General features: G+C 39.2%; 7 protein-coding genes across 9 annotated transcripts; 5 read left to right on the forward strand and 2 right to left on the reverse strand.

Annotated features, from left to right (window-relative positions):
* Window positions 1–3131: 3131 nt before the first annotated feature.
* Window positions 3132–16110, forward strand: rab3aa (RAB3A, member RAS oncogene family, a). The gene is made up of 5 exons (XM_033981827.2): window positions 3132–3239; window positions 7340–7564; window positions 10284–10402; window positions 11307–11431; window positions 11730–16110. The coding sequence occupies exons 2-5, from the start codon at window positions 7340–7342 to the stop codon at window positions 11918–11920; spliced, it is 660 nt and encodes a 219-aa protein (XP_033837718.1). The 5' UTR covers window positions 3132–3239; the 3' UTR covers window positions 11921–16110.
* Window positions 16111–18049: 1939 nt separating this feature from the next.
* Window positions 18050–20039, reverse strand: LOC117384671 (transcription factor JunD-like). Of its 2 annotated transcripts, none has more exons than XM_033981825.1 (2): window positions 19904–20039; window positions 18050–19476 (listed from the first exon to the last, which is right to left on the reverse strand). In XM_033981825.1, exon 2 carries the CDS (start codon window positions 19414–19416, stop codon window positions 18676–18678), a length of 741 nt encoding a protein of 246 aa, XP_033837716.1. In that variant the 5' UTR covers window positions 19417–19476; window positions 19904–20039; the 3' UTR covers window positions 18050–18675. The 2 variants fall into 2 exon arrangements, with proteins under 2 accessions (XP_033837716.1, XP_055084346.1); XM_055228371.1 differs by having other exon boundaries at window positions 18050–19536.
* Window positions 20040–25642: 5603 nt separating this feature from the next.
* pgpep1 (pyroglutamyl-peptidase I) lies at window positions 25643–31849 on the forward strand. Its single transcript, XM_033981828.2, has 5 exons — window positions 25643–25799; window positions 26188–26240; window positions 27481–27597; window positions 28161–28393; window positions 29031–31849. The coding sequence occupies exons 1-5, from the start codon at window positions 25769–25771 to the stop codon at window positions 29227–29229; spliced, it is 633 nt and encodes a 210-aa protein (XP_033837719.1). The 5' UTR covers window positions 25643–25768; the 3' UTR covers window positions 29230–31849.
* Window positions 31850–34183: 2334 nt separating this feature from the next.
* upf1 (UPF1 RNA helicase and ATPase) lies at window positions 34184–59006 on the forward strand. The gene is made up of 24 exons (XM_033981818.2): window positions 34184–34490; window positions 36480–36616; window positions 37532–37621; window positions 39267–39434; window positions 40266–40446; window positions 42066–42227; window positions 43253–43337; window positions 43436–43534; window positions 44137–44245; window positions 46325–46484; window positions 47546–47664; window positions 48133–48297; window positions 48849–48963; window positions 49851–49994; window positions 50525–50738; window positions 51392–51509; window positions 51921–52077; window positions 52241–52383; window positions 52876–53050; window positions 53579–53660; window positions 54287–54445; window positions 55108–55340; window positions 55774–55893; window positions 56878–59006. Exons 1-23 carry the CDS (start codon window positions 34320–34322, stop codon window positions 55888–55890), a joined length of 3303 nt encoding a protein of 1100 aa, XP_033837709.1. The 5' UTR covers window positions 34184–34319; the 3' UTR covers window positions 55891–55893; window positions 56878–59006.
* Window positions 59007–63207: 4201 nt separating this feature from the next.
* LOC117384668 (homer protein homolog 3-like) lies at window positions 63208–94453 on the forward strand. Of its 2 annotated transcripts, none has more exons than XM_055228370.1 (10): window positions 63208–63465; window positions 63904–63943; window positions 69206–69362; window positions 74346–74477; window positions 76974–77078; window positions 81352–81464; window positions 85089–85245; window positions 89436–89543; window positions 90408–90488; window positions 91390–94453. In XM_055228370.1, the coding sequence occupies exons 2-10, from the start codon at window positions 63921–63923 to the stop codon at window positions 91573–91575; spliced, it is 1062 nt and encodes a 353-aa protein (XP_055084345.1). In that variant the 5' UTR covers window positions 63208–63465; window positions 63904–63920; the 3' UTR covers window positions 91576–94453. The 2 variants fall into 2 exon arrangements, with proteins under 2 accessions (XP_055084345.1, XP_055084344.1); XM_055228369.1 differs by having other exon boundaries at window positions 63244–63465; window positions 81331–81464; window positions 91390–91796.
* Window positions 94454–96394: 1941 nt separating this feature from the next.
* Window positions 96395–99529, forward strand: LOC117384667 (tripartite motif-containing protein 16-like protein). Its single transcript, XM_033981822.2, has 2 exons — window positions 96395–96486; window positions 97479–99529. Exons 1-2 carry the CDS (start codon window positions 96410–96412, stop codon window positions 98542–98544), a joined length of 1143 nt encoding a protein of 380 aa, XP_033837713.1. The 5' UTR covers window positions 96395–96409; the 3' UTR covers window positions 98545–99529.
* A 1420-nt stretch (window positions 99530–100949) lies between these two features.
* On the reverse strand, window positions 100950–108164 carry LOC129456998 (E3 ubiquitin/ISG15 ligase TRIM25-like). The gene is made up of 3 exons (XM_055228367.1): window positions 107770–108164; window positions 102464–103255; window positions 100950–101294 (listed from the first exon to the last, which is right to left on the reverse strand). The coding sequence occupies exons 1-3, from the start codon at window positions 108153–108155 to the stop codon at window positions 101024–101026; spliced, it is 1449 nt and encodes a 482-aa protein (XP_055084342.1). The 5' UTR covers window positions 108156–108164; the 3' UTR covers window positions 100950–101023.
* Between the last annotated feature and the right edge of the window lie 7271 nt (window positions 108165–115435).

Genomic DNA, 115435 nt, shown 5'->3' on the forward strand with positions numbered 1-115435 from the left:
GTAAGCTAGCATTTTCACTGTTGATATAGTATCTTAAAGAGGGGGTATTATGCAAAATTGATTTCTTGAGCTTTCTATCTTGTTATAATGTTGTTCCTTCATCAAAAACATGCCTGAAGAGGTTTTAAATGTTATCCATGCATGTTTAAGTGATCTAGCAATCTCTCCCAAGTTCAACAGTTGTGATTTTTTTTTCAAATATTACTTAAAGTGCATATGCCAGGTTTTAACATTTTTCTAATTATGACTGGGTTTGGTGGCATAGTACCTGTGGTAAATATTTATCATGGTTTCACATCAGTCAAGTGTGTGTGTGTGTGTGTGTGTGTGTGTGTGTGTGTGTGTGTGTGTGTGTGGAAAAAAAGAACAAAACACAGGAAGTAGAGCTGAGCTCTAAAACAGAATCCCTCTCCCTATGTCATCAACGGAAAACTCCATACAGAAATTCAGGGCCAATTTCCACACAAGGAAGGCATTTTTCTGACAGTTTAAACTTTCATTTAATTAAAGAAATGGTAATGTTAGCTAAATAAAGGTGTTGGCCCTTGTAAACATTATAGTGGCCTGGGTAACAGTTATGAAGTTACCTCTATGCATGTCATCTTTGCTGTCTGTGTCCAACCAGAAGTAAAATTATAAACTTTATCAACATTTTAAAACCAGCAAAAACTAGACATGATAATGTTTCAGCGAAAAGAGTAGTCTAACCTATCACATGCACTTTAACAAAATACCACATAACTGAATAAACAAAGGGTTGTCCATATATTTTACAATTACTTATTTTTGCTATCAACACTACAACAATATGGATATTAAGAAATTCATCTTCTGTCACTAAGTTTCCAAAAAGTCTCTTCCAATTCCAAGTAAATGTTTGTTCCGATAAGCTAGTATTTATGGCACTTCCCTTTCACATTCTTTTGTTATGGCTGATTGTTGCTCACTCAACATGCGGACGTGTTAAAGAAGACCTATTGTGCTTATGTCTGCTTTATATTTATAATTTATGACACCGAGGTGTTTTGAAAATTATCGATTAAAAATTATTCAAAAATGCACGAATCACTCCAAATACAACTTCAGGTGGGTGAATGAGAAGAGGAAACAACTATAACATGGTTAAAAGCTCTGAAAAGTTGATTTTGCAGAATAGGTCTGCTTTAATATTGGAGACAGTACATTGCATTTTATTGTGTGAAAAGACGTTACCGCCTTATTTTATTTATTTCACTTTTTCCGAGCTGGTTTAAGATGCTGAATTCCTCTGTAAACTCCGGGATGCCTTTGACATTAAAAAGGACTAACTACTACCATTACAAAGCACTGTCGACCGCTTTTATGTTCCATTATTTACTTCATGACGTTTGGTCTGTGAGGAAGCTGATTGTGGTTACCTCGCTGTTGTAAACTCATGGACTGCATCTCATTTCTCTTTCCTCGCTTCTCGTTGTTTCATTTGATTTATCTTTATTTATACAGGGAGAGCCCATTGAGAGAACCAGACTGTTTTTCATGAGTGCTCTGTTAAAATACAGAACAATACAAACAAAAACAAACAAAACAAATAACTGCATAGGTCCATTTAAAACATTAAAAACAGGAGAAGATGTGATTATAAAAGTTTATCACCAGATTATTAAAGTGCATTAGTGGCACCAATGTATCCAGTTTTGCATGTCCTTGAAATGTATTCCAATTTTGGGAAGTAAAATAACTGAAAGCATAGACAATCATGAGAGCTTGTATTAAAAGTTTCTGTATCAAAGTTCAACAAACAAGTGAGATATTCTGGCAGTCTATCAAGTAGCTGCTTATAAATACATTTTATACAGTATATTTATATCGTTCTTCCGTTTTTCAGCTCCTCTGCTCCCCTCCACTCCTTTCTCCTCAATGTGTCTCCTCTCTCCTCCTGCCTCTCTCCTCTCTCTTCTCTCCCCCCTCTCTCCTCTGCCGCTCACTGTGTTTCCTCTATGACTGCGTTTCCTCACCCATTTCCTGCAGAATCAAGGGGAGGAATCAAGGAGGAGGAAGCAAGGAAAGAGAAATGAGACAGGACTACAATGCCCAGGACTAGCCCGGAGTTGCCATGTTGGCTCTTTAGTCTCTGTTGGCTCTATTGTCTCCACATTGGCTCTATATTTGGTTTTCTCAGAGGTTTCTTAATGCAAGTTCTGCAGTCTGACTCTTGCACCATTGACAATCTCAAGTACAGCGTCTACCCTCTCTGACTGTATGCCTTTGCCAATAAAGGTGGAAACTCTTCACGCCTCAGTCACGTCTGCTTTTTATTTCTTATTTTCTTCTTATTTTATTTATTTGTAAAGGGTTGTCTCTTTACAAATTAATAAAATGTAAATGTGCATATTGATGAACATTTACATGTAACTAAGCAACACATTCACTATACACACAATACACTCACTGTTTGTTTAGTTTTACATTAAAATGTGTATTCATAAAAAGTAACCGAGTGGGAAGTAATAGTTTATTCATTAATATAAGAATTACTTAAGAGTTACCGTTTTGAAAATCCACTTTATTTTATTATTCTTGTTTACAGGAAATTGAAGTAAATTTAAGATGTAAAAAATATAGTAATAAGGGGCAATTTTTGTTAGGAACAACAATCCATTTTTGAACAAGAATAGGGTCCTTAGACATGATTTGTCTCCTATTTGTAACTCCATCCTCAGACAATAAAAACAACAGCAAAAGCCAGTATGCTAATAAGTGTGAGAGCATCCATTAGGGTCCTGAATGATTATATAAAGTATGACTCAGGCATAGTTCACACTTAGTGTAGTTCAATAGACCTGGTCAACAAACAGAAACTGTGAACAAACAGGTGTGTTAGTTTAGTTGTGGTTAACTCCTGCCTTCAGGGCTGTGTCCACCAGTAATCTGACCAGAGCTGAAGAAGACGCTTGGACGAGCAGCCACACGTCTTCACTGTAAACTTTTTTCTAGTTGACAGAGTTGAATTTTTCTTTGCTAACGATAAGATAAGATGAGAATCATAATAGTAGGTCCACGCCACAGACATTGATGGGGAAACATCAAGAGGAGGCGGGAGCTGTGTTCTGATTGGCCCGTTCTCTTGCCCGTCACCCTACCTGCGTCACTACGTCACTACCCTATGGTTTACGTCGCAGCTGTCAATCAAGACGCAGAGGAGCTACTGCAGGTGCAAAGCTCTGGGCTAGCGACGCGGAGGAGCAAACACTCATCTCACGGTAAGTACAGCCTTTATAGAGCCTCATCCCGGGGTGTGCGCGCAGTCCGACAGCGGGCGTGGAGTTTGTCTTCTTTAGATTTTTATTTAGAATAAACTTTGAGACGTAAATGAGGAAGAGTAACCTTCATTTGACATAGCCGGGATGCTTAGCTAGGAGCTCCTGATAACACTTTAATGCAGATATGCTGTGCTAGCGCTGATGAACAGATACAAACGTAATTCTGTCAGTTTTCAGCGAATTATTTTATAATATACGCATTGTTATGTTGGCATTTTACATTTTTTAATCGGTTTCTCGGTGGATTCAACGAATCCACCTAGAAACAGCTCGCGGAGCCTCTGTCCCTCACCTAACGGCTCCTGACACGTTACGGGCTGAGTTTAGCTTGTGTCCTGCAATAAGACTGTCCACTGATACTACAATAGAGGTTATGCTCAATCTGCTAAACACAGGGACTCAGAAACATGTTATTTAAGGAGAGAAAGGTTCAGTTCATCTGTGTCAATGATAAATGTGCGTGTGTCTGCAGTGTCCGTGTTGTTTAGGAAATGTCATTAATCACCATTGACACTATAATATTGCCGCTCTAAATATTATTGAATGTTGTGTTGTGATGTGATCTGCATAGCCTCTATATTAGCCCTGATTCCCCCGGGGCCTCCGTAGCAGGGCGGTCGGGGCAGCCATATGGTCAGCCGGCTGGTGCTTAAAGCGCCTAAGCCCCGCTACTTCCGTCCCCTCCTCCTGCCTCCTCCTGCCTCCTCCTGCCTCCTCCTGCCTCCTCCTGCCTCCTCCTGCCTCCTCCTGCCTCCTCCTGCCTCCTCCTGCCTCCTCCTGCCTCCTCCTGCCTCCTCCTGCCTCCTCCTGCCTCCTCCTGCCTCCTCCTGCCTCCTCCTGCCTCCTCCTGCCTCCTCCTGCCTCCTCCTGCCTCCTCCTGCGCTTATGGAGCTCGTCAGTGTCCGACATTTTTCCCATAGGCTTTTCGAAAAACTCAAATATTAAGCGTTTAAAGGCATCACGGAGGCTATCCAGCTACGTGCTATCTCATATCCTTAACGCAGCTCTGTTTAAACATGCTTTAATAACAGATTTTAACTGAAATCATAGGTCTTTCTTATGGTCGTTATTTACCACAGAGCTGATTAGCTCTGAGCCTTACATTTATTTATTTTGTTCTTTGTGTAAGTCTATGGGGAAAATGAATGAGGAATGTGCTCCTGGACCTGGGGGGTGGGCGGTCACAGGACACAAAACAGGCTGGTCATGTTGACACAAGCTCTGGGCCAAACAACAGCGTTGGAGACCTGAGATTATTCTCCTAATAAATTACAGTCTAATCATCTGATTTCGATGCTAAAGAATAGACTCAAAACTCAATACAGTTTTCCGATATCACAATGATAACAATAATGAAAAGAAAAACTAAAATAGGATGTGATTTTCAATATTAAATGGTAGTAGTTTCTTATATTCCCATGTGGCCTTATATCTGTGTAATCCAGGTAGGTTCCATAGTGGTCCATGTGTGTATACTAGTCCATGTGTCTTATACTTGTTCTGATCATTCTAAAGCTATCCAAAAAGGTTCATTTCTGTCCTCTGAATGTGACTTTTTTAGTAATACCTGCTTAAATGAGTATGTAATTTCAATACTAGTTTTGGTATCGATTAATGTCTGATTTTTGGTTCTTTCGACAACCTTAGACTGAAATAAATAACGCTGTTTCCATCCAGGCGCTGTGTGAGAGGAGTTTGTTTACCGTTGGGGTGGAAGGGGAGGGGTCTCCGTTGCCATGGCTACAACGCTTTAACCAGGCTCATTAATAACAATAAGGGGTCTCATTGATCCAAAATCAATGGTGGATAGATCCAGTGGTCAATGCACTGAGCACCTGTCCCTCTGTTTGTATAGTGACAGTCGTTTGTCATTAGCATCCAGTTTAATCAGGCTTTATGAACATGCAGTAAGCCTGTAGTGAATGAGCTTATTTTTAGCTGTTTCTAGAAGGCAGTGGTACAATGACAGCGTGTACAAATTCTCTCTTCCGTCAGAGTTATTTGCAAATGAAACATATTGCACATTGTTTATATTGTTGTGGGTGATTGAGCCTTGAAACTAGGCCTGCAAGATAATAGCAATCAAACTGAAATTGCAGTTTGAATAGACACAATTAGCAAATCACAAAGTTGCAGTTTTGCCTTGAGTAATCATAATAATCTGCAGTGAAGATGTGTACAAACGTGTTCTGAAATGTGATTCTTGAATTAGTTTGCCAGTTCATATTTCTGTGTTTTTATGAATTTTTCTGGACATGTTTAAAATGTAAACCTTTAACTGAATTATATGATCAAAACAGTAAATGCTTGTCAGAAAAATCATAATCTTATTCTTTCCCAAATCATTCAGCCCTATTTGGCACAATAAAATCCACTGTCTGCTTGACAATCCAGTTCAGTTTGTACTTTAAATCATGCAAAATACACTTTTCAGAGCTTTTAACTATTTTATAGTTGTTTCCCCTTCACATTTACTTTCTTGAAGTTGTATTTGGAGTCATTTGTGCATGTTTGAGCGATCTTTAATTGCTTATTTTCAAGACGTCATTTTGCCGATCAATCCCTATTTGCATTGTGACCGGCATATGCCCATTTCTCTGTACTTACTTCATTCTCCAATTTTATTTACTTGTGCAGCTATCCATCGAAGGGGCTGACAGCTACACGGCTCTTTGTTGTGATGTTGTTTACGGTGACATCAGCTCCCATTGGGTACCGTGGTTGTCTAATCCTGAAGTGCAAATTATAACATAATGATCCTGGTGTGTCATAGATTATAACTATATAGCAGACACAAGCGCTATAGGTCTGATTTAAAGTTTATTATCTGCTTGAAACATAAGGATTTGTCACGACACTAAAGTTTAGACTCCTAGTACTTTCTTTTATATTACCATGGCCTTATATTCGTGTAATCCCTCAGTCGTCCACGGAGGTTCCATAGTGGTCCGTGGGTGTATACTAGTTTGTTTCTTATACTTTTTCTGATACGGCTCAAGATCATTCTAAAGGTATTCAGGAAAGGTTCATTTCTGTCCTGTGAATACAAGTTTTGATATCAATTAGTATCTGATTTTCAATACTTTTTACAACCCTAACTTGGTGTAACCAAATAATTTGATTACATTGGAGAGTGTTGGCAGCACAGATGGGGCAATGCACTTTCACGCACACAGTTTCCTAGAGAGCCCTGTGAAGGCATCACACTGTAAGCAGATGAAACAGGATCACCATCACCCCGTTACCATGGTGATTGTATAAACGTGACAATAAATGTATTAGTTGTAAGGCTGTAGTTGTAGAAATTCTTGGTCAACTAAAGACATGTGCTGCCAAGCAATTAGTTGACTAAAAGGGGGCGTGACAAAAGCTCTCAAAACTATTACCAACTTCTATGTATCTGACTCAAACTGCGCTCTTTATGTAGAAAATGCAACTCTTTATGTAGAAAATGGTAATATACAAAGTTTTTATATAAAGACAGATCAAAATTGAATCATGATCTGCCTTTTTACATATAAATTCAAAGTGATTAGCCGACTAATGCAGATTTGAGTGCACTAAGACACCACCCATTAATCCATTAATCAACCAAAGACCTCCTACTCCATCCTTATTGATATTTTGCCGCTGACATCATCAACATTCCCTGGGTGGGGTTATGCTAACTATAGGCACTGCTTTGTCTGAGGCTTATTAGACATTAATCTGAGTTTTATTTTAACACAATTTGAACAGAAAGAACTGACTTAACTAGAAATAAAACAGGTGAGCTGATGTGTTAGTCACTCTTATATTTTTTTGTTAAAAGTAAAACGCCTAAACAGAACCATGAACGCTCGTATTGATCACAGGCTCCTGAAAATGTGTTGTTTAAATAAATTTTGTATTTTGTATTTTTTATTAACTTTTCAAACTTCCAACTTTTTTGACAGTGTTTGCTAATGTGTGCATCATATCACCATAGTGACTCCTAAACATTCTTCCACATTAATTGCAGTATCACTCTCTGATAACTGTATTCCTTTGGTGCTTCTCAGATGGCGTCAGCCAATGCCACATATGGACAGAAGGAGTCCTCAGATCAGAACTTCGACTATATGTTTAAGATCCTGATCATCGGGAACAGCAGCGTTGGGAAAACCTCCTTCCTGTTCCGGTACGCGGACGACTCGTTCACTCCAGCCTTCGTCTCCACTGTCGGCATTGACTTCAAGGTCAAAACCATCTACCGCAATGACAAGAGAATCAAGCTACAGATCTGGGTGAGTCGCACCAACACCGAGCATGTCATTTACAGGGGGTGCTGTTGGAAAATATGCAAAAGCACTTGATAGTTCTTGCCAGAGGTGGTAGAGTAGCCAAAAATTTTTCTCAAGTAAGAGTTGCATTACTTCAATATATTACTCTAGAAGTACAAAGTAGTGGGCCAAGAATTACTAATTACTAAATAACCAAAACCTTTACTTAAGTAAGAGTACTGTTACTTCATTAAAAATATTACTCGGTAGGAGTACAAGTATGCAGCTAAAAAAGTACTCTGAAAAGTACCATTTAATTGGTTAAACAGGTAAACATAACTGAGTCCTACCCCACTTGTGATTCTTGTACATGCTTAACATGATGTTTGGGGGACTGTTTCTGCCCATGTCCAACCAGGAAGTAAAACATTTTGCTGCCAATAGAACATTCAGATTGCACAAAATGTGACAACGGTACTCTCCAGGGGTGTAGCACAAAAGTGTGTATTGGTGGGCCCAAACTACATATTCTCTATGAAAAATGCACAGATTTTAAGGGTCTCTTCCTGATTTGGGCCCTGGTTAAATGAGTACCCTTCACTCATGTAGCACTGGTGCTTTAACTTTCACACGAACAACTGTGCAGATATTTTAGTTTATTTCAAAATGACTTTCCACTCCCTTGCTTTGAGATATGAACAGTAATTTATAACAACCAGACAAACACCCACTTTTGTTTTTCCCAAATAAGGAAACAATTATATGGTTGTTCAATGTCTTGTTCTGCCAACTGTATTGACTCAGTGCTTACTGTAACAGTGACACATTTCCACGACTTTACAAGAGTTTTCATTTTGCCTGCAAGTGCCCTCATCCTCCTTCACCTCCCCACCACCTCCTTGTCTTCTTTCTCCCCCTACTACTCTTCCTTCTCATTCTCCTCCTCCTCCTCCTCTCCCCCGGGGCAGTGTGTGTGGAGATGAGCTCATGAGGCTGTGTGATTGTCTCCAGCTGTGGCCTCTTGTGTTGGACTGACCCTGAGCTCTGCAGGAGTGTGACTAATAAGAGACTAGGCCTGTCACAATAATTCAACAAATGAGAGTCTTGTATTGTAAATGTTGCCAATACTTGCCTATTGAATAATGTCACATTTTATCCTTTTTTTGGTTTTAGGCTGACATTAACATCTATCACGAGACTACAGATGAAAAATGGCCTTCCTGGCTAATTCTATCGGGCTCAAGTTTTTATAATAGTGTTTTTTAAGTAATCATGCTTTGGGGTTGTTGCGTCAGTGGCATAAATATGTTTCAATATTATTGTTCATTTTCAATTTTATTTGTTCATTTCATATTTTATTCAGCAAAATATCTCACTTCAAAATGTGTGATCCGGACACACCTATTGATGGGGTGTTTTATATGCATCTGTATGGTAGAATGTTCACCAGTTACCATGGTGACATGGTAACTGCATATTTTCAGAAGCCTGTGATCAATACAATATATGTTAATGGTCTTGTTTAGGTGTTTGATTTTCAACAAAAAAAGTGAGAGTGACTATCTGAAAAACTGTTGGTTAATGCTAGTTAGCGCGGGTCATTTTATGCTTGAAAGACTTGTTTAACAGCACAAATCAGCTCAACGTTTGTAGTTCCAACTGAACTAAAACTAAACTTTCAATCGTGTGTGTTAAAATAAACATTTAGTTCAAAGCCTACTAGAGCCTCTGACAGAGCAGTGCCTACAGTTAGCATCACTGTGTTGATGACATCAGTTGCAAACTATCAATTACCATGTGGCCTCATATCTGTGTAATCCCTCAGTGGACCAGGTTGGTTCTATAGTGGTCCATGGACGTATACTACTGTAAATTTCAGAATTACTAAAATTACTAAATTTTAAAAGAAAATACATTTTGTACATATATAGGCTGCACCTGAATATAATTTGCAGTTTTTTATGTTGCATCATGAGATATTTACACAGAAAGACGGCACACAGTTTTGTTTTGTTTTTTTAAATGTAATTTAAGACATGCTTTTTTCAAACTGTGCCTGAAAATCAGCAGTACAGCACCAACACGCCATCAGCACGGGATGAACATACCTGCAGGTTTAGAAAATAAAACGGCACCAACACGGGCCCATCTGCTTTTATTTCCTCTGAAAGCTTTTGTCGTCTTTTTACATTGACTAAGTTCTTCCCACTGCTGCCTCCAATGTCGCACCACCAGTTCATTATTGCCAAGCTTACGTGTAGTTGCTCTGTTTCCTTCTTTGATGTCAGATCGATCAGCCTTTAACTTAAAAGCTGCATCATTTGCATTTCTTAGTGTGTTTTCCATGTTGAGGGTGTGTGCATGATGGGCAAAATGACAGTTCAAAATCATAACTTGTGTATTCTTCAGTGCATAATCTTTCCCCACGTCTGTCTCACTTTTGCGTTTACTGCTAGAGAGTACCCCGGGTAGCCGTTAGCCAATAGAAATCTATAAATTTACCGCACCACTGTATAGGTCGCAGGGTTCAAAGCGTGGGGAAAAAAGTAGCGTCCTATAGTCCGGAATTTACAGTAGTCTATGTGTCTTATACTTGTTCTGATGCAGCTCAAGATCATTCTAAAGCTATTCAGCAAAGGTTATGCCCTGTGAATGTGACTTTTTTTTGTATTGATACCTGCTCAAATGAGTATCTAGTTTCTGATTTTCTATACTTTAGATGTAACGTGTAGTGTGTTTGCAGGACACGGCGGGACAGGAGCGGTACAGGACTATCACCACAGCCTACTACAGAGGAGCTATGGGATTCATCCTCATGTACGACATCACCAATGAGGACTCCTTCAACGCTGTGCAGGACTGGTGAGAACACACTACACTTAACTTCAGTACTCCCATTGCAGACTGGTTAACTGCTCTGTATTGCTACAAGTGAAGTAATCGGCGAATGGAATTTAAAAATAGTGGCAAGGGGAAAATGTTAGGCTACATTTAGGGCGGCAACAAACAATTATTTTAATAAGTGACTAGTCAGCGATGAATTTTTATTGTACATTTAGATTTTTAAAACATATTTTTAACTAAATAATAATTGAAATATGGTGATGGAAAGCTTCTAAATTGAGAATATTTACAATTAGGTGGTTCAGAGCATTTTGAACTTTGGACATGTAGACAGACAATAAAACATATACATAATATCAGATATCAGTATCGGACTAGTGCATCCCTACTGGATTACCCAAAAAAATGCAAAAAAAAACCCTTTGCACACGATATAGGGTGAGCCCCAAAATATATTGTTCCATCTGCAATTCATTGAACGATATGTCAATACTGTTATTACTGTGACAGGCCTATGCAGAATGTAATGTGATTGTGTTTCTCCTCAATATTTTCAGAGCCCATCCCGATATCTAATATTTTGCTTGCTGCTGTGGCTGATAACCGATATTTGCGAATTGCGAATGCCAATATCTTGCTTTTCAAACCCTTAGCGAAGCCCACAAATGTATCTTCATTTAAAGTAACGATCACAAACAGACTTACGTAAAAATAATAGCAAAATGTATTGATCTGGGATGTTTGTGTCACATACAGCCATATAACTCAGTTCTATTTCCATTTTGACTTATCAGTCTGTTCAAAAAGGACGCACAGAGGACTTTGTATAAATATTGGTATTGAATATTGGTATCAAGAATCTGTACCAACATCAAACAATACTCACACTGGAACCAATATATCACCCATCTCTACTCCTCAGGTCGACTCAGATAAAGACATACTCGTGGGACAACGCACAGGTTTTGTTGGTGGGGAACAAATGTGACATGGAAGACGAGAGGGTGGTGGCAGCAGACAGGGGCCGGCAGCTGTCAGATCAGCTCGGTGAGTGAGCACACAACTGATACAAGACTGTCCTAAAACTATTTTTCAAAAGTAAAAACATCATAAGTTGTGTATGACACATTTTCCTTTTAAAATGCCTTGACAAGACTTGGGTTCTGTCATAATCAAAATAATTCCGATTTAAAAGTGCTTAATAACTGTTATATCTTCAGGTAGTCTATGTAGTTCCCTCTGGTTTTTAACTGTTGCTGTATCACACTATTTCAGTTATTGTTACAGCCTTAGACAATATGCTGTTTATTACGAGCACCATTCTTCATCTGCCTTTCCTGTGCAGGTTTTGAGTTCTTCGAGGCCAGCGCTAAGGACAACATCAACGTGAAGCAGACGTTTGAGCGTCTGGTGGATATCATCTGTGAGAGGATGTCCGAGAGCCTGGACAACAATGACCCGACAGTGACAGGGGCCAAACAGGGGCCCCAACTCAACGAGCAGCCGCAGAGATCCCATCAGGACTGTGCTTGTTAGGCCAAGTCCCACTCTCACTACACAACACATTCTATTGTACCGAGGTCTGCAGTGGACAAAGAAAATCTGCACTAAGTAACGGGGCTGTAGTCAAGTAAAGAAATTCTTGGTCGTCGAAGACTTGTCCTGCTGCTCAGTTGTTCAACTAAAAAGGGAACACTCCAAATTATTCCACATCTCTATGTATCTGACAGCCCTCACAAGACTACACCTGCACGGGAGTTCATGCAAAAACTACTATTCATGCAGAAAAAAGTACTAGGAATGTCAACTGTATTTATATGAAGACAGACTAAACTTGTAAATCATGAGTTTAATCTGTTTTACCAAATGTAGTACCAAATCTTCAGCTAACTCACTCACTTCTCCTTTTTGCTGTTTGTCTTATTCTTATAATGTAAATAAAATGATCAGTCGCTAGTAGGACAATATCGACTGATAAATCGACAAAACGACCAAAGGACTACTGCACTACTCGGTAACCACTTTTCTATCAATTGTTGACAGTGATTAAAAAGTAGGACCGTGGCCATAGCAATTAACAATTCAGAACTAAATACATTTATTGACGGATCAAAAGTCCTGAAAAAATAAAAAATAAAATCTCTATCCACTGCAGACCTCCTTGTCCCCTCGCACACAGAGACACATATTGAAACACTGCCATGACAAACACACAAGCTGCTACATCTCCTGTCCACTTTCCCCTGGTTTGACTGTGTCCAAGAAATCCGCCTGACTCAAACACTACGCTGTACTGTGCCGAGGGCCATGGGCACAACAAAACATGTCGGGGCACCCACCATTTTAAAGAGGCATTGCGTAACTTTTCTGGTAGAGGGTCAGCTGCCTGCTTGTCTCCATGAAGAATGTTGTGGATACTTTACAGCTAATGTCATCAACATTCCCTGGGGTTGTGATGCTAACTGTAGGCATTGCCTGTCTGAAGCTTTTTTACTCAAGTTAGACTTTAATCTGAGCTTCATTTTAACACAATCTGACCATAAAGAACTTAGTTCAAACTACCACAGGTAGCTAATTTGTGCTGTTAAACAAGTCCCTCTCAAATATCTTATAGTCACAAGCTAGCTAGCATTAGCCAACAGGTTTTCAGTTAGTCACTCTCACCTTTTTTGTTGAAAATCAGACACCTAAACAGGACCAGAAACACTCGTATTAATCACAGGCTCCTGAAAATGTGTCACTTAAAGCCCTTTTGTATGTTTTTTGACAGTGTTTGCTAATGTGTGAATTGTGTCACCATGGCAACTGCTGAAAATTCTGTGATAGACATGTCTTTGAATGTATTTTTAAGCAATGAAAAAACATGTAATTGAATCAATAATTGATGGCTAAGTTTATGCCGCAATGTGGAACATTCCTAGTAACCCTAACCCAGGCAGTAGTGTAACCTAAACCAGAAAAGTTGCGCAGTGCACTTTTAAGTGTTCATCGCTATGCTGTTTTTATCATTTTGTGGTTTTTGATCATGTGACCTGTCTTTCCTGGTGTTGTCGAAGTCTGGGTCAAAGTTAGATTTTGCTTTCAATGGCAAGAGTCGAGATAACGCAGGTAAAATTCTGCATATAAGAGTCTGTGAAGATGGACAGAGGTCCGGCCGATCATTGTAGAGTGAGGGCGACTTATGTGATGTAGTTTTCACTGAAACATCTGTTTAGATTCGTTGCTAACCTAGTACCTAGTGGGGTTATCAAAAGTATTGAAAGTTAGATACTAGATGCTCATTTGATCAGGTATCAATACTACAAATGTCACATTCACAGGACAGAAATGAATCTTTCCTGAGTATCTTTAGAATGATCTTGAGCTGTATCAGAACAAGTATAAGACACATAGATTAGTATACACACATGGACCACTGTGGAACTTACATGGACGATTGAGGGATCACACAGATATAATGCCACATGGGAATATGAAACAAAGTACTATTTAATGTTGAAAATCACATTCTATTGTCTAAAGAAAGCATTTTAAATTTAGTATCATGACAACACTAATCAAGGTGTGCTTGTCTAAATTGCTTTGTGTTGCTTAGATTTGGGCAGAGAGGAAAAAAGCAAAAAAACAAAAAGAAGGCAGGCAAGAAGACATTTGAGGATGGAGGAAAGGAAGGAGAGAAATGGCACATGTATGTATCAATTAAATTTATCAATTAAAACCATTGATAATCAGCATACATGTTATAAAGGGTTTTCATGTTAACAGGGAATTATCTCTTGACCATTTTAATGTTTATAGAAACTTACTTAGTGCGTACTGTACCTCTGTCCATCTCTAACTAGTCTAAATTAGTGGAATGGAACTCAACAGTCTTGCCCACCTCCAAATCTGTTCTGATTCCCAAATTAATTTTCCATTGATTTTTTTTTTTTTTTTTTTTTTCATATACAAAAAACTCGTATATTAAGAATTCAAAGGTATCATGAAGGCTAACCTGCTATGTGCTTACTAATGTCCATAACATAGTTGTTTTAAGTCCAAAAAGCACGTTTATAATGCAAGATTCTGCGAGATTTTACATAAGATTATAGGTTTTGTGGTCATTAGTTAATACATAGCTGATTCTGCCTGAGGTTTCAAACTTTACGTTTTTAAATCAAAGTCTATGGGACAAATGAATGGGAAATTCGCTTCTGGAACCAGGAGGTTGGTGGTCACTGCTCCATTCTCCTAGACAAAAACATTGAGAAAATCTGTTGAACTACTGCTTTAACATTCGGCATTCTTTTACGTTCCTTTTTTATAAGTCCAGATATAAAATTATGAGATTTAATGTAAACTTTTGAAAGCATATATAATAGAAATATATTTGGCGCGAGTGACTGTTTCTGTGTGGATAAGGCATGACAGTAGTCGGGTTTCCATGCGTGAAGTTATATTCGAGCATTATAAAGAACATATTTATTTAACAATGTATTTATAATAAACTGTAACTGTATGTGATCATTAGTGTGTAAATGTCATTGGATTCACCCCATGGAAACCCTTATGTTACGATTTTGATTGAACTTTTGCTTTTCAGTTCAAAATATGAACAGGGGAGGGATTTTGCTTCTCATGATTCACAGCTATTTATTTTGTACTATTTATTTAGCAGTATTCTTGCTCCATTGCACTGTACATTTCAGAGCTTTTTTTTTTTGAATGTGGCGTTCAGATTCAGTAGTATCAAGGCTTTAAAAGTATCGTGTTTACAGCGCTGTACATTCCAGTGTCTCGTATCGTATCACGAGCAGCGCGGAGGTTTTGTTTGTCTTTTGATATGAGCCACGTGACGTCATAAAGCAGAGCAGACTGTTCTTCTTCCAGAGCAATAGCCCAGGAGTCTGCAACCATTGTCTCAAGAGGAGCCACATGCGGCTCCTTAGAGTCTGTGGTGCCACTGGAATAAAAAGTCTACAGTGTTTGTAGCACCAGAGGGTATTTACTTTATTTAGAACAACAACAAAACTGTGTCTAAAGTCATAAAAAGTAACTCTGATTTTACTATAATGTTAATTTGGTGAGAATAAAGATTATGTTTAAGTTGCTGGGTTATAATTACACATTAAATGCACCAGAACGCAGGAAACTACATCATTTACTTTAAAGTTTCCTGGGTTCCCTGAAACTTGCAATAAATCCACATTTATAGATACAAAATGCTATATTTACTTGACAGCAAACACTTGACATACTTCTTTTACCTTAATTTTAATCAGTTTGTCTCGCCCCTTGCATTGAAATACTTGCAACTTTTTCTGACTTTTATGTGGTTTGAAATGGGCCAATGTGGCTCTTTTGCTGTTAATGGTTGCAGACGCCTGTCCCTCTCCACACCGAGTATCCATGGCACAGACTGTCACCGGAAGACCAAAGACGAGCAGAGCCCAGGTGTAGCAAAGGGGAAAGCGTTTGACCTACTCTGAACACTTTTGACCTCCTCTGAACACTTGATGCTTGATTTCTATGTTTTTGTTTTCGTTTGGTCGTTTTTATTATTTGGGTTTTTATTGCGTTTTTGCTACAGCTGTGAATTGTCCATCCCTTTCAGTGTAAATAGTAATTTCTGCCCCCTGCTGGGTGTTAGTTAAATTGTGTGAAATGTGCTGTAATTCTGAAATGCTGAATATTTGTTTAAAAAATAAGGATTATATCAAAGAATAAAACTAACAGCTGGAAACTGTTCTGATCCACTGTCATTCTTGTCACATCTAATACAGCATCAGTTTTTATTGTTTTAATATTATTATAACTTGCTGGTAATTTTTACAGCTTTGCATTATTAGACAATGGGGTATTCAGTGAAGCTACAGCAGTGCAACTTTAAAACCAAATGTGGTCTGTTTTTACCTTCATGGCTTGTGTTCACTTTCTAGAATTTGGTGAGGTCATAATTTCAGATGCAAAGCAGAGACTTGTAAAACAAATGTTCAACTTTATCTTTCTGCAGATTGGAAGAGGTGGGTAGAGTAGCCAAAAAATGTATTTAAGTAAGGGTAAGAGTAACGTTACTTCCAAATACTATTACTCAAGTAGAATTACTTGAAATTCAAGAAATTACTCAAGAGTAAAAAAGTATTTGGGAAAAGTACTACTCAACACCATAAGCCATCTGCGATCTGACAGTTAAACAGCAAAATTCCACCATCATTCTGACCTGTCTCCAGATCAGATTAAAGTGCATTTCACAGATTCATATATTTTTATAATTCTAATTTGGTTTGGTGGGATAGTACCTGTGGTCTGTATTTATAATAGCTTCACATCTGTTAAGTGGCAGTTTGTGGGGAAAAAAAAGTTGAAAAGAATAGTACGAAACTATAGGATGTAGTGGTGAATTCTGAAACAGAACTAACATCAACACTTAAAATAGGATCTGTTTCTAAAAAGTGCATGCTCTGAGCACAGCAGTACACTACTGTCTCAAAGCTAATCCTAACTTTTATTAAAAGCATGAAATATAAAATAAACATTTAAATTCAAAGTAATTAAAATAAAGACTATCTGATTGTTTTTAAATGTGGAATACTTTGTGGTATTGTTTTAATATTTATTGTGCCTCAAAATTAGCATTAGCATTGAAAACATCTCTCTTTCTTTTTTCTATTTTATTTGTGTAGTTTTTAACATGTTGCCAATGACTATCACCCACAGCTCCCCATCCAATGCCTCATCTTTAAATATATATTCATTTTATCATGACTCTGTAAAAACCTCATAGAGATACAATTGGACAGGAAGCAGTGACGCTAACAGTGAAGCTGCAAGGCGCTTTTCTGCCCAGAGCCTATTCTATCCAATATTTATGAGGAAAGAATACATTTTTCTGACACATTAAACATTGATTTAACAAAATAAACATGTTGTTATCCTTTTTTTTTTGTCTAATCTGAACTATTGTGTAATTTAGACACGTTTTGGCCCTTGTTAACATTATAGTTAACAAAGGCCAAAACTTATAGTTGCTAGGTAACGGAACTAGAATTACCTTTACATATGTCATATCTGTTGCCTGGGTCAACAGTGTCAACGAGTCAACACTGCACCGATTCTCTGGAGGATTTAAACATCTCTGTAGTCCACATAGAACTTACTTACTGTTAAAATTGCCAGCCCCATGCAAAATAATATAACCTGGATGACAATTGATATGGCAACTTCAGGACCTATTTCTGATCCACAGTGAAACAGGCTCAAGAGTAGAGATAGACCGATATATTGATTTGCAGATATATCAGGCCGATATTCGCCCTTTTTGTGTATTGGCTATCGGCCTGAAATCTCATCCCTGGGCCGATATTTTGTTTAAGCTCACCTACTACATAAAGCTTTATTTTAACACTTTAGTGCAACAATGACATTTACAAAGTGAAACTGAAGTTTTTGAGTGTATAATATCTATCCAGTAGAAAGTGACCTTTCACCTGAATACAGTAATAAACTACATCCAGCCTCTCCACATGATGGCGTTGTTACTCTTCCTGTGTTGTCCATCTGAACTGTTTGACCATCTATGGCTTGGTTGGCCCTGTTCGTCTATCTCCACTGATTAAATGTTTGGGGGAAAAAAGTGTAAAGACAGCCCCCTTTTCCAATTCAATATCTAAAAAAGTACAAGATGTGAACAGCTTTAGTGATAATTTAATAAACAATAACAAACATGTAGATAAGCAGAGTTATATACAAAAGATATGAAACATGCAAAAAGGGCAGGGTCAATAAAATATATCAAATAGAACATTGTAATATATACTTTTATATTAGTAAGTAAGTGCTTGTAAACAGTCGAGTCATACACTTGGCACAGTGGCTTTGGTTGCACTTTTGGTTTGAGTTTCCACAGCAGCCCTCTGTCTCTATGGAGACTCTTATGGCTTTAAAGTTCCACTGACGGCGTTTAGAGGACCGTGTGTCAGTGTTTCAGGTCCTGATCCAGGACTTTGGTGACGAGAAGCTTAGGCGATATTCCACAGTGATAAACTTTGGTTTGATGAGACAAAGGTCAAACACTATTTGTCCAAATGAGACACAGAGTCCATCACACGTCCCAGGACATTGGAGTCTTATTGTCCATGAGGAGGAGTCCTGTTCAACACTGATCTGAACATTCTGCTGCCCGCCCTAAAGACATGTGCTACAAGCAAGAATGTTTTCTCAGCCAAACAGGGCACATTCAGGGACTCAGCCCCTGCTCCACTCCATCAGTCCATCTGCCCTCACACTAGTGTCCTGGAGAAGAGGTAATGGCACTAATAAGCCTGCACCTGATTGGGCAGCAGTTGGCACCCACTGCTCACGTGACTCATGACCTTCTGTTTGAGCTGTGCCACCTGCTCGCGCAGGACGCTCGCGGTGGATGCCAGCTCAGTGTTTTGTGTCTTTAGTGTCTTTACTTTGTCCTCGAGCCGAGAGATACGCTCCAGTTTACGTTTGCGGCACTTGGAGGCGGCGATGCGGTTGCGCAGCTTCTTGCGCTCTGCCTTGATGCGCTCCTGGTTGTCCATGTCAATGGGCGACAACGGTGGACTGTCTCCAAAGCTCTGTGCGTCTGGCACTGTCTGCGGCTCGTCCTTTAGGCGCAGAGCAGGCTGCGGGTTTACAGAGGGCTGGGGGAACTGTGCGGTGTCCGTGGGATAGCTGAGCGCGTGCCCGTATCCATTGAGCGTAGTGTACACGGGCAGGTCCGCGTGCATCAGCTCCAGTCTGTCCGCGTGCACAGACTCGAGCTGGTTCTGTTTGTGGAGGTCCTCCAGAGCCTTTACAAAGCCCTCCGCGAACTCCTGCTCTGCCTCTGCGGGTTTGGGGCACAGGAAGGCCGCGTTGGACTGCAGCAGCAGCCGCTCAATGTCTGGAGTAGCCAACTTCATCAAGCCGAGCTCCGTGGAGTCAGAGCCGGGCTTGAGCTGTGTCTGTTCCTGCTCCAAAGCTCCGGGAATGTCCTTCTTTACCACCGAGAGCCGCTGAGACACACCCGGGAACAAGGGCTCCATGTCCGTGTCACATCCAGCACCAGGCGGGCATCTGAGCTGTGTGTGGAGCTGTGTGTGGAGCTGTGTGTGGAGATGTGTGTGGAGCTGTGTGTGGAGCTGTGTGCGGAGCTGTGTGTGGAGCTGTAGAAAACAAAGACAAGTCTTAACTTAGTAATATTAACATGGAGACAAAGTTCTGCGCGTAAACCGGACAAGCCGGAATCACAGATCTAACTCTGCGTCATAACTGACCCAGGGCACAAAAACAGACTGAACGAGGAGGAATAGGCCACTTTAACCCAACACACAGGCCTATTTAGCCTCCACTAAGCTACAATGTGCATTTAGCTTCCAAAATACGAATGGGCCAGTCGACAGCACTTAGATACACGTACAGACTCAAAGCGAAACCAAACAAGCAGCTATCTGACGAGCTGTCACGTCCCACGAGTCTAAACTCCAAGTCTGACCTATTTCTGTTTGTTTACACGATAGAACGGCCTGATACCTGCGCTGGTGTCCTGCTCTGGTCCTCCGGGCGCAGGTTCTCTCTCGGTCTCAGTCCGGGATAGATTCTGAGAGATTTGGGTCTAACATTTCCATTATGTCACCGCCGCGCGCACAGATTGGTCCACAATGACGCGCGTTTCCGGTTTCATTTGAATAAAGGGGCCGAGCCGCACCCGTGGCCATGGAGACGGGAAGGTAAACTCCAAACAGTGCAATGCATTGTGGTTTGATGTCATCTCGGGAGGAGAGGGAGTTTGGGCGGGGACCGAGCTAAAGGAGTGGGCCCAGAACCGGACTTTCTGTACTCTTAAACTAAAGTTATGTGTTGACAAAACCTGCACCTCTCATGTAGGCATAATATAAGGAGCTGGAGCATTATCAAAACTAGGGACAGTGAGATGAATGTAAGAAGTAAAGGTGAGGAAGGGGAAAACACTGAAGAGAAAAATGAGAAGTAAACAATCGGTGATAACAAACTAAAAGGTCAGTCCACTAAAGCTGTCAAAAGTATCAAAATGAACCTTTCCTGAATAACTTTAGAATGATCTTGAGCTGTATCTTTCACAAATATAAGACACATAGACTAGTATACACCCATGGACCACTATGGAACCTACGTGACAGAGGGATTACACAGATATAAGACCACACGGAAATATAAAAGAAAGTACTGTAATTTAATGTAGAAAATCACATTCTACTGTCTAAATAAAGAGTGTTTTTTATTATCATTGCAGTATCGGAATCAGTATCGAGTCTTTTCCTTAGTATCAAAATTGAGCTTGAAAGTTTAGTATCGTGGCGACACCATAGGCCACTGCTGGAGATGATGAGTGTGCTGTGTTCAGTGGAAGAATCTAGTAAGTTCAGAACATCCCATTACTAGAATAGACTATAGTGTCAAATCCTCCCCCATAGTCTAAAAAGAACATGGACTCGATGTTAGCAGGACAACATCTCACTTTGTTGCTCCTTGTACTGTTATTCACATAAAAAGTGTTCAAAAAGGCTTAAATATGAAATACATGATGTAGGGTGACAATATGCCCAAAAATAAATATCACAATTTCATTTTTATTATTACATAAAGACTCTATATTTGTGTTATGTATAAGAGGGATTTAAAGGCATCTGCTTCTTTTGAAAGTCCACACTGCTCTGTGTTAACTCCACCTGTCCCTCACTCCAGGCAGTGCAGAGGGTGACCAATAGGAACAGTGGGTGGGAAAAAGTGTATTTGTTTGCGCAGGTGTCTTTAATCACTTATTTTCAAGACACCATATTGCTGACTAACGCCCATTTTCACCACCACTGACATACTTGCTCCAATTTTATTTTCTTGATCGATGATACGTGCAGGATTCGGCTGCGAGCGGTGTTTTGTTGTGATGACGTTTGCGGTGATGTAAACTCCCATTGGGCAGAGCAGTTTTTTAAAGCAAACTTGTTTCTTTTATTAGGTCATTTTAAATGAATATTGCAATTTAAAATGTGCAAATTATAACATAATGATCCACAGGTGTCGTAGATTATAACTATATAGCAGACACAAGCTCAATATGTCTTCTATTTGATTATTGTCTATTGTTTTTCGATTTTTTTTTACCAAAATATCAGAGCGTCACAAGCATGACACCATGAACAGATTATTTTTTTCATGTAAGACAGACAAACATATTGACCGGTCATATACAGAGGTGACAAGACATAACGTGGTTTGTAAACATAACAGACAACATAGGTGCTATTCACAATTGTATGTGACAAGCTTAAGTATGTGGATGTATTTGTGTGTGTGTGTGTGTGTGTGTGTGTGTGTGTATGTGTGTGTATGCGTGTGTGTATGATATATGTGGATACTGTGTATGTAAATGGGGAGATAAACAAAGAGGGAGAGAAGAAAAAACAATCATACCCATACATGAATATATTGAAGTAATAATAATAATAATGATGATGATGATGATAATAAACTAAACTAAAATAATAATAAAATTCAATTCTGTCAACAGGACAAAAGTTTAGAGTATGAGAGAATGTTTGGCTGCTCATCCAAGCAGCTTCTTCATTTCTGGTCTGATTGATGGTGACAGTACATCCATCTGAAGGGAGGAACTAACTACACTGAAACCAACACACCTGTGCTTGAGTCATATTTTGCATAATCTTTCAGGCCCCTGATGGGTGCTCTCACACTTATTAGCATACTGGCTAGCCCTATAGTTTTCCATGTTTTGATTGAGCATTATATTTGAGAAACAGAGAATGTTCAACAACACTGTTGTGAGAGCTCCTCAGGACCCCAGTCTGCTGTACATCTCCATCTCAAAGCCACTAACCTCTCCTCTGAAGACAGTGAGGTACAGATCTTAGCCAAAGAAAAGAAATGGCAATCCATTTTTGAACAAGAATATGGGGCTTAGACGTCATTTATCTCCTATTTGGGACAAATATGACTCAGACACAGCTCTTTATTTCTTTCTTTCTTTCTTTCTTTATTTGTCAGGGACCATGTACAAATTAATTAATCTTACAAACAAAAAGATTATTTGTACCAGATTTAGCTACTGCTTCTTTCCATCTTCACTCCCTTAGTGTAGTTCAATAGACCTGGTCAACAAACAGAAACTGTGAACAAACAGGTGTGTTAGTTTAGTTGTGGTTAACTCCTGCCTTCAGGCAAAATAAGGTAGTATCCACCAGTAATCTGACCAGAAATGAAGAAGTCGTTTGGATGAGCTGTGAAAGGTCTTCACTCTACAGCTTTTGCCCAGTCGACAGAATAGAATTTTTCTTTTGTTAAAAATAAACCCTCAGACAATAACAAAAATACTTTTACTTTTCTGTCCAGTAAAAAGATGTAGTGGAGTAGAAAGTACAGATACCTGCTCTCAAATGTAGTGAAGTAAAAGTAAAAAGTATCCACTTTACATAATACACAATTTACTAAAGTAATGTACAGATATCTAAAACTTGTACTCAAGTACTTTACTACTTTTACCTTCCACCACGGGTTAAATTGAAGCAATGGGATTACTATAACATGAATGAAACTCCAGGTCAGTGCAGTGAGCTACAATTACAGGCTCACAAAGGCTTATACTGTATCTCCTCATCTCAGATAATCCACAGAGTGCAGACTGGTCTTACCTTTAAACAGACTGCTCTTAAACTCTGTAGTGCTGGTTGGGAGGTGTCTGGAGCCTGCCCCACCTACACCTGTTATGATAATTACAATATCAACGTATCGGTCAATATCTGAAAGCTGGAGCTATGTACTGTGCAGCTCAATATTTATTGTGTGCACAGTCCTGCTTTGTATTAGTGGTATAAAGTAGTTTCAATATTATCATTTATCACAATATTTATCTGTATATTGTGCTTCAAAATGTATTATTATGAGAGATCTAGCCTAGGACTATGTGACAGGCTGCCTGAATATCTCACTTGTTTGTTAAACTTTGATACGGGAAGTTTTAATGCAAGATCTCATGATTGTCTATGTCTAAAAAGTGACAGCACTAGAACTGAAATGGGGATTGGAATACATTTCAAGGACATATAAAACTGGACATACTGGTGCTGCTAATGTACTTTAATAATCTGGTGATAAACATTTATAATCACACCTGCACCAGTTCACAGCCGCACAGAGCCGCACGGAGCTCCGAAGCCAAACCATGAGTGAGGGCTGAGGGCTGGGCTCTGGACAAAGAAGCCATGCAGAAGGTTTTGTCCATGACGTTTCTCAAAGTGGACAAAGTCAGAGCAGCGAGCAGCGAGAGCGAGCTGCTCATGCGCGTGGAAGTGTCTTTGCATGAGCCTCTTAAGCGGGCTGAGGAGGAGAAGAAAACTGAGGAGAGGAAGAAAACTGTGGAGGGGAAGAAAACTGAGGAGGGGAAGACTGAAGAAAACCTCAATAGTAACTAAGGATGCACTGGTCCAGCTTTTGCAGTTCTGATGCCTTTTTCGATACTTTGGCTTTAAGTATCTGCTGATCCCAAATATCAATGATACCACTGCAGAGACTGAGAACAGCAATTATTTCCTTAAAACATAAATGAAATAAGACAGAACTGATCCAAATGTTTTATGCCGCTGTTATTTATCTCTCAAGTAACCACAGAGCAGGTTTGTATCAGTAAAAGTTCAAACATTATGAGACTTTCTGGAACAACTAAGACCACTCTTACTACATCAAGACCAAACAGGAAATCGACTGAACCAGTATTTTGAAGCTGATGTCCGATACAGCATTTTAATTTTTTTTTTTTGTACCAGTACCGATATTCGATACCAGTATATCCTTAAATGTAACCGCTGTGAAAGAGGACAAGAATTCAAAAAAGCCTCCACCCAAGAACAACTTCAACTCAAACCAACAACAGCCAGAGGAACGACAACAACAAGAGGAGGAAACATTAGACCTTTACTTCTGTGAGCTCCCAAATCATTTACCAACTGTGTGATTGGCTCAGATCTGCTCACAACATGACACTTTCTTACAAATAAAAAATGCAGCAAAAAACATTGAAACGTCTGTACCATGTATGTTTGTTGTGCCGTGTATGTGAGGACCTGTTTTAGGCTAAAGGCACAATTCACGTTTTTATCTCTGTAGTTTGGTCATTGCAACAGCAGCGAGAACCATAATGTAAAGTAGACAGAACTGATCCAAATGAACATGAACATAATAAACACAAACATGTATTTACTGAGATCTCAATCTTGTCTTGTCTTGTTCCCGTGCATAAGCAAGTCTTTGGGGTAAGTTCAAATAAAATATCTCCTCAACATTCCAACAGTGGCAGAAGTACAAACGGCACGACTGACAAAATGTGTTTCCTTGCATTTTATTGCCTTTTTATCTTAGTCTGTGGAGCTGCTCAGTTCACCACACAATAATTCATCTCCTACCACACAGACTCAGAAACCTGTTTGTTTTTTTTTAAGGAGAAAAGGTTCAGTTCATCTGTGTCTGATCCAAAGTCTGTATCAGTGATAAATGTGTGTGTGTCTGCAGTGTCCCTGAGGTTTCACTGTTCACTTGTTTTAGAGTCAGGTACAAACTAAATATATATCAGAATTGTAAACTTTTATCATTGTTATTAAACTGTAGCTGTTTGAGCTCAAAATGTCATTACTTATTATCAGTGTTGAGAAGTAACTAAATACATCTCTAATTAGACATAAATTAATGCATAACGAACAGTGCAACAAAAATAAAGATGTCTGGGGTTATATGTTCAGAATCAGAATCAGAATCAGAATCACTTTTATTGATCCCCGAAGGGAAATTCTCTTAGTTAACAAATGCCACAACCACAGGATAGAATTTAAGAATAAGAATAAAAAGTCATTTAAATAAGAATAAAATTGTGCAATAAGAATAAGTGTCATGCAATAAGAATAAAGTGTCAAGTGTTAAACAAAATAAATAAATAGATCATCACACAAAATCACACACTATTTACATCTATGTACAAAATGTTATGTCTTACACTATGATATAGTGTAAAGATATATCAGAAAACAACACAAAATGCATTTTGATTCGAGTATTCAGTATTCTGTAACTAAACACACTTTGAAAGTATTTTTCCCATCGCTGGTTGCCCTTGACACTCATATAACATTGGGAGTGTCGTGACGTCACAGCATGCCCTCTATTGTTGTTGTAGTTCTCCTCGTGTCCAGCAGGTGGCGGTGTCTCCCGTTTACGGCTTCAACGCTGTTTCTAACCGAGTCCGAGGAAAACAACAGCGGAAGAGCGATTTGACAATCTGAAGAATATTTTTTATTGTAGAGCCATTTACAGCACGTTTTCAAACTTATGACTGCGATCTGACAGTCCCTCGCGACCATGGCCAACAAGAAGAAAGTTATTGTCACGGGTAAGAGAAAAGATCCTGCGAAATCAGCGCACAGTCCTGTGGCCGTTACCTGCTCTGTTATTACTAATGAAGCGAATACACAGGACTACTGCTACATTTGGATTATTTATCATGAGAATACAAAGCGTAATACTCCTGTGTACCGCGGAGGTTATTGTGTAGTTGATCTTTTACAGTGTAATCCGTGGGCTCTGTACATTAATGTTTAACTGAGGCTACCTTTAGACTCGAGAACAATGTTATGTCCAGATATCTTTGTACTAGTTACAATGTCTTAGGGACACCTCGTTTGCATGATACAGATTACAGTAATACAAAATAAACTATGGGCATTGGATAAACTGAACAGACGAAACTGAGCCATGTGTTGTGTTTGTTTTTTGCACAGGGTTTGAGCCCTTTGGAGAACATGCGGTGAATGCCAGCTGGGTGGCGGTGCAGGTAATCCAGAGGTGACAGGGCAGCAACAGGTTCAAAGGCAATTTAAGTGACTGAGAAAATCACATACTGAAATATTCTCTCAACAATAAGAAAAACTATACATCACAATTTTCTTGCAGCCAGATCATGATTTGTATTTGATCACAGTTCTTGTACAAAGAGGTCAATAGAGTTTGCTTCTTTCACAGTGTTGGGGAAGTTACTTAAAGTTAGTTACTGTTACTTGTTAAAAATATTTTGGTCAATATTGGATGAAAGAATCAAATGATATGTTTTTTTTAACACCATTTAAACAGAGGTAAACAACAAATGAGTTGCTGAAATGAATGGCACCACAGCAACTACAGAAACGAGTCTTTACGACGCTGCTAAAGCTGCTTCTCTGCCTCTGAGGTGGTTCTCTGTCATGCCTACGAGTAACTAAGTGTTTTGTTAGTAATTGTAATTTAATAATAAGTAAAATTCAACACTATTCTTCTAAAAGTCCACACTTAACTGTGATTGGTCAAATCCAGCTGTCACTCATTCAGAGCCTTACAGAGACGAACCACTTGGGGAAGGGAGTGGTAAAATGTGCTGCATTAAATAGACAAATAGTGAATCCCAATATGATCAAAACAGCAGAATGTCTCAGGGATTTGATCAGATATCATTAGAAGCACATTTGTATTCAGAATATTCTGAATTGACTTTTATAGGGTTGCAAGTACCCATTATTAGGAGATCAATTAGTCTGCTGATAATGTTTTTGATTAACCAATTAGTCATTCACAAAAGACCCATCAATGTGACTTTTAAAATAAGATTTGAACTACATAAATGGAAAAGATGCATCTGAGGACTTCCTAAAGGAGGTTTTGGATGCATTTACAGGCAAGGAGCAAGGGTTGTCATCAAAAATCAGATACTAAAATTGGCATTGAAACTAGATACTCTTTTGAGAAGGTATCGATACTACAAAAAAGTCACAAAATCAATCTTTCCTGAGTATCTTTAGAATGATCTTGAGCTGTATCAGAACAAGTATAAGACACATAGACTAGTATACACCCATGGACTACTATGGAACCTACCTGGACGACTGAGAGATTACACAGATATAAGGCATGGGAATATAAAAGCAAGTACTAAGTAACGAGTCTATTCCTTAGTATTGAAGTAGTGAAAGAGTTTGAAATTTTAATATTCAGACTCTGAAACAATGCCTGGTCTTAAATTCAGTCTGTTTTTGTTGTCTTAGGAGCTGGATCGAATAGGTCTGGGCGAGGACATAGACCTCTTTGTGTGTGAAGTGCCAGTGGAATACCAGGCTGTCCAGACTCTACTGCCTTCAATGTGGGAACAGCACCAGCCACGGGTCAATAATACATATAATCTTACAGGCTTTATTATGAATCCTGACCAGAGGTGGTAGAGTAGCCAAAAATTGTACTCAAGTTAAAGTAACATTACTTCAAAATAATATTACTCAAGTAGAAGTATAAAGTAGTGGTTCAAGAAATTACTCGCATAAGAGTGAAAAAGTATACTTAAGAGTGACTTAAATAGTAACATCTGATTTATAATTTGAAGGACAAAATATTAAATAATGCACAGAATCTGGTATTTTGAAAGGATAGAAACAAAAATGACAATCCAAATCATATCTGAAGAAGCAGTGCAGGAAATACAAATGTTCAAATCATTTCATATTGTCAACATAAAGCTTTTGTCACAATCAGACTTACTCACAGTGGAAAGGGTAACCACAACTTTTGCTCAAGTAAGAGTACTGTTATTTCAATAAAAATATTATTATTAATTAGGAGTAAAAGTATGCTACTAGAAAAGTACAATTTCTTTAAGAGTTACTCAAGTAAATGTACTACTAACTACCCACCTCTGCTCATGACTAACTCGTTCCTGTGTTGTTGTGCACAGTTAGTGGTCCACGTGGGCGTCTCTGGTCTGGCCAAGGCTGTGACGCTGGAGCAGTGTGGGCACAATAAGGGCTACAGGCGGCTGGATAACTGCTGCTTCTCCCCGGAGTCTGAGTGTTGTATCGAGGACGGGCCTGAGTGCATCAGCTCCGTGTTGGACATGGAGGCCGTGTGCAAACGTGTCAGTGAGGCTGGAGGCGGGGCTAAAGTGACAGTGTCCAAGGACGCGGGCAGGTGAGAGACGCATAGTGATTTTTTTAATGTAAGTATTATTGTGGAACTAACTTCTTGGTACGATGTTTGCTGTATGAGTAATCTAAAGCCAACATAGAAGTACTATCATTCTGGACTGATGCTAGGGCAAACATTATTGTCATATATTCAAGTAAAACTAAACACCTGACACAGATTTGAATCTGATTGGTTAAAGCGTCACAACAGCGGAACAAGCCGAGAAACCAGTTGAGTTACATCCAGTTGAGAGAAAAGCACAAACTTCCTCTTCCCTGTCCACAAATACACAAATCACTTCCCTCTGCACATTGTCATAAACAAATATAGTATTTTTGCAAAAATAGTTTGAAGTACATCATTCGGCATCACCATGTTTGTTTCGGTTTGCTTGGATGCTTGGGCTGTTTTTTGATAACAAACATCTGGCAGTAAACAGGGCAGTCTTTTGTGATGTCACCAACTATTGGAATTTACAGAGGCCAGTGAAGGCAGCAGAAGCTTAGAAGTTTGTATAAAACATGTCAAAAATTGACTAGGAACAGTAGATAGCATTATTAAAACACCATGTACTCAGTTCAGTAGCAGAAAAAAGTAGATTTAGTGTTTAATTCCACTTTAATCTCATGTGGCCTGGCAGGTACCTCTGTGACTACACCTACTACACCTCTCTGTTTGTGGGGAACGGCCGTGCAGCCTTTATTCATGTACCGCCTCTGGGGAAACCCTACAGCAGTGAGGAGCTGGGCCACGCTCTGCGCACCATCATCATAGAGATGCTCCGACAACTGGAGGGGGACCACGCGCAGGCACACTGCAACCACAAGGGGCACCACTGAGGCCTCATGCTCCTGGGTTACAGAGCTCAACAGTCCCGCCCACTTTGAAGGCCGCTCAGGTTCCGTAAGTGAATTTTATGTTCATTTTTTCTCATAGACTTTTCCAAAAATTCAAATATTAAAAGTCAAAAGGCATTACGGAGGCTAACCAGCTATGTGGTAACTAATAACCATAAGGCGCAGTGGTGGAAGAAGTACTTCTGGTACTTAAGTAAGAGTACAGATACTGGAGCAAAAAAGACTATATAATACAATATAAGTAAAATCACATGAAAAATCTTCTTAAGTAAAAGTAGTAAAGCACCCGTTTAAAAATATTTAAACAGCAAAAAATATTTTGTGCAGATTTTGAGGTCTTTAAATGAAGTGATTTTGATACAGAATTGTACTGAGGTTTGAGAAACAACTGAATAGATATTTTTTTCTAACTGTTTTTATTTATTTTTGTTTGCTCAAAATATAAACGCGTTGAAAATACACCCCCAGACTTTTCAGCAGGTCTCAGACTACCATAAAAAATGCTTTTACTTTTCAGTTCAGTTAAAAAATGTAGTGGAGTAGAAAGTACAGATACCTGCTCTCAAATGCAGTCCAAGTATAAAGTGTAGTTATATACTATATAGTATAGTAAAATGTATACTTGAGTACAGTAATTGACTAGTTTTACTCCGTTATGTTCTGCCACTGATAATGTGGTTGTTTAAAGTCCAAAAAGCACATTTAAAATGCAACATTCAGCAAAACGTAATAACTTTGCACTGTATAAAGATAAAGAAACGGATTTTAAATAAAAGGTTAGGTCTTGTTGTCATTACTTACCACAGAGCTGATTAGCCCTGAGCTTTCAAACTTTTAATATTATTTTTTTTCCAGAAAGTCTATGGGAAAAATTACTTCTGGAACCAGGGTGTGGGCGCTCACTGTTGAGCTCCATTCAGTCCTTCACTAACATTATGGTATATAAGGTTTATGTTGAAGATTTAAGTTTGTGGCCACAGAAAACAACATAACATACAGATTTGTTTTATTTACCATGAAGATGCCAGTGTGAATGGGAGAAACTATATGTTGCTTTCAAGTGATGATGGGTTATTATTGCCTAGGATCCAGAATACACACTTCAATCTTCTACAAAGATCTGAGTCTGGAAATTCTGGAAAACCTGGAAAATAATTGGCAGATATGGAAAATGTAAAAAATAGAAAAAGGGCAAAATGTAGAGACCTTTTGAGCAGTTGGGTTTGAAAAAAATCAAACAAAAAATGATTTCAAGCAAAGTATGAAAACCCTGTGATGGGCGTGACTGACAGGTGACGGACAGGTGGATTAGCCAATTACTGACATGCACCGTTTGTTAATTAAATTAGGGCCTATGATAATTGGAAATTATTTTTTACAGATTCAACATTAAAGGGTCTGGAGACAATTGTATTTTTAAAGCAACTCTTAGGGTCAAAATGATACCACTATGTGCTTTCTGTATCTCATTATAAAGTGTTTTTGTCTTCCTCAAACCAGGAAGTAACACTGTTGTTGCGAGTAGTGTGGCGTGATGGAAGTTAGGAATAATTCTGGACCTTTGCAAACTGTAAAATTAGCTTTTTAGAATCACTTACAGCTCCTTTATTCAAAGCCAAATTATTAATGCACTGGAAAGCAGCATATATAAGAAAATCAAATAAATAATAATAATAATAATAATAATATGTTTTCAAATTGCAGACTAATAATATCCTATATGTTGTATTCCAGGTATGTCAAAAGTATTGAAAATCAGAAACTACTAGATACTCATTTGAACACGTAATATAAAAGAAAGTACTCCCATTTAATATTGAAAATCACATTTTTATTTTCATCATGGTTTCAGAACCACGGTATTAAGTATTTATTTATTACTTAATATCAAAATAGAAAATTTTAATATCGTGACAATAGTTAACACATAATAATAGCAACACATAGCTAGTTAGCCGAGATGTCTTTAAACTTTTAATATTTGAATTTTTGGAAAAGTCTATGGGAAAAATGAATGGAAAATTTACTTCCAGGACCAGAGTTGACTGTGGAGCTCTATACTGTATTGAGTTGAACATCTGTTAAATTGCACATAAAATAGTCTTTATCAGACCATAGTAAATTTAATTACCGGTATATTCACAGCTGCCACAGAAAATCGAATGACTCATGATTTACTCTGTAGCTTTTAACCATTTGAAAGTGTCATTTTTGTTTACATGTAATGATTCAATGTTTGAATTGATCTTTGTAGTTGACGTCGTTCTCTGGGGGTCTGATGCTAACTGTAGATTCAGACTAACTGTCTTAAAGTTTTTTTCTGTTTGCTAATGTGTGCATTGTGTCACCATGGTGCCACAACTGGTGAACATTGCACCTTAGAGATACATGTAGAACACCCCCAGCGTGATGTCACTGCAAAGTATCAATATTGTCCTTCCACTGTATTAACAGAACCTCTCAAAATAATTATATTTTTTGTATCTCAGGGAAATAAACATTGCCAAATGATCAGTGTTTGATTACTGCACTACTGTATTTATTCTGCCTTTTCAGGCATAGTTATCTTCAAGCTCAATCAATAAACTGTACTAGTACTGAACTGTGTCTGTTGTGCCTTTACTAAACCACATGTGATTTCATTCATAAACCCTGTACCTTTAACTCTGAATATGTGTGATCATTTCAAGACTTCTTGTACAGGTCTTTGTTTCTACATTCTCTGCTCAGTCATGTTTTATCCAGCATTTAAAGCTCAAATTATTATAAACTATATACATTATTTACAGGAACTCTATGTAAGAATTAGATATTAAATTTCATAAAAGTTTCATAAAAGCTACTAAGAAAAACTGTACTGTATATGCCGGTTTAGGGTCTGGCAACCCAGGTTCAGTCATAATTGTAATTACTTTTTTAAGCGATTAGAGTGCAGCCTACATACAGTTCCTTTAATGGTTTGTCAGTGAACAATATTAAGAACAACATTTTATGCTGAAAAGTTCAAGTGATTTTTAATATGGGGCCAATTTGTTGGAGAAAGAAAATGCTTTTGAATTCCCTTTACTGTTGTGTTGCAGTAAACAGGATTTCACCCTCTGATCTCTCTTGTCTCCTCGTGCATTCACTTGTATCCCCCAGTTCTCCCTCTCCTCCTCCTGTTGCCTTGTGCACTGACCCCCTCATAATCTTTTCTAGTTCTCTCCTTTCTTTCATATCTCACCCTTGTTCTGGCTCCTCATGGGGTCAGCTCTATGTTTCTATGTTTGTTGAGTTATATGGGTTATGATCAGAAATAACTGAATACATGTACCGAAAATACATCTGAATACTAATTTTGAGTACTTGTATTCTAGTTACAGTTACTCTTCAGCATACAGGTATTCAGAAAACTGTTACTTAAAAGGAATGCATGACTGTACTTCATAATGTAATTTTGGCTTTTAACTGCACAGTATTAGTGACAAAAGAGAAGACATAGCTCTTACAGTGTGTGGCTTTTTTCTCTTTAATTTGACGTAAACAAAACAAACAGTGTAACAAAAAATCAAGCAGTTTGTAATTATATGTTTTTTACCCTATAATTTAAATGGAACATGTTGTAAAAGTATTCAGAGTATTCCGAATACAGTATTCTGATTGGCCGATATAAGGGAATATGTTACAAATTACATTTTAATTTTGGTATTCAGTATTCTATAATTACCGGTAAATACATTTTCAAATTATTCTTCCCATGACTGGTTATGGTTGAGGTTAGGTCCAGGGTCAGGGAAGGGATTGTGGATTTACTTTCAAAAATATCTTTAAAATGTGAGGAAACAGGTCTATGTTGCAGGGTGACCAGCAAACATAGCCCTTCCATTAAGTGGCATTATTATATTTCCTATTTCATAATCCTAACTGTAGATATCCCACTTCCTAAACTTATGATAAATGGGTTCAACATCTCAGCTGTCAAACTTCCAAATTGTAAAATTAGACAATTCTTTAATAATGCTCTTTTCTCCTATATTTCAAATCCATCTTTTCATCTTAGGAAAAGAAGAAAATTCATACAATCTATTTGAAAATTCCCATTCCCCCTAAAGCTAAGGAAGTCCATTTTAAAAGTCTTTCAGACATATACCCATCTAAAGAACACTTATTTTTTGAATGTATGTTTTCTAAAGGTTTTTGGGACGTTACACGACTGGCTCTTCCCCAGGATTCCAAATTTAAAAGACTTTACCAGCAAGGACATAATTTTTGGTACTCCTACACATGACAAAAAATGTGAAACGATTTTAAATGTAATCTTTGTTATGGGTAAATTCTTTATCCACAAGTGCAGGTTGCTAAAAACCAAACCATCTGTCCTCACATTTCATAACGGACTTTGTCTTTTTTTTCCTCATCTGTAAGTTTTATGGAAAAGAAAGATGCTATAAAACTAAAAAATGTAATAGACGATTTTAAATCTTATGGACAACCCCTAGTATTGTTTTTGTTTTGTTTTTTCTGTATTCCTTCATAATAATCTGCCTGTTCTGACTTTTAATTGTGGAACTATTACATTATGACACAAATGTTGTATACCTTTATTATTATCAAAAAATTGCATTATTTTGATAAAAAAAAAAAAAAAAATGAAATGAAGATACACACATTTTTAACTTAGGTTGCAATGTACCATTTTGCCCCCTGTAGACCCGGGCCTGCCCTCATGTCCTTGTCCATTTGTCCTATCTCCTCGTTGCCTTGTATTTGCCCCCTCCTTTCTTTCACTGTCTCCTCGTGCCCTTGACCCGTCTCCTCGTGCGCAAGTGTGTTCGCTCGCGCTCCATCAATCAGGTGCAGGTTGCATGGCTGTGCCGTGACGTCAGAACGCAGAAGAAACGGCGGGGGCGGGGTCTGCTTTTTTCTCTTTTACGCATGCGCACTATTGCCTGTCAGTGTGTATCTTTCTGAACCGCTGTCATTTTTATCATCAACACTGCCTCCGTTATCGCTCCCGTCTCGTTCATCATCAGCACCGCGGAGAACGTCTCTTTCCCTGCCGGTCATTTTGGACGCCTTTACCCTGCAGAAGCATGAGCGTGGAGGCGTATGGGCCCAGCTCGCAGACGCTCACCTTCCTGGACACGGAGGAGACCGAGTTGCTGGGAGCGGACACGCAGGGATCCCAGTTCGACTTCACGGATTTCACGCTTCCGAGCCAGACCCAGACGCAAGGCCAGACGCAAAGCCAACTCGACTGTCAGGTATGTGTCGCCATTCGGGATAGCTGGATGTCAGATGCCTCCCCTGTCCGGAGCAGGCGTAAATCAACCTGAAATCAACACGCAGGCTACTGATGTGCCGTTCGTGAACGAGTCTTTTGAACGGTTCCTTAATGTGAATCGGATCTCATTGTAGTTTTTATACATTTTTACACCAATTAAGGCAGAGCCAGCACAAGAACCAGCACAGAAAAAGAGGAAGCAATAAGTTATTTTTAAATTATTGTTATTGTAGTGAAACGTTGTATTTAGATAATGTGTAATTTCAAATTTCAAACGGTTCAGACAGTTTGAACCATTTCTGAGACTTGGTCATTTCTTTCTGCGCTTAGTTTGTTAATAAAATTAGTTCTCACACTTTGATCATATAAATACTAAAAGAGCCAGTCTTTTGAACGGCTCTTTGTAACGAACGGACCCAAAAGATTCGGATCCCATAAAAGAGCCGAATGTCCCACCATTAACGCAAGTAGCTAACAGGCTATAGCCACCTCCGGGTTTAGCACTTTGACGCCTTCTATCTCTCGCTAATTGGCTAAACGGGGCGCTAGCTGTCAGTGCGCTAGTTGTCAACAGCGCTCTAGCTAGCAGCATCATTTGTTAGTTTTTTTTTTTTTTTTTGCAAAGTCAGCCACCGTAAAGTTATAAAACAAGGCACAGGCGCTGTCAGTGGATTTATTTGACCATTTAAGTCCATAGTTCGATGTTTAGCACCTGTTACTCATGATATAAACCCTTGTTCTCATTTCGTGCACCTGTTTATGCTGTGAACCGTTACGTTAACAGCCGGTCCCTCCCCCTTCCGTTGACTTCTATGGGAACTCATTTGTTGCCATAGAAACGGACAGAGACATTTAAATAACCCATCATTTGGAGTTATTTTTTTCTATGTTGGTCAAGTTATATCAACTACATTGAAGGGATACTTGTAAATCTTTAGGTTTTGTCTCTGGTGGCTATTCACTTATCTCTCACTAGTTCTAAATCTGAACAAAATATGCAACTATAATGGCCCCAGATAAATTATAATAAGATAAGAGAGTACGTTTATTGGTCCCTAATGGAGAAATTGTAGTGTTGCAATGTAGAGTTCAAAAACAATATCCATCCATTCATTTTCTTCCGCTTATCAGGGGGTTGTGGAGGCAGCAGTCTAAGGAAGGACTCCCACACTTCCCAGAACAGAGGAGAATATAAATATACAGTCAGAAATTAAGATAAATTAGAAAATAAACAAAAACACACTATTTTAGAAAAAGGAGTAATAACTATGGGTACCTTCTACACTACAGCATATGGGCAGGAATAAATAGCAGGTAGAGTGACTTCAGTGTATTGTAGTAATAATGTACACCATTGTGTTATTGCACATGAACACTACAGGTGGATGACACTTGTACAGACACATGTAATATTTATATTAGGGCTTCATGATTTTGGGAAAAAATATCGAATTGCGATTTTTCAGACATTTTTTGTGATTGTGATTCCATTTGCGATATATGTTTAAAAAGTAGGATTCTGTTCAGAGTGCACATTGTAAACAACTCCCATGAATTTCCGAACAGGCTTGTAGAGGTCTAAACTACAGACACAACAGGATTTTTCAGTAAAATATTTTGTTCTGTGTAAAGGACATTCTGTTGATACTTTGCAGTGACATCACGCTGGGGTGTTCTGCATGTATGTCTATGGTGGAATGTTTAGGAGTTCCCATGGTGACACAATGCACACATTACCAAATACAGCCAAATAAGTCTGAAAACTCAAGGAAAAAATTGATCCGTTGCTACAAAATTCCATATACCTTCCTTCATATATTTTATGCCTTCAGTATGCATCTAACATGTAGAAAATAGTAAATGAAAAAAACATTGAATGAGTGGGTGTGTCCAGACTTTCAGCTGGTAGTGTATATTCTGGTAATAATTGTGAAATATGGCCTATTAATTGAATCCGTTGTCCACACAGGTGAATGTTCCGGATGGAGTGCTAGTGAATGGAGATGACCCTGTGCTAAAGGCCACTCAGCTGCTGGCAGAGCTCAACTTTGAGGAAGACGAAGAGGATGCATTTTACAGCAAAGACCTGCCTGTGCACGCATGCAGGTAATGACAGGGCACTTTTCATACATCAGTGCTCCTCCCCATAGACCTCGGGTTCTAAAGTTTACAAGCGACTGTTATTTTTCTAACCACAGTGCAAAATGTTCGTTGTTAAGAGGAGGTATTACGCAAAATTGACTATTTGGAACTTTCTACCATATTATAACTTTGTTCCCTCATGAAAAAAACATGCCTGAAGAGGTTTTAGATGTCATTCAGGCATGTTTGAGTAATCTAGTGATCTTTCCCAGGCTCTATCCGAACTATCCTATCCGATGACATATTTTGACCTCCAGAACTGTTTATACAATATATCTGGAGTAGAGAAAAAAATTGGGTTTAAGTCCTTTTAATTAGAGATTGACCGATATGATTTTTTTTCTTTTTTCTTTTCATGGCCTATGCCGATTGTTTAGAATCCAGAGTAACTTGATGGCCAATAAGGTTTGCTTATTGTTTTGGGCCGATATTTGGAGCCAGTTTTGATCATTTACCCGAAATGATTCATTAAAATTTACTAGATACTCATCCTCAGCCTTTTTTAACCACAAGAGAGCCATTTAGTCACATTTTGAGCAATTACCTCATCCCATCCCAAGTATTCAAATAAAGCTTTGTGTGTAATCTTTATGGAGCTGGCCGGCCAAAACAAAATATCGGCCTTTGCTGGAGATTTAAGGTCAGCAGCTGATACTCTAAAGTGCAAATATCAACCCACCGATGTATAAGTCTATCTACATTTAATCCTGACTGAGAGCGTGTCTTTACCACAATCTAGAAACTAAAAGTGACAAATTCTTGTTTTTCAAAATAACTCATGACTCATATGTTAGTAAAAGGCTCTTTCTGGTGAATAGATTAGATATTATTGTCACTTGTTTCCATTATGTAATTACTTTTGTCTCCTTGTTTATCTAGTTACTGTGGGATCCATGATCCAGCCTGTGTGGTTTACTGTAACACCAGCAAGAAGTGGTTTTGTAATGGCCGAGGGAACACATCTGGAAGGTAAATATCTGTCATTTTGGCTTTATATTGGATCAATTGTAATCAGTATTTTAGTCAAGCCAGATTAGACTTTGCATGTGAATCAGATGATTTCACAAAGCATTTCAGGGTTTCACAAACTTCCACACAAACCTGGTGGATGTAATTTCAGAGATGAAGCGTATCTGATTTGGACCAGTCGTGTGGCAATAATGATGATGAAGCTAAATACTGTTACTAATAGAAGCATCATGGCTCTGACTGTGTAAAGGCACAGCTGAAAAGACATTACAGCATATTATATAGCAATCATTTGTTTAACACTTGGCAAAACAGTTTTTCAAAGCACTATAACCAGGGATGCACCGATCCAGCTTTTTATGTTCCCATATCAATGTCGATACTTTGGCTTTAAATATCTGTTGACCACTGAAATCAACTTATGTTAGGGCAGAGACTGAAAATATTTATTTCCTTTTAACACAAACAGCATTTGGGAAACAATTATCCAAATGTTATTTATCACATAAAGTAACTACACAACAGCTTTGAAAAAATGCAAGTTAAATATCACAAAATGTTTTGGGCCAATATTGGTAATTATTACGCCAATTTATATATCAAAATGGGATATCAACTGGACTGATATCTTGGGACCAATATCCGATCCATGAAAATGTTTTATATGTGCGCTGATATCTGATACCAGTATCACATCAGTGTATCCCTAAACATAACCTGTAACATTTTATTGATGCATGGTTTAGTCAGTCGGAGTAACAATCATTGGAAAGTGCCGTCACCAGCTCATAATCATAGTCCCATTTAATTCAGTCTTAAATCAGACAATAAAGGGTAAAAACTTCCGTCCTAACTTAGGAGGATCTATCCACCGCTGTTACTTTGTATTACTTCAATTATCATATCATTCAGAACAAAATATGTAACTTCTTTTACCTGAGATGTCCGCACTGTGACCATATTTGTATTGGTGAAGAAAACATAGATGATAAAAAATAATATTTTATGCCATTATGCCACTGACACGATCACCCTAAAGCAGGATTTTGCCCCAAAAAATATTCTACATGTACAGTATTAATGAATAAGAGCTGCAATAAATAAAGGAAATACTTAATGCGTTATAGAACTCTCTACAGCTCAAAGCTTCAGAAAAGTACAACAAATTACAAAATTTCCCTACTAGTAGAAAGAAAAGATACCCACGATAAATATTAGTCTAAAATATAATATCGTGTTTCGAATGATTAACCGATATGGTATTTATTGCAACATGCCTATGTGTCTCTTTGATTGGTTAATCCGCCTGTCAGTCACGCTCTCTGGAATCAGGGCTACGCTTCCAGACCTTTTGTCTTTGTAAAGTTTTGTCAAAGTTTGTGGTTCTGGCTGGTGCTTGTTAATCCAAATGTTTATGTTTGTACTGTTAAATGAGCACAGATTGCAGTTGTGTGGCTTTAGGCCATAACACACATCTGGGAATGGATTCAACCTTGCCACAACACATTAATGACTTAAACTGAACTGCCCAAACATTGTTACAAGCGTTTCTGAAATACCTTTGCGGTGAGAATGAGCTCATTTTAAGCTTGTTAATCTAAGTTTGTCAGCTTGATCCGTGTGATTTTTCCTGTTTTTATCAAAGCCACATTGTGAATCATCTGGTGAGGGCAAAGTCCAAGGAGGTGACCCTTCACAAAGACGGCCCCCTCGGAGAGACGGTCCTGGAATGCTACAACTGCGGGTGTCGGAATGTTTTCCTCCTCGGCTTCATCCCAGCCAAAGCGGATTCTGTCGTGGTGTTACTCTGCAGGTACATTCGTAGTTAAAAGTCCGAAATTATGCAAAATTGACTCTTGTGAGCCTGTTTAAGCCATGTTATGCTGTTACCTCATGAAAAACAGACCTGGAGCTGTTGTTTTGTTTCATTCACACATGTTTGAATAATCCTGCATTATTTAGCTTTCCCCATCTGCAAAGTTCAAAATGCTCTGTTCCACCTTATGATGTCAAGTAGTGGTTGTTTTAAAATTAACAGCTACATTTTACCTTTAGTTCAGTAGAGATTGGAAATTCCAGGACTGAAATCAACCAAATGTTTCCAGTGAAGGTGTATGGAGTTTAAAAACACAGTGGAGCACTTCCTGTATTATCTCATGACATCTCCAGGTAGAACAAAGTTTTTTTCTGTTTGAGAGAAGAAGGATAGATATGCTGGCTTTGTGCATTAAACATGTGTGAATGAAACAAAACACAACTCCAGGTATGTTTGTGATGAAGGAACAACATTATAGCATAGATCATAAAATAACATAATATGAGCCTTTTAAATATAAATGCATACACTACCACTCAAAAGTTTGGAGACAGCCTCTTATTCAGTTTTTTTTCTTTACTTTTACTACTTTCTACATTTTATATACATACGGAAGACATCAAATATATGAAGTGAGATGTATGGAGTTATGTAGCTAAGAAAAACATCTTGCTTCATATATTTGATGTCGTCTGTATGTATATAAAATGTAGAAACTGAATGAAAGGGTGTATCTAGAATTTTGACTGGTAGTGTAAATACATTCTTGTTAACCTTTGTCTTTTTGTGTGGCCTCTTCATTACCCTCTGTGTGTGTGTGATGTTCAGGCAGCCGTGTGCAAGCCAGAGCAGCCTGAAGGACATAAAGTGGGACAGCTCTCAGTGGCAGCCGCTGATCCAGGACCGCTGCTTCCTGTCGTGGCTCGTAAAGATCCCGTCTGAGCACGAGCAGCTAAGGGCCAGGCAGATCACAGCACAGCAGATCAACAAACTGGAGGAGCTCTGGAAGGTCTCAATGAAATATTTGACACTAGAGATAGACTTTTTTTTTTTTTTTTTTTTAGATGTATTGGTTGGTCAATATATCAGGCCAATATTTGCATTTTTACTGTGTACATAAAGCTTCATATGAACAGTTTAGTGTGAAGAGGATACTGCACACAAGGTGACTACACTGCTCTCTTATCTAATTTGTAGTAAAACACGTTGGAAGATGAGTTTGTAATCAAATAAAATGTATATTTGAGGAAAAATACATATTGGTCTAAAAATATCCACAGAACTTATCGGCCATCGGTTTCTTTGGATTCTAAAAAAATGGTATCAGCATAAGCCATGAAAAAACCCATATTGGTCGATCTCTACTCCATTCTAGGGCTGTCAAAAGTATCTAAAATCAGATCCTACTCGATACTAAAACCAGTATCGAAACTAGATATTCATTTGCGTCTCGATACTCGACCTGTCATGATAAATTTTGCACGATATATTGCCACAGAATAGACAGAATGTACTGCATCATTAAAAGGCATGAGCTGCAACAAATCTATGGCAGAATGAATTAAAAGTTAGCCATAGAAGTTATTTATTCTACATACCACAGCTCAAATCTTATCTTATTGCATACATGGAATAATCTCCCCACTATTGCAAAGAAAAAGTACACACGATAAATACTGAACCTCAAAATATATTGTTCCAGCTTTCATATATAGAACAGTACTAAAAAGTCACATTCACAGGACAGAAATGAACTTTTCCTGAATAGCTTTACAATGATCTTGACCTGTATCAGAACAAGTATAAGACACATAGGCAATATACGCCCATGGACCACTATGGAACCTACCTGGACGACTGAGTTATTACATATAAGGCCACCTGCTATAATGTAAATACTTGTAACAAGCATTGAAAAGCATTTTAATTTCCAACCGCATGTTTAAACAGTTTTTCAAATGCCCTACAGGTGGTATCGGTTACATTTCACAAATCACATTCAGAAACTTGGCCCTTGAAATGCTCCCAACACCTCGTATAAACAAATGCAAGCTGGTACGCTGCATCAGATTTGAAAAACACAACTACCACATGTATGAAAGCATAAACAGGTGGCAATCTCTAGGGCTATAATCTGTTATTTGTGTAGTCGATTAATCGGTCAATGGTGTATTAGTCATCCAAAATTTATATTAATGGACTGATCTCTTTATTTAGTTTTATGTGTAAGGCAGGTTAATTTTATGAATCATGAGTTCTCTTGTGTGTGTAAAAAAAAAAAATATATATATATATCTATCTATCTGTCTATATATATATATACATTTCGGAGAGTGTCAGAGTCGAGGAGATTTCATCATGAAGATCATCGAGGGAAGGTCAAGGGTTTGCAGCTCTGTAGACAAAGCAAAAGGTGGCCCCTTCGTGGATTTCAAAAAAAAAAAAAAAGAAAAAAAAGTTGTTGTTTTTTTTGTTTGTTTTTTTTTAGAGCAGTTTGGGTTAGAGACATAGAGATGCGTAATAGTTTTAACAGAGGGTTTGTCACTCCCTCTTTTAGTCAGACTAATTGGCAGCACATGTCTTTAGTCCACTTCAGCCCTAGTAATCCCTTTATGTTTGTTGTTGTAGGAAAATCCCAGTGCGACTCTGGAGGACTTGGAGAAGCCCGGAGTGGATGAGGAGCCCCAACATGTGCTGCTGCGGTATGAGGATGCGTACCAGTACCAGAACGTCTTTGGGCCACTGGTCAAACTAGAGGCGGACTACGATAAGAAGCTTAAGGAGTCCCAGGTGAGGAACAGAAGCAGAAGTGATGGTGCATGGGTTGTGTTCATCTGTGTTTTGAACAGGGATGGCATCGGAAGATATCGATACAGATTCTTCAATATCTGTATTGTCCGATTCAATTTATTTTTGTAAAGCCCAAACACAACAGCAGTTGCCTTTTAGGGCTTGATCGGATCATTGATTTAACCAACAGAATGTCAGAACATCTAACAGTGAAACAGACACTGGTCAATAACAGGCAGGCAGACTGGCCAACATAGAAAACAAGCAAATTGGTGACTGTCCCAGAACATCCCCTGTCGTTAGACAAGCAACAAGATCATGGAGAAGGGTCCCCGTGCTATGGTGCTCACTGGTCCTGATGAGGTGCCCCAGCAGCACTGAAAGCTGGGTCAACCACAGAGGACAAATTTCCCTATGTAGACAATAAAGGGTATCTTAACCTGGAATTTGCAGTTCCACTGTCAGTTTGCAGAGTTGTTGACCTGATTAATATCTCTGTAATCGCTGGGCCTATCCATATGAAACAAAAACGGCACAAAGTTCAACATTTTCTCTGTCAGCATAAATAAAAAGTCAAATTATTTTTTCCCAGAAAGGATTCAGAAAGTGGTGCCACTATCCAACCCCAAAGACATGATTGTTCAAAGGATTTGGGGATATTGTTTTGATTAATATTATTATTATTATTTGTAGAACCAATCCTAACAAATAATAAGGACCATCTGAAATGATGACATCATCAAACTTTATAACATGAACATGACCGATTCTGTTGATTCTTTGCAGAATGAAATCAAACACCTAAACAGGACCAAAAAAAAAGTGCAGTATAAATCCATTTTGTATTTTTTCTTGAATTTTCAGTCAATCTTAAAACATTTTTACTGTCTTTGCTAATGTGTGTACTGTGTCACCATAGTAACTGTTGAATATACATGCAGGACCCCCCCCCCCATCAAGATGTCACTGCAAAGTATCAATATGTTTTGTTTTTTGTTTTTTAACTGAATTTTTCAAATTGACAGACTCAAGACAACATTACAGTCAGATGGGACTTGGGACTGAATAAAAAGAGGATTGCTTATTTTACGCTCCCAAAAACGGATTCAGGTGTGTTTGCTTTGTATTGTTTAAATTAAACTGAGATTTTTCTTGTAATAAATATGTAAATTGTATTGTACATTTTCTTTGTCTCTTCACCTCTGCAGACATGCGATTGATGCAGGGAGATGAGATTTGTCTGAGATACAAAGGAGACTTGGCTCCACCGTGGAAGGGCATCGGGCACGTCATCAAAGTGCCTGACAGTATCCTTTTGTAGTTCATATTAGTGTTGTCACGATACTTAAACTTCAAACTTGATTTAGATACTCAATAATGATTCCGATGCCACAATTATAATTAAAAACATGTTTTCTTCAGTAATAAAGATTTTATATTACCATGTGGCCTTATAGTGGTCCATGGGTGTATACTAATCTATGTGTTTTATACTTGTTCTGGTACAGCTTAAGATCATTCTAAAGCTATTCAGGAAACGTTCATTTCTGTCCTGTGAATGTGACTTTTTTTTAGTATTTATAAATGCATATCTAGTTCGATAATAGTTTTACTATAGATTTAGTATCTGACTTTTCAATACTTTCAGCATCCCTAATTCAACCAAACTGAAAGAAATCTTGAGTTTACGCCTCAAGTTTTTATTCTAAAAGTGCAGGGCAACACTGCCTCCACGTGGTTGTGTTTAGGAACTACAATAACAATGTTTTTTTCCCCCCTCAGTCTACTGTGGCTGCCTATATTTAGACACCACCACATTACATAACAAACAGTGTTCTGCTCTGGGTCCTTTGCCCAACCGTGAATGAAATAACCGGTGTTTGAGATGCTCCCTGACTGTGTGAATCAGACTATGGAGATGAGATTGCCATTGAACTCAGAAGCAGTGCAGGGGCTCCAGTTGAAATTCCACACAACTTCCAAGTGGACTTTGTATGGAAGTCTACATCCTTCGACAGGTACAGACTAGACATATATGTAATTGGGATCTATGATATCGGAGGATTCTTTCAGATATCAGCATCAATCCAACATTGAAAATTTTGTCGATATTTGATACTGATACATTTTTTCTGCACTGCCCCAGTCTGTGTGTCCATGTGTCACTCTCAGTTTGTCATCAGTGCATCAGAGTTGTCTCTTTGAGCAGCCTTAAGACTGAAAATATGAATTTATATCCCATTTACAAAAATAAGAAGTTAATTTGTAAACTTCATTATAACTTAACATACATTTGGTCTGTACTATAGATTTATAAAACTTAATATTAGTTTCAGTAAAGATCAGTTATGGGCTATAATAGCAAAACAAAGAACAGATGTCGGTATTGGCTCAAAAAATCCGTATTGGACCATCCCTATAATGTAGCAGTAACGTATTATGTATTTAAAATAAGTGAGTAAAGATTTATTTTACATAGCTGAGTTGTACTTCAAAATGGATTTATTGTAAACAAAACAAATCAAAGTTTATGATCATATTCACACTCCTACTGTTATCATACTATTCAGAAGACAAACAAAAACAGATGTTCATTAACAACTTGACTTAAACTAAACACTTAAAGGAGCGTCATATAACTTTTCTGGTGGAGGGACTGCCACTTGCTTGTCTCCATGGAGATGTTATTGTTTTGTCAGGGTTTTCCTCAGTATGGCTTCTCAACCATCTTACCAATGCCCATTCACATCTGATCTCAGTAGCTAAGCAGGGTTGGGCCTGGCTAGTGGAAAACCCCTCTAGTGCAAACTGTTGTTCTGTCCATAGGCAAGACACTTAACCTCAGCCTAGTGTGAGTGGTGTATGAGTGAGTAATTGTTGGTGGTTGGTGGCTGCAATAGTTGCTTACCACCACCAGGAATAGAGTAAATGAATAATGCAATCCAGCTGGGTGTCTTGAAAGGCTCTGCTGTATGTAAATCAAATGTATTGTCTGTCTCCAGGGTCACATCTCAGATTTTTTCACTGTACTTTTTTTTTTAGCATTGAAAATACTTGTTAATAAAGAAATCAAAAAATCAAAGCCATAATGTGGAACATCTCAGACAAAGCAATCACCTCTCCATGGAGACGAGCAGGAGGATGAGCACTGATACCTATACTGGTACTGAATAACTGCATCAATAATGAAAAATTAATATTGATATCATTTAAGCTGATATCCTGGTTGGGCTTTAATAATAAAATACAACTTTTTAAATAAAATAAAACTTTTTACAAGCTGATTTTGGCCTAGAACATCTCGTAATTTTTTAACTTTTATTCATACGGAGCTGTTCAGTAGAGATGAAAGTGCACAACATACTGTGGCCCATTCCTGCTCATCACCTTTAACAGCTGCTGCCCTTATGTAGAAAGTCCAGCTCCATACAGGGCAGAACAACCACACTGACCAACAACCTGTACCCTCAGTGCCCTCTCTGCCCCCCTCCCATGGGCAATAACCACACCTACTAATACAATAACTGGAACTGAACTGGACTTTTCATTGTTGCATAATGATATAAATACCCCACTGACTGTATGTCCCTGTGATGCCCTTTATGCTGCAGCTAAGCCTGTTACTGTTTATGACACATGTGCTGCACCGATGTCATTATTGTGCTGTTTACACTGAGGTTATTTATGGGGTTATGGAATGGGTTCTTGCGCCTTTTTTATTGCATTTTTCATCAAAATTGTGCTGTATGTGAATTTTGTCGTTTTCTATGACAATGACAATAAAATCTTGAATCCTGATGTGAAGGATAAATAACAGTTGTGTAACACAGTTGTATCTTTTATGTAATAAGTGAACAGTGTTTTAAGGAAATAAGTGACATTTTTCATCCCTACACTGGTGTCGATATCGGGTTGATAAAAGTATTGTCATTAGTATCTGAACTGAAAAACTGGATCGATCCATCCCTAAGGCAGAGCCCCCTCCTCCATATAAATAACACAGTACACTTTTAACATTGACCCCTTGTCTTTTTTCAAACACTTTATTCCAAAAGATTTTCTTTATATACTTTGCTGTTTTAATGTTTATGTTGCAGAATGCAGAGTGCCCTGAAGACGTTTGCTGTGGATGAGACGTCAGTCTCTGGGTACATTTATCACAAACTGTTGGGACACGAGGTGGAGGACGTGGTCATCAAGTGTCAGCTGCCCAAACGCTTCACTGCCCAGGGGCTGCCAGACCTCAACCACTCCCAGGTGACCCCAGGTTTAGATCAGTCACATCCAGTAATTAAAGTGCATATAATGGGTTTTCATGTTTTTTCTAGTTTTGTTTCATTTGTCCAGTGAGTGCACCACACTCTCTTTTTCATGAGCACCCTGTTAAAAGAACAATACAAACAAAACAAATAACTACATAGGTCCATTTAAAACATTAATAATCTGGTGATAAACATTAATAATCGCATCTGCACCTGTTTTTAAAGAGCATGAGTTTTGCATGTCCTTGAAATGTATTCCATTTCTGGGAAGCAGAGTTGGACAGAACCTTTATTAAGTTCCCATATCAAAGTTAAACAAACAAATGAGCAAAAAAAAAAAAAAAAGGCTTATTAAGTCTAAGTCTTATTAAGACTTATTTAAGTCTTATTAAGTCTTATTAGTCTAATTATAGTTAAATCTTAAAAAATAATTATGTTAACGTACCAAAACCTGTCAAATACACTTTAAAGAAGACATATTGTGCTTGAGCCTGCTATATAATTAGAATCCAAGACACTTGTGGATCATTATGTTATAATTATGTTGCATATTGTAAATAACAATATTCATCTAAAATTTAATAAAAGAAACAAGTCCACTGACTTCCACATTAGTAAACTGCGGTGCCCAATGGGAATAGACATTGTGTAAACGTCATCACAACAAAGTTGTGATGGCTGTGAAGTTGTCGGCTCCTCCTATAGAGAGCTGCAGATCACACTAGCAAGTAGCATATGTATGTGTGTGTATGTATGTATATATATATATAATTTTTTTTTTTTTTTTGTGCCAAAATGACTACGCAATGTTACCAAATCCTACGCATATCACATTGAAAACAAGCGGGTTGATCAGCAATATGGAATTTTGAAAAGAAGAGATGAAAGATTCCTCAAACATGCACGAATCATTCCAAAGACAACTTTGAGAGGGTAAATGAGAAGAAAACCACTTTAACTTGGTTAAAAGCTCTGAAAAGTCAATTTTGCAGAATAGGTCTGCTTTAAGTTTGAATGTCCTTCATCATGCTTACACAGTTGGTCTTCTTTTTGAAGGTTTATGCAGTAAAGACAGTGCTACAGCGCCCACTGAGTCTGATCCAAGGACCACCAGGCACAGGAAAAACGGTCACCTCTGCCACTATAGTGTACCACCTCGCTCGACAAGGCAACGGGTACGGACCCACAACATTATAGCTGGATTCATTGTACAACTCAAGATAATGTCAGAACAGGCATTGATACTAAAAAGTCATATTCACAGGACAGAAATGAACCTTTTCTGAATAGCCTTAGAATGATCTTGAGCTGTATCAGATCAAGTATAAGACACATAGACTGGTATACACCCATGGACCACTATGAACCTACCTGAGGGATCACACAGATATAAGACCACATGGGAATATAAAAGAATGCACTATTATTTAATGTTGAAAATCACATTATGATTTCTAAGGAAAAAGTGCTTTTATCATCATATCAGAATCTGAATTGCATATTATTCTGTAGTAATGAAATCGAGTTTGAAGTTTTAGTATCATGACAACACTAGTTACAATGGTGGCCATATAGTAAAATTCCCTGATTTGAGTTTTGGTGTAAGTGTGTACTTTTGTAATGTTTTTTTGTGTTTTCGTCAGACCAGTGTTGGTGTGTGCTCCCAGTAATATCGCAGTAGACCAACTAACCGAGAAGATCCATCAAACTGGACTCAAAGTGGTGCGACTGTGTGCGAAGAGCAGAGAGGCCATAGACTCCCCCGTGTCCTTCCTGGCTCTGCACAACCAGACCAGGAACATGGACAGGTCATTTCAATGTCTTTAGCTTCTACTCACCTCTGTCACTCTACAGTTCACACTACCAGTCAAAACCTTGGACACAATTTTCATTTTTATTTTGTCTTTCTTTTAATTACTATTTGCATTGTAGATTCCCATTGAAAGCATCAAAACTATGATTAGATGTTTAAAAATATCCACCCTTTGCTTTGCTCACTGGCTTACACTCTTGGCATTTCTTGACCCTGAGCCACAGCTGTGAAATGAAAACCATTTCAGGAGATTTCATCATGAAGCTCATTGAGAGAAGGTCAAGGGTTTGTAGAGCTGTAGACAATGCAAAGACTGGTTACTTTGAGGAATTAGAATATAAACAAATATTTAGTTGAGTTATTTAACTTTTTCTTCGCTACATAATTCCACATATCTAGCATCATATATTTGATGTCTTCCATATGTATTTAAAATGTACAAAGCCGTAAAAATAAAGAAAAAAAACATTGAATGAGAGGATGTGTCCAACCTTCTGACTGGTAGTGCCCTTCCTCAGCTCATGTCCACATTGTGTGTGTGTGTAGCATGCCTGAACTGCAGAAGCTGCAGCAGCTAAAGGATGAGACTGGGGAGCTGTCCTCCTCCGATGAGAAGCGCTACCGAGCTCTGAGGCGCACTGCTGAGAGGGAACTGCTCATGGTACATGCCAATCTCCACACAAATGGTTTTCATATTTCACTTTATTAGCTACACTACCAGCCAAAAGTTTGGACACACTCTCTCATTCAGTGTTTTTTTCATTATTTTTACTACTTTCTACAATTTAGGTACATATGGAAGACATCAAATGTATGAAGCAAGATATATGGAATTATGTAGCAAAGAAAAAAGTTAAATAACTCTTTAATAATAATATATAGCACCATTTGCATTGTCAAAAAAAAAAGTAATAGTTATTTAACATTTTTTTGCTTCATATATTCTTCCATATGTGTCAAAAATGTAGATAGTAGTAAAAACAGAAACAAAAAACATTGAATGAGATGGTGTGTCCAAACTTTTGACTGGTAGTGTATGTATAACTGCTTTCACAGAGAAATGAGATACAACACAAGTACAGTGCGAGTTTTGTAGTAACTTCTAGAGCTGCACAATATATCTCAAAAGTATCCATATTGTAAAATATGTCGCAACAACCGTTTATGTAAGTAAAATGGACAAAAGGGCAGATTGCATTCATTATTGTCTTATTAGATCTTACATTAGAGTTGGGTTGGGTAAACAAATGCCCAACTGCTCTGAGTAGAATTAATTTAAAACACTGAAATAACTCATAACAGTCAACAGTTTTTCAGATTCACAGATGAGACATTTCAAGTTGTAGGCGTGGTAAAAGCACATTAAACAACGAGGAACATCTACTCCACATTGGCTCCTCGTCGTTCAGTTCTTACATATTGTGCCAAAAGCAGGCTATATTAAAATACTGCAATAATATTGTTATGGCAATACTAAACATAGTCATCTGATATCACATGTTTTTCTCATATGGTGCTGCTCTAGTAATGTCTGTTTTGAATCTTCAGAATGCTGATGTGATCTGCTGCACGTGTGTTGGGGCTGGAGATCCTCGTTTGGCCAAAATGCAGTTCCGCTCCATTCTGATAGATGAGAGCACACAGGCCACTGAACCGGAGTGCATGGTCCCTGTGGTACTCGGCGCCAAGCAGGTTAACTGAGATTACTGTGATAATGAAGGATATTTTAATTGATACTTTGCAGCTGATGTGATCAACATTCTCTGGGGGTGCAATGCATACTAAAGGCACAGCTCTGTTAGTCAAGGTAGAGTTTAATCTGAGCTTTAATTTAACACAATCTGTCCATAAAGAACTGACTTGTGCTGTTAAACAAGTTCCTCTCACATGACATTACAGTTACAAACTAGCTAAGGTTTGTCACTCTCAACTTTTTGTTGAAAATCAAACTCCTAAACATGATCATGTACGCTCATATTCATGATAGGTTCCTGAAAATGTGCTGTTTAAATAAATGTTGTCTTTTTTTCCTTAAGTTTTTAGATTATTTTTAAACTTTTTGGCACCTATGTGTGTTTGCTAACATGTGCCTTGTGTCACGACTAACTGCTGAAGGTTCCACCCTAAACATACATAAAGAGCTTTACTCAGGGCAATGTCACTGCAAAGTATCAGTCAATTCATTGGTTCATGCTGTTCTAAAGTGTGTGTTGTGTGTGCAGTTGATCCTGGTGGGTGATCACTGTCAGCTGGGCCCTGTGGTGATGTGTAAGAAGGCAGCTAAAGCGGGCCTGTCCCAGTCTCTGTTTGAGCGTCTGGTCGTGTTGGGGATCAGACCCATCCGGCTCCAGGTGCAGTACAGGATGCACCCGGCTCTCAGCGCCTTCCCCTCCAACATCTTCTATGAGGGCTCTCTGCAGAATGGAGTCACTGCTGGTGCGTTCAATACTTGACTTTACTTTTGCTAATAATAAGTAATTGATAATAATACCAAAACCATGACTGCATTAAATATTTTGTGTTAAAGATGGAGTATGTAACTTTTTAGCCAAAAAAACTAAAATCAAAGCATGTTTTTTTTTTCTTTTGTTCTCTGAAAATCTTAGAAAAACATACAAGCTGAGTAAGGACGCATCTCCACAAACCTGACTCATGTGGCATCGATCAGGGCCTGCTCCTGCTTGTTTCCATGGAAATGTTCCTTTGGCTATAATCTTCCACAGTATGGCATACAATTAATTTAGCTTGATGGAAAATGTTCCAAAATATGGTTTTAATTTTCTATTTCCATGGAATCATGCAGGTGATGTGCCACCTGCAGAGAGTTACGTTACTGTACCTACAAAAATTAAATTAAAAACTAAAAAATTAAAAAAGACAAAGGGAAGTTAACAGAAGGGACAAATCTATGCTGCTTATCAAATATTTTTTATTTTTATGTCTATTTGTCTACTTCTCAGTTATACAATTATACATATTGAATACCTTCATTGGACTAAATGTGTTAATACAAATATATATTGCCTCAAATAAAACCAAAAAGAGTTAATCAAGAGTAATTTGGTGAATTTTTTTTTTTTTTTTTTTAGCTGACCGGATGAAAAAAGGCTTTGACTTCCAATGGCCACAGCCTGACAAGCCAATGTTCTTCTACGTCACTCAGGGGCAAGAAGAAATCGCCAGCTCAGGAACCTCCTATCTCAACAGGTTAAAGAAGACATATTGTGCTGTCAGCACCTCCCATGGATAGCTGCTGATCATCTAATGAGTAGCAGATTTTTTCATTAGTACCAAATGTCTACGTGACATGCTGAACCCTATCTGTATCACTGATTAAGAAAATACATTTGGAGAATTAAGTACGTACAGAGGAGTGGGTGTGCATCGGTGGATGTGAAAACAAGAGTTGATTGGAGCAATGGCATCTTGAGTACAGCAGTATAAAGACTAATCAAACGTTTACATATCACGCTAAATATGACTTTGAGAGGCTAAATGAGAAGGAGAACAACATGGTTAAAACCTCAGAAAAGTCTAATTTGCACACTAGGGGCAAATGAGACTTAGACATACAGCTCTTTGTTGTTGCTCATATTTTTCTGTTTTGTCTTTCAATAGAACTGAGGCAGCCAACGTAGAAAAGATAACCACTCGACTGCTGAAAGGAGGAGCCAAACCGGACCAGATTGGAGTCATCACGCCGTACGAGGGTCAGAGGTCATACCTGGTCCAGTACATGCAGTTTAGTGGATCACTGCACACCAAGCTCTACCAGGTTGGTGTGGGTCTAGTACAATGTCAATTATAACTTTTTTAATTAAAATTAACTTTAATTTAATTAGCTAAAGAAACTGCGGTACTGTTATTAGGGGGTACTCAAAGTAAGACAACGCGTGTGACATACTAAATGATCAGTATGTCATGTGTTGTTTGTGCAGGAGGTGGAGATTGCCAGTGTAGATGCGTTCCAAGGCAGAGAGAAGGATTTCATCATCCTGTCATGTGTCCGGGCCAATGAGCACCAAGGCATCGGCTTCCTGAATGACCCCAGACGCCTCAATGTGGCTCTCACCCGTGCACGGTAAATACTAGTGTTGTCACCATACTAAAAACAAACTCTATTTTGATACTAAGGAATAGACCAAATACTCAATACGGATTCAGATATCACAGTGATATCTTTCTTTAGACAATAGAATGGGATTTTCAGTATTAAATCATCGTACCTTCTTTTATATTGCCATGTGCTCTTATATCTGTGTAATCCCTATTCAGGAAAAGTTCATTTCTGTCCTGTGAATGTGACTTTAGAATCGACAACTGCTCAAATGAGTATTAGTTTTTGGTATCGATTAGTATCTGATTTTAGATACTTTTGACAACCCAAGTAAATACATAGATTTTTCTTGTTGAACCAGATCCAAAATGTATCACACTAAAAACAGTGTTTGTGTAATACCTCAGCCATCCAGTTGCGATCCACAGCAAAACATCTTCACTCTAAAACTTTTGTCCATTTGACACAAATGAATTTTTCTTTTTGTCTTTTGTCCTGAATTGTCCTCCCCATCAGATATGGTGTCATCATCGTGGGAAACCCCAAAGCCTTGTCCAAGCAGCCGCTGTGGAACCATCTGCTCAACTACTACAAGGAGCAGAAGGTGTTGGTGGAGGGACCCCTGAACAACCTCAGAGAGAGCCTCATGCAATTCAGCAAACCCCGCAAACTGGTCAACACCATCAACCCGGTGAGCCCCACATCTCCATCTCCACTAATAGGGTCGAGCTTTTTCAATTCTGCTACTACAGCTTTAAGTATCTGTTGATGCCCGATATCAACCGATACCAGTGCAGAGACTGAAAAAAAGCATTTATTTCCTTAAAACTAAAATAAAATACGCAACTGTGTTAAATGAAAATTCAAACATTCTGAGGGTTTCTGGGCTCACTATGACCAGTAAATAGTCTTATTACATGAATTTCCAACCACGACATCAGAAGTTGGAAGCCTATATCCGATCCAGTACATTTTTCAGTGTTAGTGTCTATATCCGATACCATTATTGGATCAATTATATGTAAACAGGCAGATTAAACTCATGATTTTCAAGTTTAATCTGCCTTTGAGGTTGAGTTGATACATAGAGATTCGTAATTGTTTTGAGAGCTTTTGCCACGCCCCGTTTTTAGTCGACTAATCGATCAGCAGCATATGTCTTTAGTGGACTACAGTCACCTGTTTAAACTATGTGGTGTGTGTGTCTTTGGGTTTGCAGGGGGGTCGCTTCATGAGCACTGCCATGTATGATGCCAGAGAGGCCCTCATCCCCGGATCTGCCTACGACCGTAGCAGCAATGGTAGGACAAAAAGTGAACAAAAGGCAGCATTTAGATGTGTAGTTTTCTGGTAACAAAAAAACACCTACATTTGCCTAGTTTACACTTAAGTTGCAAAAAATGACTAGGGCTAGACATGACTATTAAAACACCATGTACACAGTTTAGCAGTAAAAAAGTTGATTAGTGTTTATTTCCACTTTAACCCTTTAAGGACTGAGCACACTATGGGCCAGTATAGCTCACCTAGACGTTTATTCTTTTTTAGCCATAAAAATAATCTTAAACGAAATATCAGAATTTACTGCATTTTTTCACACAACAACTTCTATTTTACACATCCATCCGTATGTTTTCTTTTACGTATCGAATAAATGACTGGGAAAATCCCCGCAGCCCCCACGCTCTCATTCGTCACCTTCGAGGGACAACAGAGGCAGATTAACGTAATGATGGTAAAAATATTTAGCCTTTATTATGCCTCCGCTTTGAGACGCCGTTTGAATTTACATGAGAGCACGACTGGTTGCGGAGTTACGCTGCTGGAAAGTCCGCAACCGCGCTCTATCGGCGCCGATAGCTGTCGACGCTATAGGGTTAGTAAGATTCTTTTTAATGATGAGTCTAATCCTCCTGTCGTCCCTCAGGGCGCTCCAGCCTGTACTTTCAGACTCATGATCAGATCGGGATGATCGGCTCTGGAGCGAACCCTCTGGCCTCTCTGAACATCCCCATTCCCTTCAACCTGGTGATGCCCCCCCTTCCCCCACCGGGATACCTGGGCCAGGTGAACGGCCCCTCGGCAGGTCAGAGGCACATCTACACTGTACACACCTGTGTTAGAAACATCTGCCTTATATTTGACAACAAACCAGATTTTTGTTTCTTGTATTTCTGAAAGCCAAAAAATGTACTTGCTCCTAAATCAGCTATAATGTTCTGGATGACTGAGGAAACTTTATATATCTAAAACTTTGTTCTTTACTAAATCAGGTCAACTGGACAGAGTAGGCCAACCGAACACAGCCAAACCCCCCACAGGTCTTTCATCTTTGGAACTTTGGTGTCACATATAGGCGTCTCTAGTTTTCCTGAGTCGTCAGCACTTTATTATAAGTTGATATAATAGGGTTCACATGTGTTCTCAAATTAATTTGAGTTCCATCAGAAAATATTTTTGGATCAATTATATGACAAAATATAGTGTGTTTATGGTGCCTTGGTGTATAATTAATTTGCAATATTTTTGGACTTCGGGTCTAACCTTGGACTACATCTTTATTATAAAAATTATGCAAACAGGGAAATCAGTTCATAGACGCTGTAATTAACTAACAAAAAATGTCCTGGAAAAGTCCTGGAAAATGATCTCAAGCAAAGTCTGGGAACCCTGTCCTGCTTTTTGACTTAATTTAGTCTTAAACTCTGGATCCCACTTGGATTAAATGTTGTCTTTGCTTGTATGCAGGTCGCGGAGGCCTCAAGGGAAAGTCCGGGGGTGGAGGAGGTCGAGGGGGCAGGCACAGGGGCAGGAACATGGGTAGCAGTGGTGGAGGGGGGGGCCGCGGAGGGCACAGTCAGGACCTGGGCTCTCAGTGCTGCTCCCAAGGCCCTCTCACACAGACTCCTCTCACACAGAGCTACATGAGCCAACACTCCCACATGAGCCAGCCCGGACTGTCCCAGGCCGAGCTCTCACAGGTCAGTGTAGCCCTAAACTGCTGAGAAGGAATGAGACAAATCATCTCCCTGCAACTCTTTTCTCTCTGGTCTCTGGTCACAGTTAAGCAAAAATGTGAATCAAGTAAAGTGTGTTAGTTTAGCTAGAGAGTTTGTAAGCAACTTGGACCATCTTATTTGAAAAGACATGTACATGTTCACTTGTTCTTTTCCACATTTAAATGTTTGGTTTGACACAAATTTTGTTTTATTTTGCTGTTGATTTCAGAACAAATTTTTTCTTTCATTCTTTAGCCCCAAATGCAAATATTGAATTTTTACTTTCCCAAAAGGAGACCACTGTTGGTCAAAAGTGATGTCTACAATTGCATACTGCACATCATTTGAAAACTCACCTTCCTGCAAAGTCATTCATCTAATTAATTCAAACTAAAATGGTACATGTGCCTTCCAGGACAGTTACCTTGGAGACGAGTTCAAATCTCAGATGGATGTGGCTCTATCCCAAGACTCCACCTATCAGGGGGAGCGAGCCTACCAACATGGGGTGACTGGACTGTCCCAGTATTAGACTGTAAGTGAATACCCTCATTTCATCTGCATAGTCTGTATTTTAGATATCTTTGTATGCACTGTGAGTTCTTCAAATGTGATTTACTAATATAAGTGACAGAAAGACACAACATTTTTTATGATTAGATACAATTGTAAGATGCCTCTCTTACTGTGATTGACGAACAAGAATTGGAGCTGATACTTAGACAGCCTTTGGGTAATTTGATAAGTGCTTTCACAGCTCTTCTTTGCAGTTACAGGCTGCTTTGACAAAGTGGATGTGACATTGTTAAGCAAAGGTTCCCACTTCCCACTAAATAAGAAAAAATTAATTTAAGTACATCAAGAGTAAATCCAAAGCACTGTGCCCATGTCAATTGGTATGGTTGAGACCTGCTGAAAAAGCTGAGTGGTGTATTTTTAACACCTTCATCATTTGAGCAAACAAAACATATATCAACAAATAAACAAATAAAAATGGCCAGAAGAAAACTATCAATTCAGTTGTTTCTGTTCAACAAAATCAACACAAATCACAATCCCAACATCTGAATCACTACATCTGAAGCTTTAATAGATCTGAAAAACTGTGCGAAATATTTCTACTTTTTACTCTTGTAGTACTTTTTTTTAATAGGTACTAATATTTTTACACAAGTAGATTTTTTCATGTGATACATTTACTTTTAATTTGCCCTGGTATCTGTACTTTTACTTAAGTAACAAAATTAAGTATTTCTTCCACCACTGTATATCTGTGTAATCCCTCAGTTGTCCAAGTAAGTTCCATAGTGGTCCATAGTGTATACTAGTCTATGTGGCTTTATACTTGTTCTGATACAGCTCAAGATCAGTCTAAAGCTATTCAGGAGAGGTTCATTTCTGTCCCATGAATGTGACTTTTTTAGTACTGATACCTGTTCAAATGAGTATCTATTTTCGATTCTAGTTTTAGTGTCTGATTTTTGTTTGAGAACCCTAGTACTTTGTGTGTGTGTTGCAGGTTACTAGAAGGAGCTAGGCCTATGTTCTGCTTAGTTCGACGGTTTTAACGTGGGTGAAGGCAAAAAAGAACCAACATGGATACCCGTTTTTCCACTGCTACAACCGAAGCACCACTGTGTGAAAAAAGGAAAGAGCGCGAGAATCCGACCAATCACAAGCCAGGGGATCGTGAGCCGAGGTAGACAAGATGGCCGACCTGAGACGCGACGGGGAGAGCCAGGACCGCCCAGGCACAGCGGCGCACGGAGGGGATGCGCCACACCACACGCTCCCGCACCCGAGGATCTTACAGCAGGATAGTTGGGATTCTTGCCCCGAAAGCCGGAAAAAGAGGAGATATCTCACGCTATTGTCCTCCAAAGAGACTCTACAGGACGAATTCTGTGACTTGGAGAGAGGAGCGGACACAACTCTTGAAGCGTTTGAAAATACTAACTTTCCTTTCAAACTCAGAGCTTACATACGAAGCATTTTGGTCACAGTTGAGCAAAAATGTGTGTCCAAGAAATGGCTGCCTCTAAGTGAAGAGAGGTGAACGCAGCTTTTAAGTGTATTAATGTTGCTAGAGAGCATGCAAATAACTCAGACCAGCTTAGATTTGCACATTTGAAAAGAAATGTACATGTTCACTTGTTCTTTTATCCATTTACATTTTTGGTTTGACACAAATTTTCTTTTTAGTTTGTTGTTTATTCCAGAACAAGCTTTTTCTTTCTTGCTTTCTTTCTTTAGCCCCAAATACAAATATAGATTTTGAACTTGCCACTTGACCACACCACTGTAGGTCAGTGGTGAGGTCTATATTAAAAGTCACTTGTTTGTTGGGGGATTGTGTTAATACATTTGAATTTAATGCAAAACTTAATTATAAATCTGTTCATTCAGAAATACATAGTTGTAGTGTTTTAGACATTAGAACTTGACTTGTATTTTCAACTGGGCAATATGGTTACAGCAGATTGAATTGTGAGTCCAACCCTGTAGCGATCTGATTTGGAAAAATTGACACATTCTGAATAACTTCATGCTCAAACACAGAAACATTTCTCCATCACCTCTGCAATGCTTTGAATGATTGACAGCTGGACTTAACCAATCGCAGTGACACGTGAACGATAAGACGCAGGTGACTTTAATCGCTACAAAGCAATATAAAGATGCTAAGAAAGCATGAATCCTAATCAAATCGAAATCGTAATCTGGCTTCACAATGGATATTATTGTGATATTGATTTTTTGGCATATCACCCACCTCTATTCTCATCCCACTTTCTTGCATGAAAATACATGTCACCATATCCTCCTGAGTAACTTGGGCAGCGTACAGTGAGTATTGCAGTATAATATATCATTCTAAACCAGCTCTATTTTATTTCCCACAAAGGCAATGGTTAACAGAAATGTTGTTCAGATCTTTTCATTTTGTTGTTTTCAAATAGTAGTGTGTGTTTAAGAGACATTAATGAACCCTGGAATGGTGAGCATTGTTTTAGTTTCAGTCTTGTTCCCTGTCACTCTGTATGATTTCATATATACACCAGTCAAAAGTTTTGATACACTTTTTCATTTCACACTTGTTTATTTCCATGATTATTTCCATTGTAGATTCTCACTGAATGCATCAAAATTATGAGTGACACATATGGCATCTACTATAGTAAACAAAACAACAGTAACAACACAACCTGAACCTTGCTTTTGGCACTTGCCCTTTCTCGACCCTGACAAGGCACAACTGTTGAGTTTTCACTTTTTTCCTTTGCTCTATACATCTTGCACTGTATATATCTGTATGTATCTAAAATGTAGAAAGTAGTAAACGTAAAGAAAAAAAAAATACATTGAATGAGAGGGTGTGTCCAAACGTTTGACTGGTGGTGTATATGTTTCCATTGTTCTAGTGCATATTATTAACCTTCCTCACATGCTTTTGTCCTTTCTCTAATAGAAATCATGCCCCACCTTTATATGTTAAGTTATGCTTTTGGTTTTGCTTTGCTTTGTTTGCAGATTGATTGACATGAACTTTCTCATGTTGTTCACCCTCACATTTAATCATCATCGTCATTATTAGTGCTTGTGGTCATTAAACTTTGTGTCTTGAGAATTAAAACGTTCTTTCTTCTAGACGTTGTGTTTAGTTTTGGTTGTCTTTGTTTTTAGTAAAATCTTAAATACACTGGCCAAAAAAAAGGTCACTCTAATATTTCATTGTTCCGCCTTTAGCTTTGATTGACGCATTCACTGTGGCATTGTTTCGATTTCGCTTCTGCAATGTCACAAGATTTATTTCCATCCAGTGTTGCATTAGTTTTTCACCAAGATCTTGCATTGATGATGGTAGAGTCTGACTGCTGCACAAAGCCTTCTCCAGCACATCCCAAAGTTTCTCAATGGGGTTAAGGTCTGGACTCTGTGGTGGACAATCCATGTGTGAAAATGATGTCTCATGCTCCTGAACCACTCTTTCACAATCTGAGCCCGATGAATCCTGGCATTGTCACCTTGGAATATGCCCGTGCCATCAGGGAAGAAAAAATCCATTGATGGAATAACCCGGTCATTCAGTATATTCAGGTGTCAGCTGACCTCATTCTTTGAGCACAGACTGTTACTGAACCTAGAGGGGACTCGTACGTATTTGCTTAGTTAAATCCAGTTGGCGATTTTTTTAAATATTTTTTTTTTGGCCAGGCAGTGTATATTGTGTTAACTATGTTTTAGCATTTATTGTTCATATTATCCATACATTGAAAATAACTCATTTAACTAATTTAAAGTAACAGTATGTAACTTTTTAGCCAAAAAAATAGACTAAAGTAAAAGTTATAATAATCCACAGCATTGCATGAATAATCTCCATGGTGAATATTTTGCTTTGAACTTTATATTTCCATGGAATCATGCAGGTGATGTGCTGTGCCACCTCCAGAAAAGTTGCATTTTGCACCTATAATTAAAGTAGGCTGTATGCCAGAGGGCTGTAATTTATCTACCCCTGTTTTGCTTTAGTTTTGCACAATAATAAATAACCTTAGATGAGCTGTGAAAATGTGACTTGTGCTTATTTGCAATCAGAGGAGATGAGCCGTTACCGACACTGCCGAGTTTAGAGCCATAACCAATACAAACTCTGTATTTATCCAGCGGGATGATTTAACACATGACATGATTCCATCAAATAGGCCACATCGCGTACAGAGCCTTTGATTAAACCCGCCTGTTGCCAAGTCTGCTTATTTATAGCGACTTTAGGCGTCTCTTTTTGGCAGAGTAACTTACAAATTGGAAGATGTGATGTGAGACTGTTGGACATTATAACCTACAGTGTTGGAAAGTAGCTAAATATGCTTACTGAAAATATGTATTCTACAAATCAAAGGGATACATGACAGTACTTCATCATGTAATTTTGGCTTTAAACTGCACAGTATTAGTGAGAGAAAAAGAAAACAACTCTTGCAGTGCATGTGCTTGTGATTTTTTCCTTCTCTAATTGAACATAAATGAATACACTACAAACAGTGCAACAAAAATAAAGCTGTTTATAATTATATGTCATGTTTTTTACAGCATATTTAACATAAAATAGTATGATTAAATAAATAACAACTCTGTGTAAAAGTTTTCCAAGTATTCAGAATACAGTACTCTGATTGGGCCATGTACCAGAATATGTTATGAGATACATTTTAATCTCCCCCTTGAAGTGCCACCTTATCGTGGTGGGGGAGTTTGCGTATCCGAATGATCTTAGGAGCTACGCTGCCCAAGGCATTATGCCCCTGGTAAGGTCTCCCATAGCAAACAGGTCCTAGGCGACAGGTCAGACTAAGAGCACTTCACAACACCCTTATGAATAGTCATACAACAAGGGCCTGATCTGAACCTGGTTAGTGTTCTGTTAATGGACGTCTGTGCTAGTCACAGTTTGTCGACAACGACAAATGAACACCATGTTCGAGCACAAGGGTGTCCATCAGTGCATGTGGCACCAGGACACTCTAGGTCGGAGGTCAATTATCGACTTTGTCATCATGTCATCTAACCTTTGGCCGCGTGTCTTGGACACTCAGGTGAAGAGAGGGGCGGAGCTGTCAACTGATCACCACCTGGTGATGAGTTGGATCTGCTGGCGGAGAAGGAAGCCGAACAGACCTGGCAGACCCAAGTGTATCATAAGGGTCTGTTGGGAACATCTGGGGGAGCCCTCTGTCAGCAAGGCCTCACACCTCCGGGAGAGCTTCGCCCAGATGAAAGGGGAGGCTGGAGACACTAAGTCTGAGTTGACCATGTTCTCCAACTCCTTTGTGAATGCGGCTGCTCATAACTGTGGCTGCAAGGTCTCTGGTGCCTATTGCAGCGGCAATCCTCGAACACGGTAGTAGATGCTGGAGGTAAGCGTACTGCAGCCTGTGCAATTGCAGCGGTAAAAACTTGGGGCTGGGAGGAGTTCGCGGAGGCAATGGAGGAGGACTATCGGTCGGCCTCAAAGAAGTTCTGGCAAACCGTCCAACGCCTCAGGAGGGGAAGCAGTGCTTCACCAACACTGTTTACAGTGCAGGTGGAGAGCTGCTTACCTTGACTTGAGAATCTCCTCAATCCCACCGAGGAGTCCACTCCATCACCCTGGCTGAGGTCATGGAGGTGGCTGGCAAGCTCCTCAGTGGTAAGGCTCCGGAGGTGGATGAGATCTGTCCGGAGTATCTTAAATCTCTGGATGTTGTGTGGCTGTCTTGGCTGACATGCCTCTGCAACATCTTGTGGCAGGGGGGAACAGTACCGTTGGACTGGCAACCCAGGCTGGTGGTCCTTCTGTTTAAGAAGGGGGATTGAAGGGTGTGTTCCAACTGCAGGGGAATCGCACTTCTCAGCCTTCCTGGTAAGGTCTATTCCCGGTTACCGGAGAGGAAAATCTGACCGGTAGTTGAACCTCGAATTCAGGAGGAGCAGTGCGGTTTTCATCCTGGTCGCGGAACACTGGACCAGCTCTATACTCTCCATCGGGTGCTTGAGGGTTCATGGGAGTTTGCCCAACCAGTCCACATCTGCTTTGTGGATCTGGAGCAGGAATTTGACCATGTCCCTCATAGTGCCCTTTGGGAGGTGCTCTGGGAATATGGGGTCCGGGGCCCTTTGCTGGTAGTAAGTCAGACCTGTTCCATGTTGGACTCCGCAAGGGCTGCCCTTTGTCACCGATTCTGCTCATTGTTTTTATGGACAGAATTTCTAGGCACAGTCAGGGGCAGAGGGGATCCAGTCTGGGGACCACAGGATTTCATCTCTGGTGTTTGCAGAGATGAAATCCTGATGGATCTCAGGTGGCTTGCCCTCTCCGGGTGGGTGATGAGTCCTTACCTTAAGTGGAGGAGTTCAAGTATCTCGGGGTCTTGTTCACAAGTGAGGGAAAGATGGAGTGTGAGATTGACAGGTGCATCGGTGCAGCGTCCACAGTGATGTGGTCACTGTATCGGACTGTCAAGGTAAAGAAGGAACTGAGTGGAAAGGCAAAGCTCTCGATTTACCAGTCAATCTACGTTCCTATCCCCACCTATGGTCATGAGCTTTGGGTAATGACCGAAAGGACAAGATTGCAGATACAAGTGGTCGAAATGAGCTTCATCCGCAGGGTGGCTGGATGCTCCCTTCGAGATAGGGTGAGGAGTTCAGTCACATGGGAGGAGCTTAGATTAGAGCCGCCACTCCTCTACATTGAGAAGAGCCAGCTGAGGTGGCTCAGGCATCTTTTCCGGATGCCACCTCCCACCGGGAGGAGATCCTGGGGAAGCCCCAGGACATGATGGAGGTACTATGTCTCTCGGCTGGCCTGGGAACACCTCGGGATCCTCCCAGAAGAGCTGGAGGACGTGTGTGTGGAGAGGGAAGTCTGGACCTCCCTGCTCAGACTGCTGCCTCCCCACCCCAGATAAATCGAAAGAAAATGGATGGATGGATGCATTTTAATGCAGATATTCAGTATTCTGTAACTAAATAGGTCTACATTTTCAAAGTATTCTTCCCATCACTGCCTACGGTGACCACTTCGAATTGTAGAAAAAGAGGAACATGCTGAAATGTGGTGGTAATATTAAGCTCACAGATAACTGTCAATGGCATTTGATTTTTTACAGTACATTACAACGCTCTGAGCCGGCAAGTCAAAACACCACAGCACGGTTTAGTTTTGCTTAATTTGTCCTTTTTTGTGTCTCTTTTTTTTCATGCACTTGTTTGTTTCTATTTAATCTGGCAACCCTGAGTGAGCGCGAGATGAGCGGTAGCGCGAGGCCGACAGGGGGCGGTAGTGTGCACGAGGAGGAGCGCACGCGGGCACACATGAAAGAAGCCGACAGTGAGCTCAGTCAGGCAGCGCGTGGTCACTTTTTACGGAGCGGCATGGACCGACAGCCGGAGGAGCCGAGCGTGCACCGGGAGAAACAGCCGTGTCCCCCCGCAGAGGAGTGACGCCAGCCCCACGTGCTCCCGGACAAGCACTCGGACAAAGACTGGGGACAGAACCGCAAATTGAAGAACATTTTGGTTGTTTTAGAGCCTTTATAAATCTTGTTTTTTACGTCGCGATGGGGTAAGTTGTTAAGGCACAGATTATTAGACTGTTTTAGCCCCTTGTTTGTTATTTTGTTGTTTGCAGCCTAGTTATCTGACCTACTTTTGTCTGCAATATAACCAAAACTCTATAAATGTTCCTTTCTTTTTTCTCTGAAGTGACATTTTAAAGTTCCAAATCTTATAGAGGTTATCCACTGACAATTTTATCTGAAAAATGCTCTTCAACATTCATGAGTGGCACTGAGGCAGAACAATGAACAACACAACAGACAAAATGTGTTTCTTTTGCGTTGAGCTTTTACAATAGAAAATCTCATTACTTAACATTGACTCTCACTAATGAAGGTCCAAAGGCTGTTGTAAAGGTGTAAATCTATGTGCAGGTGTTACTTATATAGGCTGGTGATGCCCATCATTAGATCACAATTTGAATAATGTCTCATTTCTGTTGCAGAAAAGAACTCCTCTAAGATGTTCACTCATCACAGAGACAGGTAAGGAAAGGTGTAACTAGGCCTGCCACTATAACACATTTTGAAGAGCGATATATTGCTGAAGAAAATATAGACGATAAACGATAATATCAAAATCAATTTATGCCTTTGACATATTGACCCTAGTAACCTAAAATCTAAACATGCACATTATCGTTAAAAACACGAGCTGTAGTAGATGAATAGCAGAATAACACTTTAGGCACAGCAGTTAGTTTGTAAGCCATAGATGTTATTTATTCAACCTTCTACAGCTCAAATCTTATCATAGTAATAGTAATAACATTGTAAAAACAAAAACTTTCCCATTAGTACAAAGAAAAAATACCCACGATAAATATTGTTCCCCAAAAATAATGATCCCATCTATGATATAGAGTATTAAAGAACAGTCAGTATAATATTTCTCATGACAGATTGAAATAATGTAACATCTAGTCCAAAAGGGACTGGTTAAATAAATAAATGAAATAATATATTGGCTGCCTCTTGTATAGTTGGCCAGAGATGATAGAGTAGCCAAAAATTGTACTCAAGTAAGAGTAACATTACTTCAAAATAATATTACTCAAGTAGAAGTAATGGTTTAAGAAATTACTCAAGTAAGAGTAGTTTAAAGAGAACATCTGATTTATAATTTGAAGTGAATGTGATTTGAAGGACAAAACATGAAATAATGCACAGCATGAGACAAACAAAATCATATCTGAAGGAGCAGAGCAAGAAGCACAAATGTTCTAATCAAATCATTTCATATTGTCAACATAAAGCTTTTGTCACTTGTAGATTTACTCACAGTAGGAAGCGGAACCACAAAGAGTACTGTTAATCAAGTAAGAGTACTGTTAATCAAGTAAGAGTACTGCTAATCAAGTAAGAGTACTGTTCAATAAAAATATGACTCATGTAGGAGTAAAAGTATGCTGCTAGAAAAGTACTCTGAAAAGTCTTAAAAAAGTTAATTGAGTAAATGTAACTGAGTACTACTCACCTTTGAAAATGACTGTAAGTGACCTGATGTTGTGGGAGCCTCAGATGCTATTTGACACATTGCCCTCCATGGATTAGTTTAGACCCATATGTTTGAAACAGTTCTGCTGTTCTCACACAAACCTCCTCTATCTCTCCATAGACTGCACTTGTATGTGACAGCTGCATTAGGATTTAGAGAGTGAAGATTACTATAGATTGAGTATTAGTGGGTTCCTTTATCCCGGGGTACAGTGTTAGCCTCTGTCCAATCAGAATAAGCCCTGTGTGTACTTCTAGACCCCCCTTTAAATCCAGAGACCTCCATCTGCTGGGGTCAACAGCTAACCACTGGGTAATAATTTCTGGCTGGTACTCCAATGGCACATATATCTATAATGTAAACTAGGGTTGTCAAAAGTATTGAAAATCTTAAAAATCTTTAAAAAGTCATATTCACAGGACAGAAATGAACCTTTCCTCAATAGCTTTAGAATGATCTTGAGCTGTATCAGAACAAGGATAAGACACATAGACTTGTACACACCCATGGACCATTATGGAACCTACCTGGACGACTGAGGGATTACACAGATATAAGGCCACATGAGAATTTAAAAGAAAGTATTATGATTTAATGTTGGAAATCACATTCTATTGTCTAAAGGAAGAGTGTTTTTTTTATCATCATTGTGGTATTGGAATCAGTATCAAGTCCATTGCTTAGTATCAAAAATGAGTTTGAAATTTTAGTATTGTGACCCTACTACCCTCCAGTCTGTATGGAATAACATCCATCCATCCATCCATCCATTTTCTTCCGCTTATCCGGGGCCGGGTCGCGGGGGCAGCAGTCTAAGCAGGGACTCCCAAACTTCCCTCACCCCAGACACGTCCTCCAGCTCCTCCGGTGGGATCCCAAGGCGTTCCCAGGCCAGCTGAGAGACATAGTCCCTCCAGCGTGTCCTGGGTCTTCCCCGGGGCCTCCTCCCGGTGGGACATGCCCAGAACACCTCCCTAGGGAGGCGTCCAGGAGGCATCCTGAGCAGATGCCCGAGCCACCTCAACTGGTTCCTCTCAACGTGTAGGAGCAGCGGCTCTACTCCGAGCTCCTCCCGTGTGACTGAGCTCCTCACTCTATCCCTAAGGGTGTGCCCAGCCACTCTGCGGAGGAAGCCCATTTTGGCCGCTTGTATTCGCGATCTTGAAATGGAATAACATTAGCCTATAAAAGTCCTTCATATTAAAATAAATACATTTTACAATCCTTTGGGAACTGTCCCCCTTCACTCTTCAAATGTTACTCATAGTTTGGATATTTTTTACCAAATACTTATTTACCAGATTTGGGTCGATTTCAAAGTAACAATACTCACCAAAGTTGAAATCGGTGGTGGATATGTTTCATATACTTTGTCTGTGTAATCCCTCAGTCATCCAGGTATGGTCCATAGCAAAAGAAAATTTAGTTCAGTCAATTGGATCCATTTCACTCAAGCCACCTGGTCAATTTCTGGTGGACATCGCCTCTGTCTGTAGGGAGTTAAACTGACTTAAGAGTACATCAAAAATAATATTATTCAAGTAAAAGATATATATATATATATATATATATATATATATATATATATATATATATATATATATATATATATATATATATGCTCAGGGGCACCAGGTGTAAATGAACATTCATTCATATAACCTGGCACCAGTGTCTCTCCTATGACTCTTGTCTTGATTCATGCTGTGCACTGCTCCTGCACAAATAAAAGCATACCATACCTAAAGAGCTTGAAGAAATGCATACAAATACATATTTTGACTTTAAATATCTGCTGATACACGATATAAACCGATATCAGTGTAGGGACTGAAAACGGCACCTTATTTATATATTATACAGGAAGAGCCCATTGACAGTAGCAGATGCTCTTTTTACAGAACAATACCAACAAAAACAAACAAAACAAACAACTGCATAGGTCCATTTAAAACAGGAGCAGGTCTGATTATAAATGTTTATAATTTCCTTAAAACACAGTTGTTATACAAGAGATCCAATTGTTTTATATTATTTATCCTTCAAATAACTACTGAACAGCTCAAACGTGGCCTAACCAGAATATCAGCTGAACCGTTACCATAGAACCGATACCTGATTTAGCTAATTTTACAGTAACGGCACTGACGTTCAATACCAGTATTGGTACCTGTGCATCCCTAATACAAAAGAATCAGTTAAAATTGTTTTGGTCCGATCTCAGCATATAACTTTCAGGTTATGTCGTGGTGAAGTTGCACCACAGACCCCATGTCCTCTCGTGTCCAGCTCTCAGCAGGCGGCCATTATTCTCACCCCGAGTGTCTGATCTGAAAAGTACTGAGAGAGTTCACATAGAGCCACACTCCGGAGTTTGCCCAGATTTGTGTGTCACTAATGGGGTCAGATATAAAAGTACAGTGACTGGCCAAATAATACAGTTCTGTTGGGAACAAGGCAATTTACTCCAAGTCCGTGTCCTGGTTTGGATGAGACCAGAGCCGATAGAAGCTCTGGTACAACTTTTGAACAAAAATTGAAAACACAATTTTTTCCAAAGTTAATCATTCTACACTGAGGATAACTTTGCTTATCAGTTAATAATGAAATCAAGAGTAGAAATGAGAGTTTCAAGTAAGGATAGTGCTGTTGTTGGTCTGTTGTTACCATAGTGTTGTCTGTTGTTGCCATAGTGTTGTCTGTTGTTGCCATAGCACTGTCTGATGTTGCCACAGTGCTGTCTGTTGTTCACAGCCCTGTAGAGAGGTTTCAATTTGATAATGTTCAGTCTGTGTTTCAGATGTGCTAGGGTCTAAACATTTGTACAGTACAGTTGTCCCTCACTATATCGCAATTCACCTTTCGCAGCCTCGCTATTTTGCAAATTTTTTGGGTGCAATTTTGCATGTTTTTTTTTACAGCGTATGAATGTGCATTGTGTTCTGAGTCCTGATTGGCTAAGGACTGTAGACGATTGTCAGTCAGTCTCCTCAAGGCCGTGTCTCCTGTACAGTACAGAATGCGTTCAGCCAAATGTATGTAACTTTTGATTTATTTGACGTATATTATTTTATGTATTCACATTTGTTTGGGTCATTAGTATTTTGTTTATTACTTTGTACTTATTTTATTAACAATGAATATTATTTATATTCATGTATTATATATTATATTTATATAATATTATGTTGGATACATTATTTACTTTCTACATAATGATATTGTCTCCAATTTATTGTTGCAGTACAGTGTAATCCCCGCGATAAACGAGGGACCACTGTATTTCTTTTCCCTGTTAGTTGTAAATGTAATAGAAATGAACACAATAATATAGGTATATGCTGTCAGTCTAGTTGAGAATAGCAGTTAGATTGTGCAAGGACTTTGTAGTAGAGGTTCATTTGTGAAACAACCACTACTAGGTGAAGGTTAAAGCACACCTATTCTGCAAAATTGACTTTTCAGATCTTTTAGCCATGTTATAGTTGTTTCCCTTCACCCTTTACTCACCCGAAGTTGCATTTGGAGTGATTTGTGCATGTTAGAGCAATCTTTAATCACTTATTTTCAAGACGCCATATTACCGATCAACCACTGTTTTCACCGCCACTGCCATACACCCACTGCTCTGTATTGTTCTCCAATTTTATTGTCTTAATCAGTGAGATACGTTGGATTTGGCAGTGTCGTGTAGTCATTTTGGTACAAATGAAAAAAAAACAAAACAATAATCCTCAAGTGTCATAGAGTATAACTATATAGCAGACACAAGCTCAAAAAAGAGTCCAGTGAAGTGGTTAAAATTAATTTATTTGACTCACCTTTGCCACAAAAATACATGGAACATCTACAGACATGGTCAAAAATCATTAACACCTCCAAACACCTGATGCCTCCTTATACCCGGGGTTATAAAAGGCACTCAAAATGGCTCCTACAGACTTCGTCAAACTCTGAGGTTAATAAATGGTGCATAGACATGCTGCCTTAGGTGTAGTGGAGGTTAATTCTTACGCAACTCCAACTAAGATATTTAAAAGTACAAATGAGCGATATATTGGTGCCAATATCGGCCAGTATTGGGAAACATTGGTCACAGCTGCAGCGGGAGGCCAAATATTGGATATTGGCATCGGCTCAAAAAAATCCATATCAGCTGATCCCTATTTCAAACTCACATTGTTAAAATGATTCAAATATGATTGCAATAATGATGAAAACCTTTGAAACTATGTGTTCTGTTGTGGCAGGGAGCAGCCAATCTTCAGCACACGGGCCCATGTGTTCCAGATTGACCCGACCACCAAGAGGAACTGGATCCCCGCCAGCAAACACGCCGTCACCGTGTCCTTCTTCTACGACGCCAACCGCAATGTGTACCGCATCATCAGTGTGGGCGGGACCAAGGTCAGATGCACTGGGATTACTCCTATGCAATCCTGTCCTTAAGAATCAGGGTCATCAATCCAGAGCCCCATAGTAATACTCCAACCATGTGACACCACTGCATAATTTATATACTCAGACATTTACATGGTTTCTTAATATAAAACTCATTTCCCCTTGAAGAGAGAGCCCAGTGTCATCCATTACAAATGCAGAGTGGAAGTAAGTCACTTTGACCATAAGACCTATTGCTTGGCCTTAGTTTACGTCACAACATTATAGCGACGCCACAAGTGAAGCCCTTGAATAGTACTATGCGTGTCTAACATAAATTAATATGTCCCTGTCACACACAGTCGCATGTGTCTGTTGAACATGAGGGGCACATCTGTACAACTGTGTGGGTGCTGCCTCCTCCTGTCAGCACACTCTGCTCCACCCTGAGTCAAGACTCAGACAGTTTCTAGTTGTCGACCAATCCACAAATGTTGTAGTCTGGGACCAGGCACATACTCAAATTTATTTGAAACTCCAATCATATCCTTTTAGTCATAGTACACGTCTCTCTAATGCACATGATTTCTGTTCTCGTAATATCCTTGTTTTATTCCAAACTAAGTATTTCACTTCTTTTACCTCAGATTTACAGTTTAGGGTGTCATGCGGCACAAATCCGTTTTTCAGTCTTATCTGCGATTTTTATTTTCTGTCAGTTTACTCGTAAGCCGCCATGTTTGTTTTTGGCACGAATGGACCATACAAATCTCTGATCCCCCATTGGAAATCTGGAAATCCTTTTGGATTGACTATCAAATGAAAATGCCACAATCGTCACTGGAATACTGACCCTTGCCCTTCATCTGTGACGTCATGTCCAAGACCAGCCAAAAGTTTGGACACACTTTTTCACTCATGTTTCTTCTTTATTTCCATCATTATTTACAGTGTAGATTCTCACTGACGGCATCAAAACTATGAATGACACATATGAATTGTAAATTAGTTTTAGATTTTAAAAAGATCCACCCATTGCTTTGATCACTGCTTTGCACTTTTGACATTTCTTGACCATGACGTGGCACAGCTGTGAAGTGAAAACCATTTCAGGAGACATCATCAAGAAAGCTCACTGAGAGAAAACCAAGGGTTTGCGCTGTCGACAAATCAAAGGGTGGATTTGAACATAAATATAAAATATACATAATTGTATATATCTTTCGCCATATATTTGTTGTCTTCCGTAGTAAACATAAATGCAAAAAACACTGAATACGGTGTGTCCAAACTTTTGTCTGGTAGTGTATACAGAGTCGTGAAAACCACATGTGAAAAAATTACATGCAATACATTTAATTGAACTTAAATCGAGGGAAGCCCATTGTGGTGTCTGAGGTGAGAGTAACAGCTGTCCAGTGGCTCCCAGACTGGACAGAGGATTGAGCTTAGCACCAGGAAGAGGCTGATGCTCTGAGCGTCGCTGTTTGACCCACATCACTTTGTCCCAGAGCCTCTGTGGCTGGGGCTCAGAGCTGGTGGTGTCTGGCTAGTACGATAATCTCCCGCCGCGGTGAACAGACGCACAGACACCATGTGATCACAACGGGTGGAGAGAACAGGAAACTGCTGTGAGCATCCACTGTTATGGTTGTCAAAAATATCGAAAATCAGATACTAATCAATACTAAAACTAGCATCTAAACTAGAACTCATCTGAACACTAAAAAAGACACATTTTCATATAAGACCGCATAGACTAGTATACACCCATGCACCACTATGGAACCTACCTGACGACTGAGGGATTTCACAAATATAAGGCCACATGGGAATGGAAAAGAAAGTAATATGATTTAATGTCTATTGTCTATTGTGTTTATGATCATGGTGGTATCTGAATCAGTATTGAGTATTGAGCCTATTCATTGGTACTGAAATTGTGTTTGAAACCTTGGTATTGTGACAACACCTGCCATGTGCCTGCCATGCTTTTCAAACCAGTATTATTACACAGAGAAGATGACGTCAAGAGATTTAAAATAGCTCTGCTCAAATATTTATTATCACAGGATCAAGAAGAATAGGAACTTTAGAGTCAAACAGGTGATGAAGCTGGAACATGTAAAACCCATGCATATTTAGAAAAAGGGCCAAATGTCCTGGAAAAACGTCACCCCTCTCTCCGTAACTGCTGCTGTCAGGCTCATCACTTTGCTCTTAAAATGATCACATTAACCCACTCTACATGATCCTGGTATTTTTATTTCACTATTCTGTCCATATATCAAGATATGAATATTAATAACAGAAAAAACGGGTGCCTTCTTTCCAGGAGGTTGCTTCCGCTAGCGTTAGCAACAGATATGACTGACAGCTTTGCTAAGCACCGGCTCCCACCTAAACTAGCGGGCTGCAAGGAGCGTTACCTTCAACAACCTGGATTGGACTCTTTGATACTCGCGGTCGGGATTCAAAATATGGGACTCTACTCCAAATTCGCTCCTTTAACTGCTAGCCTCGATGAGCCTCATTTGACTGAAGCCAAACGTTATGGGTAACGTCACACTCACTTAGTCCACTTCTATATTGACCTTATTCCGTCCCACCCACTTATGTTATAAATGCAACTAAACTGCCTTATGTGGTGGCACTTCTGGTTAAGCAGGAATCCCATTTATTCATTCAGAATTTGGGAAAAGTTTTGCTGCTAAAATATGATATAAAGCACGTTGATTCATGTAAAATGTTCTTTGTTCATGTGACGAACAAGTCAACACTGCACCGATTCTCTGGAGGCTTTAAAACAGCTTCAAGTCAAGATTGGCAGCCCAATGCAAAATAATATAACCCAAATGACGATGGCTGCGCCCACGGCAACTTCTGGCATAAGGTGGATGCAGTCTATGGGGAGGCCCGCTAAAACCCCACATACAGTGGGGCAAAAAAGTAATTAGTCAGCCACCAATTGTGCAAGTTTTCCCACTTAAAAAGATGAGAGAGACCTGTAATTTTCATCATAGGTTCACTTCAACTTGGAGGGACAGGATGGGGGGAAAGAATCCAGGAAATCACATTGTAGGATTTTTAATAAATTAATAGGTAAATTCCTTGGTAAAATAAGTATTTAGTCACCTACAAACAAGCAAGATTTCTGGCTCTCACCGACCTGTAACTTCTTCTTTAAGAGGCTCCTCTGTCCACTCGTTACCTGTTTTAATGGAACCTGTTTGAGGTTGTGGACAGGTGTCTTTTATACTGATAATGAGCTCAAACAGTCAAACTCCACTATGGCCATGACCAAAGAGCTGTTAAAGGACACCACAAACAAAATTGTAGACTTGCACCTGGCTGGGAAGACTGAATCTGCAGTAAATAAGCAGCTTGGTGTGAAGAAATCAACTGTGGGAGCAAATATTAGAAAATGGAAGACATACAAGACCACTGATAATCTCCCTTGATCTGGGGCTCCACGCAAGATCTCACCCCATGGGGTCAAAATGATCACAAGAACAGTGAGCAAAAATCCCAGAACCACACGGGGGGACCTAGTGAATGACCTGCAGTGAGAGCTGGGACCAAAGTAACAAAGCCTATCATCAGTAACACACTATGCTGCCAGGGACTCAAATCCTGCAGTGCCAGACGTGTCCCCCTGCTTAAGTGAATACATGCGGCCCTTCTGAAGGTTGTTAGAGAGCATTTGAATGATCCAGAAGAGGATTGGGATAATGTCATATGGTCAGATGAAACCAAAATAGAACTTTCTGGTAAACACTCAACTTGTCGTGTTTGAAGGAGAAAGAATTCTGAGTTGCATCCAAAGAACACCATACCTACTGTGAAGCATGGGGGTGGAAACATCATGCTTTGGGGCTGTTTTTCTGCAAAGGGACCAGGACAACTAATCCATGTAAAGGAAAGAATGAATTGGGCCATGTATTCTGAGATTTTGAGTGAAAACCTCCTTCCATCAGCAAGGGCATTGAAGATGAAATGTGGTTTGGTCTTTCAGCATGACAGTGATCCCAAACACACCGCCCAGGCAACGAAGGAGTGGCTTCGTAAGAAGCATTTCAAGGTCCTGGAGTCAGCCAGTTTCCAGATCTTAACCTCACAGAAAATCTTTGGAAGGAGTTGAAAGTCCATGTTGCCACCAGCAGCTACCAGCAACAGTGTGTGAAAACCTTGTGGAGACTTACAGAAAACGTTTGACCTCTGTCATTGCCAACAAAGGGTATATAAAGCATTGAGATGAACTTTTGTTATTGACCAAATACTTATTTTCCACCATAATTTGCAAATAAATTATTTAAAAATCAAACAGTGTGATTTTTTTTCTCATTCTGTCTGCCATAGTTGAAGTGAACCTATGATGAAAATTACAGGTCTCTCTCATCTTTTTAAGTGGAAGAACTTGCACAATTGGTGGCTGACTAAATACTTTTTTTGCCCCACTGTACCTTCTTATTATTACCTTCTATAGGCATGAGTTTGTTTTCACAAATAGGCCAACGTCCCAAATTTTCTGTTTTATAATCGCAACCATAGGGATGAGGTACTGTTCAAATGACAAGAATACATAGTTAAGACTAAATATTTAGTAAAAAAAATACCAAACTTTTTTATATTATTAATATGTTCTCTTTAATTTCAGTGATAAAACAAGAACATTTTTGGTGATCTATGTTTAAATAAACAATACAATCATACCACAATGTTTGACTTGAAGTGTAATTCATTTTCACTCATGGTGGGTGTAGTTAAACTACATCTTCAGTAGAAAAAAGGAGGTAATGTGTTTGTAGACATTGCGATTAATAATTAAAAGCGTTCTGGAAAAGTCCTTGAAAATAATTTCAAGCAAAGTGTGGGAAACATACATTTTTAAATATTGATATCAACATCAGCAGATATTGTATCATTTGAAATATTTCTTGTTCAAACTGCACAAAAGGGTTTTTCCTCTGCTTCTTGTACTAACCTGAAGTGCTGATCTTTTGTGTTTAGGCCATTATCAACTGCAGTGTGACTCCCAGCATGACGTTCACCAAAACTTCTCAGAAGTTTGGGCAGTGGGCAGACACCAGAGCCAACACGGTGTATGGGCTGGGCTTTGCCACCGAGCAGCAGCTGCATCAGGTACAGCACGGTCAGACAGCGATGGGGATACTTAGAAAATATATTTAGTTACAGAATACTAAAATGTTTTCAGTTACATGGTGCAATCAGAGTACTGTACTCTGAATACTTAGAATACTTTTACACCGATTTGCATTTGAATTATAATGTAAAGACACAACATAGCATTAAAAAAACGCTTTGTTCTGCATTTCCTATGACAAATTAGAGAAGGAAAAATCACACCTGACCTCACCACAAGAGCTGTGTTTTCTGTTTTTTCTTACTAGTTACAGGTAGTTTGAAGCCTAAATTGTGGGATCAAATACCACAGTGTATTCCTTTGATTTTTGATAAATAACTGTTCTGAATACCACCAAATGAAAAAGCTGTACTGGAATACAGGTACTCTAAATGTGAATACGGGTTTTCGATACATGTATTCCCAACACTGCCCTCAAACAACTGCCACAGGGACCAGAGATATAGACTTGGTTTATTTAATCATAGAGGAGAAACATAAACAGGGAAATCTGAGTGTGAATTCAAATAGTCAAATCAGACCACTCTTGTCCCAGTCTACATGCAGTTTAGGGGCGTCTATTAATTTAGCATTAGCACTAAAACTTTGCAGCTACAGTGACTAGTAAAAATGACTATCATACATATAGTGCTATGAAAAAGTATTTGAACCCTACCCGATTTCTTACTTTTTTTGCATGTGTCACACTTAACTGTTTCAGATCATCAAACACATTTAAATATTAAACAGAATCAAAGATGATTTTATTTAAGAGAAAAGTACTATCCAAACCTACATGATCCTGTGTGAAAAAGTAACTTCCCCCCTTGCTAAATGATGAGGTAAATGTGATTAATCATGTTATTGTGAAAAGCTGAGTTCAGTTTCATAGCCCAGACCTGATACTGCCAGACCTTTCAAATCAAGAGATCACTTAAATAGAACCTGTGAGACAAGGTGAAGTTGGCCACATTGAACAGAGACATCATGCCATGATCCAAACAAGTTCAGGAGCAGATGAGAAGAAAAGTAATTGACATGTCTCAGTCTGGAAAAGGTTACAAAGCCATTTCTAAATCTTTGGGACTCCAGTGAAACACAATGAGAGCCATTATCTACAAATGGAGAAAGCATGGTACAGTGGTGAACCTTCGCAGGAGTGGCCGGTCTACAAAAATTACACAAAGAGCACATCGACGACTGATCCAAGAGGTCACAAAAGAACCCAGAACAACATCTAAAGAAACTGCAGGCCTCACTTGTCTCAGTAAAGGTCAGTGTTCATGACTCAAAAATGGCATGGATGGCAGAGTTCAAAAGCGAAAGCCACAAAAAAGAACAAAGGGTCATCTCAGTTTTGCCAAAAAACTTTAGCTTTTGGGAAAATATTCTGTGGACTGATGAAACAAAAGTTGAGTGCATCCTGCTACATCTGGCATAAAAATGAACAGAGCATTTGATAAAAATAACATCATGCCAACAGTGAAACACATGCTGGTAGTGTCATGGTTTGGGGCTGATTTGCTGCTTCAGGACCTGGGCAATTTGCTGGAACCTGAAGGAACCATGAACTCTACCAACAAATCCTGAAGGAGAATGTCCAGCCATCAGTTTGTGACCTCAAGCTGAAGAGCACTTGGATTTTGCAGCGGCACAGTGATCCAAAGCACAACAGCAAGTCCACTTCTGAATGGCTTAAAAAAAACAAAATGAGGGTTTTGGAGTGGCCTTGTCAAAGTCCAGACCTGAACCCAGTAGAGCTGCTGTGACATGACCTTAAAAGATGGTTCATCCTCAAACCCTCCAGTGTGACTGATATAAAACAATTCTGCAAAGAAGAGTGGGCAAAAATTCCTCCACAGCGATGTGGAAGACTCATTGCCAGTTATCACAAATGCTTTGAAGACAGCAGTTGTTTCTGCTGAAGGGTGGTTCAACCAGTTATTATGTTTAGCAGGCAATTACTTTTTCACATGGGCCATACAGGTTCAGATGACTTTTTTTGCTTAATAAATAAAATCGGCACTTAAAACAGCATTTTGTGTTTACTTGTGAGTTATCTTTGTGTAATATTTAAGTTTGCGTGATCTGAAATGTATAAGAGTTACAAAGGTACAGAAAAAGTAAGAAATCGGTAAGGGGGCAACTACTTTTTCACAGCACTGTATAACCACACTAAGTAGATAAGCAGCATCTCATTTACCTTGAGCATTTGATTTTCAGACATGCTAAGAACCAAGTTACACACAGTGGCACAAATAGGCTGTAGACTGAAGTTTTTTTTCACTTCAACACAGTGGACCAAAACAAGACAACATGTGCTCGGTGGAGAGGCTGCAGTTTGTCATCTCTGCTGATTTAAAATGAGTAATGAGTACACGTCCAAAACACTACCACTACTGCAGCTGTGGTGTAGTCCTGCTTTAGCCCTGTCCTGGTTAACAATATTTTTTATCTAACTTCAGACTAAGGCGTTTGTTTTGTTCATTTGACAGTTCTCTGAGAAGTTTCGGGAGGTGAAAGATGCAGCTCGTTTGGCCAGAGAGAAGTCCCAGGACAAAGAGCTGGCCAACACCGCACTCACCATCGCCGCCCCTCAGGTCTGTCTCTGCCACACGGGTCAAAAGGTCTAAGCTCAGGGCAACAAAAGCATGTGGTGTGAAACATGGTCATTCTGCCAAGTCTCTGCTTTCTTTCTGATGTAGGCTCAACTTTGTTTTAAAAGGTCTCTTGGCATATGTTATAGTATTTATAGTCTGTTGGTTTACATTAGCGACTAGATCCAATATGGCGCAGGTGGCAAAATTAACAATTAACAAAAATAAGACTGCGATTGCCCTGCTAATGTTATCAGAAATGTAGAAGAAATCCCATTAAAATGAATGAAGATTATTAGTTTTGAATACCCCTGGAATTTTTATTTGAATTTTCAAATCAATACATGACTCTGTTAGGGTCGACTTCCTGATAGTATACTAATCTAGGATCAAAAATGGGTATTGATAAATTAAATAAACTGGACAAAATTTGACCTTCTCTGAATCGTTTTAGAATGTTTTTAATGTATATCAGAGCTAGAAGGCCGTAATGCCACAAGGTAATATTAAAGAAACTACCATCCTTGTGGGGTGAAAAATATATTCACTGTAAGTCTAAGGGACAAAAGCTTTATGTTGACAATATAAATTTGAATATTTCTGTTTGCGCTGCTCCTTCAGATATGATTTAGTTTGTCTCATTTTTCTGTCTGTCCTTTGAAAGTACTAGATTTTGTACACATTTAATATTTTATCAAATCAGATGTTACGTCCCGACAGTTACTCTTTAAGTTACTCTTACTTGAGTAGTACTTTTCCCAAATACATTTTACTCTTACTTGAGTAATTTCTTGGACAACTACTTTGTACTTCTACATGAGTTATATTATTTTGAAATAATGTTACTCTTACTTGAGTAAACGTTTACCCACCTCTGCATATTGCTATCAAAAATAATGAGCCTGTTCCTCGGTATTGAAATGGTTTGAAATTTGACTATCTTGACGACACCACACTGCACACAATCCTCTCTCCTGATCAAATCAAAGCAGTGCTGAAAAGTGTCAGAACCAGAGCTGGGTCACGTCTCTCTGAGGAGCGAGAGGAAGGAGGTAAAGTAGGACAGAGGTAAAATTATCCCAGCTCCACAGTGCGCGGACACGGCTGAGTATTCACCACAAAACCACACCGCAGCCTTAGTGAGGAAAACCTGGAAAACCTGGAAAACTCAGCTGAGGTGGGAAGAATAGCCGAGAGTTACTTCAAAATAATATTACTCAAGTATAGGTATAAAGTAATGGTCCAAGAAATTACTCAAATTACTACTCAAGTAAGTAAATTATAACTGTTGGACATAACATCTGATTAATAATTTAAAGTGCCATTTGACTGACAAAATATTAAATTATGCTTAAAATCTGGTATTTTCAAAGGACAGTCACAAAAATGAAACAAACAAAATCATATCCGAAGGAGCGGTGCAAGAAACACAAATGTTCAAATCATTTAATATTGTCGACATAAAGCTTTTGTCACTTGTAGACTTACTCACTGTGGGAAAAGTAACCACAACTTTTACTTAAGTAAGAGTTCTGTTACTTCAACAAAAATATCAGTGCATTCATATCTTTCAGTTACTAATCGATCACTGGAACATTTATGTATTTACAACTTGCAACTTGTGGAAATTGTCTTTTAAAAGCATTTTAGCCATCAAATACAATTATAATATTTTGTCTGTGGATTGTACATTTTGTACTTAACTCGCATTTTGTGTATTTTGTTTCCGCTGTCTTTGGGTAGTTCTCTCAGGTGAGTACCATTTTTATGTAATGTAAATATTATATATGCAGAGCCTAGTGTTAGCATCACACCCCCAGGGAATGTTCATGACATCAACTTCAAAATATCAATATAGTTACTAAGATTTTATTGGTTTATTCTTAGTTGCCATTAGTGAGTGATGTAAGAGCACATACATTTCTTTAACTCTTACATAACATCACTTGATGGTAAACACTTGTATTGTATATTGTATTGTATATAACATTGTATAGCATTGGATGCCCTGTTGCTGTGGGTTTCCCAGTAGCCCTGTGCAAAACCCTCCAACTGAACTGATGAAAGCTTCTGCGCTTGCTAGGCTTGGCTCCAATAATGCACACTTAAACAAGAATACATCTGCACATTCATTTTTCCCTAGATCCAAGAAAGAATTATCATGGCCTATATCAGGGGTGGGTTGGATTAATAAGCCCAAAGGGCCGTGTATGGCCCCCAGGCCGTAGTTTGCCCATGTCTGGCCTATACTTTTACAAAGTTCAGTTGAAAGGCTGATATCCATTTACATCGGGTTTATACTAACTGCAAGGCGGGTTATTACGTACTTTGAGGGTTGCTTGCAGATTGCCTGTTACACCAACTACTGAGGTCAGTGTAACAAGGCGCATTGTTTTTAAGGACTTTCTAAGTCTTGTGGGACCTGTACGAGTCCCGAACCCCACCACACACACTTGCAGTCACTGTACACCCAGCATTAAGGTCCATGTTTCTTTAAATTCACTAAACAAAGCATATTTAAAGATGCAGCATATAACTTTCTGGAGGTGCCTTTTAGTCTATTTTTGGCTAAAAATGTACATACTGTGGCTTTAACCTAACATTATATTTCTTACCTTGAGAGAGTTATAACTGTAACACACAATAATCCCATATTATAAAGGATAAGTCTCTCACATTTTCACTGATTATGAACAGAACAACTACTATTGCTCTTGTATTTTTTGCTTTTAAGTTCACTACTCAACTCGTGCTTTTTACAGCCACATAAAGCGTATAAATAATGTAATGTGAAATGAACCTTGTTGGAAAACCGTAGCTTTGGAAATGCTTTTTGACAGCGGGGTACATAGTTATTTATACAATGCTCGATCCCACCAGAGGTAAAATGTAATGTAATGTGAAATAAATATTGTAAATGTCACAGGGAGTCTTTTTCCCCTTTGTATAGAATAAGAAAATAGACTTGTTAAGTGATGATGTCACTTCTGGGGCCAAAGCCAGACTCAAGTTTCTTTGTTTTTATTGTTTATGTTTAACTAGGCCTAATATCAAATATGTAAGTAACATAGTAATAATCTATCATAGATTATTAGTAATTAGTAGTAGTGTGTATACCTCACTACTTACCGGTCACTGTGAACACTATACCTTAGCCTAGCCTAGCTTCTTACCTCAACCTCCCTCATACACTTTCTGTCACAGTTATAACCATAGATCCATGCTTATAACCTTGTTAGCTTTAAATGACTTAGTCTAATTTTAAGAAGAGATATCTTGGTGCTAAAAAAGAGGAAATTGTAAACATGTTAATTGTTTTTAATCAGCTGATGGATCCAGAAGTGACAACACACTTAACAGCTCCATAGGGTTTTGTCCATGCTGTAGTGTTTCTCAGGATGTAGAGTGGACACATGACTTGTGGCTGTCGACGTGAATGTAGAGATGCACCGATACTGAAAAATTTGCTGAATCAGGTATCGGTTTCATGATATTGTTTCAGCCGATATCCTGGTTGGGCCTTTAATTTGATGTAATAAGACTATTTACAGGCTGATTTTGGCCTAAAACATCTCATAATGTTGAAACTACTATTTATATAAAGCTGTTCATTAGTTATTTGAAGGATAAATAACAGTTACATAACGTTACAAAAACTCACTGGAGTTGTGTTTTGTTTCATTCACACATGTTTAACACACAGACCCTGCATATTTAGGCTGTTTTCTCTCAAACAGAAAACACACTGTTCCACCTTGTGATGTCATGTGGTAATACAGGAAGCTCCTCTGTGTTTTTAAACTCCATGCACCTTCATTAGAATCATTTGGATGATTTCAGCCCAGGAATTGCTTATCTCTACTGAACAAAAGGTAAAATGTAGCTGTTAACTTGAAAACTATTGCGTCATAACATCACAAGGTGGAACAGAGCATTTTGAGTTTTTGAGATGTGAACAGACTAATAATAAAGGATTCCTCAAACTCAACTCCGAGTATGTTTTTTGAGGAGGTAACATTCTGACATGGGTTAATGTTCACTGGAGTCAGTTTTGTGTAATACAGGACCCTTAAGGAAATAAGTGTGATTGTCCCTCCCTACATTGGTATTGGTTATTATCAGGTATTAGCAGACACACAAAGTATTAATATTGGAGCTGAAAAAGCTGGTTCGGTGCATCCCTACTTCAGTGTGTCTAAAGTGAGTGTTAGCTGTGTTTTTTTTTTCCTGGTGCATTTACTCAATTTTGTGTTAGGACCTCTCTGACGCCCTGCAGTCTCCCCCTGTGGTGAACGTGAACGGGCCTGAGGACAAGCTGTATCGGAGCCAGAGTGCAGACATTACGCTGGCCGCAGAGAAGGAGCGTATAAAGAAGATGCTCTCTGAAGGGTAACTCACCGACACGCAAGGATGTCATGATAGCACGTTTTAGTTTTTTGATTATTGTGGGAAAAACACCACTATTTAAAGAGGGAATATTAAGTAAAATGTATTATTATTTATTTATTTTTATTTATTTTTTTTAGCTTTCTACCATGTTACAACATTGTTTCATGACCAAAAACATGCCTAGGAGGTTTTAGATATCATCCATACATATTTCATTAATTTAGCGATCACTCTCAGCTCCTTTTTGAACCCTCTTTACTGCTAGATGCAAGATTCTGCCCAATGCTCCACCCACAAGCCAACCTCATCCATGCTCCCACACAACAATTCTCCAAAAACATATAAAAACATGATACAAAACTTTACACACAACAACGTGACAAACTTGATACGATGTGCAGCAGCTTCATTAGTGAAAAGCACACCAATTTTGTTGTGATAGCGCTCGGATGGGGAGACTCAGAACGTCAAAAAATAAAGCGAAACTTACAATATATATATACAATAAATTATAAGTTAATACAGTTGTTTTCGGTGAATATAGCATTTTCAGAACAATAAAAGTAAACATGGTGATATACTGTAGCGTTCTGGTGTAAGGACACATCAACTTGTCGGCATAACAACCAAAGTGTCACATAAAAAAGCAGTTACATTAACAACAACACAAAAGGTGCCAACCCTGAACTAAATATCAGTTCATTACAATTTGTTATGTGTTCATTTTCGTTATCTAACCTGGTTTATGAAATCAAACTTTCTGAACAATGAAGAAAAGTTATTGTCACATAAAAATCAAGATAGAAACACTTGAATGAACTGTACTTTTTTGGAGAATAGACTGAATGGAAATGATTTAATTTTGCTTCTAAAATGGTTACGATTGTAATTTTTGACTTTGTGACCTGAATAATCAAGATTATCAATTAACCTGATAATCTTGACATCCCTACCAACACGGCAGCACCCCCTCATCTCTCACCAAAACAACCTCCATTTGGTCGTTGTGTTTGTCAGGGCTGTGTAAACTTTGTATTTGTTTCTCTCTCACTCAAAGTCAAAATGCAAACACAACTCATTGAACGCACTTTAATCTAACTACAACCATGTGTGTACACTGCAGAGGAGCACATTTCTGAATAGCTACCATGGAAAGCTCGTGTGAAGCATGCAAGCCAAATAGTAGTCAACAAAAAGTTAAGGTGATGCGTGTATGATTCAGCAGCGTTGCGTAGTCATTTTGGTAGATATGAAAAAAAAAAGCTCCACGCTAGTCTGATGTGCAGCTATCCATCGGAGGTGCCACCTGTATTTGGTGTTTTTATGATGATGTTAACAGGGACGTCAGCTCCCATTGGGCACTGCAGTTCTCTAACAGACTTGTTTCTTTTATCAAGTGCTTTTGATGAATATAGGGATTTAAAATGTCCAGAACATAATGATCCACAGGTGCCATCTAACTCTATAACAGACACAAGCACAATATGCCGTTAATATTCTACTTTTGCATTGATGGAAACTGATATTGATTTTAATATTTAGATTACATTGTTTTTGTGACTTCAGAGCTACTTTAGTGCATGCTTTACTATTTGGCATCTTAACAAAACCTGGGAGGGACCCAGGATATGTCTCTCTCGGCTGGCCTGGGAATGCCTTGGCGTCCCACTGAAAGAAGTGGAAGAAGTGTCTCGGGTGATGGAAGTCTGGGTGTCCCTGCTTAGACTGCTGCCGATGTGCCCCAGCCCCGGATAAGTGGAAGAAAATGGATGGACAGACCTTAACAAACTTAATGACCCAGAGAACTCAATTTCCCTGCAGCCTGTTTGTCCTGCTCCCATGTCCTGTCTGACCCCAGGTTCAAAAGGTCATGTTTTGTTGTAAGCGAGTCTGCAGAGGAGACGAGGACAGTGTAAAAAGTGCTGACTCATTCAAACATGGACCCAAGCCGTGTCCTTCAGTCCCTCAGCCCACGTCTGATAACTCAACTAAAAGCTTCTCTCCGGTTGCTATGGAAACACGTTGCCATGGAAGTAAATGTGAATGAAGAGCAAAGTGGCTGGTCCTTTCTAGTGGATTTAAAAAAAAAGAGGTACAATAGTGAGTGAGGCTTTAAGGCTTTAATCAGAGAGCCTCTTAAGTGACTGTAACAATAGAAAACGGGACAAAACCTGTGTACTTACTGCATTTAAAGGTCCTATATTGAGCAAACTTAAAGCCATGTTAGAATGAAAAATCATCAAAAACATAACTGGAGTTATGTTTTGTTTCATTCACACATGTTTGAGTAACAGTTTATTATTATGTCTGTCTACATTCCCAAATCTCAGAATGCTCTGTTCTACCTTGTGATGTCATGAAGTGGTAGTTTTCAAGTTCAACAGCTCTGTTTTACCGTTTGTTCATTAGAGATTTGAAATTCCAAGTTTGAAATTTTTTCCAAATGATTCTAGGGAAGATTTATGGAGTTTAAAAACACAGCAGAGCATTTTCTGTTATCACATGACATCACAAGGTGGAACAGAGTGTTTTCTGTTTGAGAGAAGAACTCAACCTAAATATACAGCGTTTGTGTGCTAAACCTGTGTGAATGAAACAAATGAATGGTCAATGGTTGCATTTTTATATAGCGCTTTTTCACTTTCAGCATGCTTTACATCAAAGAACCACTCACCGATTCACACACTTTCATACACCAGTGTACACAGACACTGGTTAAGTGTCTTGCCCAAGGACACAATGACAGCATTCATTTGTGGGAGCTGGAATCACGCCGCCAACCTGTGGGTCAGTGGATCTGGCCTCTCAACCAATGATGTTTATGTCGAGGGGTGGGATTTGCACCTACAACCTTTGGATCAGTGGACAAACACTGTACTGAGCCACTGTTGCCCGAGTTATTAGCTGGTGAATCCATGAGGGAGCCACAGGACGCATCCACACAACAACATGATATAAACTGTAATAAAACTGCATAATACATCATTCAGCCATTAATCAGGTCAGTCAATAATAATCATCATCAGGTTTATAAAAATAAAAAAACATAACTTTTCCATCATCACATAGCCTACAATGCTTTTGTAATTAAAATTCTCAGTTAAATAAATATATGTTGTCTGATTGGACGGTCGTGCTTGAACCTAGCTCGGGGGGCGACGAAGGGAGTAGTGACCAGACTCATAAAACGATATATTGCGATAAACAGTAATATTGAAACTAGTTCATGCCGACGAAACTGTACACACGATAAATATTGAGCCCCACAATATATTTTTCCATCTTTAATCACTGAACAAAAAATTGATATAGTAATCACTGTGATAAGCCGAACCACTGCTAATTTCACACACTTTATGAAATTATAGCAACAGTGAAGTCATACAAAATACATTAGGTTTGGACACACCTCTCATTCAATTTTTTTTTCTTTATTTTTACTACTTCCTACTACATTTTAGATACACACAGAAGACAGTACATATATGACGTAAGATATATGAAATTATGTAGCAAAGCAGTATTAACTGGTAGTGTAGGTCTCATAGGTCATCTTTGATCTGCAGATTATTTCTCTGATGGCCAAACACTTGAGTCATAAATTTGGATGCTTGTTTTGCTCAGGTCAATCTGTGAGATGAACGTGGAGGCGGAGCTCTTCTCTCTACAGGACAGTAACTCTAAACTAGTGGCAGCGCTACATGAAGCTAACGCTAATGTGGAGCAGTGGAAGAAACAGCTGGCAGCCTACCAGGAGGAGACTGAGAGGCTGCGGGACCAGGTCAGTCACATGTCACATTCAATTGATATTTTGCAGCTGATGTCATCTACATTCCCTGGGGATGTGAAGCTAACCAAATGCACTGCTCTGTTTGTAGCTCTGTTAGGCAACTTAGACTTTAGTCTGAGCTTTATTTTAACACAGTCGGACATAAAGGACTGACTTGATTAGAACTACAAAGAGTGAGCTGATTTTTTACTGTTAAATAAGTCCCCCAAATAACATTACAGCTAGCATTAGCCAAAAGTTTTTCAGTTAGTCGCCTTCACTTTTTTGTTCAAATTAAAACACCTACAGAACCATGAACGCTTGTATTGATCACAGGTTCCTGAAAATGTGTTGTTTAAATCTATTTTGTATTATTATTATTTAAAAACTTTTTTGGCTAATTGTGCATTGTGTCACCATCATGAACTGTGACTAACCTGCTAGCAGCCGCTTTCCAAATAGGAAGTGAGCGTGAATGTGATTCCCGCTCCATCGACTTAAAACTGTCACCTCTCTCTGTATAACTGCTGCTGTCTGGCTTGTCATTTTGGTCTTAAAATATTTATATTAACCTGGTGTTTTTATTTGGGGATTGTGTCGGTTAATCAAGATATGAACATTAATAACAATAATAGCAAGCAATACTAAATGTTGACAGAGTTGCAAAGCGTCCACTCCTTGCTAAACCAATTTTAAAGCTAATAAATTCCAATACCAGTGCAGAGACTATTTTCAGTGTCTGCACTGGCATCGGTTGATACTGAGTATCGGCAGATGCTTAAAGCTATATGGTAAATGAAGAAGTTAGATTAATGTATCTGTAGTAGTGACCTCAGTTTCATGAGTGTGGTGCGTGCCTATTGCGTGTGATGTTTTACTATATTGCTAGTAGGGCAAACAATGGCTGGTTGCATTACATTGGACTAATTTCTACAACAATAGTTTGAGAGTGAAAATAGGAGCTTGCAAAATGAATCATAACAAGTTTAAACATGTCAAGCTGTTGTATTATTAAGCTGGTATAAATGCTGTTCATCAACACGAGCTCATGGTCTCCTCCATTGCCATTATGTGTGTAAATGTAACATGAGTCGATGCCGTAGGCTGCGCACTCATGCATGATTGTGTCATAGATTGAAATTACCTCGCTACTGTGCTGCCAATAATCACTTGCCAGTAAGTTTTATACTGGTGGACATATGTTAAGCTTTTAATCTTTTTATAGTTGTTTCGCCTTCTCATTTACCCTCTCGAGGTTGTTTTTGATGTGATTTGTGCATGTTTGAGCAATCTTTAATCACTTATTTTTCATTCTTAAATTTTATAATCTTAATTGGTGATATACGTAGGATTTGGCAGCGTCGCATAATCATTTTAGTACAAATGGAAAAAAAATCTGCTGCCCATTAGCGTGATCTGTAACTATACACTGGAGGTGCCGACTCTTTATGTGATGACGTTTACAGCTACGTCAGCCCCACTGGGCACTGCACTTTTCTAACACGGAAGTCAGCCGACTTTTTTGATTAAGTCATTTTACAGCAATATTACGATTTTAAATTGTGCAAATTTGAACATAATCATACACGGGTGTCAAAGATTATAACTATAAAACAGACACAAGCACAATAGGTCTGCTTTAAGTACACATCTGTGGAGCCAATAGGGCCGTGGGGCGCACAAGAACAACCATGTTTAATTAGACATTGATCCACTCTATAATCGCTACTTATTGATCACTTTATCTTATTTATGGAGGACTGGAGTTTTGCATGTGTTCACTCTTCACATGCAGGGTCCAGGTGGCAGAAAATGGCTCACGTCTCAAGGGTGGTGCGAGATGGAGAGAGGTTTGTAGGACGTATCCTACTTTCACTGCCCCACTTACAAAACTGAGAAATCACAGAGGGAGCTGCCACCTTCTCCTCCTCTTCCTCCTCCTTCATCTCCCCCTCCTCCTCCTCTGCCTCCTCTTCCTCCTCCTTCATCTCCCCCTCTTCCTCCTCTTCCTTTTCTTCCTCCTATTCCTCCCCCTCCTCTTCCTCGTCCTCCTCTTCCTCATCCTCTTCCTACTCTCGTCATCTCCCTCCTCCTCCACCTCACACTCCCTCCTTTCTCCTCTTCCTCCACCTCTCATTCTTTTACTCCTCATTCTCCTCCTTTTCCTTGTCTTTCTTTCTCCCCCTCCTGTTTTTCCTTCTCTCCTTTCACTTTCCTGCCCTCTCCCTCCTCTTCCTCCTTGTCTTCCTCCTCTTCCTCGTCTTCCTCCCACTCCCCTTCCTCCTCTTCATCTTCCTCCTCCTCCTCTCTCTCTCCTTCCACCTCCTTGTTTTCCTTCTTTTCCTCATCTTTCTTCCTTTGCCTTGTTCTCATTCTCTTCTGCATCTTCTTCCTCCTCCTCCTGCTCTTCCTCCTCCTTCTCTCCCTCCTCTAACTTCTGCTTGTCTTTGTCTTTTCCTTGCCTTGTCTTCCTCCTCCACCTCCTTCTCCTCCTCTTCCTCATTTCTTTTTGACAAATGGAAGTGTGAAGTTGAACAGGCCTGGTCTTGTTGTTGAGTCACTGTGAGATGTGCTTTTACACATGGCGTCTCGCTTAGTGATGGGACTTTCGGCTCTTTTTTGGGATCCAAATCTTTTGGATAACTTCATTTAAAACAGCCGTTAAAAAGACTGGCTCTTTTTATATGTAATTGTATGACAGAAGCCAATGTGAGAACTCATTTTATGTACAAACTAATCACAGAGAGAAATGGCCAAGGCTAAGATTTGTTTAAAATGGTTCAAACTGAGAGTGGGAGTTTTGTTTACCCTTTGAAATTATGAAAATGCTGCATTATAATAATAATAATAATAATAATAATAATAATAATAATAATAATAATAATAATAATAATTCAAAAACTGTTACTATGATGTCAAATTTGTTTGGTTTTGCAAAAAGCTCTCACTCGTGTCACCTGCTCTGCTTCTGTGCTGTTGGTTCAGTGTCAATCACTGTAAAAATGCATGCAAATTATATATATATAAATTTGATCTGGTTCCAGTCGTTCAGGTTAAGATATCGTTCAAAAGAGCAAATGGCACATCACAAGTCTCAGCTGTGGATTAAAGCAGAGCTGACAGGGCCAGGCCCAAATGTTTGGAATGACAGAACTCAGTTAGGGGACATTTTATTAACCAAGGATTGATTAGACCACTACATTAAAATACAAATGCACAGTTAAGGATCCAAATTGAATCCAGATTTATTTCAAGCCTGATGCAAAACCACTCCAACATTTCTTAAAGGTGCTCTATGTCACCTGTGCTCTACTGGATAAAATGAGGAACTATAATCAAGTACAGTGCATTAACTTGCACACTGCTATGTTTCAGATGACATCACTAGATTGTACAGGCCAATAATGTTTAATACAGATAGGGGGCAGATTAAATGAATATTGTTAAAACTTTTGTTGTAATTCTTCTAGGGTCTAATCACTAATATAAATAATATATTATAAATTATATATTAGTGCTGGACGTAAAATAACATTTCTGAATTTCACTTTTGACAAGATATTTCATGACAAAGTACAGTGTTATCCTTAGGAAAACTGGCTCTTGCCTCCATCTGAGATTATGATATCATCACATTTTAGAATCTGAAAACCACCAATAGAGGACATTTTCTCATTCTCAGTACATGGACAGGCCTCATGTGAAAACTCAGAACCTCCAGAATTCACTCCTTGAACTGCAGAGGCTGCACTAGCACCGATTCATGATTGGCTGCAGGTGCTGGGGTTTAGAGAGTGACCATTCCTTTTAGGTTTAAACCCAATGAATTTCAGCATTGAAACTGACAACTCACATTAGGCTCATGAGAGGCTCATTCTGCTTTTTAATTGGATAATCTGCTTGAGAAACAAGCATTGCTATACCCTAACCTCTGTGAAATGCAGATTTGACATAAATTTGAAAAATTCACTCACTGCCAGCTCAGTCGTTCTTATCTTGGCCTGTGTCATCAGGGGTATAATACTCCCTACAACAGAAGCATAGCCAGAATGGACAACATTATCGTAATGTCTTGAGGGCTCATGTGTCCAGGTACTGGGTCCTGTACTGATGTAAATAAACTGTTAGGTCTCATGTCTCTTCTTTTCAACTCTTGGGCTGTTAACATTTATCTACAACAATAACACTGTTGTATGTTGCAGGTGGCAGAGCTGGAGGCACATGGAGGCCATGGTCCCAGCGATCTCCTGAAGGACGAGCTGACCCAGTCTCTGGAGGAACTGGAAGCTCTGCTCAAGGCCAAGGATGAGGTCAGGACTAGTCTGTGCAGAGGAGGGCCTCATTTCATTTATCATTTATCTTTATTTATACAAGCAGAACCCAATTTTAGTGCCAGACTCTCTCTTTCACGTGCTCTCTGTTAAAATACAGAACAATACAAAAAAACAAAACACAAATAGCTGCATAGGTCCATTTAAAACATGGAAAATAGCAGGTGTTATTATAAATGTTTATCACCAGATTATTAAAATGCATTAGTGGCACCAATGTGTCCAGTTTTGCATGTCCTTGAAATGTATTCCATTTTTGGGAAGCAAAATAACCAAAGCTTTTTTCCCTTTTCACTTAGTGTGGCCAGTTTTTATGACAATCATAAGAGAACAAACATGTGAGATATTCAGACAGATCAAGAAGTCCCTTATAAATACATTTCCTACAGTGTTGTTCTCTTCTGACAGAAAACGATGGCCAACCTACTTTTTCATGGAGTGAACAGTGATAAGTTTTAAATTTATCACCTATGACGAACAAAAGCGTTGAGTGAAAGAGTGTATCTAAAGACTTCACTGCATGAATATTATGTCTAGTTAGCATTAGCCAAAAGATTTTACTTAGTCACTCTCCCCTTTTTTGTTGAAAATCAACCTCCTAATCAGAACCATGAGCGCCTGTATTGACCACAGGCTCCAGAAAATGTGCTGTTTAAATCAGTTTTACATTTTTTTCTTGAGTTTTCAGACAGACTTTTTTTTGGCAGTGTTTGATATTATGTGCATTATGTCATGGTCACTCCTAAACATTCCACCTTTATAGCTACATGTAGAACATTCCCTGCATAATGTCATTGCAAAGTATCAATAGTCATAAATGTAATGTCCAGGCCTCTGTTTTAGGAGATCCACATTCTACAGAGTAAGAAGACCGAGTACCATGACATCGAGCACGAACGCGACCAGACCATTCACAGGCTCCGGGTAAATCACTGCTAAAGCATCATCCCCTTTTTACTATAAAACTGCTTTATTCTCACATAAACTCATGTAGTTCTGTTTGTAAAGCGTCTTTGAGGGTCCAAAAAGCACTATAAAAGTTTGATGTATTATGTATTGTAGTTGATGTGAGATCATTAAATAACAATTCATGTAACTAAGCCTTGGAAGATATTAAACTAGGGGTGGTTCATCTGATGATAAAAATTGTATTCAGAATGTGATAATATGCTTTTCTTAACGATATAGACCCTTTCCATGCAGCCTGGCTAGTTCTAGATGTCCAAAAAGTGCAGATCTGGTCTTGCGCTCCATTTATTGTGACTTGTGATTTAGCCAAGTTGTGCTAAAATAAATCAATATTTAACCATTTAATCAAGCAGCAAGTTACGGATGGGTAATTATCTGGAGGAATCTTGTGTGTATTTAAAAAAGCATTTGTATGGGGAAGCTAAGTACTTACATCACAGTAAAGGTGTAAATCACTGTGATTATCCATCTGTAACTAGCTATTTGCTGCCTGATATTTAAATATTGATTTATTTTAGCACAAGTGAAGAAGCTGCTTGAATGAGCAGCCAAATGTGTTCACTGTAAAATTTTTGTCCAGTTGACAGAATTACACAGACAAAGGGGATTTTATATCTTATTTAGTACTTGAGTAAACTAGGACTGACAGAAAATGTGCTTATAAATTTTAATTTTGTCAAATTTTTGGAGTTTACCCTTATGTAAATCAGGTTTGGAAAACATCTTTCGGTACAGATTGGACAATTTAGATTTTCTACACGACAGGTTGTATGTTAGGTGACCAAACAGACCAAAAAAACAATAAAATGAAGAAAAAACAGGAAATAAGTATCACCTCTTTGCCTTTGTCCTGTAGGAGATGGAGATGCGTAACGCAGAGTTGGAGCGGCGTGTTCAGAACTCAGAGCAGAGCCTGAATAACTCCCTGGATGAGCGCGACCGCATGGACACTGAACTGCAAAGAGCCATCGAAATCCTGGACATCAAGATTTTTGACCTGAATGACCTGCGCCAGAATCTCTACAAGCTCATCAATAAATAGGAGCAGTGCTAATGAAACCATACTGAAACTAATGTTGAAACTAGATGCTCATTTGAGCAGCTATCAATACTAAAAAAGTCACATTCACAGGATGGAAATGAACCTTTCTTGAATAGCTTTAGAATGATCTTGAGCTGTATCAGAACAAGTATAAGACACATAGGACCACTATGAAACCTTCCTGGATGTCTGAAGGATTACACAGATATAAACCACATGGTAATAAAAAAGCTAAGAAAAACTGATGACATTTAATGTTAAAAATCACATTCTATTGTCTAAAGAAGTTTGTGGTATTATCATTGTGGTATTGGTGAGTATTCCTTAGTATCGAAATTGAATTTGAAATTTAGTATCATGACAACACTACTACCATTACTACTACTCCTTTTTACTACTACTACTATTACATTACTACAGATAGGTAAAGTATTATCTGAGGTCATAGGTTAGAGGGACTGATGAAAGAGTTATTTTTAAATCATGGTTGAACATCAAATCTCATGCCGCTTTATCAACATTCAATGCAATAATTAAAGTTAAAGGGAAGTGCTGAACTGTGGTTATTGATACTTTGCAGTGACATCACACTGGGGGTGTTCAACATGTATGTGTATTTTGACACAATGCATGCAATAACAAACACTACCAAAAAAGTTTTAAGACAGTCTGAAAACAAACAAACAAACAAACAAAAAATTATTATTATTTTTTTTTCAGGAGCCTGTGATCAATACGGGCGTTCATGGTCCTGTTTAGGTGTTTAATTTTCAACACAAAAATGAGAGTGACAAACTGAAAAACTGTTGTCTAATGCTAGCTAGCTTGTGACTGTAATGTTTTTTCAAAAGGAACTTGTTTAACAGCACAAATCAAGTCATCTCTTGTAGTTCCAACTAACCCTTTATGGTCAGATTGTATTAAAATAAAACTTAGATTAAACTCTAAAACAGCCTCAGACAGAGCAGTGCCGTAGTTAGCATCACACCCCCAGGGAATGTTGATGACGTCAGCTGCAAAGTATCAATTGAGATTCTGGTTCTCAGAGTACTGAAGTGCTTCTTTCCATGGGCAATTTAATGGAGGAAAAACTGCCAATCATTTCCTGGTGCTTGTATATCATCTTTGTATAAAACATTGTCAGTATAAACGGTGGGAGGCCTTGCAGCTTGAACATGTAACGTCCACTGTAGAAAGCCGCCTTCTGTTCATGAATCACACTTTTTTGTAGAATTGGAAGTTGGTGTTCTGCACCATCAAAATTTAAGGTCTGAATGAATTGTCCCTGTCAGCATTTTGTCTCAGGACTTTGAATCGGCAGCCGAACAGTGACGGCACCTGGTTCTGGAAGTAACTTTCTCATTCATTTTTCCCATTGTTTCAAAGCTCTGTCGTAACTAAAGCCCTATAATTTTATTTAAAATCTGTTTATAAAACTTTATCAACCACAAAGTTATTATATATTTGTTGAGTTTTGTGTTTTAAATGTGCTTTGTGGACTTAAAATAACCATGTTATGGTTATTTGTTCCAACATGGCTGGTTAGACTCACAATGCCTTTGAACTCTTAATGTTAACATTTATTTGGTATATGGGAAAAATGTATAGAAAATTTACTTCTAGAACTGAAGCGGGACTGTTGAGCTCCATAGTCTTTGTATGCTAAAGGAGACTCTACTTTCCAAACATTAGGCCTGTTATAAGAACCACTGAGTCTACACTTGAGCAGAAGGGGGCACAGTATTAACGTCACATAATTGTTGAGGTTTTTTGTAACCCTTCATAAAGCCTTATGTTTGCACTTATCATTTAGCAGCTACAAGCTCACTTCACTACTAGAACATAGTTTGCATCTAGTTTTAAGGCATGGACCACTGACGTGAGCTTTTTAATGTGAAATGGGACACCAAAGACCAAATGGTTATAGTATGCCAACAAGACGTATCATTTCAAAACTGGTACAGCACTGAGACAACTACACTCTGGACATTTTCAAGATTATGTGCAGGTTTGGTTTAGTTAAAGGTACAGTATGTAACTTTCTGGAGTTGCTATGTCACCTGCATGAATCCATTCTAACAGAAAGTTGAAACCATGCTTCAAAACACACTCGATGGAGATGGATATGTTTTATGCCATACTGTGGAATATTATAGCCAAAGGAACATTTCCATGGTAATGTTGAGCTGTGGGGATACACGTCTGCTCAGAATAAGGACTTGTGTTTGTTGTGGAAATATTACTATTCTAGATGAAAAGTAATCCATTTGTGAAGCCTGGTGAGTTTTGAAATACAAGAAAGGTTTATTCTTTGTTACAGCAGATACAGACAGGACAAGGCCCGGGCCTGGCCTGGTCTCAGACTGGTAGCCTCCCACCCTCCCAAGTGTCTCTGAGTCTCTCCCCCCAGAGCATCTCTCCCCCGGTCCTTAGTTTCACTTCCTTCTGTCCCCCCAAGCACCTGACCTCTGAGTATTTATACCAGAATGACAAAGCTACATACAATTCAAAACAGTGACTTTTGTTTCACGCCCATGAGATAATGAACTTTTACACCTTAGGACGGGTAAGACAAAGACTTTCCTGGAGGATGGAGACAGAGCCTCCACACATGTTAATGTCTGGTCTGAGACATATGAATATTTTCGTCACATCATTATACTTTAATTTTCATCAAATGTTTTTCCAAGTTTTTGCATGCAATAAGTTCAACAAAAAATATACTTTTATTTTGGTAAATTTTTTGGCTGAAAAGTTACATACTGTGGCTTTAAATTAATGCCTGTGATAAAATACTTGGTTGAATTGTATTAAGTGCAAACAACATGACATGTCTTGTGTCATATCCACGCTACCTTCAGTGGCTCACAAACTGTAGATCTTCTGTACTGTAATTTTAGCTAATAAATTACTTTGCTGCTCTTGCGACTTTTCCTTAAACGAATTATAAGATGAAAATGTTGTATAGACCTCTCAAAACTATTGCGTATCTCTATGCATCTGGCCCAGACTGCACACGCAGGACTACACCTGCACGGAAGTTCATGCAAAAATTCCTATTTATGCTAAAGAACTACTATGAATTTATGTGCAATGTATTTGTATAAACATAGATTATACTTGTCTTTTCACATATAAACACCACAATACCAAATCTTCAGCCAACTCACTAACTTATGTCTGCTGATCCCATATAAATCCTACAGTTGATACCTTGCAGTGACGTCACATTGGGGGGTACTACGTGCATGCCTATGGAGGAATGCAAGCCTGGGTGCAGACCAAACTGACAGGGTGCATTCATGTTTCAAAGTGGTGCAAGCATAATGGGCTTCCATTAAGTGGCATTATTTTAGGTGCCTGAAATGTGGGTGCAAACATTTTTAACTGCGGTTGATGCACCCGTTTGGCCCCCTGTAGACCCGGCCAGACCCAAAGTACAGCTTGAGGACCACTTTATGTTAACTGACTATATTTATTACTTCAAAGCAAACAAAGAACTAAAAATATACCTCTCTTCTGATTTCCAGCTGCAGTGAGTGAAAATGGAGAGGCTGAGGCAGAAAGACCAGCTCAACCTGTGTAAAAAAGCCTAATGTTACTTCTGCTTGTATTTACTCAACTGGTAGTTTTCAGATTATGGAATGGAATACACAAAATAATTTCTAAAAGGTAAACTGTCAAATATCAAACCTAATCATTTCTATTAGTGACTAGAACTCACTGTATTACAACAACATTACTCTGTATTAAATGTTATTGCCCTTTACTGTAATGTCATACGTAACTCAGCCATAGAAATGAAAATGAATGAAACTGAAACCAATAAAATACAGGCCAAAGTGCTTTTTCTACATAATAAATAAGGCTATGTAAGTGAGTAAATTTAGGACTAATGCATTACCCACAACCCACAAGGATGACACATTATGCAAAATCATCTTTTTGGACCTTTCTACCATGTCATAACATTGTTCCCTCGTCAAAAACATGCCTGAAGAGGTTTCAGATGTCATCCATGCATGTTTGAGTATTTTAGTGATCTCGCCTGGGCTCTCTGGGATGCACACAGATTGTGTTGTGATAATGCTCTGAAGGGGGAGTGACTTAGTATGGAGAGCAAACGGAGGGAGATACTCAGAGAATCAAAACCTAAACTGAAACTTATTACGTTGTTTTCGGCGAATATAGCATTTTCAAAACAATAAAAGGTGACATGGGGTCTAAATATATACATGTGTTACCAGTTAATACCCTATAGAAGTGTAGTACTCCCGCTTTAATTTCCCTTTGTCCAATGGCCCCATCTCCTGGGCTTAAATGTTCCTGTAGGAGAGGGCGGGACGGCTGGACGGGACCACATGGGGCGCGTCTGTTTTCTTACCTCCTCAAAACCTCAAATCTTTTGACAGACATTTCACTATACTTAGCAAAGGTTCATTGATGTATTTAAGTTCCTCTTCCCTTTTTTATTTGACCTACAGAATTTGGCCCTTTATATATTTTTGGAAATTTTAGAATTATTTATTATTTAATTTTATTGCAAGGTGTAATAGGTCATGGGATACTATTTTGTTTTAATATTGCTTTTTTTTTTTTTTTTTTTACTATTTAGAAAAACAACTCATCAACTCATCCCGCCCTCAGCTCTAAACCCCTCTCACTGAGGAGAGACAGCCAATGAGAATAGAGCCAGCTACTCTCCTATTGGCTCTCTCCCCTTTGTGGGCGGGACTTGGAGCGGTGAACACGGAACGAACTGAAAAATAGTTTCGTTTTTGCATAAACGTAACTGTTTATTCCTCATTTCTGGTTTCAAAAACAAGGCGAAAACATGGCGGAACCACGAGAACCATTAAACAGCAACGTCTCTTGTGTGCAGGACAGTGAGAGGAGAGCACACGAGCGCAGGTGAACACGGGATAAGTTTTACTGCTAAATAAAAGCGCGTGGTAGTAGTTTTGATCTTTACTCCAATTTTTTTATTCATATTTTTATTGAAGTAACAGTACTTTTACTGAAGTAAAAGTTTTGGTTACTCTTCCTACTGTGAGTAAATCTACAAAGGCAGGTGAGAAATGTTGAAATGATTTGAACATTTGTGTTTCTTGCACTGCTCCTTCAAATATGATGTAGTTTGTCTCATTTTTGTGCCCATCCTTTTAAAAATACCCAATTTTTTTGCAATATTTATTCATTTTTGTCTTTCAGGTTACATTAACTTTATAATTAAAATTATAAATCAGTTGCTAAACTCTTCAGTACGAAATATAATGGTGAAGAAAATATGGACGATAAATGATGATATTGAATTCCATTATGCCGATAACAAGCAGGAGTTCCCCCTAAGAAACAATTATATATGTACATTTTTGTTAATGAACATGAGCTGCTTTGAATAAACACTTTTATCATATACATTATTATTCAACTCTTTTTGGCTCAAATCATATAGAAAAGTTTCCCACTTGTACAAATAAAAAGTACCCACGATAAATATTGACCCCAAAAATGATCATGTGCTGAACGATAAATCGATATAGTAATATTCGTGACAGGCCTACATAAGTCATATGTCTAACACAAACTCTTCTGACAGGAATGAAGTAAATGTTTCTGGGTTAAATTAGGATTAGCATCTCAATAAACAAGTTAGAAAGGGAGAACAATGGCTGAGGAGGCTTAAATAGTCCAGGTGGGACAAGGTGGAGCTCAGGAAAGGAGTGCTTCATTTCTCACCCTCTTGCCAGTTGGTGAAATTTCTTACAAGTAGTTTTGATATAAGTTTTAGTATCGACTAGCATCTGATTTTCAATACTTTTGACAGCCCTACTCCTTATTAGATAAACCAAATTGTTTTCCAATATGTTGTTGTAAATTTCTATCACTTCCTCTGTCAACAGGACTAAGATGCAGGGGGAGGTTGAAGAGAGCAAACAGAAAATCCTACAGCAGATCCAGGACCGAGAGTGGGACCTGAAAGTCCTCCAAGAAGAGCATGAGAACATCGGCCGCTCTGCAGATGCAGCACTGGTTGACATCTGGAACAATTTTACACAATTTGTTAGTGTGATGGAGAAACAAATTAACGAAATCACGCAACAAATCAAAACACAACAGGAGTCTGAGCAACAGCGCATCAAAGATCATCAAGAAAAACTCCAACAAGAGATTGTGGATCTCAAAGTGAAATTTTTTGACTTGGACAACCTACCTGACAACTCCGCACCGCTCAAAATCAAAATCCCTCCTTCCTCTCCACGTATTTGTTCCTGCACATTGCGCTACTTTGCCGATTTCCCCACCGCTGTTGCATCGCTTACATCTAAACTCCAGCAAACGTTGAGCGAAGACTTTTTGAAAATCTCACAAACCATTCCTGAAGTTCTCCTCTCCAAACCTCAACTGCAACCAAAAATCCGATCAGAATTCTTACAGTATTCCCGGAGCTTAACTTTAGATCCCAACACGGCTCATACTATGCTTTTACTCTCCAACAACAATCAAAAGGTGATTTTTACAGGCGAGCATCAAACGTATTCGCAAAATTCGGAGCGCTTTACGCACTGGCCCCAAGTTTTGAGTCGAGAAAGCCTACCTGGAAGATCTTATTTTGAAGTGGACTGGGTTGGCGAAGGGGTGTATGTAGCGTTAGCATTGAAAAGTATTAAAAGACAAGGCAACTCTTATGAATGCGTTTTTGGGTCCAATGAAAAATCGTGGGCACTCTGTTGTACTAAACAGAGCTACTCCTTCATGTACAATGGCGTCAAAACAAAAGTAAAATTCCTAAGTTCACAGAGAATTGGCGTGTACTTGGATTATGCAGCAGGAATTCTGTGTTTTTATAGCATTTTTACAGATCGAGTTGTGCTTCTTCGTAAAGTGGTCTTCAGGTTTTCAGAGCCGCTACACGTGGGGCTCAGGCTATGGGCCAATGAGAGCACAGCGAGCTTCAATTTACTGTAAAAAAGTAAGTGGTGGAAAGTAATGTAGTTATGAATGTTTTGAAGGTCCTATATTATGTGAAATTGACTCCTGTGAGCTTTAAGTGATGTTAGAATGTTTTACCTTTTTAAAAACATACCTGGAGTTGTGTTTAGTTTCATTCCCTCATGTTTGAGTAAACCTTTCTTATTAGTCTGTCTACATTTCCAAAGCTCAAAATGCTCCATTCCACCTTGTGATGTCATGTAGTAGTTAACGGCTACCATTTACCTTTTGGTTTGTAAAAACTGCAATTCCAGAGTTGCATTTATCCAAATGATTTTAGTGAAGGTGTATTGAGTTTAAAAACATAGTGGAGCACTTCCTGTATTACCACATGACATCACAAGGAGGAACAGAGTGTTTTCCGTTTGAGAGAAGAACTCAGCCTAAATATACAGGGTTTGTATGTTAAACAAAACACATCCCCAGGTATGTTTGTGACAAGAAAACAACATTGTAACATAGATCAGAAAATGTCATATGGGCCCTTTAAGGCAGCAAGATTTTAAAGCATAAAATAAGCGTAATTATTGATACCATAAATTGGGGGTAAAAAAATACAAAAATTCTACCATCTAACAGCATTTTCTTTTTAGCCTTAAATGAAAATTAGTAAAATACACAAATATATAGTGTTTGATGAAAATGGAAATGTATTTAAATATGTTTTATTTTTATATTTTTATTCTTATTTTGTGTTCAAATCAAATTATAACAACATTATAACAGCATTTTTGTTTTTGGCACTATGAGGGGAGATAATGGTCACTCTGTCAGTTGTGCTTGTTTTTATCATTATTCTTAATTTTATGTTTTTATGTAAATCGATCTTTTGCTGTTTATATAACGTTCTGGAAAGAAGGCTTTCTGTGAATTTGTGTTTAATTTTTGACCAGCAGAGGGAGGTAGAGCACTGCTGTTATTTTTTAATTAAACTGAATTCCTGTCATATTGATACACTCTGCCTCTTACAGTTATTTATAAAGGTACTACAATTACGACTGAACCTGAACCAGAGGACATAAACATTTTTTTAAACTAATTTTTAGCATAAGGACAGCATATACTGCATGGGATACACTAGCATTAATTCATTAAAAAACGGCAACCCAAATGAGAGACTAATGTCTGCTTTCTGACTGGCTTATCAACATTTTGAGAAATTATTTCATAAACAACTTATCAATAAGGTGCTGTCAGGTATTTCTCCTGAGGTATGGCAGGAAACACTGAACACACCACATCTCCATCCTTATCCACCTCCCCTGCTGCAGCATCACAGCCAGTCCAGCCCCAGCTCTTTAGCTTCTCTCCTCGCCATGCTGTCCTCCCTATTACTCCTGCTACAACTACTGCACCTACTACAACTACGACTGCACCTGCTGGTACTACTGCAACTATGCTTACTACATCTGCTGGTACCTATGTTACTACAACTACTACTGCCACCATACTTCTACTACTTTTAATATTCTAGCTGCCACGATTGACTGAAAGAGCTACAGGCTCATTTTCAATGACTAAGCCTCAGCTAAAGTCAGGTAAAAGATTTTCTAATAGTACTTGTTTTCTAACATTGTTTCAAGTAAAAGTGATGTAAACACTTTGTATTTTTGTTTTTTTTTTCAACACAGAATCCACAGATCGACGTGCCCTTGCCATCTGGTGCCCAATTCTCTTCTGACCATCCTTCCTGTACAACTGCCACCTCCTCCCCGTTACTGCTGCTGCCTCTGTTGGTGCTGACACAGCTACAGGTTCACTTTTAGTGACTGAGCCTCAGCTAAAGTCACGTAAAAGATCAGTACCTTTCAGAAATAGGGATTTTACTTTTTTGTTTTCAGAGCTTGATTTATTATATTTTATTTGTTAACCCACACCTCAGCATTTGCCATTAAGTCCTCTTTGTCTAGTGTCCAGACTGGACCTCTGAAGACATGAGGACAGGTCTTGCGCTGCTGGCCACCTCTAATCAGATATCGGACAGAAGGACATTCTCAAGCTTGTGGGTCAGGAGTGTGCCACCTCTGTGCAGCAGCGACCCCAACAGCATGATACACCCAACCACAAATCTACACATTTGACAATACATAAAACACATCAGCCTCACTCAGCACCAACTCACTATACACGACTGGCCTCTGCGTGACAGGCAGAGACACTATCCACTGTACTATTGAGAATATGTGAGTCTGTAAAAAATGGAAATGATTCTAGATCTTGAAAGTCCTGGTTTTCACACCAGTCACAAGAATGTCATTTCAGACAATCCAACAATCCCTAACGTCTGTCCTTTAAAATGTACATGCTGCACTTCAATTCATTAAAATCCCATGATATGGTAATAAAAACTGAGCTCAAAAAACATTTCAAAAATCGCTCAGTGTGCCAGCTGGGTGGTCACAGGAGAAGCTAGCACTGAGGCTAGTTCACTGTAACATGAAGAAACTTGTGTCCCTTATTGAGGCTGACAGAAGTGCACATAATCCCCCACAGAGTAGAGGTGGACCCCCAGAGCCAGGTGCTGCATGGGCCCTGTGCTGGTCGTGTGGAGCAGGTGTAGGTGAGGGGTCAGACTGTAGAAGCTCAGCTGACCAGCGGTCTGGTCCAGGAAAACAGCCACTTTGGAGGAGCGAGGACCTGAGAGAGAATGGCCAAGTCCTCTGTGCACCAGCTCATAGCCAGTCTTCTCACAGTGCAGCGCCCACGATCGATCGCCTGACCCAAACCTGCACAACAAACACACCAGTTACAAGGAAACTACATAAGGATGGAAAAAGGAGTAATCAAGTCTAAACAGAACTAAACCAGGGCAAACACTAGGACAAATCCAGAACCAAACTAGGACTAAACTAGAACTAAATCAGGGAAAAACTAGCTTTAATCAGGACTAAATCAGATAAACAAAGACTAAACTCTGACTAATCAAGACTAAACCACCACTATACTAGGGTGAAACAAGGACTAAACCAGGAGTAAACCAAGAGTAAACTAGGACTAAATCAAAATTAAACAAGGATCAAACCAAGACTAAACCAGGGCTGAACTAGGTTTAACCTGGTCTAAAGAGGGTTTATAATAAAACCATTATTGAAAAACAGCTAAACTAAATCTTAAGTAATAGCCTATAAATGTAAAATACTGTACAACAAGACAAAACAAAGACTAGCCAAGTCTGAGCTCGGTCTAAATTAAACCTGAAACCAGGAATAAACAGGGTTTAAGCCAGAAGTAAACAAATTCCAACCCCTAGAACTATGGGTAACACTTAATACTGACTTTACACAAAAACATGCCTTAATAAATCATGCACTAACCTGATTCATAATGAACAAATATTTTATTCTGAATGATTCTAGTTTAGTAACTACCCAGTTAATACTCAAACTCCTCCTATTTATTTAATCTGAATCATTTTTCTACGTTATGAATTAGGCCTTTGTTCATGTTTTATTAAAAGAAAAGGGAATGTATCTGATTTGAATTAATTCTTGTCAAGATAAATGCTCTTTACATTATGTGTTGTTTGGTTAAAGCCTCTTTAAAAATGAGACTGTAAAATATAATATACTCAATTTAAATAGCATTTTCTCAGGTAATGACTATGACTGAAGCTTACCTTTTTTATCCAATGAGACAAATAGTCAAATTGTCACTAAGACTCATGGGAAACCAGCAGAAAGAACTAAGTGAGTGGAGCTAAAACTGTATCATAGTTCACTCATGACTTTAAACACAGGCTCTTTAAAGTGTTGTTATTATAATGTGGCACGGGCAGGTATAACTGTGGCAGGATAAACTAGGAGGAGTAAATTTGAGAAAAGGTTTTACTGAACCAATTCTAAACCAGAACTCAATCAAGGTCACCTCTGAAACCGGGTCAAAATTCCATACACACCTGCTGTCTTTTCCTGACCGCGGGACACTCTTGGAGGCGAGTGCCAGGTAGAACCCCCAGCCAGACCACTCCACTTCCACATAACTCTTTCCACTCAGGTTCTCCTCACTCAGGACCTGGGCAAAGTCTGTGAACCTGCCCCAGTGCTGACCATAGTTCTGGTTGTCCCGCGATAGGATGGCCCGCGTATTCCCCTGGGAGAGGCGCACTCTGGGGTTAGCTGTGTTGGAGTCCAGACATATGGAACGTGAGTATTGTAGCAGTTCCTCTCTGGTGCGTGGAAGGGGAGTTGGTACTGGCTGTGGAAGAGATGTCCATTCGTCACTAATATACGATTGAAGCTTCTGCTGGAATTCAGAGAGAGCAGATGAGATGTTTGTGAGGAATCCTGGGGGGTATAAAGAGGTTAAGGACTGTTTGTAGTTCAGATGGTTGGTGTAGGATCTGTGTAGGTTGTCCAGGTGTGGCTGTCCAAGAGGTCCCTGTTGGGGCTGGGTATTAGTCCCTGATTGTGTCCACCCTGGATGTTCCTGCTGGAGCTGGCTAATGGTCCCTGGCTGGGTCTGTCCTGAAGGTCCTTGGGGCTTGGTCTGTTCTAAAGGACCCTGTTGGGGCTGGGTCTGTCCTGGAGGTCCGTGTTGGGGCTCTGTGGGTCCTGCAGGTTGCGGCTGGGTCCCTGGCTGTAGCTTAGAGGAAGTTGGTTCTATCAGGCAAAGGAGATGTTGGAGGAGCTGCTCTGTGGTCTGCAAAGCTGTGAGGACCTCTCTTTGAAGGACCTCCTCACGCTCACACCTGAGATGAGACAGAGCTAATATTTACAACCTGATCAGATGACACATAACAACATAAGAATTTAACTCACACATTTTTCCCACCAAACACAGACCTTCTCATTTAGGTGTTAAAGCTACCATCCATAGCTTTATTAAAGCCCGAGCATGAATGTGAGAGGAGGGCGAGTCGTTCACAATATTGGATTTGTACAATTTTGAGGAAAATCACAAAAATCAAGCAGTAAATGATAATATATAAACAATTAAGTGGATTTAGATTCAGATTTAGTGCTCACTGAAATTAGAGTTCAGTGAGGACTAAGTGAAGTGAAGACCCTGAGGAAACAAAAAAAAAAAAAAAAAACACCTAAAAAATGTATTTAAATTGCTCCACATAAATGTCATCAGAAATGTCATTAGAAATAGGTCACGTCAAGACATGTAAAAATGATATTATGGCCCAACCCTAATCCCTATAGGAAGTTGGTCATATTAGATCAAACCTGGGACTGACAAAATCACTCATCATAATCTTTTGACGTCTCCTCCAACAGTTTTCATCCAAAACACCCCAAACTTGGCCAAAAGACACAAAAAACACGTGCAATATAAGGTTATCAATTATATTTTAAATCAAATTTTGGCTGTGGTCATGAAGAGTTTTCAACAATGTCAATTTGACATTTATACCTTTCACAAATTAGAATGAACCCAATGGCGTGCATGTGCACATTTCTGAGCTGGATGTAACTACATGCAAATTAAGGCTCTATTTTAAGATGGCTCTATACCGGCCCCTTTCATGTTTTATCAAAGAAAAAAAAAATCATAAAAGCCAATCTATTTGTCGTGGACTTGTGAATAAATGTACATACATGAATTTACATACATTTCAGGGTGTGGTCATAACGGGTTTTTAATGAAGAAGCCATTTTGAAAGGATAAAAATTCCTGCAAACATCATCGGATTCAGACAAACCCAATGCAGCATTTATTGTTTAGAATTTACCTTAAAAAGCATTTATGCAGGTCATGTGCCCTACACCAGAAATGTTACATGGTTTAAGAGAGAAATGTATTTTTAATCTTTTTTTTCAATGCATTTTGAATAAAGGTGCTGTGTCCTTTAAGTGAGACGGTGCAATCCTCGTTGGTTCATGGTAGAAAAGGAGTTGCAGATTTTATATGAACAGCAGTAGAAATTCTGGATGGCAGTCAAACACACTCCAGATGATGTTGACCTTCTCTACCTCACCCTCCCAAACAAGTGACTCCCCTTAAAGAATGCTGTCTAAGAGGCACTCTTCTTGGGCTTGTCCAATTTTGGAAAGAGTCGGGCCAGTCCAGTTCTGGGCCAGTTCCTGGAGGCGTTGAGGCGCATGTTCAGATGTTTCATGGCGTCCCTCTGGAACTCTGTGGGCTCTGGTCCCAAAGCCATCTCCAGGAGCTTACAGGCAGAGCTGTATTCGTAAATCAAGTCTCGGGCTCCGGCTTTGCCCAGCTTCTTGATGCTCCTCCTCTTGAGGAATATACAATCATGAAGCTAACAAAAAGGCATCTTCTACATAATTTATGTAATCTGCAGTGAGTTTTGCACCAAACACTGGGCACAAACAGACAGATGGACTGGTCATGATGACAACATGATAACAACAACATCCAAATGTTCAAATGACAGTAAAAGCACTACTGTGGGTAAAAGTGCTATAGTGCTGAGTTATTTCATCATAAATCAAAAATACCTGAAAATATAGAAATATAATATATGAACTTAAAACTATATACTTATACTTAAAATAAACAAATATGTGAATAATTTAAAAGACAAAAAATAAATAAAAAATACATTTGTTTGTAGGACATGCTTAGCTTGTGCTTCCATTGATGGTGTGAACTTTCAGCAGCAGCAGCCCATCACCAATGAGACAGAACATTATTAAAATGTATCATTTATACTTTGAAAAGGGAGGTAAATTGTTTTTTTTAATGTTTTATTTCACTATTTGGACTGTATGTAGCAAAAGACTAAGTTTAAATCTGCCAAATAGACAAATCGTTGTAGCAGTGAAGACGTTTCGCTGCTCATCCAAGCCACTTCTTCAGTTCTGGTCAGATTGCTGGTGGCCACTGCCTTATATCTATCTGAAGGGAGGGGCTAACTACACTAGAACTGTAAAAATCTATTGTCTCCAGTTTCAGCTGAAACTACCCTATTCAGCCCTTAACGACCCTGCTATTGTTCTCATTGTTGTGGGTCTGAGGATGGAGTTGTAGATGGGGGAGAGATTATGTCTCAGGCCCCCATTTCTGTTTAAGGAAGGATTCTCTTTCCTAACAAAAATAACTTCTTTAACTCCTCTCTCAAACCATTTCTTTTCTCTGGCTAAGATCTGAACTTCACTATCTTCAAAGGAGTGGTTAGTGGCTTTGAGATGGAGATGCACGGCGGACTGGGGTCCAGAGGAACTCTCCCGCCGGTGTTGGTACATCCTCTTATGGAGCAGCTGTTTAGTTTCTCCAATGTAACGCTCTCTGCACTCTTCACTACACTGGATGGAGTAGACTACATTACTTTGTTTATGGCTCGGGGTTTTGTTCTTTGGGTGATCCAGTTTTTGTCTTAAAGTGTTTGTGGGTTTGAAAAAGACAGGAATCTCATACTGTCTGAAAATTCTCTGAAGTTTTTCAGACACACCTGCAGTGTAAGGGATGGTAACACCTCTCCTTCTAGGTTCAGATTCCCTGTTGTCCTGTTTTTTTTTTTAGCTCTCTTAGATCTATTGAAGGCCCATTTTGGATATCTACAAGCAGGGAGGGCTTTCTCCACATGTTGCTCCTCCTTTACTTTTCCCACTGTGTTTGTGGGCACCACTTGAGCTCTGTGGTGTAGTGTCCGGATCACTCCGAGTTTGTGCTGCAGTGGATGGTGTGAATCAAATAGCAGGTATTGGTCCGTATGTGTAGGCTTCCTGTAAACTTCTACCTGGAGTCGCCGTCCTCCTATTGTTACTGCACAATCTAAAAAGGCCAATTTGTTCTCCTTGGTTTCTTCCCGTGTGAACTTGATGTTTGGATCCACAGCATTAATATGTGCAGTAAAGGGCTCCAGATCTTGAATGTTGATTTTGGTCCAGTTGTCATCCACATATCGAAACCAATGTGTGGGCGAAGTGCCTGGAAATGAGGCCAATGCCTCCTGTTGAAATTGTTCCATGAATAAGTTAACCATGATAGGAGAGACCAGTGAGCCCATGGCACAGCTGTGGATTTGCCTGTAGAAGTTTCCTCTAAACTGGAAATATGTGGTATTCAGACAAATTTCCAGCAGTTTGCAGATTTGGTCTGGTGTCAGTTTAGTTCTCTCTTTTAGCTTAGTATCCTGCAGTAGTCTCCTCTTTGCTGCCTCCACCGCTACTGATGTGGGGATACAAGTGAAAAGAGAGGTCACATCAAATGAAACCATGGTCTCATCTGAATCAAATTGGAGATGTTTGATTTTGCTCACAAATTCTGCTGCGTTCTCAATATGGTGCTCTGTGTTGCCCACCAGAGGAGCCAGGATGGTCCTCAGATGTTTGGCCACATTGTTTGTGGTAGAATCAACACTACATACAATGGGTCTGAGGGGTACTCCTTGTTTGTGGATTTTTTGGGAGGCCATAGATACAAGGAATGGAATCACCAGGATAGAGTCTGTAATACAGCTGTCTATCAATGACTCCGCCCTTCTCCAGCTTCTGTAAGCAGTCTATGATTTTCTTCTTGTACTCACTGGTAGGGTCACAGAGGAGACTGTTCATTTTAGCCTCGTAATCAGTTGAGTTCAAGATCACGGTGCATCCCCCTTTGTCAGTTGGCAAAATGTTGATGCTGTGGTCCTTTTCTAGAGTGGTCCTTCCTTTCCTCTGATGTTATGTTAGAGGGAGGAGTTTGGTGCTGCTCAGTGCAGCTGTTACTTTCAGTCTCAGGTCACCACCTTCTGCCTCTGTAAGCTTATTGTTTCTAATGGCCGTTTCTGCTGCTTTAATGTAGTCCACTGTGGGGATCTGGTTGGATGTTACAGAGAAGTTCAGCCCTTTAGAAAGTACCTCTTTCTCTGTCTGGGTAAGATCACGATCAGACAAGTTCTTCACCCAGTATTCCCTGTTCCCAGGATGGCCGTCTGCATCCCCTTTCCTCCAGTCTCTCTGATCCCTTTGTTTTTGTAGTTGCATAAACTTCCTTATGTGACGACAGAAACAATAGAACAATAGAACTCAAGCCTAAAACCACCAAAACATATATATATATATATTATGAAGGAATTTTGAAATTACTGCAAATTTAAAATAAAAATATCTCACGACAGATTAGAGCTACTGCATTTTCTCACCAAATAAAATGGGTGTTTTTTTGTCTTAACTTGACAAATTCCACTTACTGCACTTTTCTCTGTAGGGCAGTATTTTAAACACCTTAAGTAATGCATTCGATGGGAGATATACTCCATGATTAGTCTGAATATTAAACAAAATAAAGAGCATAGCATAGTACCTGTGGTCTTCAGAGACTGTTCCCTGGTGTGTCCTCTCCTCTAGTGTCCACACGTCTAAGGTGGTTCTCATGTCCTCTCCTCTTCTCTCCTCCCTCTCTCTCCCTGCTCCTCCTCTCAGTTTCTTCTCTCTCCCTCCTCTTCTCCCTTCATTCTCTCTCTCTCTGTCTGAGAGCTCAGCCAGCACAGTGTTCAGAGCCAATCGGGGTCGGGGGTCAAACCTCTGCCTGCACTGGGGACAGCAGGGCCCCTCTTGTGCTCCCTCTCGGTCCCCCTCTGTATTCCAGTGCCGGAGCACACACTGCATACAGTAGCTGTGTCCACAGGGCACAGTCACAGGTCTGTCCAGGAAGTCCAGGCAGATGGGACAAGCAAGAGGGTGAGACATGTCCAATGTCCAGAGCTGCTGCAGAGACACTGAAGACTACACATCCTCTCCACATGAGCTGTGAGTCTGTGAGCCCTGCCCTCTCAGTGTGTGACTAGAAGTGGGTGGGGCCAGCAGCAGGGGGGAGGAGCAATGGGTTCATCTGAATGGACCCCCTGAGGACGTGTGCTCATACCTGTGTAACCAGAGAACTTCTACATCCAAACAAACAGGATGGTTTACTTAGAGACACTGGTGGTAGTGTACTCAAAGGAATTTAGAAGCACATGAACTCACTCAAGAGTAATTAAGAGATAACAAATAATACACAAAATCTGGTATTTTCAAAGGGCAGATACAAAAATGAGACAAACTAAATCATATCTGAAGGAGCACTGCAAGAAACAGTTCTGAGCATTTCATATTGTCAACATAAAAATGTTGTCACTTCTAGACAGTGGAGGGAGTAAAACTATTACCCAGTAAAGGTACAAATACAGAGGACAATCAAAAAACACCTTACCTCCCACAGTTTCTCTCTCCCCCTCCTCCCTTTCCCATCTCTCACTGTTCTTCTCTTTTTCTTCTCTCATTTTCTCTCTCTTTCCCCTCCTCCTTCTCTCCCTGGGGTTGCAGAGATAAGACTGAGCCCTTCTCTGTCTTCCCTCTCCCTCCTTCCCCCCCTCCCTCCCTCTCTCTATTCTCTCTCTCTTCCATCCTTCTCTGTCTCTGTCTCTCTCCCTCCCTCTCTCACTAGTTGCAGAGGTGGCTGATCCCTTCCAGATGAAGAATGTGATTTTGGAGTGCAAAAAAGAGGCATGTCACTACACTACAGTTTTAAAATAACTTGAATTCAGAATATAAGTCTGGTTTGTGTAGTCGCGCTTACTTGATTCCTCAGGTTTAGCCCTATTTGACTTTTTTTTCGCAGTGTTGATGTGACATCCCTCTCACAACTGCAAAATATTACCTTCAAAATCACTCTGCTCAAATCAAGATTTCAAGTTTGAATTGAAGTAATTTAAAATAATGTGTGTATTAGATCCAGAATAATATTATAAATAAAGACTTGCCTGGTAAAATAAATGAAAGACAATCCTAAATGGGCCTTCAATACATCTAACAGAGAACAAATCAGGGTGACAAAGAATCTGAATCTAGAAGAAAAGGTATAACTATTCCTTACACAGCTGAGGTGTTTGAAAAGCTTCAGAGGATTTTTCAACAGCATGAAATTCCGGTCTGGTTCAAACCTACAAAAAATTTAAGACAGAAACTGGTTCATCCACAGGACAAAACCCCGGGCCACAAACAAAGCAATGTGTCAATTCAGTGTAGTGAAGACTGCAGGAGCGTTATATTGGAGAAACTAAACAGCCATTCCATAAGAGAATGTACCAACACCTTAGGCCCTTAGACATAATTTATCTCCTATTTATAACCCATCCTGTTTTGAACCTAGTGTAGCGAGCTTCAGACACAGTGTCCACCAGCAATATGACCAGAACTGAAGAAGCCGCTTGGATGTGCCGCCAATCGTCTTCACTTTAAAACTTTTGTCCAGTTGACAGAATTACTACTTCTACTCTTAGTGAGTGTATTCATGTAGACTTACATTTCTGTGTGAGTGGGAGGGGTCAGACATGACAGGGACATGAGGTGGCCACAGGTGTGACAAGAGAGACCAGACAAACCAGACAAAGGAGAGGACACACCCCAAACATCCACCCAAACAGACTCATTAGAAAGACAAAGTGGAGGGAGGGTAAAAGACAGCTGTAGGAGCAGGTCCGGAGTCGACTAAGTAAATAGTTAACTACAGACATGCCCAGTGCAAGTATTTGAATAAAAGGGGGCGTGGCACTTTAAAGAGATTTAAGGTAGCTGCTAACTTGAACTACCACTTCATGACATCACAGGGTGGAACAGAGCATTTTGAGCTTTGGCGATGTAGACAGACTAATAATAAAATGTTATTCAAACGTGTGAATGAAACAAAACACAACTCCAAGTTTTTGAGGAGGAAGCAACATTCTAACATGACTTAACGCTCACAACAGTCACATTGTTTAATAAAAATAATACTTATACAAATGGAAAGTGGCCACAAGTGTTTTGTCTCAGCATTTCTTAAAAATGTGTAAAAGCCTCAGTGAATTACTGGTTATCAACATTGTGACCTCCTCCTCACCTGCTGTTATGTCAAGAAACTTTGAATCAAATAAAAGCTTTTTCAAAAGGTGATGGTTTATGTGTCCTGACTTTGAATTAGCTTAATGTTTTCTGTTTCAGCGTTGGCTCCGCTCTTCTCCTCCCTCCTCTGCTCCTCCTTGTGTCTGTTCTCTCCCCTGCTCCTTTTTCCTCTTTGTCCCTGCTCTGCTCCTCTTTGTCTTGCCTCTACTCCTCTTTGTCCCTCCTCTGCTCCTCTACTCTTTTGTCTCTCTTCTACTCCTCATTGTCTGTCCTCTGCTCCTCTGTCTCCTGTCTTCTCATTGAGTTTGTCTTCTCCCTTGCTCCTTTCTCTCTTCTGCTCCTCATTGTCTCTCCTCTGCTCCTCTTTGCATCTGTTCTCTCCCCTGCTCCTTTCTCCTCTTTGTGCTTCCTACCTTCTTTGTCTCTCCTCTGCTCCTCTTTGTCTCTCCTCTGCTCCTCATTGTCTCTCTTCTGCTCCTCTTTATCTCTCCTCTCTCCTCCGCTACTCTCTCCTCTCCACGTCTCACCACTTGGCTGAGCTCTGATGACGTAGATTCCTCAGAAATTCTTCAGAAGCCAAGTATCTTGGCTCTTGATTTGACCATGTACCTCACCCCAAGTGCACTCACAGAAGAGTTTATAAAATAACACACATTTAGAAGAGCTTATCTGTTAAAAAAAACACCAGACCTGAAGCTCACTTACTCCATGCCTGCTGCTTTCTGCTGTGGCCTACATAAAACATCATTATAATCCTAATAATAAACTAAAATCCTGCAGTGCGTGGTGAGCTTTACTTAGAACTACATTTTACTTAAAGGGCCCAGATTACACTGATCTATGCTATAATACTGTTTCCTCATCAAAACACATGCAGATCTGTGTTTTGTTTCATTCACACATGTTTAACACATACGCCCTGCATATTTAGCCTGAGTTCTTCTCCTGAACAGAAAACACTCTGTTCCACCTTGTGATGTCATCATGTGGTAATACAGGAAGTGCTCCACTGTGTTTTTAAACTCCACACACCTTCACTAGAATCATTTGGATCATTTCACCCTGGAATTTCCAGTCTCTACTAAACTAAAGGTAAGGAGCTGTTAATGTGAAAACTACTGCTTCATGACATCACAAAGTGGAACAGAGCATTTTGAAGTTCACTCAAACTCCAGGCATGTTTTTGATTATATTGTTCTAGCATGGCTTAAAGCTCGCATGAGTCAATTTTGTGTAATATAGGACATTTAAGACAGTTAAGATTTTTTGCATTCAAACAGACCGACTGAGCTTTTCTTGTCAGGGCCATTTTAATTACAATTGTTCGTTGCAAATCTACAAAGATGAGGCATGGATTTACCAGGGGAGTAACTCATTCATTAGTTTAAATACTCAAGCTACTGTAACTGAGTGGATTTTGTGGGTAACTGTACTTTTTTGAATAGATTTTGTACTTGTACTTGAATATTCTATTGTCTAATTGTAATAAGTTAATTTAAAATCAGAGGAGTTACTAAGTACAGTCGTAATTGCACAGCTGTCTCACCATTAGTTTCTTTCCAAACCTACAAACACAAATAACTGAAGACATATTAATAATAATAATAATAATAATAATACATTTTATTTGTTAGGCGCCTTTCAAGGCTCTCAAGGTCGCCGTACACACATACATACACAATACAAATTGAACAATGTAAAATGATTAAAAATACATTTAAAAACAAATATAGATTAAAAGACAGAGCAGTTATGGTCAGAGTGGTCAGGGTGAGAAGGCCTTTCTAAACAGATGAGTTTTGAGTTTAGATTTGAAGTGTGGGAGTGAGTGTGTGTTGCGGAGGTCATGGGGGAGAGAGTTCCAGAGCTGGGGAGCAGAGCAGCTGAAGGCTCTGCTCCCCATAGTGACAAGACGGGCAGGAGGGACAATGAGGTGCAGGGAAGAGGAGGAGCGGAGGGAGCGGGCAGGTGTGGAGATGTGAATGAGGTCAGACAGGTATGGAGGGGCCAGGTTGTGGAGAGCTTTGTATGTGAGGAGTATGATTTTGTAGTGTATGCGGTGCGTGATGGGGAGCCAGTGGAGCTGTTGCAGGACAGGTGTGATGTGGTGATGGGAGGGTGTGTGTGTGATAATGCGGGCAGCTGAGTTTTGGACCAGTTGGAGTTTATGGAGTGATTTCTGTGGGAGTCCAAACAGAAGAGAATTGCAATAGTCAATACGGGAAGTGACCAGGCTATGGATGAGGATGGCGGTGGTGTGTGGGGTGAGTGAGGGACGGAGGCGGTGGATGTTTCTGATGTGGAAATAGGCGGACCGGGTGATGTTGTTGATATGGGAGGTGAAGGAAAGTGTGCTGTCGAGGATGACACCCAGACTCTTTACCTGAGGGGAGGGGGAGATAGAGGAGCCATCAATGGATATGGAAAAAGGATTTATTTTGCTTAGGGTGGATTTGGTGCCGATGAGTAGGAGTTCTGTTTTATTGCCGTTAAGTTTGAGGAAGTTTGAGGTGAACCAGGTTTGTATTTCAGTGAGGCAGTCTGTCAGGGAGGAGGGTGGAAGTGTGGAGTTGGGTTTACTGGAAATGTAGAGCTGGGTGTCACCCGTGTAACAGTGAGAGTGAATGTGGTGTTTTCTAAAGATGGAACCAAGGGGGAGAAGATAGATTAGAAAGAGCAGAGGACCGAGGACAGAACCCTGAGGAACACCTGATGTGACAGGGAAGGGGTGTGAGGTGAATGACTTGAGCTGAATAAACTGAGAGCGATCTGAGAGGTAGGAGTGGAACCAGGAGAGGGGAGTACCAGAGACACTAATGGAGGAAAGTCTGTCAAGGAGGATGGAGTGTGAAATGGTGTCAAATGCTGCACTGAGATCTAGCAGGAGGAGGATGGAGAGTGAACCAGAGTCAGCAGAGAGGAGGAGGTCGTTTGTGATTTTCAAAAGGGCAGTTTCAGTGCTATGGAGGGGACGGAAGCCAGATTGAAATTGTTCGTAGATGTTATTGGAGGAAAGATGAGTGTGGAGGTGGGCAGCAACTGTTTTCTCAAGGAGTTTGGAAATGAAGGGTAGGTTTGAAATGGGACAAAGGTTATTGAGGTCAGAGGGATCAGAACCGGGATTTTGAGTATCGGAGTGACGGCAGCAGTTTTGAGGGTGGAGGGAACAGTACCGGAGGTGAGAGAGGAGTGAATGATATCAGTTATGAGGGGGGACAGTACAGGGATGGAGGTTTTGATGAGGACAGTAGGGAGAGGGTCTAGTTGACAAGTGGAGGATTTGGAGTTCCGAATGAAAGTAGAGATTTGGGTGACAGAGGGCAGGGTGAAAGAAGAAAGCAGGTGCATTGGGGAAGCGGAAGATGAAACAGGTGGGTTTGAAACAGAGGGGTTGAGTTGCTGATGAATCAGTTGAATTTTGGTGGTGAAGAAAGCAGCCAGGTTATTGCAAAATTCTGAGGAATAGAGGTGAGGTGGAAGTGAGTCCGGGGGTTTTGTGATCTGTGAGAGGAGTGAGAATAGTGTTTTTGAGTTTCCTTCATGTGAACTGATTAAATTTGAGTAGTATGTGGATCTTGCTGTGGATATGGATTGTTTGTAATGGAGGATGTGTGAGATGAACATGTCTTTGTGTATGGTGAGTCCAGTTTTCCTATTTTTTTTTTCCTATATTGTGCTTTTGTCTGGTATATAGTTATAATCAATGACACTCGTGGATCATTATATTGTATTTTTGACATTTTATATCACAATATTCATCTAAAATGACCTGACAAAAGAAACAAGTGTGCTCACTTCCAGGCTGGAAAATTGCGGAGTCCGGTGAGGTTTTCAGAGCCGATTCTCGTCTGCCCCTTTATGAAACATCAGCTTTAACATCGTAACAACAACCCGCCTCATGATGTCTGCTCCTCCTATGGATAACTGCACGTCACACTAACGAACAGCTGAATCTTTTTTATTTGTGCCAAAGTGAGAAGGGAAACTATTATAACATGATTACAAGATCTAAAAAGTCAATTTTGCAGAACAGGTCTGCTCTAAAACAACTCAATTCCACATCATATTATTTAATTAATTTATTTACTAAAATCATAACTAGTATCAAGTAGTATTGTTTCACTATTGCTTTTACCTAGACAAGTTTATTTCAGATTTATGCAGATTCCTGGACACAACAAGCTGCAACAGAAGCACCAAATTCAAACATTCAAAACAGCAACAATCATATGCAGTAGAGATGGGACGATTGATACTAAAATATTCATGTATCGATACTGACAAGGTATCAAAAATATCTATAGGCTGCTGAACATTTCTAAAAAAAATACTGTCTATTAAATCACATTTTAATAGATTTTTGACATTATTTATTATTATTATTTATTTAACTTTATTGGCACATGCAGTTTTCAGATCAGTTCAGAGTTAGAGTAAATGTAATGAGCCTCTAAACGACAGGGTCAAACTCTTTACAGGAGGAGTTTTAAAGGGCCTTACAGGATTTTTTTCTTGCCTCAGTACAGATATATTGTATAAGCAGCTCTTGAGGTCAATACAAGTCCACTGTGTACTGTCTGCATCTAATTATTAAGTGTTGCATTATACTTACCACAGGGTAACGCCTCTGGCCTCTTAAAGTTGTGAAAAGTGCTAAACTCACTGTGGTGAATAATTAGGATGCTTTAAATGCATAAGGTAAATGAGGGATAACTTTGGACCCAAACCTTTCTGTTTTTAAAATCAGATGCAGCACATTTAATGCATTTTAATATAAAACTCAATACTTGCCCAAGTATTATTGAGATCCAAAGAAAACTCACAGGTATCACCAGTCTATTACGCAGTAGTACTGTTGTATTATCACACATTTAACTCTTCCTTGATCAGTATTTGCATCAAACTACTTTAAACCATCAACATCATGCTTTCAGAGTGCAAATACTGGGCTGAAATACCAGTGCACATGGTCGTACTCTGTAAAATATATACAGTTAAACTAGTGTAATTTTGAATATCTTGATTTCACAGTTTAAACTACTAGTTAAGAATATATTTTTTCTTTTGACCATTTTCTTATTTGAGCAAAAAACTAAGTGAATGATTTC

This window comes from Periophthalmus magnuspinnatus, chromosome 17 (genome assembly GCF_009829125.3).
Source record: "Periophthalmus magnuspinnatus isolate fPerMag1 chromosome 17, fPerMag1.2.pri, whole genome shotgun sequence".
NCBI lineage: Eukaryota > Metazoa > Chordata > Actinopteri > Gobiiformes > Gobiidae > Periophthalmus > Periophthalmus magnuspinnatus.

Excerpts from the sequence above, each read along its gene's own strand:
- rab3aa (XM_033981827.2), top strand. The coding sequence starts at position 7,340 with ATGGCGTCAGCCAATGCCACATATGGACAGAAGGAGTCCTCAGATCAG. Across the intron at positions 7,565-10,283 it reads GAATCAAGCTACAGATCTGG|GACACGGCGGGACAGGAGCG; the intron begins GTGAGTCGCACC and ends GTGTGTTTGCAG. Across the intron at positions 10,403-11,306 it reads TTCAACGCTGTGCAGGACTG|GTCGACTCAGATAAAGACAT; the intron begins GTGAGAACACAC and ends TCTACTCCTCAG.
- upf1 (XM_033981818.2), top strand. The coding sequence starts at position 34,320 with ATGAGCGTGGAGGCGTATGGGCCCAGCTCGCAGACGCTCACCTTCCTG. Across the intron at positions 40,447-42,065 it reads AACTGGAGGAGCTCTGGAAG|GAAAATCCCAGTGCGACTCT; the intron begins GTCTCAATGAAA and ends TTGTTGTTGTAG. Across the intron at positions 44,246-46,324 it reads AAGTCTACATCCTTCGACAG|AATGCAGAGTGCCCTGAAGA; the intron begins GTACAGACTAGA and ends TTTATGTTGCAG.
- LOC117384668 (XM_055228369.1), top strand. The coding sequence starts at position 63,921 with ATGTTCACTCATCACAGAGACAG. Across the intron at positions 85,246-89,435 it reads CTGAGAGGCTGCGGGACCAG|GTGGCAGAGCTGGAGGCACA; the intron begins GTCAGTCACATG and ends TGTATGTTGCAG. Across the intron at positions 90,489-91,389 it reads AGACCATTCACAGGCTCCGG|GAGATGGAGATGCGTAACGC; the intron begins GTAAATCACTGC and ends TTTGTCCTGTAG.
- pgpep1 (XM_033981828.2), top strand. The coding sequence starts at position 25,769 with ATGGCCAACAAGAAGAAAGTTATTGTCACGG. Across the intron at positions 26,241-27,480 it reads CCAGCTGGGTGGCGGTGCAG|GAGCTGGATCGAATAGGTCT; the intron begins GTAATCCAGAGG and ends TTGTTGTCTTAG. Across the intron at positions 28,394-29,030 it reads GTGTCCAAGGACGCGGGCAG|GTACCTCTGTGACTACACCT; the intron begins GTGAGAGACGCA and ends GTGGCCTGGCAG.
- LOC117384667 (XM_033981822.2), top strand. The coding sequence starts at position 96,410 with ATGGCGGAACCACGAGAACCATTAAACAGCAACGTCTCTTGTGTGCAG. Across the intron at positions 96,487-97,478 it reads AGGAGAGCACACGAGCGCAG|GACTAAGATGCAGGGGGAGG; the intron begins GTGAACACGGGA and ends CTCTGTCAACAG.
- LOC117384671 (XM_033981825.1), bottom strand. The coding sequence starts at position 19,416 with ATGGAGCCCTTGTTCCCGGGTGTGTCTCAGCGGCTCTCGGTGGTAAAG.
- LOC129456998 (XM_055228367.1), bottom strand. The coding sequence starts at position 108,155 with ATGTCTCACCCTCTTGCTTGTCCCATCTGCCTGGACTTCCTGGACAGA. Across the intron at positions 103,256-107,769 it reads ACAGTCTCTGAAGACCACAG|GTGTGAGCGTGAGGAGGTCC; the intron begins GTACTATGCTAT and ends GTCTCATCTCAG. Across the intron at positions 101,295-102,463 it reads CGGTCAGGAAAAGACAGCAG|GTTTGGGTCAGGCGATCGAT; the intron begins GTGTGTATGGAA and ends TTTGTTGTGCAG.